Genomic DNA, 138,568 nt, shown 5'->3' on the forward strand with positions numbered 1-138,568 from the left:
CTGTATTTTGCAGCAGAGTGGTGAACAGCAAACTGAAAAGCCTGACAACAAAAAAAAGTGCATGTAGGGGTTAATGGACTATGTCTGGAATGAAAGGGTTAGTTAAAGGGGAACTACACATGAACATCAGTTTACTTGAGATAACGACTAAAATAACCCTGGTGATGTCATACTGTTGTCATCTGTCACGTCTCCCAGTTATTCATTTTTGATCAAAGTGCAATGCGTATCCCGATAAGTGTATCCCTTTAAAAAGAGCAACCTCCTGCCGTCACCACTCCACCCGCTCCTCCTTTGTTTACTGTGAAACAGAGCATCCATCACAATTGGCTGAGTGTAAAGTCTGTACATAGCAGCCACCCTTGAAACTGTCCCATGGCAAGCAGTAAGGTGTCAGCTCACATATTGTACTGAGTGCCACATTTACAACTGAACATCAGTACTGGAGCAAAGAACTACCTGACTGCCATCTAGTGGCTTTAATTCAAATTTCAACTTTCAAGAATCAGAATCAGAATCAGAAACTGTTTATTGCCAAGTAACATACATTACAAGGAATTTGCTGTGGTCTGAAGGTGCTATTGTTTTGATAACAAATAAGTAGAATATAAAAGCTAAAATAAGAATAAGAATAAGAATAAAAATAAAAATAAGATAAGATAAATAACAACAGTGCAGTGACCAGAATAAAGTAAAGTGTCCAGTAGGGGGTGGGTGCGTTAATGTAACGCAGGGGGGACAGGGGTGATGTACATTAATATAATGTATAAGTAGTGTTTGTGTTCGGGGGGTCAATGTAATGTAGGCTGTAGGCAAAGACTGTAGGCATGCAGGTTTGTGACAATAGATGGACAAAGCAGCTCTTAATTTGTAGATGCCTACTAGAGACCAACATCCTCCCCATTTCCCTGCATGTAAAACTTCAGTCAACTGAGTGAACGCAGCTCAATGAGAAACTGCCCCTGCTCTAACAGAAGGCAAATTATCAGTGTCAATGTCAATTTGAAGGAAAGACTTAAAAATAAATACATAAAAATAAAAATCATGATTCCAATCACACCAATATTCAATTTGTTAGGTCTTTAATTACCGCTACAAGAATTGACAATACAAATAACAGGAGGTACACAAAAGTTCAACAGTAAATTGAAATTATTGAAACAAACATGGCTCTCAGTTATGTTGGTGACTGTAAATTCCACACCACTGATGGACAGGGAGGGTTTGACAGGGGTATGCTAACATCAGAAAACACAACAGTGTCAAAGAAAATGGCTTGAGAATAGCTCGAGATGGCTTGAGAGGTCCTAAAGGTTGAAATGGAATAAAACTTAATAAATACACAGTATAAAACTCAGTTCTACTCTCAAAATGTTCATGTAATGTAAAGAGAAAAAACCCGAGCACACACCCTCTCCACATTTACATGTGGCCAAATAAAACCAAACAAACTTCAAGAATCCATGTGATCCATTAAAAATCAATATCAGCCTTTACTTAACACATAAAGAACCTGTTGGGATGCATGGCTGTCATTCATACAAAGATAAATGAAAAATGTTACAAAGGAATAACAAGACATATGTCATTTAAGAATAAAGTACAGGTTAACAAAGTCAAAACAAGCAAAAAAGGGGCCCAACACTCACATTGGCTTTTTACCATTAACAGGTGGCCTGCAGCCACCTAGTGGCTATAAGTGATGATAATGTCACATGATGTCAACCTTTAGCAGTACAGTCTGAAGTCACAGCTGGGAACATCTGTCTCCTGCTGCCACAGCTCCACTAACTGTAGCTTCAGATCAGAGTGAATGGTCTCCATTACAAACTAAGGGCAGCTAACTAAATCAAAGTGCCAGCTCAGCTCTACGGGTCACATTCCTCTGTCAGTGTGCTGCTGCTGGGTAGCGACGATAGAGGGACTGTGTACGGGGGAAGGAAGCAGACAACTGATAGTCCTGGTCACACATGTACAGTTCAGGTGGGAGAGAGTGAGAAGGTCATCAGTCACTGTCAAACTTAATAGAGTTGATTGTGGTGGAAATGGCTCCGCCGCGGTAGCTTCCCCTCTTCTTCTTCGTCTTTTCATGGCGGAATGACTTGCCTTTGGTGAACTTGAGTACATCGTTAGCTTTCTGGCCCCAGTCCCCTTTGGCTCCAAACTGGAGTAGCAAAAGACAAATGAACACGTTGTTTGATTTAACATTATTGGGTCACCTGAGCAATCTTAGTGTGCAGTGCTGCTGTAAGAATGATGTTACTGAACTCACCTTTGCATCAAAAGAGTTGTTTGTAAGACGGGGATCCACATCTACGTCTTCCTCTCTTATTCTACGGAACGGTATGTTGGAAGACTGAAAGACAAGTTATTTCCATCAAATTATAACTCTTCACTTTTACCCAGCAGCCATCGGTTTAATGTGTTTTGACTGAAGTTCCAGTCTCTAGCAGGTCTTACCTTCTTATTGGCTTTAGGAAATGTCTGAGGAGTGGTTGTTGCTTTCTTGTTTTTTGGTGTCGTGACTTCTGTTTCTTCCTCTTTGCTTTCTGATGATTCACCACCTCTTTTTCTCTTTCCATTGGTACCTGCATGAATCGGAGGACAAAGAGTTACTTTGCTCATATTAGAGCTGAACAATTGTGCACCAGTCAACACTAAAAGAGTTCCATAAACTTAAAATGCATGAACCCCAATAAAGGTGGGGTAAAAAGCAGTAAGCATAACCTTTCTAGTAATGGCTGTTTAAGTGTGCAGTTTACCCAATAACACATTTGATCTCCCTGTTAAATGGCCACATCGTGTTCAGCATTTATTTGAGACCTACCATTTGTTGTAGGGGTGTTGGGTGCTGTGGCTGCTTTGCGCGGTGCTTCCTCCTCATCTGATGAGCTGTCTGAGGAGCTGCTCTCTTTAGGTTTAGCTGCTGGTGTCGTCTTGGCTGTTGCCGTACTTTTACTGGCCTCTTCTTCCTCTTCAGAGCTGCTGTCACTGGAGGAGGACTCTGCTGGCTTTGCTGGGGCCTTGGCTGCGGCCTTGGGTGTTGCTGCTTTGGGTGTTGCTGCCTTGCCGTTGGTGACTGCAGGCTTAGCAGGGGTGGACTTTGTCTCCGTCTCAGATTCAGAGCTGTCCGAGGAGTCAGAGCTGCTCTCCTCAGCCTTCTTTGTTGGGGCTGCAGCTGCCTTCGTGGCTGCTGGCTTGGGTACTGGCGCTGCCTTCTTGGGCTCTTCCTCATCACTGGAGCTGTCATCACTGGAGTCTGCAGGAGCCTTGGTGACAGCAGGGGCAGGTTTCTTGGCCGCTACTGGAGCTTGTTTCTTGACTGCAGGTTTGGCTGCCTCACTCTCTGAGTCTGAGCTGTCACTGTCAGAGCTACTGTCTGCTGCTGCCCCAGGCTTTGCTGCAGGCTTTGCAGCTGGGGTAGCTGGTTTAGCTGCTGCAGGCTTGGCTTTCACTGGTTCTTCATCCTCAGAGGAGGAGTCAGAGTCTGAGCTGCTCTCCTCTGCTGCAGCAGGCTTTGCTGCAGCAGGCTTTGCTGCAGGAGTAGCAGGCTTTGAGGCTGGCGTAGCTGGTTTAGCTGCTGCAGGCTTGGCTTTCACTGGTTCTTCATCCTCAGAGGAGGAGTCAGAGTCTGAGCTGCTCTCCTCTGCTGCAGCAGCAGGCTTTGCTGCAGGGGTAGATTTTTTGGTCGCTGTAGGTTTAGCCACTGCAGGTTTAGCCTTGACTGGTTCTTCATCCTCAGAGGATGAGTCTGACTCTGAGCTGCTCTCTGCTGCAGCCGCGGGCTTTGCTGCAGGGGTAGCAGGCTTTGAGGCTGGCGTAGCTGGTTTAGCTGCTGCAGGTTTAGCCTTAGCTGGTTCTTCCTCATCCTCAGAGGATGAGTCTGACTCTGAGCTGCTCTCTGCTGCAGCAGTGGGCTTTGCTGCAGGAGTAGCAGGCTTTGAAGCTGGGGTGGCTGGTTTAGCTGCTGGCTTGGCTTTCACTGGTTCTTCCTCAGAAGAGTCTGAATCAGAGCTGCTCTCTGCTACCTTGGCTGCAGGCTTAGACGCAGCAGAAGGTGTTGGTGGGGCTGCAGCTTTAGTGGCAGGTTTTACTGGAGCCTCATCGTCAGAGCTGCTATCTGAATCTGGGATGAACAAATATTTTGAAACATTTGTAGACAGCAGATAGACCCATTAATGTACAGTTGCCAGATTATTTGGTACACTTAACCAAAACTAATGCGGCCTGAAACTTGCTTCATACTTTCCGTGTTCGCATGGCGTAAATTTCGTCATCTACAAATGTCCGTAGGTTCCACGTGTAGCCCAAAATTACATTACTTGATAGGATGTATCAAAATTGTAACCCCATTTATATCGATGAGGGTAGGTTAAATAACAAAAACACCTCTCAGTTCAGGAAACACTGAACAGTATAACTTCATGAAGGAGGATTTGTTGCAGGACTGCATTAGTTTTCAAGGGAGTGTATGTAACAAGGCAGGGGTAACATTTAAGAACATAACTGACTAAATGTTGAATACTACCCGTGATCCCACCACAAACTGGTGGTATGTCACTCTTTTACAGAAATGTTGAGCCCACAAAATCTGTTGTGTCTTACCTGAGCTTGAGGACTCGTCTTTCTTAGCTGGGGTAGTCTTGGCAGGTGCAGGTTTAGCTGCAGGCTTCTTTGCACTCTCCTCCTCCTCTGAACTTGAATCTTCCTCTGAAGAGTCCTCTTTAGCAGTTATGACTTTAGCTGCAACAGGTTTAGCTGGAGCAGCCTTAGCAGGAGTCACCTTTGCTGCAGGTTTCTTCACCTCCTCTTCCTCCTCTGAACTTGATGAATCTGAGTCTTCTTTTTTAGCAGGGGCAGCCTTGGCTGGGGCTGCTTTCGCTGGGGTGACTTTGGCTGCGGGCTTCTTTGCCTCCTCTTCATCGGAGCTTGAATCTGGAAAGACATAGGCATGAAGAAAAATATTTGTCACACGCATCGGATCACGCATAATAAAATGACTGACTGGGATTCTGATAGTTACCTGAGCTCTCAGAGCTGGACTCCTGCTTCTTTGCAGCAGGTTTGGTCACACCAGGTTTGGCAGCAGTGGCCTTGACTGGTGCAGGTTTTGCTGTGAGGGTTACAATGCTGTTAGACATGCCATTAAAAACACTGACACTTTAAGTGAAGAAAGGTGGGCACCTCTTACCAGCTACTTTCTTCTCTTCTTCCTCGTCACTGCTGTCATCACTGCTGTCTGAGGAGTCGCTCTCCTTCGCCTTGCTGGCTGCTGGTGCAGCTGGAGCTTTCTGGACTGAAGCAGGAGGAGGGACTGCGCTGTACGCTCCTACCAAGACAAAGGAAACTGAGCCTTGGTACAATTATACAGTATTTTAAGCACTTATGACCAGGTGATAAACTCCTGACATCATCTCGTCTTCAGATAGACACATGGTGGACTGTCGGTCATGGATGGAAGAATGGAAATGGCCATGAGGAGGAGGTACTATGATGTCGGCGCACATGGACAACACCCATAAAGAAATAAGCATGGAAAACATTGAATTTAACTACTTTTCATGTAGCACTGTTTGACTTGGGCATGCTGTTAACAACATGCGAAAGCTGCGCTTGAATGTCACTGCTCTTCCCAGTACCACACATCTTTTGTAACTGGACATTGTCAGGCTGTAATTGTGTAGTGTGTGGACGCCACTGAGCATACAAAAGTTAAAAAAAGTATAAAAACACACCTGCTTTAGGTTTTTTGCTGGGCGGAGCCTCATCTTCAGATGAAGAGTCCTCACTGCTTGATTCAGCAGCAGCTGCAGGTGCAGCAGCCTTAACTGGGGTGGGTTTGACTGGAGCCTATGAGGACACGAGAAGTAAGCAGTTAGTCTGCTGTACACTTTACCTACTACAATCACTACTTGACTGTGCTTGCCCAACAATATTCTAACCTCTGGTTAATAAAGATCAACAAAAACATATAAGAATTAAGATATAGCCAGATTCCTTAGCATACCTTGGCTGGTTCTTCATCTTCAGAATCTGAGGAACTATCTTCACTGCTGCTCTCCTGCTTTTTCTGAGCTACACCTTTAGCAGGAACAGCTGCTTTGGGTGTTGTGACTGCACCAGCCTTGGGTTCTATTATTCAGAGGTAAATTAGACAAAATGCATTTTTATTATCATCTCAAATTTAGTTCACAATTAAAGACAATTGCATTACAGAGTATTAATGACTCCTGGCTATAAACTCACTTGGTGCAGGGGCTTTGGCGGGCTGCTCATCCTCAGAGTCAGATTCTTCACTGCTAGAGCTGCTGTCTTTCTTCCTCGAGCTGCCTGCAGCAGGAGCAGCAGGCGGCTTCAAGGGAGCCTACATGCAGAAATGTGTTTTTAATAATAGCATAAACCCACAAACATAGCCTTGCAGCAATTACTGGATCTGGGATGAATCTTTAATTTGAACATTTCCTCCTACCTTTGCAGGAGCCTTCTCCTCCTCTGAGTCACTAGAGTCTTCACTGCTGCTGGATGCAGCTTTAGCAGCTGCTGTTGCTGCTGCTTTAGCAGGCACCACCTTGGCTGCTAAAACAGAAATGTAATTCGATATTGCTGTAGAAGGTTTCAGAATGGCACATTACTGACAGAATTCAACCAGCCTTGTCAGTTCTGTGTCAAACATATTGATATTACCTGCAGGGGCTGCCTTAGTTGATTTTGCAACAGCTTCTTCGTCCTCGCTGCTCGACTCTTCGCTGCTGGAGCTCTCTGTACTGGTTTTTGCTTTCTTGGCGGATGGACCGTTTGTAGCTTCAGACTTGTTGGTAGACGCTTTTCGTTTCTTGGTTTCAGGAGACCTAGGGAGACCCATATTGATATTAAAAGGGGGGAATCTACACTGGAATAGACTTAATCTGCCATTAGTAAAATAAACAGCTTAGATTTTATTTTTTAAATATGACCAGTTCTCTCCTCAAGCCGAACAGAAGGGAGCAGCTGCAAAGAGAGCAAATAAGCCCTAGGATATTGGGAGAGCAGCAGTAGTGATTTACAAATTAATTTAAATGCATTTAAAATTGGATATGGGGATACTTTTTGTTTCACAACTGTAAGCCAGGTGAGCGAAGATCAATCACAAATTCAAGCGTTTGGGCATCAAACGTCACCTGATAATGCCACCAGTTCAAGCACTGCTCTCCTGCTGAGGAGGACAGTGCCTTTACTTGCAGACATTGGCTTAACAGTCCAAAACACAGTGTCAAGTCTGTTTTAGGTTAGATTGTTTTGTTTTGAGGTTTTGACAGTAACTTGGACAACGTATCTACATGTTAGCAGTGACATCATTTGATAGGGAAACGAAGCGACCCACAAAGCTGGCTTGACGATATTTTCATTGTATTGTTATTAGTAAAACCGAAATTAACGTTAGCATTAACAGAGCGAGTAAAAAGACAATAAGCAACTCACTTCACCCAGAAGTTGTAGATGTCGACGAGGCTTTCTTCATTTTGATCCTGTGGAGCCTGTAGAGAGACACGTGAAGCACTGACTTAGCCAAAAACTGTTTTAAAGTTTGTAGCTTTATCAGTTGCAATTACCTACAATGTAAATCACTGTATGATTCCCATTCACAATGTAACGTTGATGAGAAGGTTATTTAGTACAAGACAAACAAGAGGCAGCTGAAACACAACTTGTGCCCCTACACGTGCGGTCTCATAGGTACATAGCTATAACGTCAGGTTAACGTTGCTCCTCGTGCAGCCTTTCTGAACAACTTCGCGTCAAAGCACCTGGAGACAGACAGCACGTCCTACTGACTGTCAACCACACAAGGTGAGCCGCTTACCACTTTAGTCTGTTTCAGAAACTGCTGAGCCGCCTTGGTGAACTTGTTCTCCAACAGAAACGAATATACGCATTTGTAAAGATCGCTCGGCTTCGACTTTTCCGCCGCCATCTTCACCACGCTCCTTCTGGAAGAGAAGGAAGTGAACGGAACACTCACTTGTGAGCATGTGCGCAGACGCACAATGACGACGTCATACTCGTCATGCTGCTTCGGACGCGTCATATGCTTGCTCCAGACACTTTGTGAACAGAATTAATTCATTAACAATAACATCATTCTTTATACATATATAAACGTTATAGCTCTGGATTTCGGTCCGGTGGCAGGAAACCGAATTAGCGTGACCTCACCAGCTATCTCATTTTCCTAACGTGATTTTACATAAAATACGGCTTAAAATGAGAAGCTACTCGTTTATTAAATCAGTATAGTATTGTAGTAAATAAATTATACGTCTTTACTGGTTTAGCAACACATTTTATACACCGTTCCTCTTATTTTTAATATCTAATTAACCGTGTCATGGTCAATATAGGCGCATGCTTTATACGTCATCACCAAAGACCTTTCCTGTCCCTCGTGTCATAACATGGTCGTCTTTGAACTGAGCAATCTGGCAATGACACCAACCCAGTGCCAGCTGAATTAAACGTGTGAATCGAGGATTTTTTAGCCGACGCCATGCCTCGCTACGAGCTGGCCCTGATCCTGAAGGCGATGCAGCGGCCGGAGACAGCGGCTGCTCTCCGGCGGACAGTAGAGACTTTAATGGAGCGGGGCGCGGTGGTGAGGGACCTGGAGAACCTAGGAGAGAGGCTGCTGCCCTACAAGATATCCAAGCACAATCAGAGGCACATCCGAGGGTCTTACTTTGTGGTCGATTTCTACGCAGCCCCCAGCATCCTCACAGGCTTACTGGATCACCTGCACCGTGATGTGGACGTGGTGAGGCCCACTGTGCTGAAGAAGGACGCCGAAGTTTCCAGCAGCAACTGCTGTGGCCCCAAAACGTGATTGAATGTAAGGAATGGTGGATGTGGACAAAGACAGGTGCATCAGTACTAACCATGCATCTGTTTAAATACCTGTTAAATACCGCAGGAGTGATGTTTTCATCCACACCTGCGTGCACCAGTAGCCAAAAAGTTGTGGTTCTTGTGTGTGCATATGTAACTGTTCATGCTCGGAATTACGGCTGCATCTAAAGAATATTTTCATAATTTATGAATCTTCTGAATCAATCAGTTAATAATTTCTTCAGTAAAAAGTAAAATACATTGATAAATGCCTAGCACAGGTTAAGATAGAGCTGAGTGTATGATTCCTAAAGTCAAAAAGCTACAGTATTAAATCTAGGATATTAACCAAAAAGATCAAACAACTCATTGCATTTGAGAAGTGGTGACATCAAAGGTTTTTCTGTTTGCATAAATTAATCGATCATTATGCATGATTTTAGGCAGCAGGACTGTCCCTCAAATAAGAAGGTATCCAAAGGATTTTGATCGACTAATAGATTAGTAGATTAAATCTAAAAATCTGTGAAATTGTTTCATTTCCAAGTAATGACATCAATGAAGCTGTTGGTCAAAATGCTGAAAAAAACAGGCCTGGCGATTGAGAGACAGACAGAGCAAAAACACAAGTCAGGCCAAAGGCACATACCACCACAGGATCACAGGGGTGAACTCACTATGGATGTATATCAGGGGCCAAACAAATGGAAATCCAAGAGCTGACATGCCAAAGATGTTTGGACACACTATTACATCTGTACCGACCAATGCTAGGGATATTTTTTTCTTCTTCAATGACATGTCTCATCATGTGGCAAATGTCGTGTCAATATGTTGGCATGGCAGACATAATTGGCTTATTTGGTTTATCACAGATATATCAGTATAACGGTATAGGCTAATTAACCAGAAGTTGCAGTACAGAAATACCAAAAATATGTTAATTTAGAAACTATGTTGCTATTACATAGTTTGTCCACTAGAAAGCACTGCTGTTTTTTTTTTTTCAGCAGTAAAATGTCAGGCTCGGTACATATATTTGTCACAATTCAAGAAAACAAGAAACAACTATCGTGGATCTCTATAAAAACTTAATGGCTTGTGTTTATGATTTAAAAAAAAAAAAAAAAAAAAAAAACCAGCTACATCAACAGATACATCATTATTGGATCTCGAAACTCAAGTATCAGCTAGGCTCTAAAATGTGAGTGCAACCTTTCAAGTACTTCTTTAAACATGTTTGTGCAATCAATGTCCTTTTACCTACTGTTTTATGGAGCTCATGCTGTGCTGACTGTGCTTTAACTTAACCCTATGTAATGGCTGTTCCCTTTTTGTTTTACAGGGTTCACAGCTCATATCCAGAAGATGTACAGTGTGATGCTTCCCTCTTTGACCTTTTCCATTGCTGTTGTCCTACATTCAGATGTTATGTCATAATAAACTTTTTTCTATCTTAGTTGCAAGTTTTCCTTGACTTCTTGCTAAAATATTTTACATATTGCGCTCCACATATTTGGTAAAGTGATGGCAATTTCAGTTCTTATTTTCATTCCAGACCTAGATGTGGTTCATGCAGTTCTGAAACTTTTAAGTGGTTGAGTAGCCATCTGGACTTGATCACTGTCCTCTGAGAAAACACTGTAAGTAATAAATAACTATGGGCTTGTTAATTTAGTTGGCTGGAATGACATTTATGTTGTGTAAGTCCACCTTTGCTTGGCTATGCTTAATCCAAACACACTAATCACACTATACATTTACGGACTAGGGACAATGTAAACTGTTTTAATTCACTGGGTAGAAATTAGCATTGAATCTTGTTGTCTTAAAAATGGCTTTATAGTTAGATACTGAGAAAAATAAATTACAAGTGGCAAGCCACATAGGCACGACTGGAACTACTGCTGTGTAAAGTAAAAATCCCTAAATTTAGTGTTGAAACCTAAAGCTGTGGAATAATTAACCCACGTTTCCCCCAAACGTCCCCAGCCACTGCACAACAATTAAAAATCTCACTTGCCTGGTAATTAGATATCGGCGTGTTTGAATTAAAATGTCTTTCGATTTGGAATACTCTTGACCCTAGTTACTAAATGACCACATCGGACACACCATGACCGAGGCAGAGTCACATGTCATGTTGAGTAGTCAGCTGACAGTGAGACATCATAAAGGCATCAACAAGCCTCACCGCCTGCATTGCAGTAGTCACCATTCTTCAGTCTACTTCAGCCACTCCGACAAACAAACACAGACGAGCCGGGAAACAGCGAAGTCATGTTGCTCCTAACTCTGCTTTTCGTGTCTTCAGGTAATGTCAACCACAAAGGAAAATAATAATAATTTTTTTACATAGACGGCGATACGATTCAGACAGTTGTCAATCTACAAAGGCTCTGGTTGTGTAACTACGTGTTTTTCAACATGAAAACGCGGAAGCGTTTCAAGTAACTTATGCTAGCGTTAGCTTTGGTAAACATTAACACATCGGATGAGGTTGTCTTTAACAGAAAACGATGGCGTATACAAGATACTCTTTTTATGAACAGAAATTGGGTGCTTGACCTCATCATGTTAATCTGCTACAAATGTGCAAAATCCGTAATGAGGTTGTGTTACGTGAATCTTGACCGTTTGCCTTTCAGGTTTAAAGACGTTATTGTTGCCACGGCCAACATTAGCCTGCCAGCTAACGCTAGTCGGCTAACTTTTTAGCTAAATATTACCACAACGTTAGCCTACACTTGGAATGTTGAATAGCCTTAAGTCAGCGTTATTCTTGTACAAATGTAGGAACATCACTAGAACACCTTTTTTGAGATAATTTGGTGTCTTTATGTCGGTATAGGTTCATGTTTTCTCATCAAAACAGATTTCCCAGTCAGGGCTGGTCCGCCCTAACGTTACCTGCTTTGACCAGCTAATGTACTGTATGTGGTGCCTTGTTAATCCCCGGTTTAGTTTTACGAAGAAGGTTAGATAGGATCCTCTAAACCAGCAACTTTCATTTCAGCTTTTTAGTTCGATGTCAGTTGTTTTCGGGTTTGGTTCCTCTCGGTTGTTTTGTAATGATACCTGTATTTCTATATTTGTTTCCCACTAATAGCCCAACGTTAGCTATCTTATCATTATGTTCAGACAAAACTGGGTCAGTGAAATCAACAGAAGTTATTGTTGCAATGAAGCTATGCATAACTTAGAGACTACTAACGCTAGGCTATTTATACAGTATCATGTTCTTAGCATTTCCTTGTGACATTTGATTTTTTTTTTTTTTACTTATCAGAACACAGATGTTTGGCAATATTTGTTTCTACAATTCATGGTATTTGTCCTGTGTGTATTTAGTGCTTATCTTCAGGCTGACATCTGGTTAAAGAATACATTTTTATGTAATGTCGTTTTAGCACTTTTAACATTCTTGCATGTGCTTGCTGGAGACATTCCTAAATGGTGCATGTTTTAAGCTTAGGGCTCAATCACATTGTTCACCAAGTGTTATGTATCTTTGGTCATTGGGTTAAACTGATGTGTAGCCTGCTACACTGAAACTGTTTCATAGGGCACTTACTGTTGATGAACAATGTAATCTGAATCCTATTTAAAGCCTTTTTGTGCTTCACTGGGTCATGTGATGTTGATTCACTCACATTATGATGAGTTTTTGCTTTCAGAATTACGGTCACAGAAAGTGAGTCAAATATCACCAACCTCTTTTTGCTGACTTCTCATAAAACTTGTGCGGATGGCTTGTTTTGCTGCTGTGGTTGACTTCATATAAAGCCAAGAGAAATGTATACAACATGTGTTTTCTGCTGCTGTGTATTTCCTCTGTAGCTGCAAACAGTTTACTGCAGTGCTAAAGTCTTGTCCTCATTGGTACAGTCTGTCTGCTTGAGAACAGCTTGTTATTTTGTCTGACTGCTCATGTGACTCAAGTGGAGGGTGGGGGTGCCCTGCTTGGACTGTAGCTCTATTGGCAGAAGGTGAGCAGGAGGGGTTTAGTAAGTTAAGTTTGCTTTTATTTCCTGTTAAAGGCATAATCTTAACAGCATGTTAGTCACAATTCCAAATGTAGTTTTTCTGACTTAAGAGCGACGTGGAGATCATCTGTATCTATTTTTTTATTCTCAAACAGGCTTTATGCGAGTGAAAACAGGAAACAGTGCTGCAAACTACTGGGTGGTTTCCCACATCACTTTTTCCAGTTCAGTAAAATGGGGAACTGTGAACAACAACCACTTTTTTGTATTGACCCAAATGAAAATATTTGTATTATGCATAACCACTAATACCCACATCTGCAACTGTGATGCATATGTAAATAATACATTCCCCATGGTGTTTCCTCATGGTCTGTTGCTCTCTGACTGGTACTGACTGGCTAGTTGGTGGTGGGAAATCATGCCAGATTTAGAGGCATATGCTAATGCGACTTAGCAATTTGAGCTAATAGGATTTAGTGTGTTTTTCCTTAATAGCTGTTATAAAACAGTTAGCGTATTCACCCACATTGTCCAGTGTTTAAACTAGTTCAAACTTCACAAAGTAAGCCCATTGATTTTTCTTGGCTCCCTCAACGACAGGATTCATTGCATTTGGTTTGTTTAGAGAGGTTGGAGTATGAGCAAACTGAAGACAGATTGAATCATCTTCTACAAGTGCACTTCTTTGTTGAAACGTCAAAAGGAACTGCGACCTAGCTGCCATTAGGAAAGAAATCCTATTTGACCCCAGCTATGCTGAGTCAGTTGCAATACATTTGAGATCTTCAATGTCAAATTTAAGTAGTTAAAGTTTATCAGACTTGGTAATAAGTTCAGCTTAAATAAAAATGCAACACTGCTTGTTGTCAGCAGTAAGACATCTTAAAACTGAGCTGACGATGTACAGGTTTTTGTCTTTAAGTTTTTACAATTAGACCTGCTGAGAAGTGTCATAGTTGATAGTACATTTATTTGATTAACTTCCTCGTTTTTTTAATGTTTTGAGGAAGTATGTCAGCCTTGAAGTTTCCCATCTGATCATCACTGGCAACATTGATCAAAAAGTTGGGGTAAAACCACAGTGTCTATTCGTGGTTAAGTAGACCTACCAGAAAATTCATTTCGAGAAAATGTTACTTGCTCTGTGCATGTATATCCTCTACAATCTAGATGACTTGTTAAAATGTCTTGTTTGTTAAAAACTATTCTAGATAGGTGGAGAGCAGGTAAAACCTCAAACCAATTGGTGCAGTGCGTCCTAAAGGAAGAAACTGAACCTTTAATTGGTAGAATTAAAGACTTTCCTCCGTATTTTCCTCTTTAAGCATTAGTAATGTATCCAGGAATATTGTTTTGTCATGCATTTGCTTTCTAATCTATGTATTAAATGTCTCTAAAAGGTATAAAATTTGACTCATCTACTTTGCAGCTGTTGCAACCCCTCTGCTTGGCACCGAGCAGTGTGCTCGTGGCCCCCCCTACTGGTGCCAGAATGTAAAGACGGCATCTCTGTGTGGAGCTGTGACCCACTGCCAGCAGAACGTGTGGAATAAGCCCCAGATGGTGAGACGCCTCAACGTTTCATGCATTTATTTGTGTTCTAGATTTTCTTTACACTTTTTGAAATATGTGGGAAATACATTTTTATTTACACACCCAATTATCTGGTTTCAGAAATCAGTGCCATGTGACTTGTGCAAAGAGGTGTTGATGGTGGTGGAGCAGATACTGAAGGACAATGCCACTGAGGTAAGATTAAAAAAAAAGTGTGTTGAGATGATAAATGAGTTCCCTACAACTATACCAACACTTTCAACACTCTGATATCCTTTTTTTCTGTGATTGCAGTCTGAGGTCCTCGAGTACCTGGAGAAGACCTGCCAGCTCATCCCTGATCAAAAATTGACTGCAGAGTGCAAGGAGATGGTGGATAGCTACTACCCCATCCTCATAGGTATCATTACTGGAGAACTGGTGAGCACTGTCAACCTGTTTGTCCAAGTCTTAGCCTAGATTAAATATATGTCAAAGACCGGTGGTGGAAGGTCCAGGGTTGTGACCATTAACCAATTTAACAGTTTAAGTATACCACAAGTAAATATTTTAATGGTGCCATTACACAGTTTGCATTTAGAATCATATTCAAATCTTTCAAATAAGTTAGAAGCAAGTTTTGCCAAAGATCTTGTTAAAGCTTATTAGAGGTTGGTTTGTCAGTTTATCATTCGGCTTCATCTAAGGCTCTTAGTAAATGGTCCATCTGCCCCTCGTTGTGCAAAAAAGGGAAAACAAGTGGCTGTGAGGAAAGTGCAGCGAGCTGAATAAGGGCTATTGATGGGGAAGTGAGTCCACGTCTAAATGGGAACAGAGTAGTCATTGTGAAATGCCAAACCTCATGACCAGGGGCGTTTGGTGTAGTGTCTTTGTTTCAACTCTCACCTGCTACAGCAAGTTTGGGAACAACCGAGACAGTTCTTACAGATCCTGTAAAGTTTTCATCTTGTTCAAGTTGAATTTCTTTTAAATCCATTTGACTGTGTGTGATCCAGGCTTTAAAGCAAGGGGGGTATATATGTTATTTACTTCTGCCTTCAGCTAACATGTATACCTTTCTAAATAAAGCACTTAACTATAAAATGTACCAGTTATTGAAGTAAGTTAAAGTTGTGTGTTTTTTAGGAGGATCCTGGTGTCGTGTGTGCAGCCATCGGGCTGTGTCAGTCTCAGCAGGCAGCCCTGGCTAAGGCTCAGGCCCCGGAGCAGCTCATGTCCAATGAAATCCCTCAGGTTGACCTTTCCCAGCGAGTGGCTCCCTTCCTCCTCAATGTGCCTGAGCTCCTCTATCCTCAGGAGAGCTCCAAGCAGGAGGCTCCCAAACAAGAGGCTCCAAAGCAGGTACATTGTTGAACTCCACTCTGCACGAACAGCAATGTGTTCTCCAGCTGTTGTTAATGAATGATTTCCTCGTTCTTTCCTGTAGCAGAATGATGATGTGTGCCAGGACTGCATCAAGTTCCTGACTGACGCTCAAACGGAAGCCAAGGAGAACTCCTCATTTGTCGACTCTCTCATTGAGAATATTGAGAACCAGTGTGACCTGCTGGGGCCAAGCCTCTCTGAAATGGTGAGAACCCCACATGAGTGGAAGAGTTTTGATTAAATACCATATATTGTATATGTATATTTACTGTGTTTTTCCTCAATGCAGTGCAAGGAGTATGTCAGCCAGTATGGCGTCATTGTTGTTCAGCAGCTCATGTCCATGGTGAGTGATCGAACCTTCACACTTCATGTACCTCACTGAATTAATGAGTGCAGGAAAACCTTTTTGTTTGCATATTTAAGCCACATTATAACATCAATGGTTCATTATATTCTAATATTCAATGATAAGCTTAATGAACTGGTCATCAAAACTGATGCGTCTGTGATAATTTGTATGTTTTAGTGGTTGCTAAGTCCATATCCAGTCTGGCCTGCTGACTTCAATTTATTCACATCTTTAAATCGCTTTCTGTCTTGTCTAAATTTTTATTTTTCTTAATTTCTGTTGTCTTTTTTTCGCCTGTGTTCCTCTTTTCTCCCCTCCATTCATGTTGTCTTGCTCTGTTTCCTCCTGCTCTGGGTTTTGTGTGCTGCTCCCCAGGAACAGGTAGGTCACTCTGTGTTCAGCCTGTAGCCTCTTAACTTCCTTTAGCTCCTGCTTCTTGTGCTGTCCTCTACTCACCTGACACTGTAGAGATTTGTGTAAATGATCATCTAATTATGAGTGAGACTACTTTACTTAACCTGAACACTTTTGCTTGTTTGGCTAATGACTTGACACTTTATTTCACATAGTTTTCTTGACATCAAATGAGCACACAGTGCTGTAGTATTTATGCTTGGGTCTTGTGACTTAGTTTGGCTGTTGTTTTTTTTTAACGCTGTGTCTGATTTTGTTGGATGCCTCAGTCAGACCTGTAGAAGTAAACTTTTTTTCAGGATGGGTGTATGTTGCTGTGTGTCTGGTACTCGAGGAAGCATTTTCTTTATTTTTGTATCATAGAAAGGTGTGCGTATTGCATGGGTGGGGTGGAATGGTATGCAGATTGCAAACACATGGTTTATGCTAACAGTATGCAATGTGGCATGTTTTGTAGACCTTTTGGCTGTGTATCCTAAAATAATTGTCCGTTTCTACCCTCAGCAACCCAAGGATATCTGTGTCCACGCTGGCTTTTGTACTGCTATGAAGAGGTCTGTTCCCATGCTGACGCTGCAGGCTGCCAAGACTCTAGCTGCCGCCAAGACTGTGCCTGCTGCCAAGTCGATATCTGTTCTCAAGCTTTTCCCTGCCACCAAGGTGGAGTCTGCCACTGACAAGTCTGCTAAGGTAAGTCATGGTGGGCACCTGACTACAGACTTTCATCAGTACTTCATATTGATGCAAGATAAAAATCAGTGTTATAGCACAGTATTGTACATGTGAGACCTTGCTTCTTTGTGTTCCAGCCCATGGTGCATGTCCGTGATTCCCCAACATGTGCGATCTGTGAGTTTGTGATGAAACAGTTGGAGACCATGTTGGAGGATCAGAAAACAGAGGTGGGATGTGTACTACTAGATGCATCCAACTCTTAAGAAACTGCCACCAACGTACTGTTGGTGCGGTTAGTTTGACTCGGCTGTGGTGTCAAGCTGATCCATCTGTGTTTGTCTCAGGAGGAGGTGATTCAAGCTGTGGAGAAGGTGTGCACATTACTGCCCTCCACTCTGAGTGCCCAGTGCAAAGACCTGGTTGAGACCTACGGCAATGCCATCATTGAGCTGCTGGTGCAGCAGGCTGACCCCAAGACAGTCTGCACAGTGTTGGCACTCTGCAATGATGCCAGCCGTGCATATGTCCGTAAGTTCTCACTCTTCAAAGTCTTCAAAATACTGACTGCAATTTATTTCATACCGGTACAAGAACAAGATTAGACTGTAAAATTATGTAGCTGTAGAGATGTTGGGTTCACACTGTGCAGAAAGATTTTTTTGTCTTTTTTTTCATTTTGTCAGGTGCTGTAAAAGGTCAGCAGTTTTATTTTCAGTGTTTAGTTGGCCTCATACAAAGCAGGCCTTGTGGTGTGTGTGTGATCAAGACTAAAAATGTTTTAAATTCTAAAAATCTGAAAAATGCTCCGTTAGTTGTGAGGTCTTATTGTATCGTCTGTCTTTTTCATTTGCCTCTGTGAAGCCAAAGGTGTATCTCCACATATGGATAATAAGTGATTTCCGTTCTAATTCTTTTCAGCTGCACTCGACCAGACTCGCTTCAAGGCTGGTGGCTACTGCGATGTGTGCAAGATGGCCGTTGGGTACATCGATGGCATTCTGGAGAAGAATGCGACAGAGGCACAGATTGAGGAGGCTGTGAAGAAAGTGTGCAGCTTCCTGCCTGACTCTTTACAGACCGAGGTGAGTAGTTGCATCTTCTTACCTGGTTTAACTTTTTACCTATCCTCATGTGATGGCCGTGCATTAACCCCTGTGTTTGTGTCAACAGTGTGACCAGCTGATTGAACAGTACGAGCCAATGCTTGTCCAGCTGCTGCTCCAGATGCTCGACCCAGACTTTGTGTGCATGGTAAACTAGATTAATTCCACAACCAAATAACAAGACGAGTAATGTGAACACAAGTAATTCCTGATGTTACGGTTAATGTCAATTCAATTGAAACATTTTTGTTTTCATGAATTGTTGGTAATGAACAGTAAATGAGATATTTGGCTTGCACTACAGGCCTGCTGCCCAGTTTAGTAGCTGAGCTGTGCTTGTGTTTGTATGTGTAACAGAAAGTTGGAGCCTGCCCTGAAGCTGTGCGCAGGCTGCTGGGAACAGAGCAGTGCAGCTGGGGACCTGCATTCTGGTGCAAGAACATGGAGACAGCAACTCGGTGCAATGTGAGTTAAGTCATATTTTGACCCAAACATGTGTCCCTGTAGTGTAATTCCTGAACCTGTTTTGGGGATATGAACTATCTTTTAAGGCTATGACTCTGCAGTGACAAATGATGCCCAGTCAATGATGCCCTTTTTTTAAACTGTGCAGCGTATCACGACTTATTCTTTAAAACTGATTGCGTAAACTTTTTTCATACAAGTTTGCTTTAAGAGACCTGACTAACCTCTTGTTTCTCTTCTAGGCTGTGGCTCACTGCAAACGCCATGTGTGGGTATAGAGGAAGACCAGCACAAACTCACCTGTAGGGAATTCAAAGAAAAAAATACTGTAGTGCTGCTTCCCACTTTTAATTTTTGTCCTGTTTTCATTTTTTAATGGACTTAAATTCCTGCAAATTTATGTTTAAATTAACTTTGATATTTTGAAAAATGTCATGGTGGAAAGGGACTGGACACTTTTTTTTCTGGGGTGGTTGGGAAGGAGTGATAACGTGTATAGTGGCCTGCAGCTTCATTGAGCAGAAGCAACAAAGCTTCACTGATTTGCATAATTTTGGTTGTACTTACCTATATTGCTTGCTGGGTGTGGTGTATGTTGGAACACAAATTCAAGTTTCACATGTTGTATAATGTTCATACAGCATCAGAGGGCTGCTGTTCTGATAGGTCAGAACCCCACCCCACCCCACCCCACCCAACCCAACCCCACCTATATGTGACTCCTTCTCCCTGGAGAACTGATTGCAAGCAGGAGAGATGGCTCAGCGTGTTTAAGGATCACTGGCAGTATGTCCGATTCTTAAAACAAAATTTCTAATGTAGACATAAAATGTTTGTTCTTGTTTTAAGGAGCTGATATGGAGGTAATTATTCTGACAGTGTACCTCCCACTCACCTCCCATTGTTTGCACTCTTCCTACTGTTTGTAAATCACTATTTCTAACGTACAGAAAGCATCTCAAATTCGATTGTCTGCTTAAAACCCCCAAACCAACTGTCGGTTGATCTGTACATTTTAACAATTAAAATGATCCCAATCCATACGTTTTCTTTGTTTTGTTTTTTTTGCTGTTAATTGAATTTATCTCTATTCTTATCATGAAAACCTCCTAGCTCCTTTTTATTAGTTGGCGGTCATTTCTGCAATTTTGTGCTCTGTGGCCAGTAATTTCATTTAAAGGACTCTCTTCTATACTATGTTTAACTTTTGATGTGCAATACTTAAGTGACAACTGTGTGTTTAGCCTATAATCTGCACATGTTCCTGCTGACCCTTTTCCAAATGACAACCTACGATAACTAGGTTATTTAAAAAAGAATTTAAACAAATATTTACAAGGTTTCAGTGGCTAATTTCACCTAATGGACTGCAGCTCAAGTGCACATTTGAAAATGATGACAAATCTGAGAGTTACTGGAAAACTTCAGTTTATAAAGTCTGATCAAGTTCAGTTACAAGACTTACAGACGACAGACACTAATCAACAACAATTAGCCATGTTTTTCCAGTTGTATTCTTCAATAAGATGTGCTTCTTTGCATATTTCATTAAACTTAAAAAAAAAAAAAAAAAAAAAAGAAACTCCCTCTGCATAACGACTTATTATATAGCACAAATGTCACCCCTTGAACCTACTAAAGTGTGAAATGTGTGCTTTGTAACATGAAATAAACACTTTATTTAATGAGGTGTCCCTTATGGACTTCATTGGTTGCTTGAAGATCTCCATTATGCAGAGACCAAGTCATAGAGGACACATCCCTAAGGCTCACATCATGAGCCACATCAGTGTAAACACAACACTTATTAATGCGAGGTATGAAGGAGTTAAGGCTTTTTGGTGAGGAGAGGAAACGAGAAGCTTATCAGCACTTTTCCCTGATGGCATACAGCTGGCTTTACTGGTGCACTTTGCATCACAGTGCTTTGAGGGTCTGGTATTCCTCAGCAGGGGGTGCATTGACTGTACTGTCCAGCTACTGTCTGCTGCATAGCTCGACTATACCACTGTAACTGACTAAGTTATTACTTAACAGCATGGTCAGATGCAGTGCACCAGAAGCACGGAAAAAGCAGACCCAACAGCCAGTCCCAGAGTGAGGAAGAAGGACATGACCACTCCCGTGGCCTCTGCCAGCTCCCGAGGTACCACCTTAGGGCCATATATCATTGGCAGAGTGCCTAGGTAGCCATTAGAGAGACCTAGCAGGCAGTTAAATACCACAGGGTACACGTCATGGTTAAAAAGCACAGTGTGGAGGTGGTCCCTCGGCTGGTAGTTACAGAACATGAGAAGTGGCACCATGACGGAGCGACACAGCACCAGTACAGGCAGGACTCGGCTAGTGGGACCTGGGACCTGCAGCCAGGCTGTGGCCTGCCTGCCACAAAAGTCTGCTACGTTGTACAGGAGGAAACTAGTGAGGGGCACAAAGAAAGTGGTTGTCCAGGGGCTGCCGCCGTCTTTGTGGACAGACTGGATCCCTGAGGATACTGCAGGAAACACCGTGATAGAAATGAAGAAGACATAGAAGACGCTCAGACCGAGCACCCACGTCTTCCTGAGGATAGGCTGCAGTGGTGGGATGGAGTCTCTGCTCCCTGTGCCTGCTGCAGCTCCCCCCTCACTCATCACCTCTGGACCGGTGCATGTTGCTGCCAGCATGTAGTGTCTGGATAGAAGAGAAGCAGAGCACAGCATGTTTTAGAATAACTAGTACATCGAAAATATCTTTAAAAACAGGGAGACTTTTATCTGAATTTTATCTGTCAAGTCTGAACTGAAGTAGACAAAGTAGCTTTGATGGCTGTTGGTGCGATTAATAAAAAGATCTTATTTTTGTAACATATCTCCACTTGACAAGGCATGATGTATTGAACCTGTCCCCTAAACAGTAGCTTTATCATTAGATTGTAATAACACTGTCTTCCAGACCTGGTCAACCTTTACAATTACTTTTTAATTGAATTAGTCCAACTGTGTTCATTGCAGCATTATATTAAGTAAATATAAAATAAAAGAATGTTTATTATTTTATGACTGTTTTATTATGTGCATTGCTATTGACATGAATCAAACAGTAGCTGCAAATTTAAAATGCACAAACAAAATAACTGGAACAGGTACATTTAGAATATGTATTACAAATGTTGTGAAATCATTTCACCCCACTATGTGTAGGATCTGAACATTTCTAACTTTGGCACCATCTGGTGGCAGTATGAAGAACGACACAGTGGCAGATAATGCACACTGCTAAACTCTCTGTAAACTATAGTATCCAGATTCAGATGAAAGTACATCTTACAGAACATGGGGTAGTGTTATCATCACCTACATTAGTAAATGAAAATACAGGTTTGACAGGTAGTGTATGCATCTGTATGGGAAGCAGAATCTCTTTGGCAGCTACTGACCTTGAATATGCCAGCTTGGGCAGCAGCAGATATGTGACGATGCAGAGCAAGATGAAGAAGTCAGCCGTCAGGAAATAGGCCAGTGCGCTGTCTGTCACATCCTTCGCCAATGCCAGGTCCGCTATTGATGCCACTGCACTCAGCGTGCCTCCCATGGCTTGGCCTGAGACAAAAAAGGACCTCAGCCTATATATTGTGCAGTCAGTTAAGCTGCCTAATGTCCCACCAACTGTAATTACCTAAATATATTAAATATAACTATAAATACATATTTTATGACTTTATTAGAGATGGTAGTGGAAAGCTGACAGGAAATGAGGGAGAAAGGGGAACGACACGCAACAAAGTCTCCCCAGATGTCACTTGACCTGGAATTATTATATGAAATATAACGTTGTAAACTCTGAGCCCATAACTTCATCTATTTTCTATACCTGCTTATTCCTGTTTTGCACTGGACAAGAGGCAGACAGACAGACGCCATCATTTCAATATTATGTCCCACACACCAGTACGGTGATGGCAAGACATTAATAGTCACAATAACAAGTTATTTTGTCAATGAACCCTGCAGGTATTTGTACTGTGGTACTGTATAAATGCTAAAAAGATAATAGTGTAAACAAGAGGCATTCCTGACCTGAATGGGGACTGTACCTGAAATAAGGGCCTGAGAAATCCTCATGGGGAAATGCCCACTGATCCCGAACATGCTGCCAGAGAAGAGGTTGGAGGCGCCGCTGACGATAGCCACACTTGCCAGCGTGCCAGAGAAGAACTCCACCCTGCAGTCTGACACGTCCACCTTTACCAGCACCGTGGTCACCACAAACACCAACAGGATGACAATAAGAGACGACAGAATCCGCACGTTTGGAGACAACCTACCAACAGCAAACACACAAACACACACACCATATGTACTGGTTTATCAAAGATCAGTTAATCAACATAAATGCCGAAAATGAAGCAGATGTTTGGTGCTACAATTTGCATACAATACTGACGGTGTCCATAAAAATGTGAGATAGCATCCAAACAAATAATAAATATAAAATGTATTCTGCTGCAGAAATACTGTTCAAAATGACAAAACATCCTCTCTGCTCCATGTTATCTCAGACCAGCACAGACTGATCAAAGTCCAGTGAGAATGTAAGAGACTCACAGCGTTTAAGCATTGCAACACCAAACATCTAGAGACAAAACAACAAGTTCACAGAACATGTGAAACTGTACTAAAATCATGTATATCATGGTGAACACCATGAGAGACGAGTGTGCCGTGTGTGCATGTATGTGTGTGAGAGAGTGTGTGTGTGTGTAAGGGGAATTAACCTGTTAACTAGGACATAGTTGAGTATCAGACACAGCACAGAGGGCACCGTGGAGGCAATGGCCAGATAACTTTCAAAGTAGTCCTGTGAATAGTTGCAGAAAAGACAAAACATTTGAGTTAACTTGAATACAAGAACACACACTCGTGTTCAGTCATTTAGTGTCTCATACAAAATAAGAGGAAGTGAAAGGAGAGTGGAGAAATATACAACTTAAACAAATTCTTTCCTTCCTCATCTTTGCTGTGGTTTCTAATTTAAATCAGATCAAGCATTAATCTCAGAATAGCAGACCGTTTCATGGATTTATCAGCTGTTTGTCTCGTCTCTGTACCGTTCTTACAAACAGGCTTATTTTGATTAAATCCCTGCCGAAAGACATTATTTGGTGGTTGCTATCACTATCACAACAAACTGTATGCCACCATTAATTTTATCGTCTGCAGAGGGAAGTTTCCTTGGTGTGTGTACAGATAAAGGCAGAGCAGATGACCATAACTTAGATTCCAAAGAATTAATTATTATTATTATTATTAATTATACTTTTATTTTTTTCTGATGTTGTGAGGTTCTTTAAGTTGCGTCTGCCTCTGAGACAGCAGAGTAATAGTAATAGCTTCCACATAGTTTGGAAGCAGATCTACTTGGCCAGGCGGACTCCTCCCTTCTCTACTTTCATCTTAGTTACCCTTAACAAGCCTTTCAGCATTTCTAATTGTATAATTGTGTTGCGTGTGAAAGGACATTCAGTCCTCACATCTGTCACAGTTCCATGAAGAGCATGCAGAATGGCACAAATATGCATCTTCCTGTGTACACACTCACACAATCAACAAAACACGGCTGTATTTAGCATCCCTCTCACTCACACCGAGGTCTGAACGCTGCTCCTCATTGCCGCTGTGATGACTGTTGTTAGTCAGTTTGTAGAGCCAGTATTGTTTGGCTGTTATGAAGAAGTTCCAGGGCAGCAGGGAGCCAATGCCCATCAGGAAGAAGATTATGTACACCAGACAGTAAGAGTCCTCTGGACTGTAGCGCACGGCCAGAGGCACTGAGGAATGTTTGGGCAGGAGTGATGCAGAGGGACTCTGGTCGTCACTGTCCTCATCCTCGGATACTTGGTGGTTTCCAAGAGCAGTCGGAACATATGAGGAGTTGAGACTGGGCTGTACACGCTCTGAGCCGTCCATTTTCACATGCAGGATAGTCAGAAAGTAAAGATGAGAGAGAAAAGGGAAGGTTGAAGCAGTAAGAGTACAAGTTGAAGTGTTAAACAGAGAGCTGTGAAGAAGAAGAAGAAGAAGAAGAAGAAGAAGAAGAAGAAGAAGAAGAAACATGAGTTTAAAAAAATCACTGCGAAATAATAATGTTATTGCAATAAGTGGTGTTTCGATGATGCTTACGTTTACTTGTGCTTGTCCAGAAAGGAAAAGACAGACTGTGTTTGTTGTGAAGCCATAGTCCGGAGAGATCTCCGAGCTGTAGCTGATAGAGATCAATCCAATTGTCCGGCTCCTGTGATGCTGCTGTGCAAGGAGTCACATTTAACTCTGAGAATCATCATTCAATTCTCAGCATATTGACAGGTATTTTCCAAATAAATACCTTAATAGATACACATGTAAAAGATAATGTAAGACCCAAAAAGAAGCTGGAGAAGCTGTACTCTGTTCATGTTCAGCACAAAGCACTGAACATGACAAACCGATTCCTCAATAGGGATAGAAAGGTATACAGTTAAACAATGACTCATCATGATTCAGATGATGTGGAATGTGACATGGACACATTGTCCTTTTCTCGCTGTGCCACCACCGCAATAATAGTGGAGGCGCTGGTATCATTACTATTTGGCAGCAGTGTGTGGATGTGGACCCACTGCTCTCCCTCAGCAGGATTGTAAGTAAGTGGAATCACGGCTTTGGCAATTACCACACACAGTGGGATTCTTTTAAGTTAAATGCTCCATCAGATAAAAGCAACTCAGCATTTACCACACCTATTTTCTTGTGGCATGTGATCGTTTGACTCTTTATACTGAGTTTCGGGCAATCACTACAGTTTCATCTCACTTCTGCAAGTGTTCTGCAAACTACAACCTCACATGCCACTGACAGAAATAGTAAAACGGGCTTTCTCTAGCACCAGTTGCTTGCACAATATGAGGCTTTTACTTTAACAATTTAAGGAGGTTAAAGGAAGACTAGCATGACAGTACAAAGCTGACCTTGCATTCTAAAGCATCATGTGTGCCACTAATGAGGAACAAGTATTCACATGATGCTTACCCAAGAAAAAGCAATTACACGACTAATTATACAACTGCAGACTACACTGAGCAGTTTCAGGAGTAAGCATCAGGTCACTGCGGACAGCTGGTTTCACCAAAGGTTTTTCACCATTCATTGCAAAATGAGTCTGCTCATTCTGCCGTGCCCTTTGTTATTAGGGTCGTCAAGCAGACAGGTTTTATTTGTTTACTGTGAAGACCGCTGTAAACAGTCAAACACGTAAACTTTAACATTACACGCTAGCTAAGTGGGTATACCAGTCTATATAAAGCTCCACCAACGTAGCTAACTACTCGACCCGTGCCTTATGTTGGGCTCATTAAATAAAATAAGTGTAACAATTAATACAACATACCTCACTGTTGGAGACTCCCCGTCTGTCGCTTCTGTCTTCCCTAGAAGTGCTACATTGACACACAAATCCATTTCACGGCAAACTTCATTTCTGGTCAGCTGACAAACAACACTGTTCAGCCAGGGGTCCACGAGCCGCAACAACAGCATGATTTCCGGCACGGATCCTTCCAGAATAAAAGCGTTATCCTACCAGACTGACTCAAAACGTATATTTTGCACAATAATAATACATTTCGCAATACTCATTCTAGCCCAAGTCTGAGATTATTTAAAACGTATTTTGAAAACCAAACTATTATCCCAAAGGTAATTTATTCGGACTGCCATACCCACATACCGGAAGTCTTGTTACTGACGGTGTATATGGCAGCCTCCTACTGTTCCGGTACAGCTTTTCTAAAATAAAAGCACGTATATATCTAGAGATATTGCTTTCCCAAATAATACAAAATTATTATTTGTTGCACCTGTCTTTAATAGATACGGAGCCCCCAAAGGGTCACGGCCATCATTTTATATGTATGAGATATGTTCAGATCTGATTACAAAAAGTAAAACTGGCATTAGTTCCAATAAAATGTAAGACATTGTGTTTTTTGTGATAAATTAATAACAAATATTTCTGAGTAATGTCCAGCGCTGAAATCTATGAATGACGATAAAACTAGTGTAGTGTAAGAAATGTCTGAGTAATTGCAATAAGATGTCATTTATAGCATTTCCTTGATCAAGCTTACAAAATATATTATCATACAAATTGTAGTGCTCATTAATAAAGTGAATCTAACCTTCAGATATCACATGTAAATCATTACACCATCAACAGACTACTGAGTGGTATTAATACTATATGTTGTTGTGGACTCATTATTACACGATCATTAGTGATCATTACAGAAACTTGGCTGCTGTTAAAAGTAAAAACAAAATTATCTTTGTTATTGGAAATGTCTGCCCAAATGTTCCTTGATATTTTTTTCTTTCTGTCACTAACAATAGTCATGCTCCATGTTGTGCCTTTTGGCAAATATCCCATTTATTAATCTAATAAAAAGCACACTGAAACATAAACATTGCTTATTCATGATTGATTTATTCAAACTTACAAGCAAATTGTTCCATTGTGTGTACTGGCACTGTTTGAAAGACCATATTTACCAGCAGAGGGCACCATAGGGCAGCATATCCAGCAGTGTGTTATTGCCCCTCTTTTACAGCTCCTGTAAGAAGGAAAAGTACTAAAAATCCTCTTTACAGTCAATCATGACATGGCATGTCATGACACCAAGTGATTTTGTGTCTATGACTGGAGTGTCTATGACCTGCAGACTATCTGTGACACATGAGTAGACTGGACCACTGGACCAAACTAATAATCATCAGATGAATCACTGTCCTAATGTGGAGCCTATCCAACTCACAGCTGCTGAACTGCTGTTTCGCCCTGGCAACAACAGATCTAATTGTGCAGGACCAATCTCAAGTGATCTCAAAAATGACCATTATCATTTTATAATGCTGAAGAAGAATGTGTTGCAAATGCTGTACGTCAGGTATGTGTATGCACATGCGGTCTGTTCTCAAAATAGTTTTTACACACCTTCAAAATATTATTCTTGCTGCTGATTTATTCACTAAAAGTAACAAAAACATCCTGTGTGGAGGTCAGGGGTTGGGTTGAAGCGGCAGCTTTTATACTGTACCACCATTTTATGTATTATAAAAGGTTCAATTAACTCATGCACTGAAGGGTGGCATATCAGCCCTCAATTAGCAGTGCATCTAATGAAACAGGTGCAAAGTGTTGCCTGCCATTAAGACACTGCTGTGCACACTCACCAAAGATGACTCACTGGGATATTTGTTCTGGATGTAAGAGCCTAGGCTGATGAATCCCCACACATCCTGCACTGACGTTCGCATGCTCAATCTAAACGCCCAGAGTCAATCCTTGAAGGCCCCTATTAGTGTCTCTAAAACCTTGTTAATTTGAAGGCCAGACAGCCTGCCAGTTAAAAGCTTTTAAAGCTAAATGGACCTAAAGGGAATTTTCCAATGAGGTGTGAGGAAAAGAGGGACAGGTTGAGCAGCTCTGTGTTTTCTGTGAAAATGGAGAGTAACTGATAAAAACACAGATGCCATTTAACAGTGGTTTCGTCCTGTCAAGGAGTTCCAAAGTTTTAATTCAATAACAACAAAACACACACTGTTGTTAAACTAAGAAATATAATTTATTGCATAAAAATTATATTTAGTTACAGGTAAGAAGGCTAGACGTTTATTTACAATTGGTACTTTACAGAGATAAAATAATGTCACTCCACTAGGTTTTTTTGTAAAAATGTCTGACTTCTTCAACAAAGGCTAAATTCTTCTCTTTGATGGGAGCAAGGAGGAATCCAGTCCAGCTCCAGCTTAAATTATCCAGAGCTATGGCCAAAGATCCAACAGATACTCAAGAAATCTGGACGAATAAACACTGTAGTCTACAGCTAGCCAGTCTCTGTAACAAGATCTGAGGAAAGAAAATAGTCCTGCAGTGTTCAGGGATCCGAAGTACTGAACTGGTTGTGTTCAGATATTTCCTCACGGGCAAAGACCTGCTGGGCACGAGTTCATGATGTCAGTCACAACTTGTTTTGTAGCCATTGCGCCATACTTTGTTTTGTTCTCCCTCATGTGCTTTTTCAGTACGAGCTGATCCAATTCTTCTGATACAGATGGAGAATTCCCACACATGCTACCATCACCAAAAGTGTTAGACCATTCTTGAACCACTTTAGGATACAAAATCAAAACCCTGTCAATGCCCTAATCTGAAAAAATAGAATTACTCTTCCAGGAAACAAAAGAAGTCAAAATGCTTCGCTTTTTCTTTTGTACTTGCATAGCACTTACAAAGAGAAATGACAGATCTTAAGTGTGTGCACATACTGTATGTGCACACCCACCTGCCCACTCATTCAACACACACTCACACTCACACACACACACTTATGTTTTTAGTTCATTCACACAAAACAGTGACATGACTCACTGCTGAAGAGGAGGGATACTGCCTGTGTTTTGGTTGTTGTGGTTTCAAAGATATGAACACTTTTTTTTGCTTTGAGGGAGAAAAAGACTCAATAACACACAAAACTTAAATCATGACAAAGTTACAGATGACAGCATTTCAATTTCCGTCTAACAATAACTGACAGAACAATATTGATAATGCAAATAGCTTGAGGACCCTGACCACAAAGCAGGCGGCTTAGTAAAAAGGTGAACAATATGTTAGAAGGGAGACATAATGAGTTACAGGGCGACAGATGGACAGATGGACGCATAGATAAGTGGTGGACCGAGAATAGATTGAAACATAATGCAGTCAGTGTTGAGGTAAATCTTATGGTCCCTTGCTGCCTAGTTGATTCAAGGAAAGGCTAATCTATTCTGTAATATCCATCTCTGTCCTCAGTTACAGCAAAGCAAAATGCCTACAGCATATTCACCTGGACATTTGACCACCTCTAATCATGTTTTACAGATTATATTTTACATTTTGAATAGATACACAGTATTAAAAATAACAAACAAACATGGTTTTGTTATTCACTACTGAGACATCCACTGTGCACCTAAGTCTCCCATTTGGCCTGCTCTACTAGAATCAAAAATAGTACACAGCAGCTCAGAAGCCTAAACAAGCACAGATGATAGAACAGGTTCTATATGATCGTAACAGCAATGAGAAAGGAAAAAAAACAAAAACAAAAACAATCCACAAATATGGATAATAACTTAAAGAGCGTTCCCCAAAGGAAACTTTTAAGGGATGACCAGCGAGCTCTCCTGCAGTTCATTCTCAACAGAACGGAGGAGCGCGGCAGAGCGATGGAGGGACGCGAGGAGAGATGAAAAAGGAAAAAACCCCTGTGAGTCTGAATGATATGCCGAGGCTTTGAGGCATTTGTTGGTACAATATAAAGAGTCAGTCAGTGTAGCTATCCGCCAGTTCTTAAACAAACTTCACCATTCACCCCTCCTCCCACAAAAGAAGAGGCAGCTTTTATTTTCAGCCCAAAGCGATATGCTCAAGCCCTCAAACCGCGAGGGTTTGGTCCTCATATGATTTGTTGACAGTCGAAGCAGGTGGACAAGGAATCCTAGCCTGTCCGATTCAGAGCCGGTTAATGACCAGTTTGTCTGCGTGTGTGTGTTGAAGTGTGTCTGTAGCCTGAGGAGGTTGTAGACAGGTTGATGCTGCCTGTCATTCACTGCACAAACAGAATGACAATGGAGAAACCTAAAGCCCCTGCCATGAGGTGAGATGGTGTTACGTCATGCACTTTTCATGCTGCTACTGAAACATGGATAATCCTCTGTTAGTGTGTTACTGTGCGTGCTGAATACATGGGTTTTATTGTTTGTCCCACAGCTCTGTTATTTATATACAAGAATAGTGTCATTTACAATCTTTGAAGAAGACAGTCAACACCACATATGACAGATGACTTAACACCCATTTTACGCCTTCATACCCTCAAATTGGTTTCACATCTTGCAGATGCAACATTGCTTTGGAAGATTCAAGCTGAATCAGGTTAGCAGTTATCAGAAGACTTGGGAATGGGTTAAGGTGGATATGTAGCTACAGAAGCTGATCAGGGGGCAGTGAAAAGGAAGATGAGGCAGAGGTAACACAGTACATGTGAAGCAACCAAAATGCTCTGTGAGCTCATGATTTGTGCAGGGTGTGCATATTCATAGGCAGGTATTCTTATTTTCATCACGGTGGTGAAAGAAAAAAAAAAAGGGTCTAGCTTGCTGTCTCGTTCCTTGACCAATCAACAATCCCCATCAGTTGTCATGACAACTAGCACCTCACTTTTGCCCATCTCTTCCAGCGCGGTCGCCAGAGAGACCAGGTCTGCGTCAGCTTGGTGACAAGCTTCCCATAAGTCCAGTAGAACACCTGTGGGGCTGGGCTTTGTTGCAAAGTAGTTCAAGTACCTGAAGGAGAGAAAGAAGAGAAAGACTTAGTAAAGGAAGCACTCCATTATTAAGTGTTGCAAATACTGCTGGTACCACTTTATTTTGACAGTCCAATATTGATGTCCAACTAACTGTCACGTTTCACAAAGCAGGATTAGCAAAATTAGAAATATCTTCTGTAACTTTGTGAAGCAATGCACAATATGCATGGATGAATCATGTACCTGAACTTAATATCAAGTCATGTTTTCCACATTCTAATCAGTGCGAGCAGAATATAACACTTATGTTAACCTGAACCCAAACCCAACTCTAAACTAAACTCTGAGCCCCGTTTAAATCATAACCCCATACCTCTAACCTCAGACAGTTAATATGCTGTATACATACAGCTGTTAGACTTGACAGTAGGCGCTAGAAACCAACACTGGCCTCTACAAGCGTGACCAAGCTGCCTTTCACACATGAACATGTGAGGCAGATCTGACCTGTCAAAGCCCAGACTGCGTGCCAGTAGTCTCCAGTCACATCCTCGAGCACTGGGTACATCCAAACTGGCACAGATCTTCTGGCGGATGGAGTCAGGCAAGCGAAAGGCATAGGGTCCCACTTGAGAGGAAGGCAGGCAGGTGCCTCCTGAGGGGAGGGGCGAGTGCGGTGGTAGAGTCTGGATTGACAGAGAGGATGAGAAGCATTGAGACGGGCCTTTGTATTGTTTGGCATAACTGTGTGGCTTTCATGGCAACTGTATCTGCGTTTGCACGAGTGTTGATTCAGTTGGCAACATTACCTCCTGAATATCCGTGTGCAGCTGGAATATCTGACCCTCCCCTTCCACCTGTCGGACGCAGATCTTACAGGAGAGCTGCGACACAGCCAGGCTCCCTCTCTCCAGGCTGAAGGTGCAGTGCAAGGGCCTCTGACTGCCGCTCCAGATGTGATAGAACGGGATCTCCTGTTAACAAAGAAAAATGTTAAGAAGGAACACTGTGATTAAAGTGGCTTTGTCCTGAGCAGCATAATCAGGGAGGATCTGGAACACCGTTTCCATTCAAGGAGAGTGCAAAGTGCTTTATTTTGTTATTGGGTGTTTCCACACACTGGGACTCTGTGTGTCAGAGGACAATTTATTTCTAAAGCGCACTGTCCATAAATTAGGACCACTATCAGATTTCCTGTTTGTTTATTCAGGAGAGGGTTCAGACTGCAATCTCTGTGCTGCCGCCGAGAGAATGCAGCAGAGAGTTTGGATGTTTACAACAGCAGTGAATAACATAAAGACCACTAGCTGTATTTTCTGAGAAAATAGCCATTCTACTGAAAGAAAATCAAGAGTTTATCAGACCATAGTTTTTGTTAGGGAGTTACTGGAATTATTGACCTATTAAGTAACACTGACGTTTTATCAGTGGTTTCATTAGTCTGCATTATTCAAGCTGCTGGTGAGTTGTGCTACATCTATAAACACTTAACATATTAACAGGCTGTTACCTAGTATCTGCGGCTTTTTCAGTCTCACCTGATACTTTGCAAGCAGTTTGCTTCTCCAGTGAGTGTGAGGAATGTCGTGGATGGACAGGCGCAGGTTGTGGTAGCTGTCTTTGAAGAGCAGCGGCTTGGGATCCTCCAGCAAAACTCCTCCTAGACTCCTCTCCAAATCCAGCACCTCCTGCACACAGGGGCAGAGAGAAGACTGGCTTAGCAACATATTTATTTTGTCTATTTTATTATGGGTTTATCCTTTGAACACATTTGAAAACATGCTTTCAAAAATGCTTAATTAAAATGCGTCGTGTGCTCTCTAAGTTGGTGTCTGCAAATGGAAATGTGTTAGAGCTAACAGTCTGAAAGCTGTTTGAACTTTAGCAGCCAGAAATCATGTAATGCGATGCCAGTAAACGGCACACAGCACGCTCATGTTTACTAGCCCGGCTGGTCTGTGAACACTTTCTACAAAGGGGACTGAGAGAGGGAAAATATTTAACGTCAGTGAGTCCAGCTTTCTCTGGATAGAGTGCTCACTTGCTGTTTAGTGGGGGGTTTGTTTTGTGCTGTACTATTTTGAGTCATTGCTTCTGGTGGGTAAGGAGGATTCAATATGTGATACCAGAATTTGATTTTGGCGACTAGGGTGGATCTGCAGGGCCCCAGTTTAGAGGGGATGGGACTCCTCTATTGCTCTACGCTGGAAATAAGTTATATTCAATTCAATTCAATATGCTTTATTGCCAAAGCATCAAGTAATAATGAGATAAAAATTCATAAAATCAAGAAAATAGCAGAAGACAATGAACACTTGCTCTACATGTGTGTAGTTTCTTTTACTCTCTATTACTGTTGTGTTTTCAAATCCGGGGGGTATTTTTATTATATTGGCAATCTGGTATCTGGTATCTCTGCAGCTAGGCTGTGCTGGCCGAAACTCAGCTCACTGAAAACATTAACTTTTAGAGTTATTAGCCTGTGCCTTACTTAACACCTTGTGTTATATGCTATTTATAGTTAGTTTTATTTTATTTCATATTATATGTTTTGTATTTGCATATCCAGGTCCCATGTTGGATTGAATCTGTGAATATTTGGTATGTTATGTGTATGTTGTTCATGACCAAACCAAACGCTATTTTACCTGTATTTTACAACTTAAATACAACTTGATGAATTTATTTAAAAAAAATTCTTGTCTTTTGCATCTTTAAGTAATTACCTGTAATGCACTTTTTCATATTCACACTTTAAGTCTAGCATTGCCAGATTGACTCACACCTCAAAGAAATGAAGAAACAGAGAGGCAAAAAGAAGAGAGGTAAACAGACATACACAGACATGTTTACATAGACAGAGAGTGATGAATACACAAGCAGCACCTTGAGTGCATGTGGTGTGTCATGGATGCAGTAGATGCGGAGGCTGTAGTCCAGGGAGAGGCAGGGTGCTCGAGGGGCGAACAGCGCCAGCTGCAGGCGTTTGCAGGCAGGCTGTGGAGGGCAGGACTGGCCCACCAGGCCGTACGTTCCCAGCTGCTCCATGAGAACATGACTACACTCCTCCTCCAGCTGCAGGTAGCATGGAGACGACAAAGTTTCCTCTCCTACTGTCAACACCTCCTGAAAAAAGATCCAAGTAGGGTTCAATGATGCCACATCGGCCAGCGAGATATCCGTTATTTGGTACCGGTCAGAGGCTGTCTCACCTCCCATGCCCCCTGGTGCGTCTGTGTCTTGAGCGTGAGGGTCCAGTCAGGTGTGGGCGTGTCTAACTGGGCACAGTGGGGCAAAGTAAGAACCACAGGACGATTCAGCAGCATACCGGATGGGCCACAGCTCACCACAGGACTTAGAACAGTCTGACTGCCCTCAGAGGGTAGCCTGTAAATGTCAAACACACACACACACACACACACACACACACACATACACATACACACACACAGGGAGAACACTGGGTGTTTGCAACAGTTGCCAAAACATCACACTTCATTTATAAAAGAACATCATGGCCACGACACGGTTTGGAACATGCTGGTATTGACGTATTTGAGGCACACTGAATATCAGACTTCTAGAAAATTGGCAAGAAATGAATCCACTCCAATTTTAGTGTGGAAGTTGAAGTTCATTATCTTTTAACCTCAGAAAAAGTGACAGAACTTCCAAATAAACTTCAAGTGTTTTGCAGGAGGTGAAAACTTCTGATTGAGGTGAGAATGAGGTCTTTTCTGCCTTGTGGTTGTGAAACAGATGAGTGAAATAGAGGAATAAAGATGAGTGGCACTCACGTTGTTTTGTCCCACTTGTTGATAATGAGGTACATCTCGTAGAACTTCCCCTGGGGGATTGTGCCAGGGGGGACCAGCAGACTCACACCTAAGGGAGAAGGTGTCATGACTTGTCTTGTCTTATGTGTGATTAACATATACTTTTTGTACGTGCGTGTGAAAAGACAGCTGCGTGCCACGTACGTTACCTGTATTGGGGATGGTAAGGCGTCCTCCCAGATTACCCAGGGTGGCGCTGGTGCTCAGCCCAGGCTCTCTGGACAGGGTGTGGCTGTGATACTCCCGCTCTCTGCCCACAGTACCCACCGACTTCAGGCTGAGGATCTCCCCGTCACCTGAGCACATGTCCGCGGGGAGCTCCAGGGAGGAAAGAGTGGATGCGTTGTACACCTTTATTTTGAGACTGGGCAAGGGGTCCAGCAGCGGAGAGGTGGTCATGGGGATTTTGTGGGGGCTGTCGTTGACCCCTTGCTGCAGGGAGAAGAGCGGCCCGCGGAAAGCCCCTGCCGTGGCTGTCAGATCCGGAGGAGCTGAGGGATGCAGAGGGTGAGGGTTATCTGTGGACGCAGCAGAAGAGAGGAGCTGGTCTCTTATCACCAGAAATGACACAGGCAGGGCTGAGTGCTAAAAGTGACGCGAGTGAAATGGATTAATGTTGCTAATTAATATTTGATGGCGAGAACAAGAGAAGGGATACCGTGACGAATGCGTAAAATGTAAAAAATGTAATGCGGTAAAGAATGGAGAATCGACTAAGCGAGAGGAGATAATGGTATAAAGAGAATTGATTTATGGGATGATATAAATAGCAGTGTGATAATGAAATGAATTGTTCTTCTATGTAGATGAGCAAAAACAAGAAAAAGCTATGAAAATAAACAATGATAAAAAGAGAAATTGCGTGTGACTGGGCATGTGTGTGTGTGTGTGTGTGTGTGTGTGAACCTACCCTGTCTGGGAGGCTTGTAGTTGCCAGGGTGGAAGGCGGCGGTGAGAGCAGACGAAGAATCTGTGATGTCTCCGTGGAGATGGCGGCATCTGCGGCGATATGCGAGCACGCCCACGCACAACACCAGTATCACACACAGCAGCAGGGCCCCCACCAGCCCAGCGTAGACGGCTACACCCATACCTGGGGCCAGCGCTGAAAGAGGAGGAGGAAACATGTGATGAAGACCCACACATTTGAAAACACAGACACAAATGCAAGGGAAACACAAGAGGGAGGAAAATACAATTTAAGAGATATTTTTACTACACATCCCTTGTAACAGAAAGTAGCATAAATTAGAGCTGAAAGGATTTGTCGATCATCAGAATATTAACACAAACTTTGCTAACTGATTAACAATCATTTATCAAGATAAGTTTAAAAGCATTTGCTGGTCCCCGCATCTGAAGAAAGGACTGGCTGCTTTCCTCTCTTTTATACCATTGTAAATTCAATATCTTTGGATTTTTGACCGGACAAAACAGAAAAAGATAGTGATGGCACTTTTGACTATATTGAAATTCAATCAATAGATCAATCGATAATTAAAATAATCAGTGGTTGCAGAAGTGAATTGAAGGCTTCAGCAGTCTGAGTAAGTCAAATCCAATGTGTATCTTAAGTTACAGTATTTTCAGGGCTTTATTCCCTCTTTGTGTTACTTTCACACTATCACAGGAAACACTGTCCGGGAAATAAAAAGAGGTGATTAAGCACTAAAAAGACTGTAACTCTAGAAAATACTGGGGATCCACAGATCTGATACGCCAGATTGGTATTGGTGCCGACGCTGACCTCATTAGGTGGATCGGTAAATACAGTTTCTTTGTCAATGTCATTATAAAATTCAGTCATGGGCGAGTGACTGACTGAGTCACGCTGGAATCATGTTATCTTAAAATGATGAGTTCTATGGAGAGGGGTATACAGTCAGCATCTCCAGATAGATTGGTATCAGGGGAGAAAACTTCGAGAAAATATTCACTTCTGCTGAAGCCTCATTTTAGCTTCCGCTGAACTTTATAATGCCTTTTTACACAAACCATGGACTGTGGATTTTGCCCCCCATCTGTTACATTGGAATCACATTAGGAAGGGGATCACTTCACAGCCAGTTTGGACCGGAAGGATGACCACAGTGACCAAAGTCTTTCAGTGTACTTGTGGCCATATGAGTGTTGTTTTAAGATAGACTTCAAACAATGTGAACCTATTCTTTAACTCTGGTAGTATGCCTGTTAGGATGCACTCTGTGTTCATTTTGATTCTCACTAAAGATACGTTTGTTTTGGTTAAGAGAGATCATCCAGGAAAGCAACATCAATAAACAGCTCCTCCCCGCCTGCAGGGGGCACATCTGACAACAAAACTGGATTGAATTGAGGAGGTTGCGGTGGTGGTGGTGGTGGTGTGGGGGGGCATTGACCATAACTTCACCTACTCCCCGTTGGGCTCCCTCTCTTTTCTCCTACTGGGTGATTGGTTGTGACCGGTCAGCAGGCCCACCACAGCCTGCTTAGCCCTGACTCCCCAACACTAGCAGAGCCATACTCAGCCCAGACACGTGAGCCAGTCACACCACAGCAGAAAAGAGGAGAGGACAAGGAGCGAGGTCGGAGACAAAGAAGAGCGAAAAAAGGATAAACAGAGGAAGCTAGAGGAGAGGCAATTTGGCAAAAGGGATAGGAAGGAGTTAGATAAGGTTGTGATTTGTTGAGAGGACAGACGGATTATAAGTGTGGTGAGGAGGAGAGAAGAGATAAGGAGAGCGGTGCTTGAGTTAAAGGCCCATGTTGTAAGAGCAGGAAAGTAGTTGGAGGGAACCAGAGACACTACAGAGCAGCAGAGAGGGTGGAGGAGAGGAAAGCCGGAGGCAGACAGGCTGGCAGAAGAGCTCCCGTGCTCACGTGGCGCGATGGAACCGAATCCGACAGCCGTCCGCACTTATTACCACAAACGGAACAATAGCGAATTAGGTGCATTACCGTGGCTGCTCTCCCCTGAGCCCACGTCACATTGAGCTAGAGGAATTACCATCACTTCAAATGTAAACTATATCACAGATTAACTGAAAGTCAGACAGAAATCAACTGTTTTTCTCAAGCAAGTGCTACACTTCCACCTCATAGCCTGCGGATCAAAGAGTCTCAGCTTAGAGGCATGTCATTTTGCTCCCTTCATAACAGAGCTTGCAGATTTTTCTAACCCGACATGTTGGGGTTAGAGCCAGATGAGCTGTTGTTGGGCAGTTTGTTGAATTACACCAACATCTAATAATCTCTTTGTTGTAATTACATCTTTGTTTTTCAATCTACAGTTGCAGCAAGCTGTTATGTAAATGATGCAATGTGCTAACATGGAGCCAGCTCAGAAACCTATGCTACGCTTAGTCAACATGCTAGACAAGACGGGATAACAACACTCATAAGCAGGCTGGACAAGAAGGTGAGGCGTGTCTTCACTGAACTCGATCTGAGATGACAACAAAGCGTGGGCAGACGGGCTCAATACAAAAACGCTGCACGCATTCAGCTCCACGTGCTAACACAGATGTTAGGACTCCTACTCTGTATGAGCACACAGACAGACAGGCAGACACACACACACACACACACACACACACACACACACACAGTAGAAACACAAACGAAGCAGTGAAAGAGTGAAGTTATGGGAAGGTGAACTTACGATGGCTTGCATGTTCAATAGAAATCTTTTTATCTGTTTGAACAGAAGAAAAAACGAGAAGAAGAAAAGAAAAGAAAAAAACAACATAAAAATGGATGGACTAGTTGTTATGCAAATGAAAGATACAACAACATAATACAAAGCAGGAAAGTAAACAATAGCTCATCAATATGAAAATAGAAATGTAAACATAAAAGGCATACTGCAAGCGAGAAAACATACTTTACATCTAAAAAATAATAACCTCTTCAAGAAAGATGTGAGAACGATGTTCAGCATAATTGTTCACATAATGTTCAATGACAACTGAGAATAAAAGCCTGTCAGAAGTGATGGTGAAAGAGATTATGATCATTTGGATGAGAGTGGCAAAGTTAAAGACAGGTTTGAAAATGAACAAGGACGCTGGTGTTGTGTTGTACATGAGGAGGACAATGCAGATTGGAACCGTCTTTTTATACACCCCACAGGGTATGTTATCGCCTTCATCCTATGAAATAAACATCTCTATCCTGACAGGAACAATCTTTTCCAGGATAACAACAATGTGAATCATCCCTGAGTGGTTTTGATGAATGTTGAAACCCATCTTTCAGGATTGCGTCACTTACTATATCTCAAACCAAATAACTCTTCTCTCCCAAGCATCATCAAAAACACCAAATGGATTCCCCCGACTTCCCCATTCATCCAATAGCAATTAGAATCTACTAGGAGGCAGCGGAAATTATGGTTTGTGGTGTCTCAAAGCATTTTACATTTATGACTGGGATATTTGGCCGATCCTCAAAGGGACCAACAATAAGCTTCTATTGTTCGATTGTCTGAAACATGCTAGGAAATGCAAAGAGTCATAAAGTCATCAGGACAATTTTTGTGACCCGCAGAATAATCACATTAACGTGCTGGGAAAATAAATCAGTCAGTCAGTAACCTGTAGTTTGCCAAGTGACACATTTACAGATTTTCTACAGCACAGTGCTTTCCATCTTCCCCCTCTGTCAGAGCCACTTGAGGCCATGTTTTCCTGTCAGCCTCCAGAGAGCGCTCCGCTCTGTGCAGCCAAATCAGACAGTATATTTGTCTAATCCGGCTGCTCCATGGAAGCCTGTTTATGTCAGGACTCGCGTGTACGTCTGATAGAGTTGAAGCACAGTGATGCTCTGAGTGTGCATATGATCCCCCCCTCCCTCCCCCCGTTGCACGTGCATTTGAAGAGGTTTCGCCTGCATGCTCGGCCGTGTTGGTTCGGTGTCTTGTGCGTGCATTTTTCTTAAGTATGTACTTGAATGCATCTCACTGCCTCTGCTGATGTGCGTCTCTAAGATTCTAATGCGCTGTCAGCTGGATTCCTCCCAGCTCATCACGGGCTGCACATTGGGTGTCAGTGTGAGTCTGACTCACTCTCATATGCTCTTCCCTGTGCTAATTTTTCGACTTGGCCATGTCATGCTCGCTTCCCACTACATGCACTCTCTTAGCTTTTCCTCTCTCTCTCTCGCTCTTTAGATGTGGATCACTTGCCTTCTCTCTTTGTGAACCTAAATTTTGCCTCATGGAACATATGTCTGCGATTTAGCTGTTTTTGCTTTCATCTCTCTCTACATTATCCATGCGCTCACCACGCTGCAGTGGCTAAACACCTTGGGAATACAGTTCTATACAAAATATCTTTGAAATGCAATGAACCTTATAAAACTGTGAACTATGAGAAAAGAAATCACTGCCTGCAAGACTTGCTATTATCAATTCAGCAACCACCTGAAGCAGCAAATATCCTGTTAGGGAATTGACCTTACCTTGACCTACCTTCGAAACAGCCTATTCTTACATATAGATCAGACAGATGAACTGCACTAGTGAACTAAATTCAAGAGACCTGTATTAAAGAGCCAACTGAAGAATTACATTACATCAAGAAATATATATGAGCCAAATATTGACTCTCTTTTGACATTTAACAACCGCCCCAGTTCAAACACACTTCCCAGGTGACTTACTGCGCGCACACAGCCCCTCAGTGCAGTTTTTGCTCTCCATCATGCTGCCGCTGCAGTGCTTTCCTCCATTCCTGGGTGGGGGGGCTTGGCATTCGCGACTGCGCCAGTGGGTGCACTCTGTCCCACAGGCGGACCACTTTGCCCACTCGGTCCAGCCTCCATCCACTGGAATTAGACAGCAGAGATGTGAGTCATTTTACAGCGAACCGACAGCTGATCACTCCGGGACGGAGCATGATGCATATGTAGTGGCTTGAAGTGCATAATTTTGCAATTTGCAAAATGAGGTCTGTGGTTTGTTTTAAATGATTTTAGAGTCAGGGTGGTCTGACACACAGGGCAAAGCAATAACTGACAGTAAATCAGATAGCACTATGTTCCTGATGTCGATTACTTTCAAGATGAAATAACAGCAGTTCCGGGACCAAATGCTATTGTGTCCTGGTTGGATGAAGTTGCTTTTGAGCTGAAAACATTTGAAAAGGGAAGAACATCCTGGTTTAAACCTCATGTGGATGAACACAGCTGAAAACAAGCATCTGATGCTTTTTAAAAGTTGTAAAAGTCATCCTGGTACTTCCTGCAAAATGGCCCATTTGGGAAATTTCCTGATATTCCAGTGCGTGACGACTTTGTCTGAAGATATTAAATAATACAGATGAGTGTATCATCTTCACCTGGGCACAGTGTGGTGCAGGTCACTCTCTGGAAGGGTGGGCCCTCACAAAAGGCTCCTCCATTCAGAGGGGCAGGATTGGTGCAGCTGCGAGTTCGTCGCTGCCACCCCCGCCCGCACCGAGCATTACACTCTGACCATTCGGTCCAAGAAGACCAACCTCCGCTCACTGACGGAGAGACAGACAGACAAGTCTGGCAGTTAATATTCTGGTCAACTTTAACAATAAGAATATAGACAAAACATCCATGCAACCCTGCTACTCTTTTAGCAACATACAACCAACTCAACCAATCTGATCAGGAACACATGGATGATTTTGAACTACGTTGTCATGATTCATAAACCAATCCCCCAAAAACCAACAATTCACAGTTTTGAATCATAGCTAACACCTAGCTAAGAGAAGGAAAAACGTGCATGTGTGTTACCATAAACAATAAGAGTAGCTGTGCTGCTGCGTCTTTTGGCCACCACGTTACGAGCCACACAGGTGTAGTTGGCGGTGTCTGAGAGTCTGGCCTGTTTAATGATCAGGTCATGATCAATGGTGATCAGGAAGTTGGAGTCCTGCGATGGATCAATGACGTCCTCATTCTTTAGCCAGTCCACCTTTAGAGAGGAAGGCAGACACACACACACACACACAAATACACACCACTCAGAAGGTTGTTGTACTGAGAGAAATCTTCAGCATGATCACACAGAGATGAAATTAATTAAAATGGAAAAAGCAGCCAAGATTTTAGGTGAAAATCTTAAAAAAAACATCCATACTCTCGAACCTCTGTGTTATAGCAATTTTGAATGATGGACTTTAATTCTTTTGGCAGATAACTCTTCACATAAATCATTGTACAAATCAGCAGGTGTCTATGCATAAACATGAGCCTGCACAACACACGCAGACCCATTCAGAAAACACAATACACCTGCAGAGTATTAAGCCATCACGACACGCTCCCGTGCTACATGTGGTTCTGAACACCATCATTATTTGATCATTTTTAGTTTGCTCAGGACACATCCTCCTTACTAATGGACATAATCTCACAGCGAAGAAATACAAGCAATGCAATTAGTATTTATTTTAGAATCATTCGGAAATTCGCACAACACTTTCACGCTGTGTGCTTTTTATGTCACATAATAACATGTTATTTTGCCACTAAAAAGAACAATACAGCTTGGTGGAACATAAATATTTACTTGAGTGATAAAAATCTACATTTATGAATAATTTGTTTTGTTTTTTAATATATTGTTGCTGTTTTATGAGAGAAATAAAACTGCTTGATCTAGTGATATAAGGTTAAAGCAGCTTAGTGTTAAAACATGACACAAAGTGGATTTAAGCACAGCCTTTTTTGCTTCATCGCTTACAGTAAATAACAGAGCATTCTGTTCAGACATTCAAACATCTGATTGTTATATGTTTTAGGGAGTTTTTTCTTGATGGTGCCACGTAGCTGGACAGACTTAAATCTCTCAGACTTCAGAGGCTAGCCCTTTACTCTGCTCCCTTGTGTATTATGTTTATGTTGTTCCCTAACTGATTATTTAGATTTCAGCCTTGCTATCTATGAGATGTAGAGCTATAAAAAATATAAACGATCTTCAATTATTACCCTTCAGTATCAAAAACATAAATGTAATTCCCAAAAGTGATAGAAACAATGAGAAAGGGGATGAGGAGGGAGAGATCTACCTCTGCAGCGGGCATGCCCTCCGGGGGGCGACACTGCAGCAGCACCTCCTGCTCAAGTCGCACCTCCCGCCCCAGTGGCTCCTGCTCAAAGTTCTTCCTCAGGTCTACAGGGGGCGACACAGACATAGTCAGATCTTCAGGTTAGTGAAGGTGGCCTGTGACAGCAGTGACACACTGTTTATCTTAGTGACATTGGCTGTTACCCCCCCCCCCCCCTCCACACACACACACACACACACACACACACACACACACACACCAGGCAAAGTCCCTAAAAGCCTCTGTCACTGTGTCATGTTTTTTCACTTCATACCCTCATAAACATGCAGTGTCAATCACACTACGCCACACATTACCACGTGGGACTAAGATGGAGTGCTACACCAAATTTATTTGCATATATACTTAAGCTGACACATTTGACAAGCAAAAAGTCAGAAACATTTGCCCCTCTGCTGACTCTCTTCCTTCTTCTCTCTCTGTCTCTCTCTCACACACACACACACACACACACACACACACACACACACAGCCTTGGTACTGACATGCAATGCGAACGTAGGCACGGTTGCTCTTGGTGGTGCCAGCAGAGCTCCAGGCCACACACTGGCACCAGTAGTCCTCCAACCCAAACAGCTCCTCCACCTGGGTCCTCGACACCGAGATGTCCACCTCCCGTACCACCAGACCTGTGCAGAGAGAGAGAGAGAGAGAGAGAGAGAGAGAGAGAGAGAGAGAGAGAGAGAGAGAGAGAGAGAGAGAGAGAGAGAGAGAGAGAGAGAGAGGGGCATATTTTTCACAGTGCATATAAATAATGCATTGGCTGCAGGCCAAATGCAGTTAACGTGCTCATAAAACCCTGTGGGAGCTAATGGATTATGTAGTTGAAAATGATGTTTGTAATTGAGTATGATGTTTATGTCTGTGAAATACAAGGTGACATTACTATGGGTGTGTGTAGCTGTGTTTACAGTACAATGTGTGTAATATTTACCTGTGATCTGGTCCAAGCTCTCTCTGGTGATGTGATCGTTTTGATTGACCCATTCTCCGTTACATTTGAAGTAGATCTGGGTGGCTGGTGAGGCCCGGCACCGTAGTTGCACCGGGCGGTTCTTTACAATGAAAGCGTCCTCCGGTTCCAGCAGGAATTCTGGGAGAGGTTCTGCTGGTGCTGATGGGAAGGAGTCAGGGAGAACCTCTGCCTCGCTGTAGTCGCTGCTCTCTGAAAACACAGAACACAGAAGTGATTAGGTTGACTGTCCTTCTATGGAAACACCTGACTTAAAGTTTACTCCATCAGTATTTGGATGGCTGCTTTGGGGGCTGATACTACACTCTGACCTCACTGTTGAGGAGGTAAGAAATAAGCAAAATGACAAATTTGTCCCTTGGGGATCAATAAGCTATCACATACCTGGAGGGAGTATGTGTGTGTGACAGCTTGTCTTGTGATTCTCAATCCAGCTTTAGGGCATGTGTGAACGAATCTGTCAGCAGTGTTTCACAGTATAAATGAAGGCAAACCTGTTAGTGCATTTCAAGAAGACATTTAAGGTGCCGACGGTTTGCACTGTAAACGGAGGGGCACGGTGACATTTTCGCCTCCTTGTATTGCCAGTAATCTGGCCAATGCAGGCCTCCTGCTCTGGTCTCTCTGGGAGAGTCCATGCCTCTCAGCTGAGGAGGAGAGCTGCTGACCTTCCACGGACAGGTCCTGTTGATCGCACATTATCCCCTGACATTTTCGATGTGACACATCCCTCCTGGCAATGCTGCCAAGTGGTTCTCGTGGCAGGAAGGACACAGTATTTGTGACCTCTTCACTCTGACTTTTTACTCTAATAATGACGGGTAGATCCCAGGCAGTATATCAACGCTGCAATGTTATTGGCTACTATACTAGTTTTCCCAGCAGTAGGTAGATTTAGGTATATGTACTGATGACAACTTTGCTGTGTACGACATTGTTTTTTATAATGTCAAGGCTCAGCACATTTGCTGTACAGATTGTAAAGCCCTCTGAGGCAAATGTGTAATTTTGGTTTTATATAAATAAAACCAGCTTGACTTGACTTGACAGTTTCAAGAGTATTATAATGATGTATAATGATATAATGACATAAATTGTCAAACACATCACATCACTTATTGTTAATCTTCTTCTCCAGCTGTTAGTGCTGGCGTTCGACTCAAACATCCTGGATCAGTCAGACTTGTCTGTTTACAAGGCTGCAGGGTGGCAGACTATGATGCAAGCAAAACCCTTGCCACAACTCGTGTGTGTCCATCAACTGGATTATAACCTTGTGAACTTCAGCAAAATACTGAAGCACAGGCAGACTGGAGAAGACCTTGTGACATAACACTTGCACACAACGGGACTGCAGTAGCCTCTGAAGAATAACCTGACCCCAGCATAGCTATAATGGTCAGCCTGAAACCTGACAAATATAGCACACAAATACACTTTGTTGAGATGCGTTTCAAAAGCAACTATAAGCAGGTGCCAGTTTAATGCAATTTCTACTATCAAACTCTTATCTTCACTGTATGACTTTCCCTTTCGGGTAATCCAGGTTCTTATAAATTGTTAATGGGTCCGACCTTCCAATAGAAAACTTTGTTCTGCTTGCGAAAATGATCTAAATTCAATAAGCATTAAATGGAAGACTGGAGCGGAGTGCAGGGGATTGACAGGGTCGGCTCTAGTCGGGAGATGCCAAAAAGGTACGGGCATATCCAGCCCAGTGCACTTTCTTCTCTTCGTATAGACACACAAATGCAAGCAGATGAACACACACACACACATGCAGGCATAGCTCATGGATAATTGTGCTTTTCTTCCACAAAGCGCTACAGTTTTTAAATCTCATTCCCTACATTCCAAGAAAGAGGCGTGAGGGCAGATGCAGCTGCTTTTCCACAATGAGACTAAACCAGACAAATTTGCAGCATTCAGTTTTCAAAATGTATCGAGCCCAACCTGATCAGTTATTCCACAACCAGGGAACAAGAGAAAGTACTTAAGATGCCATCTCCTATTTTAGGAAAGTGAGCACTTCCCCCACCCCCAGTCCACCCCACTGTTCCCCTTGACAGACTGTCTGAGACATTAGGGGAAAGCAACACAGAGCATGAAGGAAGTGGGAGAGAAAGTTGTAGCCAGCAGAAATTCATGGGATACAGGCAGATGTAACATCTCCAGGTATAGGGACGGTACCGTCTCTTGACCCCAGTCTCCTCCACCTTGAAAGGAACAGCCGGGACAAAAGAGGCTGAAGCAGCAGCACTGCCCACAGCTCAGAGCCAGGCAGTGCTGTGGCCACAGGACAGGCAGAGAGGGCAACAGCTGCTCCAGGCCCAACAGCCATCCGGGATGGACCCGTCATCTTTAATCTGTCTCTGCCTCTCTCCAGCCTGTCTGTACCGCAAACGCATCCCTGCTCTTCTCTAGTGGCTTCTTCTGTAAAGACCTTCCGTCAACTACATTTATTCACTAACCCGTGACCCCAAACTGAACCCTCACCACTGCACGCTTTACCCCACCTAGACCCCAGTGCCGTACAGTGAAAGCAGAAAGGCTTATTCTGGCGATGAGTTCACCAAATGTGATCATAAATATGGAAATCATGATTACTTGTAAGTTTTAGAAAAGAAAATTATTTTTCTTGCAGTGAAAAAAAACTTAAGAAATAAATGGTTTAGACACAGCTTCAACACCAACATTGCCCAAAAATGATCAATTTCTCATCAACCACCAATCAAAATGACAAATAAAATGATGAAATAATGTTTTCAATGTTTTGATTGACCTAATCTGCTCTTTCTTAACTCATAAATCTGTTTTCCAAAGATGGTGTATAAGAGGTTTCATCCTTTTTAATCCCAGCAGAGCAGCTGGCTTCTCCGTCTCAACTGGTCTAAACTGGATGTTGTGCATTTACAGGTCACAATTGTTCTGGATGCACATGATATAAAAACATTGTGAACTTCCAGGGGAATTCAAGTGGACACTTAATATCACAAAATCATACTTTTGAATGAATGAAACTGTGATATATCCTACATTAGTTAACACCAGCCCAGTCTCAAAGACATATGAGCTGTCTGATTACATTTGTTTTACATTGAGCTTCTGTGTATTGACTTGGCTGTCCATCACTGCCTTCATCACAGCCTTCATTCATTAATCAACAGTGACTAACAGGTTGAACCTTTTACAAACGTTGAATACCTTTCAGAGTTTTAATCATCTGCTTAGCCAAAAGAAATGAGGTGATGTGGTAAAAATATTTCAAAGAAATGTGGATGGACAGAAACATTTATATTCTATATATATATTTCTAATACTAGACCAGCACATTTTAAATGCTAAATGCCCGCTAACGCTAAATGCTACTAAATTATAGTAGTGCAGAAGAACAATAGCACGCACACTTGTTTCTGCTCCCACAGGTTACACCCTGGCCTGTACAATACTGCAAGTAGGTAGACATGCAGGTTAACACAGATAAATATGGATAATGAAAGTTAACGCATCTCAAAATGATGCTTAACCACAAACATGAATCACATTCATGGCCGTTCCTCTCTCACAATCCTCTCGTCTCTGTCTGTTTTCTCTCCTCATCCTCTGGCTCTCCTCTTACTAAGCTGTCGCCTCCAGTCTTTCAGACTTTGAATTCACTGTCAATAACCAATTGTGTTGCCCCTCCCCGCCCCCCCTCCCCCACGCTCTCTCCCTTTGTCCGGCATTGATCGCTCGGTGTTCAAACATCGGCTGGAAAACACAGCCTGTCAGTCTTCAGGCGTGATGAGAGGGGGCACGGGGAGAGAAAGAGGAAGGCAGAGGAAGAATGGCAGCAGAGACAGACAGAGAGAGAGACGGTGGAACAGCCCTGGCATATTTGGATAAACTTGTGCGCGTGTGTGTGTTCTGGGGCCTGCAGAGAGGCACAGTTTAATTAAAACACTTTGGGATGACAGAGGTAGGAGATGGACAGACAGCTTCTTTCTCTCCCCCTGTCTCTCTCTGGGAAATGGAGCTGGGGGGTTTAAAGTGGAACCTGTGTTTTTGGGCCAGCATACAAACATCCATCAGAGCTCAGCAGCCGGCAATTTGTGCGGAATGGAGGAACCTTAAAGACAATAACTCCTCGCCGCGCAGCAAGTCTTCTATTACTCTAATGACAGACAGCAGACAGCTAGAAAGCAAACACAGGCTTCTGGGTATTCTCTTCTTGGGCACACAACCGCACATAGACCCAGACAACCTATGCTTATACAGTACATTCTCTTATTCATGTATGCTAAACTCAAATAGTGCAACTGTGTAGCAGGAGTGCAGAGCTTCAGTGCAGTGTAACCGGGAGTCAGAGTGACAGTGGTGGAGCGAGGCCACACTAGAAGGCAGGCAGACTGCGTGGGAGAGAGAGATAGTGGGAATGTGGACAGAGGTGACAAGATGGGAAGACAGGAAGGCTGGCCAAAGACAGGTCAAGAGACACTAATAGACAAGTGGACAGAAGAGAGACGATGGAGTACACAGAGTGCACACACACACACACACACACACACACACACACACACACACACACACACACACACACACACACACACAGACACACACACACACACACACACACACACACATACACAACATTGGACTGCTATAATAACTGGTGAGGAAAATGAATCACAGCAATGTCTGTCTTTGTCTCAGCCTGACTGTGAAACTGTCTCTGTTGTTCTTTCTGCTCTCTGTCTTTCTCCACCCTCTCTTGTCTCTTGTCTCTCATTCTCACACACGCACAAACACACACACGGACAACTGTAATTTTCTTAGCCCCAGTGCCTCTAGCCAGAGTGGAGTCTAAAGCGTCTGTACTTCATCATTACCTTTACAGAGTTAGTCATTACTGTCCCCTCCAGTGCCCTCACTATCCCAACACTGTACTCAGAGGTGAGGGGGAAAAGAGAGTGAGAGAGAATAAAGCATAGGAAGGAGAATACTTTGAAGCAGTCAAACCACAGAAAGACACTATAAAAGACACGGGGTCAGGTTGTGTTTGGCAAGATGAGGAATGTCTGTTTTTGTTTCTTAGGCGTCCTTTGAGGTCAAAAACAAACAAACAACAGCACAGCGTCCCACCTCCTCCCTTCCGCTTTCCAGTTTGCTGTCTGACACAGGAGTGCTTTTCTTCTGGCCCTCCCCTGACTCCAGTCCTCTTTCCCTCCTGCCTGCTGGATTCAAAGCACTTTCTGTAGCTCCAGTGGACTTCAAATGATGCCCTACAGCCTTAAACGCAAACACACACGCATGGAGATAGCCCGCAGCTATGATGCTCAACCGGTTCGCTGAGCCCACTAAGGACAAACAGCTGTGAGGACAGACAGTCAACACTGCTGGTGACAGAGGAAACAAGGCCAATAAATAGAGTGATCAGCAGCCATTTTGTAACACTGACTGGCTGACCATATCCATCATCCTCACCCAATCTACCTCATTATCAACATTCTTGCGAGGAAGCCTCGAGGTAGAGTCCTGCACACCACGCACACGCACACACACACACACACACACACACACACACACACACACACACACACACAGAGGCAGGTCGAAAGAGACGGAGATGGATGACGGGAGACAGTCTCTCCTTGCCTTCTTTAAAGGACAATTACATTGAGTGATTGATATTCAGACAGACCTCATCCTCATCAGCCTCAAAACACCTCGCTATAGGAGGAGAGCGAAGAAACAGGCGAGGAGAGAAAAGATGAAGTGAAGAGACGCAAATACTGGAAAAAGCAAGTGTCGAGATTTAGACGGAGGATTTAATGGAAAAAACACTGAATGTGTGAGTGGGACAGTCTCAGCGTGTGTGTGTGTGTGTGTGTTGGCATCAGGCAGGGCATGAGGAGGCATGAGTGCAGGTTGGAGCGACACAGCATCACTTCTCACATCAACAAAGCCAGACGGGGTGTGAGGAGTCATGCGGTTCACCCATCTGACTGAACACACACACACTCGCACAAACACTTACAGTGTAAGCAGACAGGGGGGAAAATTGGTCATCTTTTAATAGGAAATGTTGTTAATTCACCAGTGACTAACAAACATAGCCATTATTTTCATTTCATCACGGTGGCTGCGGGACGACAGGAGGCAGGAAGCACAATTTGACGTCCTGCTATGAGTGACACAGACCCATCCGTGTGCTCTCTCATAATGCCCTCGACACGTTGGCCTTGAAAGTTCCTGTTTGGATATTTTGATACTACCACCAAGATGTGCACCTGCAGCGGCTCCACATGGCTCTACAGCCTGTTTCTTTGTACTCACCATGGTGGCTCTCTAACTAACAGACCTCATCTCTCACGCAGGCAGGCACATGTTTTTACCCCCAGCTCTTCGGTAAAACCAAAGAACAGTCTGATATTTGAGAAATAGACTTACTTGCCGTTTTTCCCAGGGTGAGATAAAAAGAACAATATCTGTTTCGTCCTTGTGTGTGCGGCACATAAGGGTGAAATTGTTGACTTCCCAACACAAACTTTGGATACAACAGGGACATGTTGTAAATGTTGGAGTGGCTTTTCTATTCTTTCCCTATAACCAAAGAAAATAAATCAATAAATAAAAAATCCTTGCCAAATATTGTCAAGATGCATAATCATGTTTATTACAGGAACGTGTGGGCTGCAACTTGTTGGAGGTTCATCATAACAGTGGAAATGTCACACCTTTGATTGGTTCCAACATGTGAATGAGGCTGCATGCACAGTGGCTATTTCTGTGGAGTGTGAAGCCTCCCCTGTTTCATCAAGATACTGAGTGTGTAATTGATTGTGCAAGGCATGTGCAAGTAAGTAAGAAGGATGGACTCTGTGTGAGCCAGAGAAAGACAGAGGGATAGAAAAGGTGCGTGTGTGTGTGTGAGAGAGAGAGAGAGAGAGAGAGAGAGAGAGAGAGGAGAGAGAGAGAGAGAGAGAGAGAGAGAGAGAGAGAGAGAGGTGACGGGAGGCTGGAAAGCAGATTGGCAGAGAGGCCCGGCGAGTGATGGAGATGCAGAGTGACAGAAATGCTTCGCTTGTCCATCCAGCATGTCCGGGTGGCAGGAGGAGAGAGAGCAAGCCTGAGGACATGGTAACACACACACACACGCACACACACGCACACACACACGCACACACAGCTAGTGCAGGAAATGCAAGACCTCATTTACAGATCTGCTTGTAAATAGAGTGTTATCCCACACTGCAAGGTGTGCTACCCTTACAACCCTTTAATTGTAAATGAAGTGTGACCTGCCCTTTTTCAAACAACTCACTTCTGTCTCTTTTTTCCCATAAGTCCTTGGTGTTAAAATGACACTTAATCAGCCAACTCTGTTGGAGGGTATGTCAGGGGGGAAACACACAGACACACACATGTAAACATGTTATCTAACTATATGGTTCCAGACCATATAGTTTCCAGTAAATAAGGCCCAATGACAGAGTGACAGCCAGCTGTGTTTTTTACTGATAACTGGGTGAATGTTGCAGAATTTTGTGGCTGTTTCACATGGACCCACACTACATTCAAACTGTGTGTGTGTGTGTGTGTGTGTGTGTGTGTGTGTGACAGAGGTAGGGCGGGCGTGTTTGTAACAGACCATGGATTATATTTACCCACTGTGGATGCAAGGGACAGCCTACTCTAAGTGAGATTCTGTGACTGTGTTTTTGAATGTGTGGGTGAGTGTGACTGCGAGAGTGGGAGCGCTAAGAGGATTTGCGCTTGTGTTGTATCTGTGAGCCCACTGTTGCTACTGGTGCATTTGAATAGACAGAGGGGGGGCGGCTACGTTGTGGCTGACAGTGTGCTCCGTCACAGCTAGGGGGCGCCACCCCCCACAGAGCTCATTAATCATAGCCCATCAAAAAGTGGCCCTGTGCTGTTTGTGTGTGCCCCGACGACCACCTACTGCATGGGAACACAGGCGTACACAAGCAGCACTATCAATCACTATCAGAGGTGGAGAGAGAGAGAGAGGGGGCGAGAGAGGGGTGAGGAGACAGGGAGAGAGAGGGAGGGAGGGAGGGAAAGGAGACAGAGTGGGTGAGACAATGTTGTTTTCCTATTATCCTCTCGAAATTACAGACCAATGTCACAACTATTACTTGGAGGTCAAACTCATATGGTATGAATGAGACTCTGCCCCTTCCTGCGTGTGTGTGTGTGCGCGTGTGTGTAGACATAACTGTATGTGTTGAGTGTAAGGCGCCACTGCTTGTCTGCTCCACCACTGCGCAGCTGCTTGATGAGAGTTGCGCAAATCTACCCAGAGTGTCTGGTTGCCATGGTGGGTATTCACATGGAGCCGGCTCCTCCAGAGGCCTGCAGTCTACACAGCCATTAACTATGGTGCGCACACACACACACACACACACACACACACACACACACACACACACACACACACACATTGTCTGTAGTCTCTCTCTGTCTCTCCATCGCTCTTTCTTTTGCCACCTCACTTCCTCCATTTGGAAGTCTTGTTGAAAATCTGTCCTTCTGTCACTGATTGTCTCACTGTCTGTGTGTGTGTGTGTGTGTGTGTGTGTGTGTGTGTGTGTGTGCATGTATGTATAGTGAATAGGTGAGCAGTACAGTGGGATGAGTGTTTGGAAGCTGGGGCCGTTTAAATGGCAGTAATTACATGAGAAGATGAGCTGCATTCCTTCCTGAGGGCAGGCTGATTACAGGGCTCTCCTCTCTGGGCCCCTGTAATTACCCACTCCACCCTGCCCCCCCCCCCCCCCCCCGCCTCACCCTCACCCCCCGTGCCTCACCCTCCATCCCACTGTACATGCATCAGCTGTGCTCTGCCTCGGCGGGGCTACGGGCGAGTTCACCCCCCTCCTCCTGTCCTCTGATCCACCTCTCTCCCAACTTCTGCAACACTCCACCTCCCCTTCCCCTCACCAGGTCACTCTTCTGTCCTCTCTCATTGCTCCTTGAACTGATTGCTACTCACACACACACACACACACACACACACACACACAGTCTCACACTTAGAGAACACTCAGGACAAAATAGCAGATGTGGCATCATGCACATATTACACACTACCTTCATTTATGCCTACAGCTCTCTTATTAAGAGACATTACATTGTATTATGCAGGATTCTGCATTAAGCATATAATCAACGTACTTCATATCAAAAACCATATTGGTCACTTGATGGCTACTAACACTACTACTTCTTCCCCTACCGCAGGCGCACTTCTGCATTTATGTATATGCGAATGTGTGAACGTAGGAGGGTTGCTGTCAAATGCCATTCAATCCTGATGGCCACTCCTTGAGACACGAGACATGACAGCTCTTGCCTTACAGGTAAATGCCTGTACCTGACTCTCACCCCACTTTTTGTTTTCCTCACAAACAAACACACACACACACACACACACACACACACACACACACACACACACACACACACAAAATAAGGGTGGGGTTGCTCATAAGATGTCATACATAAACAAAACCAGTAAGTCCACCCCAGTCAGGGATTCCTGTAAGACTGGAGACACACAGACAGTCAAATTACATGTCCTTCACCCAAACACCCTCAATTGTTGCACCAACCAACAGTCTGAGTCCCTGCTACCCTTTCATTTGTCTTCAAGCACATATTCAGCGTGGAACTAATTCAGTTTGTCCATTAAAACTCACAGAATTTCAAGAAATATCGAGTTCTTGTTGGAGATATTGTCTTGTTGTAAGGTCACGTGACAATGTGTTAAATTAAGAGGCATGAACTGTGATTGTGAGAAGAATCGGCAAAAGGCGTCACAACATATGTGTTTTTTTATTATTTGATATGACAACTCGGCTCCCCGGTGGCAGGAAGACAGCCGGATCAAACTTCCTGTACAAATCACATCAGACACCCTGAGCAGGTGATAACGAAGAGAGAGGAGAGCAAGTTGGGGGGGGGGGGGGGGGATTAAAGAGCTGGAGAAAGAGAGAACTAAAACGTAACACAGGGAAGATGGATGGATTAAAAATGAAAAGTCTTGATCTCTTTGAGCATTATGAAGACGGAGAGCAGGGAGGAAGGGAGACAGGAATACAGCTAGTTTGGGAGAGAACTTCAGGGAAAGGACAAGGAAATGGAGGGGTAAGTACAGGTAACCTAGCTAATGTAAGGTGATGATGGAGGGAGCGCGGAAGGAGGAGGGAGGAAAGAAGGAGATTAATGACAAGGCTGTAAGCTTTGCTGTAAGTGGGTAGCCATGCTCGAGGGAAGGAAGGCAGGAGGGAGGATGTGTGGATGGAAAGAGCAAGGGAGAAAGAGATGGAGAGAGATACAGAAACACTCCCTGGGTACAGATCAAGTGCAACTCTTGATTGGTCCGTTCGTGTGTGTGTGTGTGCGTACTGTGGGCATTGGCTATGGTTGCCACGATTGCCAGTGCTATTAAAGATGCCTGCTGCTGTAATGTGTTGTGACAGGGGCTGATTCTTGTGACTAACTGCTTTGGCAGGAGAGCTCCTCTGTCATGCTAATGAACAGATGAGGAGATGAGCTGGATTGACAGCGGATCGACGGGCCGCGCGCAAGACTTCTCACACACTCACGCACACACACACAGAAACAGAGGGTTAGGCAGTATATATAGGAAGACACGAGCAGACCTTGCTGTCACGAATGTGACACCCTGATGCAGTCGTCCCCCACACACAAATGGCTAGTTACCAAGTCAATGTGACAGAGGTGACAACGCATGGACAAACAAAGTGAGATGAGGAAAAAAAAAATCAAAACACATGTGCATACACAGACGCATGATCACACCCCACACACAAAAACAGCGGGGTTGGCGTCACTCTGTTCCTTCATTGCGTCCCCTTGCATCAGAGAAATCCCTAGATATGCAGTACACAACAAGCAACATGCTGTAGGCCAGCCTCTGTGTGTGTGTGTGTGTGTGTGTGTGTGTGTGTGTGTGTGAGAGGGAGATAGGGTTTGTGAGCTTTGTAAATTTTGCCCCGAAAATTGTTAAATGTACCACTCAATGTATGTTGAAATGATGAAAGCGCATTAGCATTTCAAAAACAGGCTACAAGCAAAAACATTTGCAAAACTTACTTGAGGATTGACAAAAAAAATTATATTGACAATGATATCAAATTTCTGGCTAAAAGAATAAACATGGGTCGGATAACACTGTTAACGGGAACTCTTTAAAAACAAGTCTGATTTTAACGAGATACTATGAAATAAAAATGAGAAAGATAGAGATGGAAGTAGATAGATAGCGAGGAGAGACAGCGAGGTAGACAAGGAACAGAAAAGATTAGGGCACTAATAGGCAGAAAATCCATGTTGGAGGAGATAGATGACGAGAGGTGATGTGGCGATAGCAGAGGAGGACAAATGGAGAGGCAGAAAATAGAGGTGAGATTCAATCTCCTCACCCTGCAGATGTCGGGGTCTTGTAAGCAAAAGTAGTCCTGTGCAGAAGCTAATGGCTGTTTTATCCTTTTGATCTTTTTCCTTCACTCCCTTTATAACTCGCTTCATCATTCTCTCAAAATAAATTTCCCTCCCCGCCTCAACTCGGACACACTTTCTTCAAATCAGGCCAAAGGAGAAAGAAGCCATTTCCATCCAAACCCCTTCAGTGAACCAAATCTGGATCTGGCTCGGCACGTTTGTTATCCTATTTAGATTTTAAGTCACTATTCCTTACATATTTAAAGACAGGGGTTCATTTAGCAATTTTCTAATAGTGATTGTGGTACTTTTTGTTTTTCCAATCCAACAGCAAGCTAGAAAAAAAAAATCAAAAACCCAGAGGAAGTCAAACTTCAGAAGGAAATGTGCAGTTCTAGATAGGAAGGGAAAAACACACCACACTGTTTGACTGCCACGTAATCTCAGTGCAGTGCAGCACCAAAAACATAAAAGCAATAACTAAAGCACAAACATCTCACAGACTATCACTTTAGGCCAGGCCAACTTTTTCCATATCTGGCAATCTCATCTGCAAAAAGATTGTGAAACAGTGAGAACTGATAACGCCGCATTGCACAAAGGGACTCATAGCATCGCTTGCAAAGTTGTCGGCAACCTGGACGGCCTGTGAGCATCACTGCTCTACTCTGCAAATGTAAATCTTGTTATGTTTTAGGTCAAAATATTGGTTTTCTTTCTACTGTGTGATGAGTCAGCATTCGCGCATCAATCATTCATGAGGCTTTGGTTCCCTGCCTGATGTCAAAGTTTTTTCGCTGCTCTTTCACTGCAGCTACGAGAACGTGTCCTTGACCCGAGGACAAGATGGGGACTGGGCTGGAATGGAAAAGAGGACATCCCAGAGCCTCTGGCCTGGACCAGTATGACTGGACTGGCAGGAATGGCGGCGGTGATGGAGAACAGTGATGATGAGAGCATGACGAAAATCCCCTTGGCATAGACAAATAAAATAAGCGGCTGCGAATGAGAGAGAAAACATGCTTGTGTGTGTGTGTATAAACAGAACTGAAACAGGGAGAGATGGATGGATGGAAGGCGAGGCAGAGTGTCACCCGCCAGACGCCCAGGGCCAACACAGACTGATGGTGACACTGAGTGGCCAGAGTGTGTGACACAGTGACAATGATGATGAGAGACTCCTTCCCGATCTCTTTCTGGCTCCTTCTTCTTCTTCTTCTTCTACTCTCTCTCCCTCCTCCTTCTGTCACCCCCTGCAGCGGGGCTGGCGCTTTGATCCACACTCTGATCGTGTGTCCTCCTCTGGCCTGGGTCAAGTTGCATCGGCAAGTCTTGTGATCCTCCAAACCCCACTCATGTGGGACTCCTCAGAAGTCAGTAAAAACACAGACTAAATGCTACACTAAAAGGTGAGACAGTGTAGGTTTTTATAAAGTGCTGTTATTCAAAAAACGGAAGAAATTAAGGTGGAAGATTTTTTGGGCTCCTGGTGTAGCGGAACACAAATGGCCAAGATACTATGTTGTGAGTAGACTGCCAGAAACAGAAGAAGTGTCACCAGGTGAATGTCTTGGTGACAGGAAAAGTCAAGGGATCACCAAAGTCAGTAGGATTCATCTTCTGGGGAACATGAATGTCATTTGTTGCATGTCATACCCCCCTCTCTCCTCATTATCTTCAAAATAAAAATAAATAAGATCCCTCCAACATTTTTTAAAATATTTCAGTCTGGACCAACCAAGCATTACCAAATTATCAGGGCAAAGATGGCCTAAAGATTCTAAAAGGTGGCTTCAGTACCTGGACTAGCAAGAGAAATCTGGGTAGGAAACGTGAAAAAGCAGGACTCTCTCATTACCATTGAGCAAGGCCCTTAACCTCCAGCTGGAGCAGCTCAGTGGTCAGCAGATCGGATTGTGGTTTTAATGGGCAGCTTGCAGGTGTGAATGTGTGGATGTGAGGGGGGGCCTTCCTGAAAAAGAGCTGCTTTTTGAAACTGAACTAACCTGAAAAATATAACTAAGGGCTCCATTTGGAGACATTTTGGTGTTTTTTTTTTTCATTCATGTTAAATTCAAATGTGTCCAGAAATTAAATGAATTGACATGATCAGAAGTAGAATTTGACATATTTCTGGCTTGCGCCCTTACTCTGGATCTATGCCAGTGGACAGAGGGGGGCACATGGCCGTGGCTCCAGTGGACAGCTGGGCGTTAACTCTCTGTCCCAGATCATAATGGCCCTGGCCCACTGAACCTCTCACAAACCCGAGGCAGAACGGAGTCACGACTCTGCACTGACTCCCAACAGCATGGCTTTATTTACACTGTACATTTTTTGACCTGTGCTCACACTGTGAATGTTTTCAGCGTGGTCCTTGGCGTGTGTGACCCAGCTAGTCAATCTAGTGCATCTCTCTCTCTCTCTTCGGCTTCACCCAGCCGAGGCCACGGCAGCAGTGCTGGTTAAGAGGTTTGTGTATCCCATTAGGATGATGAAGAGGCCTTTCATCAGTACACTCCCTCCGGCCAGGCGCTGACAGGAGCTTTACCTCGACAAGCCTCTCAAACACACCGCTCGACATGAGACAGCACCCAGCGAAGAGGTCCGCAGGCGGTACACATAGTTACTGACAAACACTCACTGCTTCTCACACACACACAAATACACACAAATACACACACACACACACACACACACACACACACACACACACACAGACTGGGCACAGAAAAAAGGGAAGACTGGGACATTTTGTTGCTTACTTTTCACTTTCAATCTTATATCCATTTCTAACATTAGCCAATAGAGTTCAGTGGACGAGGAGGCGAGACAAGAGGAGGCTGGAGAGGAAGAAAAGTCTTGACTAATTCTGACTCGGTACTCCTATCTATTTTTAATCAGTGCCGCACAAGGACTAATAGTGTAACGGCCGTGCAGGGTTCTGTCCAGATGGGCAAAGTAATTTTTCATAAGGGGGGAGATAGCGGGAGGAAGGAGACAGAACGTGAGGACAGAAGAGGCAAAAAAAAAGAGACAGGAATAGAGAGGGAGAAGACAAAGATGGAGAGAGAGTACAAGCGAGGGAGGAAAAGAGGGAGTGAGAGAGACAGAGATTGATAAAGACAGAGCGGGAGAGGGAACGGGAGACAGAGAAGCCACAGGAGCCAGGATGACCTGGATTCATAGGACCCGTATTGATTACTTGAGGATGAAAAGCCAAAAAAAGAGCTCTGCTTAGAGACTAGATGAATGAACTCGCACGCAGAGACCTGGAAAGACAGAATTGGGTGAAAGTAACAAACAAAATATACACACCCAGAGTTTTAGCATTGTAGCTGCTTTGCCTTCAATCTGACAAGGTGGAAACAAGTCAGCTGCTTAATCCACTGCGATGATGGATAACGCAGTCTGACGGAAAAAAAGGTATGACAGGTAGGAACTGGAACAGTTTGTGTGTAGGCTGGATCCACACACAAACAGCATTAACAAGAGCACACAGGCAGCATATGGGAGACTACATGATCTGATTAGATTTTGTTATGTGAGGGATTTATGAGGCAATCTATGCAATGTGTATGGATGATGTACGCAGGGTTTCAAACCACACACACACACACACACACACACACACACACACACACACACACACACGCACACACACACGTGCATGCATACAGACAGCACCGAGGCCCTTCTCCCAATTTGTAGTCTGGATTACTCTGCTTCACGTAGATTAACTTTGCATAATCGCTTTGAGAATTCTGAGCTCAAAGCACTGACGCCACACTAAAAGATGCGCCATTAAAGACTCATATTACAATAGAATGAAACACAGGTAGCATATAAACTCCTGCCAAACAGTACGCCCTCCTAAGCTCTGCATACATAAGCATTCATGTGTTATTTATGATGTGTGGTGGACACTTTTATACACAAAGCCTAATAGTAACAGCGCTTACGCTTCTGTCCATTTCAAAATAATGGCAATAGCTGCTAGGAGAAATTATAAAAACGCTTAAGGACAGAAGCTGTGGAGAAATCATATGTCATTGTGCAAGTTGTCGCTAAATCACCATAATGACTCACACCAATTCCTGTCTGTTTACTGAACAAAATAGATTCTCACATTAAACTCCCATTAACTGATTTTTTTTCTTTTGGTAATTTGGGGCAGAAGAAACCTTTTGTCACCTTTGAAGTTGATGTGATGAAATTGTTAGTCAACAGTTGCTTATTTACACATTTAGCCTATATGGTGCAACATTAGCATTGATTTGGAGTCACATTTCTGGCAACCTGTTGAATGTAAGTTCAGTATTCACACTCCTTTTAGCTCTGTTTTAGTCTCTACCAACTGAGGGAAATATTCCTGAGGGAAATATTCAGCTCTATGTTCACCAGCTAGTTGCTAACTTTGTCTGTCTGTAGCTTGGTGCTGGGCGGGTAGCATATGGTGGGTTTTACCAGCTATTTTGCTGAAAACAGCATTTCTAATTTCATGAAATTAGGCTCATTTATTGCAAGGTTAGTGGAGAAGGTGCTGTTTACTTGTTCACACACACACACACACACACACACACACACACACACACACACACACACACAGTGTCCATGTCACTCTGTGATGTAATACAACAGACTGACTCCCCTCAGTAAATCCAGTTGTCATTTCCAAACTCTGGCTGTTTCAACAGAAGCGCTCACTCACCCTCACATAGCATTACCCCAGCTACCCGTGCTCTCCACTGCAGAGTCATTCTCATTCAGGAGCTGGATTCACACACTTGTTGACTAAAATACTGTTGAGAGGAGAAGGTAACAGATAACGTGGTGATATTTCACATTTAGAGGAAGATTTAAACGGTTGACCATCGACACTGGCAGTAAACCTGGAACTCAACGTTACTCATTCCATCCCAACATGAAAGATAACGTAACATCCACAGTGATTGATGATTTTCTTTAGCTTACCTTTCTATAAATGTTGGCATGCTGAGTGACCCCTTACACATGGTCATTTGGCCCATTGCTAATACAAAAATATTGACTATAGCAGCTTTTAATAGTAAAAAAACTATTAAAAAAATAGTTTCACAATCTTATAGAGTTCAAAGTATGCAGATGTTGTAACAGTAACTTCCTTGAGATGTCTCTTGGTTCCTAATACTGATGGCCCACAGAGCAACAACAGTGCAGGCCTGTAACAGCCACGCGGTGCTGGACACCGTAAGAATAGAACTGCTTGACCCTCATATGGCTGCGGTCGCTTGGGTCATTTGTGAAGCACAATGGCAGGCTGCACACATAAAGGTGTTTATATCTTTCCCACAATTTACAATCTATTCAGCATGACTGACTTCACAACTTCCATTTTCCACAACTACAAAGAACCTGTGTGTGAGTGTGTGCAGCGAGTGTGGATGATGTGCTGGAGAACACATAGGTGAGGGGTGTTTGGGTGGCCGACCGGATTAGAGAAACCATGTGAGATATACAACGCTATTCTGTTAGTATTATGACCTACATCATATGCACGACAATAAGACTGGGGCTGTTTGAATAGTTAACATGCTAGCACCAGACCAAAGAGCAAACAGCAAATGATTGATGTGAATGAAATGAGTCTCTGCGTGCAGCTTCTCTGCAAATACACAATATTTATGCCAGACACCGCGGCTTTATCAACTCTACAGCATACTGAAGCTAGTTAATAACATTCAGTATTCATGTTGAGGTTGCTGTTCATCATTGCTTACACTAGTGCCCTCATAACATCGCCATATAACATTGCAAATTATCAAGTGCAAATTGGTAGGTCAGAGATCACAGCCCTCTGTTAACTCCATATCCCAGGCTTCACTGCTCAATATTATAATACCTTTATGATTCTGCTGCACTAAGACCTCATGCTACACTGATAAAACAAGCACAGCAATGAGGGCTGAATGCTCATGGCCACGAAAGGTCTCCCACCCTTTGCCACGACCTCACCTTTCTGTGACCCTTTACCTCTCACCTAAACCTGCGATAGGCTCCTCACAGGTGGCCCCACTCTGATCCAGAGAGAGCGTGACTGTTCTGCATACATGTGTGGAAAAACAACAGATCGCAATCTCAATTTAATTACCCGACACAGAGGCTCGCTACTGTGTTTTCTCCCCGTTAACTATTATAGCATGCACAGCGAAACTCCTCTAAAAGTACAAGCACATTAATATACATTACACAGTCTCCAATCATTTTAATGGCTGTGGAGACACTGAAAGCATTCAGTGGAGCAAACAAAAAAGAAGGAAAGAGGGACAGAAAGACACAGGCAAGCAAAGTGGAATGGGATGAAGTGAAGCTACCAGTACACTTCACAGTGTGAAGATGGAAAAAAAAGAAAGCTAGCTGAGCACAAGAGGCAATTTTGGACAGCGTGAGATTCATCATGGCGTCTTGTCTCAGACTCATCACGTTCTGAAGTGGTCCATATAACAAGGTGTGGAGATCAATAGCATCCATTTACTGAGGTGCAGCTCATCTAATCACCTGGCGCTCTGCTGCCCACTGAAGGAGCTGCGACACACACTGGGCCTCAGGAGGAGAACAGAGTAATGAAATGTACACTGCAGCCTGGTCTATCCTCATGTTTCCAACAGCTCGCACAAACACAGCCCCCACGCCTCCCCCTGTCTCACTTCCTCCATCTCCTCCACCTCCACATATGAGCAATAAACCCAAGCCTCACCTCCTCTCCCCTCCTTCTTTCCTTCTTCTAATATGTTTAGCTAAAGTTGCATATCGTGTGGTCCATTAGGAATTTGAGGGGTGTGAGGCACAGAGACCAAAAATATCCACAGCACTCTGTTCCTCTCTCCAATTCATTGACTGAGTGCCACAGGGTAACATCACAAACGCTCCTTGTCCCTGCTCCCCAGTGCAATTCTATAATTCATCTTAATTGAGAAAAACAAGCAAGCAAAGGGGAGCACTGGAAGCATGTAAAGTGCAGGTCATGTATTTCTGGGACTGAGGGACTTGAGTGTGTGTTTTGTGTCTGTGAAAGGTGAATGCAGGCGCTTACCATTGAAAAAATGTATTCACCTGTCTCCTTTATTGGTGCAGATTTACTTATTAGAGGGTATTTGAAAACAAAGCAGTAACAAATCATGCAAGAAAGAACAACATATAGAAAGATTTTACGTCAGGATTCACCGTCATTTGGCTCAACTGCCACAATGGTTCAATTGACATGAGGCAATATTTTACTCCGGCATTGTTCTGATGACGGGATGTTGGCAAGAAAATGGAGAGACAAACTTTTGAAAATTAGACCCTCTGTGCTACAAACATAATGAAGGACAGGAAATGTATTTTCATTTCCTGCACTCTCTGTGATTTTTACGCATATACTGTAATTTATTCGAGGGTCCTCTAGTTCAGATTCCCGAGCTTAGCGGCAGAGGTAAAAGGCACATGGTGTTTAAACACTATCTTGAAAATGCAGTAAACATGACGTCTGATCAGATTGTTGAGCAACTTTCAGGCCAATATGGCAGCTCCAATACAGCTGGAGCCCCAGCTTTCACTGCATTCAGACTTTTCCTTCAGATAATTAGTGGAGGATTCAGGCTTTTTGTTCTCTTCATGGCTGTTGGAAGTTAAAAGCAATCTCTAACTGGTTGGCCGAGGCAAATCTTATGTTTAACATTTATGAATAAGAATATCCCTGCTGTTTTAATATACGATCAATGCAGGATAAATGCGTGAAAGAGGGATTTCTACATTGGCTGCCACTGCTGAGCATGTACTCTTGCAGTTCTATTAGAGAGTACATGTTTTTAGAATATGCAGTACTGTATCATTTGTGTTTGCTTTTATTTTTTCATCCACTTTCCAGAGCCTGTGCTATCTAGGGCAGTGGTCAGCAGTTTTAATCAATTTTCCCCAAACACAGCACTATGGCAGGCAGGAAATCCCAGCAGGACAGTGGGGAATGGACATAGCAATAATAATAACACAAAATCTAATCTGAATTATGTTCTAAAGAGATTAGGTCAGAATAATCCCCAGAATAAACACAAATGGGGAGGAGGGGAGGCCGCTTGTGATCAAATGCAGGGAGGGGAGTTGCATCGCTTGCATGTGGATGTTTTTATTCCTGACGGTGGGATTTGTGTAAAGTTGTGTTTGATTTTGTGTGTAAGAGTGATGATGGTGTTTATTTTGGGAAATGAGAGTATGTTTGAGGCTCAGAGAGTTGCTATTATTAAAGTGGAATAAACGCTTCATACTGCCTGCTCAAACATAGAGAGATTCCCTCCCTCAGCGTGATGGATTCCTGAACAGCCCCAGTCACAAAGCCAAATTGAGTCCATTCATTTCTAAATGGGATCCAGATTTATTAAAACATATCACCACCCAGTGAGACAAAGACCCATTACCGTATTATCCATTTTGGGAGCAAATACATAGTTTAAACAGTGTGTAAACATAGTGCCTTTTCCAGTCTCCTTGAAAAAAGAAAGATGTGGGGGAAAAAGGCAGGAATTGAGTGAATAAGGAGTGTATCTGTGATATCAGCTCACCTATTTCTACTTGGAGTCAGTGACAATTTTCTGATTGCATTTCAGTATAGCTAGAAATACAGGGCTATGGTTTAGCTCATACAGCAGTATCACACTGATTTTATGCCCCTTGAAGAGGATGCAGAACTTTAAGTCAAAATTAAAGGAACAGTTCCACATTTTGGTGCCTGACAACCTCACGGTGATGAAAAAGGACTCCAGGGAGTCACATACCATTTAACCAATACCACGTAACACCCCATTAAATTCTAGATTTCTGTTTGCGTATGGATTAAACAAACAACATATGATGTGTTAGTGTTTCTGCTAAGCTAAGTGCCTGCTGGCTCTTGCTTCATATGTAGCGCACAGATATGACAGTGCTATTGATCTTCTCATCTAACTCCCATCAAAAAAGGGGATAAATGTATTTCTCAACATGTTTAACTATTCCTTTTATGCCCGCCACTGGAAGCTAAACTGTATAAACACGTTTACGGCTCCAGACTGAGATTGTGGTTGATTTGCTCGAATTGCTACAGGGTCGCTGCTGTGGCTTTCCCCGGTGCTGACTCTGTGTGGTGAGGGTTCAGGGATCAGAGAGGACCGGGCCGTGCAGACCTCGAGGTCACCGGCTGCCTTTCTGCTGAGCAGGCTATTGTCCTGCAGCTGCATGGCCGCACCACTCCAGGTCTATTCAGAGTCTATTCAGCAGCTTCAACTATGTGCAATAGAAGACCCCGGTCTATTGTCTGACGCCAAGTCTGTTTGAGCTGCACCCGAATGCTCACTTCATCTCCCAGTGAGTTCAGAGTAACAGATAAGTCTCAACCAATGGGGGCGGATCTACACAAGTAAAAAAGACACGTTAAACACATTCAAGCCGACTCCAGTTCTCAAACAGAGAGCAGCTTGACCTCAGTGACCTTTGCAGAATGTCAAACCACACTGTATGACCTCTGTTTGCTTCCCTCGACACTTACACATACATTTAGATACAAACCGAAGAAGTGCTACAGGATAAGGGAAAAAAGAAACATCCTTAATTTCATACAACACAACAACCTATTAGTGTCAACACCTATTTTGTATTTCTGTAAGCTTGTCATATTAGCTAGCTTTATTTGCATTTCTCTTCTGTTGCGAGTATGAGAAGCAATAAAAACATTATTAGGCAAAAATGGGTAACAAGAGACCAGTGGCATTGCTAGCAAGTTAGCTATTCCCCAAGTATTGGGTAAGTGTATGATCATGCACACAAAATGGCCATATCACACTCAGTAAAAAAGCCATCTGGAGGCATCAGCACTTCTATGAGCAGAATTAAGTCAGAGTGCAATGACTTTCTCGTTTAAAGTGCCTCCAAAGAGTGCCATTATTACCTTCCCAGAATGCAAATGTGCTTTGGGCCAATTAGAGGTTGAGCCAATACCAATGTAAGCCCATAAAAAGCGGCCCTTCCATAATCATTCAGCAATATGACTCATGGGTAAGATTGGAACACCGGCCTGTAAATGTGTCATGATTATGACTTCGTGCTTAAAATGAATGGAGGAGCTGTGTATTTCATTCCCACGGTGCTGGAGCTGGGCCACGCATATGTTAGTGTCAGTGCTTCTAATGAAATAAATAGACTTGTGGTAGTACTTATTAGGCCTCCATAAGTGGCAGGTAAAGACAAGGGCCCTGTGGTGCATCAAAGGCAGTTAAATGTCTCTTTTTAGATCTCCACCTATCAAGAGGTATTTAGGGGCAGAGGGGGTTGCTTTTTTGTTTGTGGAGACAGACGCCCTCATCCAGGATCTCTCTGTGTAATTACACGCCGTAGAAGACCTTCATTCCACTCCTCTTCACAGAGAGAGATGAAAGACAAGAGAGACAGGGGCATGTAATCACTCCTCTGACTGAAAGAGGGGGAGAGGAGGTGAGGGACGCAGAGAATAGAAGGACAAAAGGATGGTGAGTGGTGGTGGGGTTTTAATAAACCTCCTCTGTCTCTTGTTTACAGAGTCTCTCTTGCCTCTCCTGATTTCTCTCTGTCTCACACACACACACACTCATACACATGGACTATCTTTGACTGAGGCTTTCATTATTCTCAGAGTTGCCTGTTCTTCGCCTCAGGACAGATGTGTAAATTGTTGTGCTAATGTAAGGCCCACTGCTGAGAGCATTAGAGGAGGAAAGAGATTTACACACTCCACACCACTGTATAACTGTCACTCACAGTAGCATAAAGGGGACGCTGTAAGTGACAGCATCTCAGCACACACACTCACCAGACCATGCGCATGTATGCAGGCAAACACACACACACACTCTGGTACTGACAGAGTCGTGGGTGGACGTTGACATGCGCAAGAAAATGTTCCATTTCCTTCTGCCATTCATAGTCTCCAAGCCTAAATCTAACAGAAAGACTCCCTCACCTCATCACAAAGGGCTTAAGAGCAGCAGTGAAGTACTAATCTGTCGGTGTTCCTCTGTAAAACTCCAATATTTTTCCATTGCAGGCCTTATTTACTCTAAAGGACACAGGGGGCAAAACACCGGAAAGGTGCCAGTTAATTATGTCCCTTTGCTTCTGAGGTTTAGCTGAGGTGGTAATCTGAGGGATCTTTGTGTTGTTCTTAATAGTTTGGCAACATCTGTTGTTTGGAAACAGCAAAGTACTCATCATACAACTGAGAGTAATGCAAGAAAAGGGGATGATGTGTGACAAAAGTCAGGAAGTAAGGCAGGAATCAAACCAAGGTCATAACAATTACACAGAAGGTGCCTTAACTACTTTTCCAAAGTGACTTAATAAATCAATTAGTTGATCGAAAGAGAAGAAAATTAAGCAACAACAATTTTGATAATTGATTAATCATTTAATGGAACATTTTGGGAAATACAACCCCTTTACAGGTGGTTATGTGCTGGACTACCTCTTGTGCGAAGCTAAGCTAACCGGCTGCTGGCTGTAGCTTCATAGATTTACTGCACAGGCACGAGAGTGGTATCAACCTTCTCATCGAACTCTCCGCAAGAGAGGGAATAAGCGCTTTCTAACATGTTGAGCTAAACCTTTAAGACATTTGCTTGTTCCACCTTCTCAAAATTGAGGATTTGCTGCTTTTCTTTGTTCTATGTCATCGTACAAGGAATATCTGTGCTGTGGACTGTTGGAGGGACAAAACAAGCAATTTAAAGACAACTGGAAAATTGTAATTGAACTTAATTGATATTGAAAATGATCATTAGTTCCTATATTCGTACTGTTGCAAACTTTTTTCCCTCTGTTTTCTTATTCCTGGTCACATCTCTGCCAAGTCTGCACTCTGCATGAGACTGGGTGACTGACTACTCCTCTGTCTGTCTGTGTGTCTGTCTGATGGCGCCGAGGCCTCTGATGGGTTCCAAACAACCCATCTGCCCAGGAATCTGCCAGTCCGTCTGTCTGTCTGTCTGGCTCTCCACAGGTATGTCTATCTGTCCCTGCGTGATCCATGTTTCTTTTATTAAGCCGTGGAAGAGGAGGGCAGGAGCTGGCTGCAGCGTGAAGGTTGAAGCTATAGACAGAGAGACACCACTCAGTGTTTAATGACCCACTATAACTATACCTATTCATCTCCCCCGGCAGAGCAGTGAAATACCATGGAAATGGTCCTCTGCTGAAGATATTGCATCATGCTAAATCATACCTCCTCAGCCGGCACTAGTATGATTACATGAAACATGTTTCTCCCGCTGCTTTCCATGTATAAAAACCTCCCTTTGACACAAACGACACAAGGAATGCTTCAATACAAATCAATCTGGAAGCAGTTTAACATAATGACGTCAGAGGGCAGCCGCTGCACCGCTCCCACATAAACCAATCAAGCTCACCTCTATCCCTGATCAATTATCATTTATATAGCTTTCCTCGCGTGTGTGAGGTGCTTTCTCTACCTGCTGTAACTGCACACACACACACACACACACACACACACACACACACACACACACACACACACACACACACACACACACACACCCTGTCTTGTTGCTGAGAGGATTGGAGGCAAGTGAAGCTGAGCAACAGCAGCGGCAGAGTCAGAGCAGAGACACCCAGAGTTAATGAACCCTCACCAGTCAGCATGGCTGTCCATCTGCTTTCATAATCCCCATAAACAGCAGGCCACGGGCGCTGCCCAACCAGCTACACACACACACACACACACACACACAAAAGCAGTATATCGCCATCCTAAATATCCTTTGTGAGGAATGAGGGGACACGTGCACATGTGCCTTATGTGTGTGTGTGTGTATGCGCAGGATTGGGTGTTGCTGGGGGGAGGAGGGTGGGGGCTGATGTGTCCATTATAATGCCCGTGTGCCTTAGCTCAGCTCACTAGCTAATCTAAGTGGAGTGGCGGGAAGAGGTGAGCGTGAGGTTGGCTACTGAGCCCATCTGGTCAGCAGCAGGTAAGAGGCTTGAAACACACACCCGCTGACACACTTGATGCGTGTGTGAGCTCATACACTTAAATCTAACCTTAATTACATGCAGGTACATCTGCCACATTAGACCAGACCTCGTCCCACGACTTCACACATGGCGCTCGTTTAAAAGGACGCCTCACTCTTCAGCGACGGATGCCTGGTGGCATTTTGTGGCATCCGCCGCGTACACCTGGCATGGTGAATGATCGAGGAGGATAAACCAGGTTTCCTCCTGTGCAATCAGAGCGGCTGCCAGAGCGAGAGGGATGGGTGTGCGCGCGAGCTGTGTGCTGATTGAGACTGGGAGTGTGACCCCACTGTGACCCATGCAGAAAAGGGAGTAATATCTAAGTAACAGGGCTGGCTTCCTGTCAGCGCGCACCCCTCGCACATACACACACTCACGGCAAACACACAAACCGAGCCAAGAGGAGCCTGTCAGCCCTTGATTAAGACCTGCATCCAAGGCGAGAACAGAATCTTTACTGTGTGTTTGGAGGCTCCCAGTCAAAGTCTCTGGAGAAGTAAGAATTAAGTCCTGGAGCTAAAGACGGGTGGAGGAATTAGAGGGTGGATGAGGGCAGATCTCATTCTTTCACTCTTCTCTTTGCTATGGTTGTGATCCAAGAGTGTCTGAGCAGAAACAGGGATTATTGCCCCAACTGTGCATGTTTGTACGTGTCTGCATATGTTTGGGGGATGGAGCTAGATACTGCATAGCAGGCCTTTTCCTTTAGCACAATCTTTAAAGCTCAAACTGAAGAGAGGAGAGGACAGACAAGGAAAAGAAAGGGAAAATGAAGGCAAAGGATAGGAAAGGTCTGGATATGCTCTTGTTGACCTATGATTAAGTGGCCAATCACTGCCCCATTACTGACAGGGGCAATGAACTTCAGAGACAAACATGGCGCTTTAACTCCATGTCAGTCACTCCATTAAACAACACTGCAGCACACTGCTGACATGCAGCCAATCACACAAAACCCACCAAGCCCTCCCTCCTCCCACCCTCTACACACACTCACAAATACACTCATTAAGCATCATTCGCCTTGATTCAAAACACAAGGAGGGTGGGAAATTGTAAGTTGTTTGAAAGTCCTGCTGTTGCCTAGCTGCCTGCCATGCAGACAGAAGGACGCAGGATCATTTCCGTTCCCTCTCTGAGCCGGAGATATGCACATGTACGCTCAATACGCCCATCTCTCTGGGGAGGTCTGTGTGTCATTCCCCTACTTTAGGCACACCAGCTGCTTGGTGTGTACTCTGCAGTGTTAGGAGCCCCTTCCCACCTCGCACAAGCCCCCAGTGGCACCCACATCCACTTACACACAGGCATGACGAAGCTCCCCTCCTTTACCTACCCACAACACCCCCCACATTCATAAGTACCCTGAGGGCAGATGGGACCCTAATAAGCGTTACACTCAGAGAAATGGGATTCTTCACAGTGCCTTCTAAAGAGCAATTCCCAAACTCTGCCAGACAGCTAGCTGGGGAAAAAAATTGATGGAGTGAGTGAGATATGGATGACAGAGGTTGGTATATGTGAGACTATAAAGCTATAAATACGCCTGATGAGACTATCAAGAGATTGAAGGAAGAGGAAGGGGAAATGGGGACAAGTGGAGGCAATTTATTAATGTGGATGTGGGGGAATGTAGCTTTGTATGCCAAATTAATAAAAGGACGTCAGAATAACACTAACTGCCATCGCCTTCTCTAATGCTGCACATTTCCGCTCCTGATGGAAAGGGTATTATTAACACACTTTAAGCAGAATTCTCCACCAGTTCGCCAAAGCCCACATGGCACACTCAAACACAAACAGACACAAACACAAGCATTAACAGATTGGCTGTGGTCTAAGCTCTGAGTGGACTTGGCTCAACCGCCTTTTGAAGACAAAAAAGCCTCAGCTAAGAAGATGAGGGGGAATCTACATGGCCTGAAAAAGCTCCCTTTTTTAGACGAGGACACACGCAGAGCGCTGGACCATAGTACAGCCAATCAAGTGCTGACGCCGCCTCTGATCTATGGACCTCAGTGCAACCACTTTTACCAAGTGTGTGTGTATGTGTGTGTGTGTGTGTGTGTGCGCGTGTGTATGTGTCTATCTTAGGGTAAGGGGGTTGTTCAGGATCTGGCGTGACCCCCCGTGGTGAATACTGATCCTATTGGTCACGATGCTCAGAGTGCTGCTGAGATCTTAAATGAAAATTCCTGCACTCACTCACTCACTCCTCCCAAGTGACCCAGCAGGTCTTCCGCCATTATACACATAAATGCTACCTCTTCATCAGAGGATGTGGCTCCGTTTTGCATATGTGGGTGTGGGTGTGTGCTGTACTTTTGATGTCAGATGTCACTGAGCACGTCTCAGCATATCAATCGCTAAGAAAATCAGATATTTTAAAGCTCAAACAAGCAGGTACGATCTTTACCTGTGCATGAGTGGTTATGCAACAGTGACACACCTCTAAAGGTGCATGACCACACACACACATGCAAGTATCGCTCCTGCTGAAGTTGTGAATGAGTGTGTGTGTGTGTTCTAGTGCTGCCTCCCCCTTTACCCCACACAAAGGGGCAGAAAAAGCTCTCTGGAGTCTCCTATTCATCTAAAGCACAATGGAACCCCACAGAGGTTTTCTTCCTGTTTCCCTGTCTGCCCCACCCATCTCCCCCCACAGGGCAGGATGGAGGGGCAGGGGGTACCCTGTCCTGCAGGCCCAGCAGCAACTCAGCTCCCATCTGCCACCGAAACTCTTCCTTCTCCACCCCCGATCCATCCATCCATCCATCCCCCTCCCACACTCCAGCCTCAACTTATTTTTTACTCCACTGGCTGGCTGTTTGAAGACATGCGCCAAAATCTTTGTGTTTTGTTTTAAACATGTTGCCTTCAAAAGTTAAAATTTTGTGATTGATATTGAAAAAACTAGTTTGACCTTGGGATGAACAGCTCGGTCAAAAACATGTTTAAATTTCAAACATCAATGGCTTTAAATGCTTGGATTAAATTGAAACAATCCTAGATTTTATAACGGTTTTATGTGAAGGCACACAGGTAAACCAGAGACCATCTGGTGTGAGATAATCAAGACATTTTCAAAGACAATCCTAGCAGGTATTACATGAAATATTCAAATAGCTTCACTTGATGATAATTATCTGCAGTATTTTTGTACATTTTTTAAATAACACACAGAATTAGTTGGCAGGCTCTGCAGTATTGATTAAATCATTATTACCCCAGATCCTAAATGCTGTGAGAACATATTGTCTTTGCAGAAAAAAATAATGGCCTGTGCTTAAAACTATATTCATCTCAAGTCCGCCAATCTCTGCTCGAAACTTCCTTCTGCTGCTAATTCCTCTTTCCAGTCTTTATAGTCAGCTCCCTCTTCCATTTACCTCGCTGTTTTCCTCTCCTTCAGAGCCCTTGCTGTTTGCCGCAGATTTATGGTCCGGTCTAACATGCACAGTATTGGCAAAGCATTAAACATGTCTACTCTTAATACTGTGAGCTCTCTCCATCGATAAGAGCCTTAATAAAAACATCCCCCTAGTGGATTTGTGTGTCTCTTTTTCACTTTCCACCCTCTGCCTCCCTCCTCGACAATATCCTCCACTCTTAACCACTGTTTCTCCTGCTGCTTTGCTAGCTTTAGCTGGTCCTGCTGCTCATCACTTGCCTTTCCTCTCATTCTTTTCCACCTATTTCTCCTCCCTCTCTCGCCGCCTCATTCTCCGTCCTGTGCCAGAGGTTTAATGGCGCTTGAATGCCACTGCTATGGAGTTTTCTTCTTCGCTCTTTTCCTCATAAAGGATATTTAAAAGCCATGCCCTGAGATCAATCTATCTCAATGTGTCTCTCACAGATTCATTTCTCGTCCATCTCCTCTTTCTATTTTTTCCTCTTCGCTTTCAGATGGATAGCATTACCCTGCGTAACCCTTCTCCTTGTTTGGTTCACACACATCCACTGCAACAGCCCCCGGCTGCAATTGGCACACTTGCTCGAACTGCCACTCTTTTATCTGGTCTATAAATGCCTATTGGTACCCTAAAATCCTTCACTACCCCCTGTAGCCATCCGGGTCAGTTACTCCAGTGAGAGCCAAGCAGCTGTTCCCCTCCCACTTCTTTCTCCTTTGCTGTCTCTGATGTCAAGAATTTGAGCATCATAAGCACATTTTAAATATTAACAAAGACCACTTTGCACGTATGAATAATACAGCAGAGAGGGCAGTGGCTGGCCAGCGATCCCATCCCCTGCCGCCTTACGACCATAAAACTAATGCACTGCTCCGGGACAGAATGTGGCCTGTTCTGGTCTGCCAGCAGGACTTGCCTGAGGAACTAGTCTAGCCCGTGGCCTGGCCCAAAGAGAGCTGTCTGTCTGTTTATTTATCACGGTGCCCAACCACCTGTCCAAATCTCTGCAGATGCAACAGCCTGGCAGCACTTTTGTTATGACTACATGTTTCAGAGACACTTTAATCTAATCTGACATCTCAATCTGTTGAGCGTCTTTGAAGCCAAATCTACTTTGGTGTTTGTCTGGGGTTAGCGTTGTTGTCACATTCCTTTCTTTTCATGCAAATCATAATTTAGCTGTCTGAAAATTACAGACTTCTTCTCACCAAACTGTAGAGCAGGGCAACAGATATTCAAGTAGCCTTTTACTAGCTCAGTATTAAAGAATGTGAGTCTTCTTCCAGGAGCTGCACTGTTATTCAGGAGCAACAGGATTCCCACACTTAACACAAATGAGACAGCACATCCTAGAGGAGTGTCACTATTCATCCAGCCCTTTATGGGAGTGTCTGACATGCCACGCTCCCTAACTCTGAACGCTCGACTGCTCCGTCGCTTCCCTCACCCTCACCCTCGCTCTCCTCCTGTCTTGACCTCCCAGTCTGGACTCTGGTCTCCTGCTCCTTCCCCCTCAGGGGCTTACTGGGCACCTGGTCGCCTCCATTCAATCCTGATGTGTCACAATCTGTGTGTAAACACACTTACCGTATGTTGGCTTTCTAATTCTGATGAAGTCATTAATAATGACACACACACACACACACACACACACTCACAGAGAGGCAGTGGACAGCAGGGTAGTTACTACAGACAAGTGTTCCTGGCAGTCTGGGTAATTAATGTGTATGTCAACACAGAAAGAGGAGCACCGTAGCAGAAATGTGAGCTCAGCACATCCACAATGCAGGCAGAGACCGAGACAGGAGGGATCTGAGGGGAGGCGGCGGAGGAAAGGTATACACACAATGGGAGAGAAGATAAATGCAATCTGTCTGTCCCATCGTGCCTTTCCTAAATATATCCCGGCCTTCCTCTCTCCCAGACAGAAACTTTACTGGGGCACACTGAGCTATTGTCCCCCCTAACAGGACCTCTCTGCAATCCTCAACTGTTTATATCAACCTTTCTCATTTCTCATGCAAGGATTTCAGAATGGTCTGCAATTTTAATAAACGTAAGCTGCTTTTCTGCTCCGCCTGTTCAGGAATAATACACACACACACACACAAGGATCTTGGGATATACAGCGGGGGTTCTTGATGGCATTCAAAGAAATGGCCACAGACATGGACAGTGTGCCCTCCAAAAGATAACTGCTGTCATTGGCTTCTTCACCAGAGACTTATTTCTTGGAGTGATCTTTTAGTAATGCGTGTGTAGATTCTGCACTCATTGTTGTCCCCATTGTTCTTTTTTTTTCTACTGTAAACCGAGCTTAATCCACAATCCACTAAACCCTTCAGATTTCTGCCTTGTATTTCAATCTGAGGGAGGGGAGGAAAAGTCCAGGCTCGCCTACCACCGGGCCACACTGAATGAAGTCATTAATCTAACACTGGAGATGGGCAGCGTCACCTTGGTGTCCAGGTCCTGTCCCATCAGCTCACCCACAGTGACCTGCCCTGTGTACCAAGTGATTTCATCTCCGTGAGAGCTGCTGCAGTCTTTGACGGCATTAAGTCTGGGCAATCCACCTGATCAAAGCCTGCTCTGCTCAGACTGAAATATTATGTCTATTACAATAATGGTTAAAAAAAAGTCATAAATGGTTCGTGATCAACTGAGTGGATTCGGTATTTCAAAAACAACTTGTACAACCAAACTTGAAACAAGTGTCACTAAATTTAGAAGCTGTATCTGGCAATGGGAAAAAAAAAAAGAAACTCTTCCCCTGAAGCACTTCAAGTGCTCTGTCTTATTCTTCTCAAGGCTTTTCTTTTTCTTTTTGGAGAGGCCAGGAAGGCATGGAGCAAAACCTTAATTACTCCCTGCGCACTGGGGGAGTTTGATTTTTCCGCTCCAAGAAGAAAAGACAGCTCTGAGCTCGGGTCTACTGTAAGGCTGAAGACTTTGCTGTGGGTAAAAAAAAAAAAAACCCAGACCCTAGCACTGATACAGGTGAAGCCTAGTACTATATAATGCAAGGCAGTCTATTTTAAATTCCCATGGACCAAAAGTTAGGGTGTGAAGGAAACTTTGAGTTTGGACACTCACAAAAAATAGAAGGTCTGAATATTTTCTCTGATCTGTTCAAAATAAATAAAACACAACCTCTCTGTGCGCACAGGCGAGCGTGTGTCTTGTAAATGTTGCGCCAGTTATTTCACAGTGATTACAGCCCGACTGATCTTTAATTCAAACTTACCAGTGCCAGACACGACATGTCCCCCGACCAGGAGGAGAAGAACCAGAGGAGCGAGACCTTGGTCACGCTGCATCCGAACAGAGAGCATCTTTTCCGGTTACGCCGTTGCGAAGCGTCCGCACAGACCTGCGGCGCTGCTGACAGACCGAGTGGCTCCTGTCCAACCAAGTCTTTAGCCCTGAAAGATTTCGCAGGAAAGAGTGACACACCAAGGAGTCCAGTAATTGATGTTGGATGCCGTTGCTTTGGCAAATAGTTCACTTGACTGTTGCCGTAAACAGACTGCAACGCTCAGAACACATCCATCACCGAGCAGCGTGTGAATGTCTGAGAGAGACTGAAAGGGTGTAATTTCCGTCCGTAATCAAAGTTTGAAGAGGTCCGTAGATGTCACACCCTGTGAATAGAAAGCAACAATTTGTCGGGGGTATTCCTGGTAGATTTCATTTCGAGCCGCACTTGTAGGCTACCCTGCTTGAAGCGCAGAGGTGCCACAAAAGTCACCAAAAAGTTTGACGCATTTCTGCTCTGAATGGAGAGATTAAATAAGACGAGAGCGTCCGGTCCCCCAGCAAACAGAAACTTGGTTTGCGACCATACAAAATAAGTACACCACGGGGAGATGCTGGCAGCAAACCGCGTACGCTGCACACTGGACCCCCGAGTCTGCTCCGGGCCCCTAGGTGTCTTGTCTCGTCCCAGACCGCAAGGTGTAAACAAGAACACGGGGATCAACGCGGAGCACAATGCCAGCCTCCGGACTACCAGCCCCCGTCCGGCCAATCATATACCATCCTCCTCCTCCTCTCAGAGTGAAGGTAAACTAGTAGCAAGCAAGGAGGAAATAGATGGGAGGGGAGAGATAGAAAACCCGGACCCTAGAGCGCGCGGCAGCGCTCTGGACTCTCTGCAGAGAAGTGAGCTTGAGTTTGTGAGTTTCTTTTGAGTTTGTGAGTTTCTTTAAATCAATCTATCTTTAAATCTATCTATCTATCTATCTGTCTGTCTATATGTTTATTTTCAAATCTATTAATTTTCAGTGCAATAAAGAAGACAACCCCCTCTCTTTCCTCCCCCCTTGCTAATAAGAAGAGTCTGCGGACAGCTGTCTTGAGTCTATAAAAGAAGTCCGGTGACACCGGTCTTGGTTTATGAGAGCATATTATTTCCTGTCAATCCATCCTGGGTCATATTTTACTCCCGGTGGCCACAAGAGAGCACCCTTTCATAAATGAGCCAATCTCCAACGAGGACGACACCTGACTGGATCTTCAGCAGGACTCTTCATTATCAAAGTCGTTTTCCTGAGTGACTGGATGCTGCTGATAGCGTCTGATTGGTGAGTGGACGCCTCAGGGGGGGGGGGGGGGGGGGGGGGGGCATGATGAAGAGGTGAGCTTTGCTTTGGCATTGAAGCTGCGTGCATTAGTGTTTTTTTTTGTCCAAGGCAGTACAACTGAATTCAGCTTCCCATCACAATTTGCAGTGGGGTGTTTTATTTTTAGAATTGGAAAAATATTTAGTTGTTGCATTTTGTCTGAGATCGCCTATCATTCACAGCATCTTCTTTGTTGAGTTTGCTCTATTGAAGTTTCTGTAGATCTGCAGGCCCTCTCTTGTTGAGCAGCAACATGCTAACTATTAATTTCCTCTTCAATTTATTACAAAGAAATCACTCATGTTGATGCTTTTGGAAGCTTTAAATGTATCACTTCCTGAGATTTCTGTGCGAAAATACACAACAGTGAAGCAAATTTCTTTCATTAGCTGGGGCACATGATGTATCAATGGGTGACATATTAAATTAAAGACCTGGATAAATGAAAGGGAAAATATCAAGTGTAAATGCTTCCATGCTAAGGAACGGTTTGATGAGGGTGAAAATGATGTGAATCACATATTACGGTCTTCACAGTCACTGGTGTCAGCCCTAGGTGAACGCCTATGAGAGAGTTTTGAACAGCATGTGATGAATAAAACCCGAACTCTCAGGTCAGTCTCTATGTATTTTATTGAAAATGCAGGTACCCGGAAACAGACCCCACACAACAGCGGTGGCATGGAGTTTGACAAACAATCTTTCCAACAGTCTACTTATACCCAAGAGAACAAGGTCACAAATAGAGGCGTGTGTGGCTCTTCATAGCAATCTAGTCTGAACAACAGAATCCAGTCTCCATCCAGCATATCAAGAATTGTAGACAGCCTAAGGTCTTACAATATTTTCGACTAGACAGTCTGAACTTCCTTAAATGCTTGGCAGAGTAGGTAAAAGGCCAGGGTCGGTTAACCATGACAATGCAGAAATACATACCTGAAATAATTTTCTTTCTACCACATCGTGTTAGACATTTCTATGTCACAGATACTCTCTATTGGCGGTGTTGCTCTCTTGCTCCTACTGAGTCCAACAGTCATTCCTTCTGTTGCTGTGTCACAGGTCAGCGAGCGGAAGGTTTATCCTTGCATGACTTGTACCTTGAGATTGGATTAACACTGTTGTGTAAAATGCTCAAGATTAAATAGGATACTTAAGAGTAAAACAGAGAAGAAGCAGAGTTTTTAGGCACGGGTTGAGGCAGACAGAGAGCCAGTATGTATGCACGCATGCTGCCGAGCCTAAAGCGAGGCCCCTCTCTAAGATGTGACAGTATCTGGCAACAGAACAGCATTGCTGTACTTTGCTCAAATCCAACTTCAAAGGTTATAATTCATCTGGACAAGTGATGACTCCCAGTGCCTCCCTCCTCCAATGACAATTATGCTGTTTCCTGGAGCACAGAATACACTCCGGATTATTTATTTATTCTCTAAGTCTTTATTGTGACTGGTGAGAGAGCGAGGGCGAGGGAGGTAGGAGGAGAGTGACAGAGACGAGGGACGGAGAGAGAGAGACACTGACAGAGACGGTGAGAGCGAGAGAGGTTATGCGTGAAATGGAGTTCGCAGGTTGTGTTTGAGACAGATTTGCCTCGTGGAGCTGCAAATGCATTTTCTGTTTACATGTCTGTGCATGCCGTAGTTTCTGATTGTGTTTCTGTGCTAGTTTTACTGCTCTGTCCTTTCATGTAACGGCTCTGTGCTCTGCATTATGAATATATTGAGTACGCACTTACGTGACATTATCCACAATCTTTTTCAAATCTCGTCACTTAGCAGTGATTCTTGGTGTGCGCGTGCAGCACTTTGGGGCGAGGAGCTCATTCTACAGTTTTTATGTGACTGACTTTGGTGGCACATCTCCTACGTCGATGAGGTCATGCAGGATGTTAGCACTTTGCAAGCTGTAGACACTTTACCCTCTCTTCCTTCTCTCCAACACGTATCCCCAATTATTACGGAGATGATGACAATGTTGAACTTGCCATAAGTTATTATTTTGTTCTGCCCTTTGCTAAGACCTAAGACTAATTGAAGATATAAGTCAAGGCCGCCCAATGGAAAACTGGGGAAGAAAACTGGGGACGAAAGCTTCGGGGGGGGGGCATAATCGAGTGGGATGGAACTCATATGTGGTGCACCATACAGAGGAAGAGACAATGAGGAAGCTAGGGCTATTATTAAGGCATAATAGGTTATTCGACGAGGACTGTTTTGCAGCGCTGACTCTCTGTTGCTTTGTGTTGCAGGCTTGACATAAAAAAGGATCAAACTGCCTATCTCTGTAAAACAGAGGGGGGCTAAAAATAGGAGACATGCTCTAGAAGTTGCTGTGGAGATAATTGAATATTATTTTCAGGAATGATTAAGTTGACCTATCCAGTAGACTAATTATTTCTTGCAGGCCAGAGGAGAACTTGTTTAATAGATTTTGGTTGCAGTGAATAAAGCAAAATAACGCAGCCAATCTGCCGGCTTGCTGCTGACCAAGAAAACATCATCCGTGGAAAAATGAATAATACCCATCGTTAGAGTTTGGCTTGGTATGTGTGCACAGATTTATCTTGCAGTGTTTCAGAGATCTCCTCTGACATTTTATTTGGATGTGGTTAAAGTTTCAGTGTCATCCAAATCAAACAAAACCGCCATGTTTTCTCACTATGTAAAGTTTGTGTTTCATGTGCCAAGGTTTGAGAAACATCTTTCCACCCCGATGCAATGCTACATTTATAAAATAGCTGTAGATACTAGTTTATTTAAAGATGAATATTTTACATACAAAACATATGATCATGTGATACATTGATATGGATTAAACTCACCATCTGTATGTAAAATAATTCAACGTGTTCCACTTCTACCATCTGAAACATTACAATGTTTACAGATTAATGCATCAGTAACAATAATCCAGTGTTATGATATATAATAATACAACAATAAAAAGGCTACTGCACAAGTAGTACTTCTATTTTAGGTATTTTAAGTACTTTTACTGCATGTTAATACTTCTCCACTTTCACTTTAAGTAAGATTTTGAATTCAGGACTTTTACCTTTATTTACTTTTACTTGTACAAGTTTTATTTTCACATAGTGGTAGTTCTATTTTTAGTAAGTAAAGGATCTGAATCTGAGTTTTAACTGGAACTACTTGATTTAAGATAAATAAATAAAGTATATTTACCAGCTAAAACTGTTCACTGTTGACAGAAAATCATTTTTATTTTATTTTCATTTTTTTGGACAACCCTGACCCTTTAAGGGTGTTGTGAGCTTTGTTCAGCCTGTCAACACTTGAGTAAACACTGTCCAATATTCAGTTGCATGATGACGTGTGCAAATAGATTGGTTATGCAGATGACTGTTGGTGTGTTTGTGTATGTGTGTATACTGCATATGTCCATGCCTGTCATGGATGTGTGTGCGTGTGTTTGAGAGTACGACAGAATGTGTGTGTGTGTGTGTGTCCCTGTCAGTGTGCATTGACTTCACCTGTCCTCCACCATTGTAATCCCTGGGTACACCTGGGCCTTTGGGCTTCAGGGTTTTTAGCAGATTGCATGTGTCAGACTTCGGACAATTACACTGATTGTTGCCCTAGAAACTCTCTCCCTCTGCTTCTGGGGGTAAAAAAGTTAATACAATTAAAGGGGTCAGAACAATGTGGATGAAATGAGAGAATCTGTCCGCAAGCTGCTTTTAATGCACACCTAACTCTGTCACACTGTAGAGAAACAGCACCTTGACAAACAAATCATAATGGTTTTCATATACAGCTCAGTTCTGTTACTGCCGAATAAATTCAAAACTTTTTACCCAGGTTTATTTAAAAAACTGAAAACTGATTTAAATGTTGACCTGTTCTCTCATCCTCATATGGGACCATAAAAGCATATTTCTGAGTAGAGAATTCATCAGCCACAAACATCATACCACAGTTGATATGATTGCTCTGCTGGATTTACCTTCAAGTCCAAATTGTATGTGTTGATATTCAGGAAAGATAGGAAGCTTAATGCTCGTCTTATTCTCTAACGGCCATGATCAGATCGAGCTCTCCTCTCTGCCGTACACAGACATCATTAGTAAACAGCAGCGCAATGGTCGTTTGTGCTGAATACTTGGGCAAGAGTGTAGAAAGAGAGACCAGTCCCCGAGGAGATTACAGCTGTTTCATATCTCCACTCTGTTAAGATAAGGGCCATAACTGTAATGTGCACAGCAGAGGGATTCTATGGAGGAAGTGAGTGATGCACGTTGAGGAGCATGGATCATTAGGACGTGAGATGCGGTGGTGGAAAAAGTACTCAGATCCTTTACTTCAGTAAAAATATCAATATCACATTGTAAAAATACTCCATTGCAAGTAAAAGTCCTGCATTTAATCCTACTTAAGGAAAAGTAGTTGTTTTGCAGAAATGCAGCCCCTCTGACTGACATATTATTACATTATTAGATATAGATACTGATGCAACAATGTGTAAGCAGCATTTTCCTGTGGCAGCAGGTTGAGGTGGAGCTAAATTGAACTACTTTATATACAGTTACTGTAGCTAGTTTAATCCAGAGGTTACCAAACAGAGGCTCAGGCCACGAGAGTCACAAGATTAATCTGAGGGGATCGTGAGATGATTAATGGGGTAGGAAAGGGGAAAAAAAGTTCTTCCACACTAATTTGAATTCATTTTTTCAGACTTTTCTCTAGTATTTGTGTTTTGTGAGAAATATTACTGAGTTTTACCTCTTTGGGCCTCAGACAGTAATCTAAATGAAATTTAAATGTCTCCTTGGTGGAACTGCTAACAACACTAGGCACCTGAAATGTGACAAGGAGCCCCAACTACACACAACTTTTATTATAAAAGTTCACGAGCCAAAAAGGTTCAGGGCCTCTGGTTTAATTTTTAAACAATGCATGGTAATTTATAAGCTTATGATCTGTTTTTATGAAGAATTTGAATTTGAAAATTAACTAAAGCTGTCAAATAAATGTGCAGAAGTGGAGCAAAAAGTGATTAGTATTTATAGTTGTTTAATATTTCACTCTGAAATGTAGTGGAGTAGATGTATGAAGTAGCAGATAATGAAAATATTCAAGCAAAGTACCTCAAAATTGTAGAGTACTTGAGTAAATGTACTTAGTTACTTTCCTCCAATGATCTCACCCACTACATGAGATTTGTGTGTGTGTGTGTGTGTGTGTGTGTGTGTGTGTTATTTTACACACAAAAGGGTTGAAGTGTTGAAGTATTGTAAGTGTTTATACAGTTTTAGTTTCAGCATTAGTTGTTGGATGTGTGTAAATGAAAGTGTTGTTGTGAGGTGGTGAGAAAGAGAGCTGCAGTGAAGAGTGGGTGTGAGCACTAATTAAATATAACATCTGTTGGAAGACGAGAGACTGGCAGCTATGAAGCCATCAGGTATTAGAAACCACAATGTTACCGTCATTTTATATAAAACAAAATACATTTAGTTGATTGATCTGAGGGGGGAAAAAAACATCCTGCACATTGAATCTTGCCTCCAGTAAGCTTCACATGTGGGAGTTTCTTACCCACCATGGGCCTTTGTCAGGTAATGTCTCAAGTTTATTAGTCCTGATATGAACTATAAACCCAAATTTTGTTTATGATGAGGGGCGTTAGGGCATTGTTGAGGGATGATATTTCACGAGGGAAGCATTATGTACACTTCATAATATTGGCTGCTCAGCACATTTGCTATGCTAGTCCAGACTAGTTTTCTTATGGTAGCATAGGGCTTTAGGACACTGTAAGTCAGGGTTTCATCTGTGCGAGCAACATTATGGCTTCATTTTTGTATGCACTTTGTGTGTGTGTGTGTGTGTGTTTATGTGTCTAGATTAATGACCACTGGCTTAAGAAATGCCACCGACTAGCGTTTTACACAAACAACTTCTAGTTTTGTGACGATATAGGGAAACGCCTCGGGGCGGAAACATGACTTTTGCTGTCCTCTGTTACTCCCTCCATCCCTCCCTCTCTTCATCATCCATCGCTCCTGTTCACCTGTGCCACCTCACTAATGATTGCTCAGCGGCTGTGAGTCTACCATGCATCATTTACCAGGAGCTCCAGAGAGGCAGCAAGAGAGAGAAGTAAAGAGGGAAAGGGGAGCAAGAGAGAAGAAACCCTCTATTCATGCAGGTGGGGAGGCTGAAAGGGAGCAACAGTGATATCCAGAAGGAGAGAGAAAGAGAATAAGGAGAGAAATTGACAAGAGGTGCAGACACTGGGAGATGAGCATGTGCTGCACAGGCAGTGCAAAGGGAGAAGGTGAGAATAGGCTTGAGGGGACCAGGAGGCCCATTTTATTAATCACAGTCTTGATCTGGTGGGAAACGCTGACAGCTCTAGATGGAAATAATACTCAAGGGTCGCCGCCACTGCACTCCTGCTTGCCACAGAGAATGGGTGGAGACGGAGGCAAAACATTCCCCTAAAAACAAAATAACTGTGTCGGCTTGATAAGTGTGTTATTTGCAATTAACATAATTGCACAGATTATTGTCATTGAGAAGGAACAGAATGTAGTTGCCCTGCTACATAAGATATACACTGCTTGATTTGCCAAAATGATGGTTTGATTTGATATGTTACACTGGTGTCACGATTTAATACATTTTATTGCAGGGGACAGTACATATCTGCTTTCAATAACATTCAGATTCATAAAGCTCTGTGAATTTGAAATGAAACAAATGAGTTTTGCCTGACACATGTGAGTGGTTTCCCAGCAGCTAAACAAAACAAAACAAAAGCGGTGCTTCACACTTTTGAGGACAAGACGCGGTGACAAAAACTCTGCTCAAATATCACTGCGATGAATTGATCATTTTTTTCTACCAAATGCATGATGAATTGTTTGATTCACCACGTGTGTGGCTAGCCTTGACAAGACTCAGTGCCAGATGCCACACAGCTCTATAGGGTGGCATCACGGCTTACAGCACAATATCATCCAGTCAAAAGGTTTTATTATTACCTTTCCAGGCATAAAGGCAGAAAAGTCAATAGAGCCGAGTGACAAATTTCCCACATTCCTCACGCAAGCTGAACGGACACTATTATTAGATGTCAGACCAGACGGCCAATCAAATTGATAATAATAGGTTGGATTTCTGCAGACAAAGGATGGATAACACAGGAGCTGACCCCACAGTACAGCCAGCCAGCGGCCATCTTATTAGCCTATAAAAAGCTCAGGTGTGGACGCGCTTTGTTTGCCTGGACATGGCCTCCGTCATACCAATATCACCTCATTTCTGGAGGTGGGAGCCAACACTGACAGGGAGGGGGAGACAGGGAGAGAGGCAAAGTGAGGAGGAGGGGAAGGGATGGAAAATAGTTTGAGGGGAAATAGTAGCACTTTTCATCTCTGATGAATGTGATTACCCCCACCAACGATATTATGTGTCATGTTTGTTATTAAATGAAATACAAGATAGACTCCATAGCTCCATAATAATACTGAGCAGAGTGGCCTAATTCCATTGGACATCTGTAAATGGGGATAATCAATATTATTGGCAGGTTGTTGGAGTTACCAGAGGTTAGAAGAACAATCATGAGTTTATCTTGTTTCCATGTTTAAGTTTTCATCTCTGACCTTTGTGCTCCGGCAGTTGAGGCGCTTTTTCTTTTCAAGGGATGCAAATCCATCCGTGGTTACCAGTCAAATCCATGCAAAGCAGTCCGTTGAGGTTGAATCCACAAAAGCCTCAAATCAGGAAGCAGGGCTTATGCTCTATGGAATAAGGTCATATTGTTGTGATGATAAGTTATAAACAGCCAGAGGAATAAAAAACATGAACGCAGAGTTTTAAATCCATTTTACCAGTGATTTGACATATCACTCTGTTTAGAGTTTTTCTTTTTCAGTAGCTGAATGACAAAGGAGCAACAAAAAAATGAGCTTTTAAACTGAGTGGTGTAACCACACAGTACAGACAGCAGGAGCCACTTCTCATATCACAAAGAGAAAACGAGATTATAGCAAAAAGGAGTGCGATATGATATCTTATCTCTCTAAAATGACAGAAAATTGATCTTTAAATTCTAGTTTTGTGTCTCTTTTTCTGCCTGAATTAAAAAACATCAACACCAAAGAAATGGTGTAGGAGACAGACAAGAGAACAAATAGGGCACCACTATACCGTAAAGCAGGTCATAACCCTAGATAGAATTAATGAGTAAGTGTCGCACCTGCTTATAGGGAACAGACAGGGGTTGAAAAGGTGGGCATCTGATGCCGGAGACACACCTGCTCCTCTCATACATGATTGTCATTTGAAGAATCACAAGGCAGCGGGTGTTAGTTGGACAAAAACTCCATCTCAATGAATTCTGACCTCCTTTGTAGTTCAATCTTACAAAGTTCAAAGATGCCTATAGGAAGTAGACCCACGATGTGTAGAGCGGCAAGTATGTGAGCATGAAACATCAGACCTGCAGTCCTTCTCCCATCACATTTCCTGTGTTCAGGCTTTTAAAACAGCTCCTTCTGTGACTAAAAGAGACAAAGGAACAATCAGACACTGTACGAAAGCGTGCTCCTGGGCTCCCGCATTCCCTTTGGAGGGCACACAGCAGCCTTTCATCTCTGCTCCCCTCTCTGTATCTATCCTCTCATCTCTCTGCTTTATGTTCTGCTTTCTGAGCAGAGTTCAAACACTGGGGACCAGTTTAAATACTGGAGGTTCCCACTGCAGTGCTCCAGTGAACTAGAGCATATAGTGAAACATAAAATGCTCAGGTCCACATTTATATGAATAGTCTCCCCTTTTTTAATTAAAGCATATTAAAGACAGTGTTGTTACACTGAATGTGAATACTATTAAAGACTGGGAGAGTATTGGATGGGTGCAGAAGGACACAAATGGTCAAATCTAGAACATGATATTCCAGCACTATGCGATGCAGCTTTCCAAATGCACCGATGTACGAATCAATAAATGAAAAAAAGCAAAATAAATGAAAGGAAGGAGGATGCACGTGGGTCAATAGACTTGCAGGTGATTGAGGGGAAATGCGAGCCTCGTTCTGCCTTGTGTGTGTGTGTGTGTGTGTGTGTGTGTGTGTGTGCGTGTTTACATCGTGTGTACGTTTGTTGTTAAGCTTAAGACCTAGATTGCATGGTGGAACTACACGTGTGTATTGAGAATGTGACAGTCTTTCTCGTGGCATATCTCATGGCTACTGATCTGGTATCGACTCTGTTTGAGTCTGCTACAGGAAGTATTTTTCAGGAGAACAAGAGCTCTTTGCTGCAAACAGGCCTTTAAGTCCATCAATAAAGAGGAAGAGAGAACAGGAGAGAAACAGCAGACACAGAAAACCCCCGTGGAATCCACAAACACCTACAACAACAAAGACGATGTCAGAGACAAAAGCAAAAACACACTTTTCACACTCCGAAGGAATTCCAAAGTGAAACACGTGCTTAATCAATCATTTTATCATTAATTGGATGCTAGCATATTAATCTCATGCTTCTACAAATACAATTATATGGATTAGGTAAGAAGACATAATCTGCTATTCAGTCCTCATTACTATGGTGATTAATCCACACTGATTACCTCATTTTAATTATCATAATGAGATACTCAAAATACCCATTCTGCCAACAGTGAGTGTGATCTTTGGTTACGTTTTGTGTACCCTGAAAGCATTATTGTTGTGTGTATGTGTGTGTGTGTGTGTGTGTGCGTGTTTGTGGCTCTGTGGTGTGTGTTCTACCTGGCTGACAGGGACGGTCCGCTCGGTTGAAATTAGATTACACAATCACAAACGTCCCAATCAGGGCTCATGCATATTTCATCCCCCCTGCCTGGCTTTCATAATTACTTAATTAATTCCCAGCTCTAAAGAGATAGGCCAGCGCTAATCCCCCAGCCTCCCCTGGGGCTTCCCGGGAGTGCTATAGATGTCCCGTCCCAGGATGAACTGCAGCAAAAAAAGAGGGACACATCCTGAACAGTTGTGCGGACTGTAACCATGGAGCTAAATCTGCTCTCTTAGGAGATCTCTCTTAGTTCTAATGTAGGTTGGGATCCAGGCTTCTAACCTCCCAGTAAAGCTCTCAGTTGGGATTGTGTACAGGCAAAGTGTTTCTATCCCACTGTGAGAAACATCCGGTGCCTGCACTCCTTGTGTTTCCTCCCCCAGAGCAAAGAGAATGGATTCTGACTGATCTGACACATGGAAAAAAACAGGGAGAAGTACCTACTTGCATACTTTTAGCAGCAACATGTGCTCAGCCTGTTTTCGCTGCTTCTTCATCTCTTGTTCTTTAACACGACGTCTCATGCACTCAGTTTGAACTGGAGGCAGAGAAGGAAACAAGAGCGAAGCTTTTCTTCTGCACTCCCACCTAGTAGCGTATTTGTGTACTCCTTGAATATCCAGCAAAACCAAATTTAAACTTCTGTTTCGCACTTGCGCTAGACTGCTTTGATATCAACTATGTCGGCTTGTGTTGTAGGAACTAATGACTTTTAATTCTAACAGAGGAGGAAATGCTGTAAGCCATATCAGCTATAGAATGAATGAGCTGAATCTAACAGGTTTCCTTGGATCTGTGGGAAAGAGAAAAGGATTTTACAGAGAACCAGCAGTCACATTAACAGTCATGACTCATGCTAACAGTCATAAGCTGCACTACGTTTCTTCCCTTTGGCTTTTAATGTAAAGTCTAATGAACCAGGAGTGAGATTCCTACTGGACCAGGAGCTACTTAATCGCTGATGAATGAATATAAGCAAACATAGCAACATTTATTTAATCACACCCCCACAGCCGCCATGGTCATGGCAAATAACATCTATTACTGGAATTATGTTGACCCAATATGAGTGACACTGCAGCCTTTGTTCCCTTGCTCCCATTTGAAAAATGTTCTGTCACTTATAAGGGTGTAATTAGTAATTATCCGTAGATTCAGAATGATTTCTTTTTGAGCCCTTAACAAACGAATTAAGTGTCCACTGAGAGACGAAATCACCACAGTTGAGGCCGCGTGTCCACATTGTGCAGAAGGACCGGTCACCTGCTGCTACTGTGCAGCCGCTGTGCCGTGTGATTCCCCATAGTGGGACTCCAGCGGCCGAGAGTTTCCACAAAGAGCGAGCGAGATAGGAAGTGGAGGCAGCGAGAGACCAAAGACAGATTTAAAACACTCCAATCAATCAGTGATTTGACTCTGGGCTAAATCCATGTTGATAATTGGCCAATCAGAGCAGGTTTGGCGGCGGGAGCTTGCCAGCCAGGTGCCTAGAGGCCCTCAGGGGACCTGAACTGTCTCTTCCCTTCATTAACTCCTCTTGTCCTCTCCCCTTGTCCGCCTGATCCAGCTAGCGTACCAGGCTGCTGGGTAATTCAGTCTCCAGTCTCCGAGGTGACCCCACGCCGCAGGGCTGAGGGAGCCGAGGATATACAACACTTCTTTTTAACCTCTCTCTGACTTCCTTTTTCTCTGTTTTAGGACTACTACTGCTGCCCGTGGTTAGCTCTTTGTCACCGGGGTTGTGCTCAAATGGTCTAAATACCATGAACTTTTTCTTTTTTTCCTGACCTTCTTTAGATATGGAGGTCAAAAAAAAAAAGATTGCAGCTCTCCTCTTTTGTATTTTTATCTGCCTTCTCCTCTCTTTGTCTGTCTGCCTGTCTGTCTGTCTTGTCTGTCTGTTTGTGTAGAAATGCAATTTCCTCCCATCTCACTGTTTGCAGCTTTTTATGGGCCCTTTATTGCCGTTCTTAGCTGATTGCTCATATTTATTTACAACGAATGCAGTTATGAGCTACGGATGTGAATGCAGTGGGCATATAAATGCAACACTCATCTCCTGTTAGCTCATTAGAATGTATTGCATATAGCTTTCATCTCAGCAGTTTTTTTTTTCTTTTTGTCTTCATGACTGCAATTTTGAACCTCCCAGGATACGCACTCAGGTTAAAATAGTCAGAAACAGTTGCTTTGTTCCAGGAAAAAGAAAAACAGCCAAAAACACAGAGGGCCTTTAAAGATGAGATACAGTCTTTAATGTGCATCAAAAAACTGAGTTGTCATAATATCCAACTTTAATAAGGAATGTGCAGAGGTCCTTGTCTCACAGAAATCCACCCACCCACACATCCACGCACACATGCACACACAGTAATCAGTATGATTTCCCATTATGGTTTTCCACATCGCCATTAAAGCTGAGTTACAATGTGATTATTGCCTGTGACAAATGAAGAGGTTATATTCAAACTATTAAACAGCTCATAGCTTTTGATAGGAGACATATATGATCAGTTAAGGTGATTCAGGCAGAGAAATGCTGTCTGTCTATTTCCCCTTCCTTTTCTTCTCTCAATCTCTCACTCTAACACAGAAGATAGATATATTTCGAATTATGTTAATCTGCAATTTTTGAAGTTGGGAGGAAAGAATACTGCAAACAATATCACCAATAGTTCTCTCTCTCCCTGAATACACACACACACACACATACACACACATAACTAGTCAGAGCATGTTTTTCAAAAGCATGTTAATCTGAAGGTTTTGAAGTGCCACAAAACACAACATCAATTGTAATGATAATACTGGAATGCAGATGATTGCTTTTGCTGTAGTAATACCAGCACACCCGATGGAGGATTGTGCTTTTCCAAAAGCTGTATAGGGACGCCACAAGTACCTCTTTTGAGACTATATATCTATCAATACAAATGCAGGTGAAATGACAGAAAGAACGAGACATGCACGCGCACGCCGTGACACACACTCACTGATGACAGGTGCAGCACGCTTCACTGAGCAGCTTTGGTTTCTGACAGATTGTGGCAGGTGAGCAGGTCTAAGCAAAGCGACGACTGTCACCTTTAATCTCCCAAATCCACACGCACACGCACACACCACACACACACACACACACACATGCATACACACAAATACCCCCACCACCACTGGCACTACAATATTTTCTTTTGCTCCACACCCTGCATGTCTGATTGCTATCCTGTCTGCTGGGGACCGGGACTACCCCAGGGGGAACCAGAGTAGAGCCAGTGACTAAACCGATCTCCCTCTCCCTAGAGACCCCCTTTTCCTCCTCCCCCAGTGGATACACACCCAAAGTGCGGCTGCCGTCCCATCTCATCCAGCCCAGACCCGGGCAGGCTCCTGCAGGGCATGCTTAAATGACTTCCTCTCGTCTTCCCCTCTCTGCATTTAGGTGTGGCAGCCATCAAAAAGGGGGGGGGGGGATTAGCATATCAGGGGTACAGATTAGTGCTACTGTGGTGTGTACATGTACTGACAGAGAGTGGTAATGAGAAAAAAGGACCTCCCTCCCCCAGCCCAAATCCCATCCCCTGGTTTAACAGAGGGAGTTCAAATGGAACCACAGATAGAGATGCAGGGTCTCTTTATCTGCTCTTTACAGGTAGAGGGAGTGACCATATTTCCTCAATTTTAGGCACAATGGTCAGATGCACAGTTAGGGATTAATGCGATTAAAGTGCCAGGAAACCAAAACAGGAATAAAAACTAACAGCTTCAAACTCTCTTTGTGGCTTTAGTGTGTATTTTGCCTGCATCATGTGATCATTTTATGCCAACTAAAAGACAAGCTCTTTCTTATTTCTTTTCTGAGCCGAAAACCAAATGTTCTACTATCTTGTTGTCAGTGAGCTTCCTGCTGGTAAGGTTGGTCTTGGCCCTCGTCCAGCTGATCCAGCACTGCCCGCTGCCACCCACTGAGAGGCCCGGGCTCGGTGTCAGTTGCGATACGAAAGCCTGACCGCCGGTGCCCTGTCTCTGCCGCAGGGCCGAAGAGCTCCTTACCCCCATGGATTTTTCATTTGTGGATCTTGCGGAATCAATGTTCTGTTTTTGCCTTCCCAGACAGGGACCATGGATCAGCATTTTCCTTCACCACTCCTTATCTCTCTGTGTTTCTCTGTGAGTGTGTGTGTGTTTACGTCTTTCTTATTTTCCCTAACCTTTCCCCACTCTGTCTGCCCTTATGAAACCACATCCCCCTTTGCCTTCCCCCCCCCCCCCCCCCCCCCCCCCCCCTGCTTTCGATTGTTTGTACATTTCTGCCATGCCTGTACAAGTGGTACCAGTAGTCAATGTATGAGACTCACATTCACTTTATGTTTTTTTTAACCTAATCAGCAAACCAACAGGGTATTTAAACACAGAGGTATTTATTTATACAGACAAATTTCTGTCTCTGAGGCCGTTCCCATCTCAGCAAATGTCTGGAGGCAGCTAGAATAGCTGAGGATTCACAGAAAGCTGGGGAAAGTAGGGCAGGAGTCCCTCTTTGACAAACTAAATTGTTTGAACCGTTCTTTAAAGCACAGCATGGGGCAGTTACAGAGCATTGCTTTTCCCCCTGTCCTCAGCTGTGATAGAGGAGTTTGGTAGCAGGTATTTTTTTCATCATTACCCGTGGCGCCTTGTTTCCTAAGAGACTCTTAGGTGGATGGAAGTCACTGTTACCAATGTTGCACTGCACTCTGACAAAGGCTGTGTCACAGGGAGTCTAGCTGAGCCTTTCTACCTTCAGGGCTTCGCTGCACACAATGTAAATGATTCCCTTCTTGTGCTCCCTCAGTCCTGCTGTCCAGTGGACCATTGGAAACACATAATGAGCCACATTTTACGCTTCCACAGTGGCAGAGTGGAGAAGTGAAAGGTAAAGCTTTACAAAACTGCCTTTACAACACGTGGACCCACTACAAACTGCTGGTCACTACACAGACAGACGTCCAAGCACAAGATGGAAAATATAATTGCATTCTCACCACACTCACAGACAAACACTCCCTGTAGACATTCAGGTCAGTTAATTGGAATTTCACTTAGTGCCATCAAGTAAGGCACTGGGTTTATGCTGGCCGCTGTTCATATTGTGCTGCATTAGGAATTGAAAACCTCCCACACTGCTCTAATTACCAGTCTCTAGACAGTTTGGGAGGCACAGTGTTGGCTAGCGAAGGAAAGAAGTGTTAGGAAGAATTTACAATTAGAAGGAGCTGTCTATTTTAATAAACATGATAAATATTTTATCAATGTAAATGTATCACAACCTGTCCATACAGTGTGCTGCCATCACTGTATTTTGCATTGCTCTTTTTTTTCCATGTTCCTTATCTCTTTGAGTTTTGTGAGTTATAGGTGTGTATGCCATCATTCCTGTGGAGTTACAGCAAAACCATCAGTACACAGTGACCTTTCAAATGCTGCAATAGAAAAATATTGAACTGCAAAGAAAATGTGTATGTGTGTGTGTGTGTGTGTGTGTGTGTGTGTGGGGGGGGTGGGGGGGGTAGCTGGAGCACGTCCACTGTCCCATCTCAGTGCAAGAGGGAGCTCAGGTTGGCTGGTTACATCACTGAAAACAATGTACACAAAGAAAGATGAGTTTGTGCCACTGGATGACTTTATTCAGGCTTAAGGTGCAATGCCTGGGCTGCACTGGCAAGGTGTAAAAATACATAAACATTTACACTAGGGTGAGATTCTGAGTGTGCTACTCCTTCCTTGCTCATTTGGCTCAGCACCTGGTTGGGATGTGCATATTTTTGTCTTCCCCTAAAGTGTGGCCTCTCCCACAAATCGCACCTCTCATCACACTCTTCCACCAAACACAACTCCTGATTATTTGCACTTCTCCGGTGACCATTTTGTCATGCAGGGCTGTCATGTCCCAGCCGTTATGTGCTACAGCCAGATAGTATCAGTGTCCAGCATTATTTCTGAGACTCCCTTCTTCATAGCCAGGGGAAGCATTAAGGGCAGGCAGAAAGCCGTGCAGCGCTAGTTTCACCTCCTCATTCTGCCTCCTCCACCATATATTAAATCCCACCCACTCCTTTGGAAAGCCGAGGGGCCATAAAAAGCACAGCGAGAGAGAGGAAAGGAGGAATCATTACGTGCAATTTATAAACCATTAAGAGCCGTATTAAAAAGCCTGCAATCTAATTCACCCAGCGGTGGGCTCTGGCAACGACGGTAGCTGAGGGGGAGAGGAGAGTTCATTTAAGGAGTGTGTTCTGGCCACTCAGAGAGTGTGTGATGTTAATAGGGTCCAGGGGGTCACCTCTAGCCAAGGGAGACTGCTTACCTCTGCACTGATGGGGTGGGGGGGGTGACAGACAGAGAGAGAGAGATGGGAGGGGATACGAGCATTGACGAAATATGATATTGCTCACCCATCTCACCTAATCCAGCTGGTCATCTCTTACAAGTGATTGTTACAGCTGTACAGTTTAAAAAGGTTTGCACGTGGAATAAAAGTAGAAATTTGCCTTGTCAACCACAAAGACCTCTTGGTGGGTCCATTATTACAACCTTAAGTTGTGTGGACAAGCACTACTCAAACTTTATTCTAAATTGTAGGGAAGAGTTGAGGTCTCAAAAGATATCAAACGTGTCAGGATGTATCACAGACAAATGTACCTGTAATAAGTAGTTTTCCATTTCATATAATAGTGCAGTCATACAAATGTCATTTTTCGTGGGAATATTTCACTTAATGTGCACAATAATGTAATATGCCTTCAATGGAGTACTGGAACATGCAGAAACACAATCAGACATCAGAGGGTTTTCTTTTGAATCTAGCTTCAAAGCTTCTAGAGGGAAAAGGGGAATATCTGGAACTGGGCATTGAGTAAGTATAGCTTCAAACTAACACACACTACTTTTTAAAGGAACAGTTTGACATTTTGGGAAATATGCTTGTTTGTTTTGTGTACATAAATAAAAATGTTGATGTCAATTTAGTGAACTTTAGCCAGGCTAGCTGTTTGCCCATCCTTCCAAACACGCACTGCTACGACGGACTGCAAGGTGAGGGTCACGTGACCGACGGACGCAGCCAAAGGTGTCAATAGTCTAGTTTTCTGAAGCTTCGCAAGGTAAAGAACATAACACTGCTGAGTGGAAAGGAAATAACGCCAAACACAAACGTCTTTCACAAAGTGTATTTACATATTTACAAAACGTCTCAACCTCTAGCACAATAATAGTCTAAAAATAAAATTGGGACTCGTAGAGAATCTGAAAAAAGTCAAAAGGAGACATGGGAAATAAAACAGCAAAGACTTCAGCCAACACTTTAGGTCCTGAAGTTGTTGGCTGAACGGTCCAACAAGTTTTCCTTCATATTTTCTTCTCCTCTCAAGGTCAGTGGGGGCTCAAAACTTGAGCATCTGGTGCACCAAAGAAAAACTTTTATGTTTATGTTGCACTTGAGGCGTTAACCATTTGACAATAGACACGTCCAATTGGCTTGAGTGGCAGTGATCTTCTCTGCTGTAACCTGTCCAGGTAAAGTGAGCATTTACCTGGCATAATGTTTTACAGCACCCAGCTGAAGACTGCCAGTAGCTCTGTTCAGAAGGACACACATCAATGTCATTTTAATTATTAGACGACAAACATGATTTTCAATAATCAATTCCTACTGAAATATGTCCATTAACATTTTTTTCAAATAAAAACTCAAAAAAACTAAAAACTAAAACGACATTGTCTAACCAATAGCCAGTGTGGTCTATTAGGTAACATTGTAACAGCCTGCATAGCCAATAATGTTCAGCTAGCAGTTAGCAGATTAGCAAGCTAGCAGTAGTGCTAGCTCTGGTACCCCCCCGTCAGTCATGTGACCCTTTCAGGTTATAGTTGACCATGGAGAGTCTTCAAATCTTCATGCTAAGCTAAGCTAACCATTCCCCCTGCCTCTAGCTTCATTTTTAACAGACAGACATGAAAATGGGGAACAATTCTTTTACTGCCCCAATCTGTATTTGTTTTCTGGCGGCATCAAGATGAGGTGAATTAACATACATAATTCAAGAGTTTAACTCGGAAATAAAAAATCCAACAAGAAATCCAATCTGTCTCTCAAGTGTTTTACTCCTGTTTAAACAAATATTTAACAGCTTCAGAAAACATCAACTTGGATTTAGCTTTTCTCTGTAATGTTAGTCACAGTGTTAAAGGATGTGTGAGTGATAATTGAGTGACAATTTGGAGGTGATAGCAGGTTCTAACCTGTTGTGTTTTGATTTTTGGGGTCTTGGAGAGACCCTTTGGTTTGCATTTGTATTATAGATTTATGCCTGTACAGCCAAAAAGCACTGTAACTAAATGAAATACAGCATATTATTAAGACAATGAGGTCATTATTTACATAAATCAGGATGTATTTGGTCAAAGAATACATAAACAATAAGAAAGAAGAAACTAACCGAGCATTTGGTGAAATGATACTTACTTGACAGTTTTTGATACTTGGTGTTACAGGAACAGAGTATCAGTATTCAAAAAGTATTGCAGTTCGATACACAGCTCTATTGGGAACACTATTTGCGTGGTTATAAGTAGAAACATTTTAAGTATTCTTGGTTCGGAGTGTGACCGACTGGTTCGGTGTATATCACTGCAGTGTTGATATAGTATACTGGGACCACTATAGACATGCCTATATTGTCTTTGTAGGGAGAAGGTCAAGAGGGTCAATAACTGTGGCGTTGAGAGCGTCTGCCCGGAGCCCGAGGCCCTCCCTCACCATATCACAGCAACACCACAGTCAATACACTCCAAATTGAGCCCTCATGCAGAACGCAAATCGATATTCTTAAAAAGGTTACACATCAAACCATTAAATACTTTATTGATCCATATGCAATATGTAGTGCTTATATAGAAATCCATAGATAAGTTATCCTTGTCCTATGGCACAGAAGTAAGAAATATCTCTCATTATTATTTTGATTTCTTACAGTATCACATGGCAAAGTCGATGTGGGAGAGAGGTAAACAATTCTCATTCAGTTGGCCACATGCCTTGATAACTGCCGCTCTCTCTTTTGAGAACATCCTGTCAAACTCAATGCCAAAATTTGACAGTTTAACATTTCCAGCACGCAGTTTGACATGATGTTCTCTCCCATACAAAAACAGAGAGAGGGAGGGTGACGTTTATCGGGGCTACCTATAACGCAGCCCTTACATAAGCTATGTTAAGAATATCTCAGAAAACAGGCTCAACATCCCATTTTGAACCTATTCATCTTCTTTCTTACAGCTGTCAGCGTTTGGAGAGAAAACTCCTCTAGCTGAGAGACTGAGACAGTCATGCAGCATCTCTCTCATCAAACCCAACTATCTCAAAACCTAACATTAACTTTTTTTTCACATGCCAGCCGCATGTCATTCAACTAAACGCAGCAGCTGCACCAAAATCACAGAATGTACAATAAACCTGTCACAATCTGTATTAGTAGGGAAATGGGAAATTAAAAGACAAAAGCAGGTGTTGTTGAGGATGAAGATTGTAGTTTGCCAGGTGTAAATCTGGCAAATGGGGGAGAAAGGGGAGCGGGAGGGGAAAGGGTGACCAAGATAGATGGATGGAGTGATATTGAGTATCAAGGTGAATGGTACAGCATGCAGACGCACAGAGGAAAATGCAAGGCGAGGCAAAAAGTCAAGAATCAGGTGCCAGGAAAAGCCAGCTGGTGGTTACAGATGTACCAGAATAAAGGGTTAGAATAAAGATTTCTGCATGTTCCAGAGAAAAAATATATAAAAATGGAACCGAAGCTATGGTTGCCTCGATCAAAGGTGAAAAAAGAGGAGTATAGAACGATGAATGGCGAATAAGAAAACCATGAGTGGCATGCTCAGGTTTGATGGCGTTTTAGACCATTGTCGCAGGAAAAGTTAAGAGGAACATCACGGGAGGGAGCAGGGATTGAAAACAGTGTGGGTACACAGAAAAGTGCAGGGACACAGAGTAGAAATAAGTGACCAGAGGCAGTTATGAATGCACAGTCAATAGAGAGACAGAGAAAAGGCAGGAGAGGAAAAATCGAAAAGGGCACAAGAGAGCAAGAGAAAGTGAGTGGGATAGAGAGAAAAGGGACTGACAGTGAAGAATGGAGGCAGTTAAAGATATCTGCAGAGCGATCTTTTATTACAGAAGGAGGGAGACAAACAGCTTCTTTCTTTTTTTTTTACAGCGAAATAAAGACACTCATCAATTTAAATCGGCAGGGTTCCTGGACCTCACCTTTTCTCTGTCAGACGCTGGGTGGGTGAAGGCGTGTACCTCCCTCCTCTTGTCCATTCATCACTCAGAGAAAGAAGACACTCCTCCAGGGGCATCCTGGGTAATCTTGCGTGGCCGGAAACGTAGCGATGGTGAGCGGATGGCGGCAGGACCCTTTGTTATTTACTGCTCACTTAGCCCCTCTGCACCCCGACACACACACAATTTATGAGGACAATCGTTGGGCCCGCCGCGCTTCATTGGAGCACTCCCTGATGGATGTACATGGAGCCGGGAGAGGAGAGAGAGAGGAGAGAGAGAGGAAGACAAAGATTGAGGTCGGGGTGTCGTACAGTTTTCATTACTGTAAATTAAACTACTCGTTGAGCTTCATAAGAGAAAACGTCATATCACAACAATAGCTAATGAAAATCATTTTGTCGTAGAAACAGCGTGCATAGAGTAAAAAAGTCATTTTAGATATGTTAATGAGCACTTCTGTGTGGCAGCTTGAATATTGTGCGGTCCCATCTCATGCTAGGAGTGATGTGAACTGAGCTACCTCCTCGTATGTCTTGTGAAATGCCACTGACACACCAAATGTCACCAGAATGTCAGCAATTCCACTGTCTGTGTTTCCAGCTTTTATTGTGGTGCGTTCATTTTAGCAGATACCTCTGTTCTTTGCCTCGGTCGTGCCTCTTACATCCTATCTGCACCTCACCTCTGCTGTCCCTGCGCTCAGCGTTTCCCTGCTACAGCAGCCGGCGTGCAGCACAGTAAGTGTTCGATCATAACAATCCATTAGAATAATCACTAATAACAAGTCCATTTTCATAAAAGAGGCGGGAGAGGGATTAATGAGCTTAACGCTACTTATGTTCCATCCATTTTGTGCTGTAAATCAATAATCCAGTAATAATGTTCTTCAGTGAGGCAACAGAGCCCCAAGAGCAGCATCCTCTCTCTCTTCATGAGTTATTTGAGCTGCCCTGCTATCTCCTTTGTTCTCTATAAAGTTGCCTTTTGGGACAGCCAGGACCAAACACATATTTTTAGTCTTTTCTACACAGTCTGGTGTGAAACAACACGAGGGATTGGTAAGACTCCAAGAAGCAGAGAGCGCACAGGAGGGGAGGGGACGGTAGGAAGAGAAGGGAAGGGAAGGAGAAAGCAAATGAGCAGAGAGGATGGGGCTGAAATAAGCAAGGAAGAACATGAAATGCATGGGGAGAGGTAAGAAGATGGAGGAGACACATGGAGGTGGTGGGGTTAGAGCATTTTACATCTGCTCTGTTTCACCAGCCTATCCTCCCTGACTGTGCTCTAATATACAATACTACCATCTCTTAATCGCTCTGTCTCATTAACAAGGTCACTGTTTTGTGGTTATTTGTTGTTTTATTCTTTTGGATTTTGATGGCATTGAACTGTATTGCACTCAATTGTGTTCAGACATAATGATTGGGTCAGTTGCAAGATGGACAGTTCACTGAGTAAAAGAAGGACAGAGCCAAAAATTAGCCAAGAGTGCAGGCCGTGGACATTGCAAAATCTAACCAAAAGCCCATTTTGATGCTGAATCATCATTCACATGAACAAATAACCTTTGTCTTTCAACTTTTTTGATTATTCAGCAATTACTAATGTCAAAAAGATTGCTACATAGATAGATAGATAGATACTTTTTTGATCCTGAGGGAAATTTAGGAAAAATGACTAGCCTTTATGCTGCGTTAACTCTGAAATTGGAATGTGTGTGTATCTTGTATTGTGTTTTCCTGAGGTGCTTTAACCCTATAGCTGGTAAGAAAATACATGGGTTTAGAAAATGTTTCTGTTATTTACCGCGCAGTATCCTCTTATCATGTCCCTCACCAAGGATGCCTCCTAAAGGTGTCCTGTGGAGTTTTCTTGGAAACATAAAAGTTGTGTTTACAGGCAGTGCTTCTCATCAAAACTCAATTGTTTGTATCCTTGAGCATTTCTTTGAACATTTTGAAACCTGCATTGTTTACATCATTGAGCTAACAGGTTTCTACTTCACTGCCTTTGTTGGCGCATTGCTGCGTTTCACACTGTACCTTTAAGCTTGTCTTGTGACTTATGTAGGGTGTCAACACTGTCCCCAGACAAAATAGTTGCAACTCTTCATGGCAACTTTGGTATGGTTAATACCGGGGAAAGATTGTGGCTACGGCAAATACATTCTGCTTAAGGTGTGGTTAAACCTGCGACAACTGATTTTCTTTGGCCACTTGGAGCATCAGAAACAAGCTGTAAACATAAGCCTGACATATTATCAACTTATACAGTAAAGTTGATATGGGGAATGCCTGTTTACACTTCCAGGAGATACAGAGCCACATTAGCATTTATTGTTTTGCTCTCCATCAGGTCCTGAGAGAAATATCGGGCCTTTAGCTGCTAAATGCTCCACAATGATCACCAGCTAGTCTCTAACTGTGTCTGTCTTCTTTTTGGTGCTGGGCAACTTGTGTACAGTCCTTCTTCTTTTGCCTGCTGCATCTTGAAATAACCCTGATGAGAGCGGTGAAAGTGAATTAAAACAGTAAAGTTGAGGGCCAGAAAACAAAGACACTGAGCTAAAAGATGCTATAAAGCCCTGTAGAGCTGAGGGGAACTGCAGAATTGTGTAATAATTTTATCTGGGTTCATCTCTATGAGTGAATCCTTTCACATTCAAGTAGTCATCTGATCCATTCGTAATATATAGATATTGATTATAGACGCTTTAAGGTTAGAGTGTGGTTAAAGCTGGGGAAATAAAACACTTAGTTAAGGTAAGGGAAAGATTGAGGTTGTGGTTATAGAAAGAGAATAGAAAAAAAAAGATTATTAGACTATTATTAGATTAGACTATTAATTGCAGGTCTGTGACGCAACACAATCTCTGCTCTTCTGCATGAAAGACACATTACACACTCACCCATTACACACCAGCAACCTCCACATCCTTGCTCTCCACCTTCCAAATAAAGGATACACTACATCGGCTCATCAAGATACTGAACTGCTGGTGTCTTGACCTGTCTTAAAGAGCAATCTGGCTACCATCAAGACATGCTAGTGCAAGTGCAATCAGGTGATGTTAGGTGCCCACTAGACATCATTTTTTCAATTTCTTGATGCCAGATCAGCTTGTTTAACCACTGACTCAACTAGAATGCTGATAAATATATATCAAATATATTTGATAATGAGCAGGATCTCCCAGCAGAGGTCAAGTGGACAACAATTAATCAGGTGTTGTGCTGACCTGACCAGGGGTGACGAGGCTCCATAATGACCATAAAGAACCTAAAAACTCTTGAATCAGACATCTTGTCTTCTGGCTTCATGCTACCTTATCTTGCTGTGACAAGTTAACCTTAGCGAGAAATCTTCACACCAATTTTCACACAATATTCTCAATATTCACAGTGTCTCCTGCTACAGCAGATTGGTCTGTCTACTCTATCCTTCATGTCATTATCCAAGGCAGAAATCTACTTTTTGGGGGATATAACTGCAAATTCACACCACACTACAGCTGTGTGTTTACTATTTGTCTGAATTAGTTAGGCTGTGCTCTACCGTGGTAGGAGGGGTTGAGGGCGGAGCTGGGTGCAGTGCAGGGTTAATTTGAAACATGTTGGAAACATCAGTGTCCAGACAGCCTCCTGTAGCCCCAGCTGGCGGCTTCCCCTCTCCTCCATCCCTGCTCTGGCTGCTCACATCTCCACCATACACAGAGAGAGCGGTAAGAGAGGAAGTGTTGGCAAACTCTGCTGCCAATGTGCCAACGCCAAGCCCCGACCCTGCTCTGCTTGCCTCAGCAACAATCTCCACAACAGCATTTAGAACAGGAGGTAATAGCCCACAACACACCCTGACCTTGCATTTATTCAGATAATGTAGGCAAATTTGAATGAAATGGCAATAGATCGACATCTCTTTCTGTTTATTTCCAGATTTGAAAATACCCGAAGTCATTCAGCGGCCAAGGATCCGGCAGATCTTTGTTGAGTATCGCCCTCAGGTCCATATGTGTTTTAGCTGACACAGCCTCTACAGCCCTCAGGTGCCACGTTTACAATCAAGTGGAGAAAGGAAGTAGATATTATACAAGGATGCAGCTTTCTCAGGTGGAATGAAATGTGACAAACGTGCATTTCTCCCCTTAAAACGATTATCTTTACACGGTATGCACATCAAGCAGATTAGCAATCATGTTTTATTCCTATTACATAACAACGTAATGGGCAGCAAGGAAACTAAGACGTGCTGTATAATTGGAAGCATGGCTTCATTAGAATAACTGGTGCCATGTTCGTAGGGATTTACAGTATATTGCAGATGAAGCAAGTGCAGCAACTTAAGAGTGCAAGATAAGTTCAGCATTCCCAGATGAGAAGAGGATAAGAGACTAGTAGTAAGAATGAAGAAAGACCAGAGGCCATCTGCATGTGTTATTAAACTGCCCATCGCCTTGCACTAAATCCCAACAGTGGGAAAGAATCCAGCAATCAAAGCACATATGGCCGGTGACTGGTGCCTGAATTATCCTTCAAATGTAGGTTAATGAATTCAGGAGCAGGCTGTGCTCATGAGCATCATATCTTTAACAACCTGACAGACACACCTGCCAATCTATGGTACTCTGCAGGGGGGGGGGGGATTGATCGGCACCTCCGAAGTGGACCCTGTTGGGGTGACAGCACCATCAGAGACGCCGGGACATGCAGGGTAAGCCTATTCATCAGAGACCATCAGGAGCTAATGAAACACGCTAAGAGAGTGATTAGGACACAGACACTTATTACAGCAGGGCCCCGTGCCTGATGCATTAATCACAGCCACTGTCTGCGGGTATCTGAACCCTCTCTGTTGCTGTGTGTGTATGTGTGCAAGCATGCCTGTTGTGCATCCCTCAATGTGTGTGTGTGTTGTGACACACTTACTGGTCTTTATGTCGAGGGTAAGTGTGTGTATTTGTTAGAAAATAGCTGCAGCCTGCATGGAGAAGGTGCTACTGTCCTTTCTGTGTTTGCCCTTGGATATGGTCCACCACCTTTGTGGCTCTGCCAGTAAAAGGTGCTGCTTGGACTTGGCATAAATACTGAAGCTGTTCTCCTACTGATCATTAACTTTTGGTGTTAATTGATTAATCAAACCTGGCTGATAATGAGGGAACGCCAAGAAGGGCCCTGTCAGCTCAGCAAATGAATAATACAATGCAGATGGTACAAGTGCTATATATTTATTTTGGTAAGAGACTTTTCTGCAGCCGATTACTCATTGCAGTCTGGCTACACATAAGTTTGTCACATGAACTTGGCTGTTAGGAGCTGCAGCATCTTTTTTGGAAGTCCAAGACAGCGCCGCCGCATTAAGGCTATGCCACAAATTCGTTAGATGACATCCAAACACCATCTGTGGTGTCACTGTCAGAGAGAGAGGCTGCATATTGTTTATGACAGAACCAAGATGAGGTTTTAATACCCGGTTTTATTGCTTAACAAATGAAGACAGGCTGAAGGTGATTATTTATATCTATTAATTAAGTTAATTAAGATGGGAGGATTTGCTTCCCTCGCCCCTGTTGTTAATTACATCTGTGTCTACAGTGCAAGGTTGATGCCGTAAATACAGATGTCATCTGTGCGCAGCCAATGTTAGAGATTAAGCTCAGCATGTGTTTGCATGCGCATGCTAGTATGCATGTGTATGTGCAAGCACAGGTTTATATATCAGCGTCACCAATGCTAAATATATGGTGCAAAAATTCAATATGCTTAGCTTGGTGTATAACATTTCTCTCTTCTCACACAACAGCAACTGGTACAGCCAGTTACTGAGTTATACAGTACAAATGAAATATGTGTAATCCCTAGAAATGAAAAAGACATTGTCTCTCATTGTGTTTCATGTGTCTTTGTCCAAAGCAGCCCAGTAGTTCGACCTGCTGAGTGAGCAAACGCACTCTCTCCCCACTCTATCTCTGTCCCTACTTCAGACTCACTTCTGTTGCTGCAAATGGGACAGCGACCAAGGGGTCTGCACTACAAGCAGCAGATTAAAGGATTACCATTAATTAGATGTCAGGGACAGAGAGGGGCTTTGCCTGTCTTGGCCATGATACAATATCTGTTAATCTGCTGCGCTCCTGGATAAAAAGAAATCAGTCCATTGACAGGAAAAATAGGAAAAGAGGGATGGGGCCAGGAAAGAATTGAAAACAAGAACAAAGAGGCAAAGGAGCGAGGGGTGGGTATAGAGATTGGAGGAGGGATGAAAGAGGTGGAAGAAAGCAAATATGCTCATGGTCCACTTGAATGTACATTGAGCTTTTTCTTATAGAAAGAAAAGCAGCTGGGGATAATAAGAGGCATAGGGGTGTGAGAGACCAAAAGGAAGCAACAATGAGTTAATAACAGGGTGATCTATGGAGAAACAACGGGGTGAAGTGTCTGGGGCCCGAGTAGAGAACATTGACTCCTAAGAAATACAATGGTGCATAAAAACAAGGGCAAACTCCTTATTTTTATTTTTATTTTCATCATTTAATTTTTTTTTGCTCGGACAAAGTTGGCCAAACATCTGTCCCTGACGTTTGTCCATTTCATCTGTCAGCTTTACTCTGTGCCACTGCATCTGTATGATTGTCAGAAATAAAGAGAAAAATGACCAGCTGCACCTCACAGATATATTTGTTTCTCTGTACACATGTGTCGTCTTAATTGAGGATTGAGGTCAAATGGATAGCAGGTAAGTCAGGTGATTGACAGGTGACTGGTTTGAGTTTGATAAGGCACTAGTCCATAATAGAAGTCCTGACCCTTACTTTTAGAGCTATTAACCCAAGCCAGACTGCCTGTGTTGACTTCATCTTCCTTTGACAGGGTGTTTGATACTGTGCCTCAGGCCAGGTGACGACAGGCTGATCGGGGTCATGTTAAACACCCGTCTACCGCCCAGCAGATAACACTCACCCTGTGGGCATCCTGGTTTTGGCTACCGTCTTCCCAGTCCGGACAGATCACCCTCACTGAGCCTACAGCTGTATGAGGCTTATCATCAGCATGTACACACAAGACCGTAATATTTCTTATAGGAAATATATCTGCAAAGTGAGTTTAATCTTAAAATATACAACCACGCATTTTGTTGAGTTGGTCGAATGCCTGAAGGCAAGTGCAGGACTGCAAATTTTTGCTGCAGTGAGTAGCACCTAATGTAAATTTGAGTTGTGAGGGGGTAATTGATGGAGAAGGGCTGGGACATCATTTTCTTATGGCCAGGCGTAGGGCATTCCCTCTATTTGAGTAGAGGGACTCTGGGCACCCCTATGAGCCCCACTCGCCTGAGACTCTAATTACTTTGGGGACCTGGAGAATTCAAAGGATTTAGATACGGGAAAAAAAAGAATTTCCAATTTACTGCACCACTTGATGTTTGTCTTCGTTTGTGGTATGACTTGTGCTTTCGGAAAGCAAACTGACACAAAGTGCACATTTGTGCGTCCTGATAAAGGTGAAACATTATTAGGACGCTGTCATGGCTGTGTTTATCCCTGGGCAGTGTGTGTGTATGTGGATAATAATCTCTTGGACAAACACACTGTAACCTCACCCCCCTCCTCTGCCGGAGCTATCTTCATCTCACAAAGCTCAACCCCTGCCTGTCTGGCCGCTGACATTTCTGCTCATGCTGCGGAGCCACCGCCCCCCAAAAAAACCCTTTACTATGGGAATAAATTACCTCTGAAAGTATAAAGACAGAGCCATCAGTTTCATTTCTTGATTGAGTCGTTTCTCATTCATTTTTATCATGTCGTTGTTTAGACATTTACACAGACTTGTGAAAAATTCAATAATCACTTCACAGTTGGGGAAATGTTCTCCATAAGAATCTGGGTATGATATTTCTGAGTCCTGGAGAGGTCCGTGGTCAGCTAAGCAAATTATTTGGTTACATGTATGTCATCTTTTCATTCCCCAAGCTTTATGTAATTAGAGTTCTGTAATGAAATTCAAATACTAAAAAAGCAGAAAAAATATTCATTTTCATTTTTCATTAGTTTGTAGCTTAGATTACATTTTCGCCTGATTGAGAACAGTCCCCTGTGGACTGTGGAAGGTGCTGTCTAAACAGTTTAAAACATGGCTTCCTTGACAACAGGCCCTCTGAAGCATGATAATCAGAAACACATTTTGGTTATGAGGTCAACCGACAATAATTGCCTGGCAGGTTGGTCAATTAACACTTTTCCCCCCCACACGTGTTTGGATCTGCATGCACATGTTTATGTTGTACCTTTATATAGTGGCTCTGAAAGGTGTTAATTTATTTCCTTTGCATGATTTAGTCAGCGCACATCAGTGAAATGCAAATCACTAGGCAGTTTATTAGTACATCAGACAAGGGGAGCAGTGTGTCTTGCATACGTTTTCAGCATGATGTGCTTTGGAATTATGAGGCCACAAAAGCAGTAAAAGCTTAATTTGAGGTTACACTGTTGCCGACTGAAAGCTATAAGGAAGCTCAATAGTGAAAGAAGGATTTAATAAAAAAAATATTCACAGCGATTCAGTTGTCATTAGTTTAGAGCACACCTGTGCATATGCACAGACCCATGACCAATGAAATGAGAGCGAGAGAAAATGGGTGGTAAACTTTCCATCATCTCCATTCTTTCCTATTTAACGGGGTCTATTTTGCACTCGCTCTGAGTGGCAGAGACCAGTAAAGCCACAATGTTTTACAGCCTCCCAGCTCTGTGTTGACAAAGATTGGGCACCAGAGAGGCCTGCTAGAAAGTCACAAAGTCATGCAGGACAGAGAGTGGGGGTTCACAGAGTGATCCTTCACTGACAGAATCTAGTGTTGTTAATGGTTTAAGGCATTAACGCCACACTTTCACACTTTAATTGAGCACCCGGTGAGGGAGATGTCAAACAGCAGAACCCTCCAGGGTGGCATATGTTGTCTAAGTTATGTGTGTGTGTGTGTGTGTGTGTGTGTGTGCACCTTGCCCGTGTGGGAGTGTGACAGACAGAATGAGACCTCTCAGCAGAAGATGCTGGGGAGACAATCAATACTGCTCGCCAAGGTGTGTGGCTACAGCCCTCGCTCGTTATTCGAGTAGAGGGAGGCTGCTGCCGGGTCTGGCTGAGGAAGAGCCGAGGGAGTATGGACACACACTCACAGAGGCCCCAACGATGCCGGCCTTTGCTGTCTTTTTTATGATACGTGACAAGATAATAAGTCTATAGCACCCCTGAAAATATCCCCTGGGTATATTATCCCTGTGTATATCTCTTCTGTGGAGGAGTGTTACTGTATTCTTTTCTTAAGATTCACAGTGAACAATGTCACCAGATGTCCATTTAAAGGCACCTCTATTTTAGATGTGATGGTGTCCAAAACCAGGTGCTATTTGTGAATATGCTGTACCAACTGAACACTGGGGGAGAAAAAAAAAAGAAGAGAAAATGATACCTACAGCATACCGTGACATTGGAAAAAATACCTCTCTGCAAACAATGTGGCCCCTATTATCTACAAATAACCAGAATCCCGAAGGTGCTTTTGGATTAAATATAACTGCGAAAATAATGGGCATATTTTAAAATTTGATAATGCAACCCAATCCTTCTGGGCACCATTTTCTTGGACCAAGACTGTGGGACAGTTCTGTTGAGCTTCACCCCATCCCCATCCATTTTTATGCATGCTGCCAGTAAACTGTGCCAAAGTGCTGATATCCCTCATTAGAAAAGCAGGATCCAGGAAAGAGTCCAACTAATGCCTGCCCACACAGACACAATGATGGTGCGGGGTCTCCACAGGAGATTTGAAGGTCAACAAGAAAAACAGGTTGTAAGAGATAGCAAATTGTGTCCTGTGAAAACCCGGCCATTTAAATAGAATATCTTGGGCTGTTGTAGAAAGAGCTTAAGGGGAGTGGAGATGTGTTTCCTCATGCTTGTTAACGCTAACTGCATGTGACTGCAGAAGGAAACAGACACGCTGATTGAGGTGACTGTGTATGCATGTGTATCCAAGTGAAGCCTGTGTGATTTCCATGCCAGCAGTCAATTTATCCACACAGTAACTGTAACATGCACACAAAAAGTGCTGACTATTTGACATAGATTAGGAAAAAGTGCAGCTATTCTAACAAGTCATTCATTATCTAGTGATACTTAAAATAATTCTATCCACTGAGCCCACAAAAGCCAACATTTATCCAGCCCTTAGGGCAGAGCCTGGGGAGGCTTGGCTTTCAACCAGCTGGAATATGGAGCTAACACAGGTCACATCCCATCTCCCATATCCCTAGGCAAAATATGTATCCTCATTTCCAGCAATTTCACATATCATCCGCGCCTCCTTTTTCTGTTATAACTACATTTATCACCATATTTTCCTCTCTTTCTCTTCCCTCATTCAAACACACGTGCGCACAAAGTGGATTCCCACTCCCGTCTTATTTGAAAGCCGTCTCCCTCCTGAGGTTCTTTGCTGAAGCTCTGGGGTGCTGCAGGTGTGGTGAGGGCCTTTCGGTACCAGATAGGGCACAAGGATTACATCCATACTAGATTAAACCACCACCACTGCCTGCTGGGAATTCTAACAATTATCAGCCTTGTACTCCAGGGATGTGGGATTGATGGGGGACAGGGAGTCCTGAGGCAGAGGAGGGGGCAGCCAGGCATTGGTTGTCACGAGGGTAATGTCTCCATCTTGAACACCGGCCTGCCACATTGAGATAAACAGTGCCTGCCAGGCAAATGTATTACAAAACATCAGATGTCTCAAATGCACTGTTAAAAAGAACAGTTTGAGACATGGCATTGACTATTTTGTTTCATGCGACCAGCTTAAGAATACCCTGCTGCTTATCTCCTTTCATTTCACTCTGCATCCTTGGTCACAACGCCAGCCACTGATGCTGCTGCTCAAAGTGTTGTAGGTAAATGCTCTCTTTTGCCGCCCACACAAAGGAAGGCCTCTTTGTCATTTTGGAGCCTGTTGTAAATTGAAGGAACCTTCTGAGGGCATTGGGGAGAGAAAAGGGGGTCTGTAACGAGAGCACTAAAACAACATATGCTGCTCCCTTTTATTTCACCCTTTTTCCCTCTATTGCACACTCTGCTCCCCCTCTGTTGAATTCCCACTTGTCTCTTTTTGGAATGTCATTGAGAGTCTTTGACAAAGACAGGCTGAAGTGAATGTGAAAGCGTGCCCCTGGCCTTGTCGCCTCGTAGTGGAGCGGGCCATCTGACCACCAGCAGTAGGTTGGGCCAAGTGGGGCCATTAGACCGAACCTGGGAGACCTGTGCAGCCACCACTGCCAAGCTGCTCCACTCTCCTTCAAGCTTCAGACTACTCTGCCCACCACCAACCCCTCCTCTTCTCTTGTCTTCTCTTCCCCCTGCAGGTGCCAACTCTTCTGCACAGCCAGATCCCACTGGAGCACACTGAAAAAAATCCATCCAGTCAACCCCGTTCTCCTGTGTGTGTGTGTGTGTGTGTGTGGGGTGGAACAGAGACGTGAAAGAGCACCGGTGGCAAAATGGGACTCGTAAACGGAGGTGTCAGAGGAGGTTCAGTCCCAGGAGGGCTAATTTCATATTGTTGTCCTGATGACCTTGAGCTGGGTACCATGGAAACATTTCTACCTTGACTTTGCGAGGTGTCTTGGTGGCTCTACATTCGTGTGGCGACAAAGCCCTCTCACCTCAGAACAGAGAGAAATCGCCAAAGGCAAAAGGCTGGAAATAATAGCAGGGCGCCGTCGGTACCCTGGGAAGGAGAGTATTAGCAGGAAATCTTTTGAGGTGCCGCTGTTCATGCTCCATAGCTCCTCTTCAGACAGGTAGCGGTATTTGAAAGCTATTGATGGCCTTGTTCAATCAATGGAACAACAAAGTCCCGAACCAAAGTGACTCAGAGAAAAGTGAGGGTAAGTGTGTGTGCATGTGTGTGTAAAAGAGAGAGAGACAGACAGTGAGGAAGAGAGAACCTGTGATTGCACGTGTTAATGCGTGTTTGAAAGGGCATGTGCTTTAAGGGTGTTTAGAGTGTGTGTGTGTGTGTGTGTACACAGGAAGAGAGAAAGAAAGGCAGGCGCAGAAAGAAACAGAGAGCACCTGTGGGATTTGATCTTGTAATATTAGCTTGGAAATGTACCAAACCTCCATCTTTGTATCTAAGCAACATGTGCTCTCTATGTAAATTTCTGTCAGCTAACACTATATTCAGCTGCATTTGTCTGCTGTGTTTTGATATCCAAATGAAGTCAGCTGGAGTACATTAGACTGCACGCATTTATTTCAGGAATTAAGTAATATTAAGCTTTGATTACCAAAAACTGTGCCCAGACAGGACAAGACAATATTTGTATGCAAATGCTGAAAAACAAAACCGCACTGGCTGAAAATGCTAAATAGGGACATAATAATGATTCTTTTCACTCAGCCTAAAGACAAATGCAAAAATCTCTAACTAAACAAGCAAATATTTGTCATTAGTATTTGCAGAATCATTTGATTTGGATGTTTTTTTGAATTGCAGATTCACTGAACTTGCAGATGTACCTGCCTAAGGTTTCTTAGTTTCCTGCATTATGTCATTGGTCATTGTCACGGACTGTAGCTGTGTGTATGTAGGAGGAGGAAGTGCATGCATCTTCCTTTGTGCTACACCCCACCCACTGCCCTGCTGTCCCCGGCACGGCCCATCTGCCACCTCAACACACACCTACAGTAGACAGTGATATTCCCTTTGATTGGGTCACCTTTCATGCTCATACACCAGACACATTTATGACTTTCTCAGTCAAATCCAGAGCCGGTTTTGAGAGTGTGGTCATGTGGCAACAATGGTTTTGATCAGCAGGCAAATGTGCTTATGCAAACAATCTCTGATGAATCATGCTTTGTTTGCTTCCTTCTCCTCGTCAAACATTAAGAAAGTTAGCATTTGTAGCTAACATCAATTAGGAATTAATTACATACTTTCTTGTAAACAATGTTCAGTGCCGTGCGTCATTGTTTAGTATTTACACTGAGCAAGCATTTGTAGCTGGCATCTCTTTTCCTGTGAAGTGCCCTTGGAACCAAGTCTTTTATATCTCAATTAAAGTGCTTTCCCTGTGCTCCCTTGCTCTGAGCATGGACATTATCACCATGGCTCCCAACAGTCTAATTATGCCCACTCCAACGTCACCCCCCTCCCCCTCCAAACCCTATGCAGTGCCCACGCTGCTCTATCTTGGACCTTGGCAAGCTCCCCTCAGCCTCCTTGCAGCCAATCAGAGAGCAGTGTGTGCCATCATTAGAGTATGGGATCGGCTGTGTGGCACTGGGTGTCTCTATGGGAGGCATTGATGAAATACCCCAGGGGAGACCTGGCACAGCAAGGCTGCTGCTAAACCCTGAACTGCCTGTCAGCAGCACTTTGTCTGAACATGATAAGTTCCTGTTAAGTGGCAGTGCTGCCATGGTGGAGCCCATGCCCCCTGCAATGTGCAGCAGCAGAAACCTCCAAAAAGTGGCCCCACATTTCAGAGCGGGTGACTGGATGGCAGTGCTGTGATGGCATTCGCTGTTTAGTAACAATTACCACAATGCTGACACCTCTGGATTCATAAAATACATAGGACAATAATTTAATAAATTACATGAGCAAATCAGTCAAGCCAGTTCAAGAGTAAGGCTGGGAATACTCTATATTTTTATTATTGTTAACAAATTCATGAAAAGACCAAAACCAACAATAAATTAATCCTCCTAACAAGTATTGTGTGTGGAGCCACAGCTTAATATAGCTTATTTCTCTGTACCATTGACCTCCATTGTTGTCAAAAAACTATTAAAAACACATCAATTAGCCACACTGTTGTACTTGGCAACATGTTCCTCTATTCCTTTATTACTACGAACGTGGGCACTGTAATTTATTTTGACTCAATCCCACACACACCACCCTGCTGCTGTAAATACTCACCAGAGTACCAAATGTGTATTAATCCACGGCTGAAAATAGTCCCCCAAAGATGCACTATTTACAATTTGAATAACATTTTCTCAGAACTATAGTGCCCAGCTGTTTTAGGAAAGTACTAAGCCTTTTTTTAAGAGATGAAACTAAATATTTGTAACAAATTTTTTAAGATTTAGGTCTTCAGGAGGAATGAATAGACTTGGGGCTGAGAGCCACAGACCGAACTGAAAATAGAAATATAGAATAATACCAGCCTTAAAAATAGAAACTTAGGAGGAAACAACCATCCAGATGTACATGATTACTATAAAACAATACTGAGACGAATAATGACACACCTCTCATTCTCCTATAGCTCCATCCCCCAAGACATCTGGCTGGGAGTGATTAATATTAGCAGTCAGACCTTGTGCTTCAGGCTCCTCATCAGTAAGATGGGTTTTTACATATAATTCACTTTCAAATGGAAACAGCAGGAGAATAGAGCTACCGCTGTTTCTGAGACATGTGTTTAGCTTTCAGATGTGGTAAATTATTTTAATCACTTTAAAACATTTATCTATAAAGAATACTTACTACATGTTTGAGTGAGTAATGTCAACACGATGAGAGTAAATAACGAGATGTTAGAGTAAGACTCACAGGCTAAAAATTAAACTGAGAGCTCTTGCTCATGATAACCCTGAGGCTTCTTCCAGAGAGAGACAGAAATATGAATCGGCTCGGTGACTTGCAGCTTTCCATAGGCAGAGTGGCGGCTTAATGGAAAATGAGGGAAAGAATAGAACTGCCAAGTGACAAGTCCAGGGAAGCATAGAGCTACAAACAAAGCACACCTGTTCTGCATGGAGAGCACAAATGAGACTTCACTATCATAAATCATGCACCTATAGTAGACAGGTACCTACTCATATTTAGGTTCTGGGGGCAGATGCGGACTGTGGGAGCATAGGAAGACTGTTGTTTGTGGAACAAGCTGCCATCACTCAATAATAGACTAAAACTTACAACATGTCTTTGACATACAGAAGGTAGAAAATGAATAAATGAAACAGTATATGAAAGTCCAGGGTAGCAAGCCTTCAGAGCAGCTTACAAGCTCCTTGAAGTTGTGTAATACTGCGTCCTACACTGTGTATAGTGTAATATTAAACCATCCTTCAAGAACGACAGGATCCTCTCATTGAGGGATGAAGGAGGTGAAAAATCTGCTTCACACACTGCTCTTCAAAAAAAATCCCAAAGGTCCAATCATGTTTAGATTTTTTAAATTAAAAGATGTGTGACTTCTTCCTGGTGTTCATGAAACCACTTTTTAATTTATTTAGCAGCATGCATCGTGGCGTTATCATCTTGGTATACGGGAACATCATGAGGGAACCGAAATTTGCACCGCAGGGTGCACTTGGTTCTGTAAAATAGCTTCATATTCCTTGGCTGTTATGCAATCATGCAGAGCAATCATCAGACCTAATGATCCCCAGTAGATGGCTGCCCCTACTATTACAGCTCTGCTGCCATGTTTTACAGTCGGCAACAGACATTGTGGGTTGAAAGCATCGTTTAGCTTTCCTCAGAATCTAAAGAGGGTGAAAAATGACTCATTATATGATATTGCTTCTCACTGTTGCTCAGGGTCCAGGTTTACAGCAAGTTATATACCTTTATATGTTGGCCTTGGATACAGTGTGCTTTCAATCGGCAGCCTTGCCAGAAATACCAGCTTTATGAGACTGACAATGTACAGTTTGTGTAGACTGTGTCACAGCTGTGTTTACTTAATGCTGTGGTAATATTTGAGGCTGCAGTGCTGCAGTGTTTTTCAACTATCTTATTAAGTGTCTGTCTACCTTTGTTGGTGAGTTTCAAGCTATGTCCACATATTCCTCTCCTTTGACCCAGTTCGACCACTTTTGGCTTGTTTCCCTCGACACAAACATTTATTGAGCAATTTCTAATCTTGTTTTCATTAACAGGTTTTTCCTGTAATACTTTACAGTAATATGACTCACACTGGTCTTTGAAATGATTGTTTACTTATTCATGTGGCATTTGTTTTTATTATGTCTAGTTTACATATCCTAGTCTATAATCTATTAGTGTAAACCTTTATGCTGTGAAGAAAGTACCCAACTGCTTTATTCGAGTAAGTTTAACCTTTATTTTACAGTTGGCAGTGAAGAGGCAGACAGGAAACAAGGCTATGGCAGTGCCATAATTCTTGGCGATTTTAATATTCATATCTGGTGCCCTGACAATGCAATTGTCCTTGATTTCATGAATGAATTATATATTACAGGCCCACACATATTGAAAAAGCCAGTCTTGACCTTGTAGTAACACGTGATGTCGAGGAAAATTGAAATTTGTGAAAATATATGTGTAACAATTCTTGTGTAATCTCTCGGCTGTCCCGTTCTTTGCACTCTGCACCTTCTGTGGTCTAGTAAACATTTTTTAAGTAAAGTTCAAGATCAAGTAAATTGTTTATTGTAATACAAGACACAAAGTTAATATAACTCTGACTAAACTGTGTGTGTTCATATGCGGAAATATTAGAAGCAGAAATATTCTTGATTGGCTGAATGTTCATGAATGGGTCTTTTTCAGAAAAGACATTTTCACAGTAGGAGAAGCAATTAATAAAATTAATGACGGCTGAATTCCATTTAGCTGCTTCGGTTTCGGGGTCCTGGTATTGTGCGTGCTGGCTCACCGTCACACTGTCATGGTTTATTGGGACACTTGAATAAAACAGAGCCCTTGTTAATGTTGTTAGTAACACCTGAGCTTTTCCTGCCAGTCAAAATGTCTGCTGTGAAACAACCCCACTCTGAAGTCTGTTGCTAGCTAGCTTGACATTTGATGGTGAGTTTATTAGACAAGATTTGGTGTGATAAGGGCATGCTGAGCTTACATCTCAGTCTTTGTCTTGCTCATAAACATTTACATTGAACACAGCCTTATGGCTCAGTCAGGGTCAGTACAGACAAAGTTTGAATCCACTGTTTGGCCACCTTAGCCGCCATTTTGATGACTGCAGCACAGGTGCAGAGTTTGTAAGACCAGCCAGGGACCGAATGTGCACAGTTGGCACAGATTGGACTATAATGCATGCCCTCTTTCATGTGTAAAAGAGGGCATTCTTTAATTAGAGAAATAACTGAAAGGAAGGATGTCAAGGGAATGTGAAAAGTGCCATAAATAATGTATATTTTTATTAGTGAAGAAAAAGTGAAAATTGACACAAATACAAACACTGATTTTCTGGAAAAATCGACATCAAACTACTGAAGTAACGCAGTATTTCTACTTGACCCGAGTTCCCTGGTCACACCACCACAGGCTGACAGCTGTCTGTGAGCACTGACACATATTGTTGCCCGGGCAAGTCCAGTTAGCCTCAGCGAGGTCGTCTGCACACGCTGTCAAGCTGCACATCACTCCTCAGACTGCAGACACACAGCATCGTTAAAAGTCCATCCATCTACACAGACTGTCTCTCTCGCTTCCACCACGAGTCATTGTGAATCACCGAGGATATAGAGAGAGAGAGGCAGGCACAGAGAAGTACACTGCAAACATTTTACATACTACTGTATTGTTTTTCTTGTGAGTGCTTAAAATAGAGCTCCACTGGTTAAACATTTCTATCTTGTATGGATATTTGACATTGATATAGTTACATTTATCATTTTACATACATGTTTAAGTCAAACCATCATTCCACTGTAATAAGTAAATGAAGTAATTTTGCTTTGAAGTTACTGTGTGCTCCCGTGTGTCTTATTCTTTAAATTTCATGTTTTAATTAGTCTGATGATAATGAGTGATCAAGTCTGCTTTGAGATTTGTTTTTCCACTTCCACATGTCGAATGTGTGCAGAATGTCACCGTTACACTAATCAGCCAAATCTACGCACACAATATTTCATTTTACATATTCTTTCCTTGGTTTATACATCTTTCATGTCAAATGGATTACAGGTTTGTCAAATGGTCTAGAAATGAAACAGCACGACACTAGTTGATCTGCAGCTTTTTAAATTTAGCAACTTTCACTATGATCTTGCAGCTAAATGAATGAAGTACCATTATTCAGGGGGTTGTAAGAATAAACATCTAAATTAGTTGGCTGAACTGATAGTAGATGAATTGTTTTGATGAATATTTAATACAATCAGGAGGCAAAGAGAAGAGAGTGAGTGAGTATAAACGAGAGGGATTGAAAGAGAGAAAGTAAGAGATACAGCAGAAAAGCAACCAATTATTAAATCTCTATTGTTGTTTGTGTCTAATGATGATTAGGAATAGCGCACAATAATTACAAATTCATAGATATGGAAGCAAACAAACTGTATTAACACAGCAGTATATATCTTGTAATCAACAATTAACAGCAAAGCAAACCACTGTTTGCTTATCACATAATTCACATTGCTACCCAAAGCACTGGTAACAAACTGTGCAGACTGATGAAAAGAACACGTGTTTCATAGTCTTATGCATTATGACTAAATGAAAAAGTTGTGAATCTTTGAGTGTTTAAATTATTGTTAAAGCTTGTTAATTCTTCACTCTAATAATATTCTCTCAGTGTTCGACTCAAAGATGTATTTCCTCTACCGAATGCTCCATCTTGTGAGGCCTTCTTTTTTTTTGGTAATATAGCATACAGCGGCGGGAGGCATGGATGGATGATATGTGTGGGAACATTAATCATATGCATGTGTTTGCAAAATGTTCTCCTTTTGTTTGTGCCGCCGGGCTGCTATGCCTGCTTTACTTTTGCTTCTTAGTCACAGACAAGCAGAGGTGCAACGAAACAAGGGCAGCATGGTACAAAGTCAGCAACTAGCACTTCCACTTCAACATTCAAATGTTCATGCTCACATTCTCACAAGATTTTCATCATTTTACAGCATGGACTCATCAGAATAATCACCACAATAAAGCAGAAATCCCTCAAAGTGACACAAGAAAACTCAACAAAATTATAGTATACAGCCATGCAGATTGTTCTGATTTCTGAGATCTCTGTTTTCTTTGGAACTACTTTCTACTCTAGGATGTATCCATACATCTTGACTTGGCTTTGCTTAAACCTGTTTTTCTAGATAGATAGATAGATGGATAGATGTGCACCACTGTCCCCCTGACTTCTCACCCGTGCTGGGAGCAGTTTCAGTGATCTGGCTCCCTGCCACCTTGGCGCTGCTGACCTGGTTTAACTTTGACGTCTTCATGGTATCCAAACCCCGGGAGACCGTCATTGTAGCTTCTAACTGATGCCTCTTACATATGGCCTCTCTGTTGCCTGTCAGTAAGAAGGACCCATGATCAATACCTTGAGGATATCTTGCTGGTTTCTGTGCTTTGGTTTCCTCCCACAGTGTGTGCCAGTATGAATATGAGAGTCTGTCTGTCTAGTTGTTTTAGTCATTTTTCTTGTGATGGACTGGCCAGTAAGGGAGTATAGGCTGAACACAAATTTTAATTCTTCTGACATTTGTGTGTGGAAAAACTTAAATGATAGGACAGCTACTATGAGCTACATATTTTTCAGTTTTTGAAAAAGGATAAAATCATTTTAACCATTGGCAATTTAAGCAGCTGTCCCTGTACAACATTCAACATTTGGGAGGATCCACTATGCTGTTATGTTTGTGTTCAAATCGCAAAGTGGAAGCGAGCAGCTACTAGCTTCTATTTGGAAAGGTGAAGCTAGTTAGCCGAGCTTGCTAACGATAGCACCAATTCCCACTATATTACATTTTGCTCATATTAACACCTGCTGAGAGGCATCTCCACACACTGCTCATGTTTGGTGTCACTATTTTATGAATGCAGTTGGGGTGATGGAAAATGGCAAGACCATCAAAACTCACAGCCATGGGTAGTCCTGTAACCTTAGCGCTCTGTACCTGACGTACATCACTTCAAAAATGTAACTACATGTTGAGGCTATGCCGGTGAAGGAGATACCACATGGAGACTGCAAGAATTGTGACAGGTCAGCATGCACTGCTTGCATTTCTGATGCCAGTGGAGATTGTTGAGATCAAGACAACATCAAGGACGCTGAAGCAACTTGCTGTCGGAATTGAAGTGATACTATGAATTTATTGCACTAGATTACCTGTACAGATTACAGGACAGTGTAAGGGTGTTATCACTACAGAAAAATCAATAAAATTTAAGGTTCTTCTTTTTGGTAATTACAATTTCGATCAAATAAGTTCACATGTCAAAACAAACAAAGGATGTCTTCAAAAAAATGAATGTAATTTCAGTTCAACTGTAAGGGGCTGAGAAAAATGAATAAAATGCATTAAAAAGTCATATTTTTGTATGTAAAACAGAAATAAAGTGATGCAGGGTCTGAAACAAGCTCCTGGGTTTTGTCATTCAAGAAATGAAGTCCCTGGTATTTTAATAGTGGTTGGGGTTACAGAGAATGGGATCTGGTCAGCTCACAGGCACATGCCACCCTCCCTTCCTCTTTGTCACTTTCTCTTTCTTCTCTTCTGAAATATTCAGCACTCATCCCTTCATCTTTTTGACTCATGTGTCAGTCCCAGAGGAGTGATGGATAAAGATCACTCCTCATGACCACCACCTTATTCCCCCTCAGGTGATCTCTCAGAGGGAAAAAAAAAAGAGAAAAGGATAAGAAATTAAAAAGAGACAAGGAAGAGAGAAAAAAGGAGCGACACTGGATCCTCTCCTAGCGCCACAAAGGTAGGACGTCAACTTCATCCAACAACTGTCCCCTCTGAGGATATGTTTCAAAGTGACAGAGAGCCCCATCGACTTCTCATCATCAACCCTCATTAAAGAGAACCAGGAATTCCAACTCATTCCCATTTCCGGAGACATTAAGCTGATACGACTCGTCGAGAGGAGAAATGTAGAGTGAAGGCTTCTAATAGTGCTGAGCATTAAAGATGCCAATGGTTAGTTCTCTCTCTGGTTTCAAATGCAGTTTGTGTAACTCTGTACATTGAGGAAGGAAGTATGACGAACGTGTCAGGGCGTGAACACAATGTGAGAGGATTATCAGGAAAAAGTAAATTAGCATCATGGTCTCGTAGAACTCTTTACATTTACATCCACACCTCGCTATCTCACGACCCTCTCCCCTTCCTTTCACATGCTTGCCTGTCACCATGTCCTTCTGTCTCACTTGTTTCCCTGTGGGATTGCAGCTACAGAAATACAAGTGTCATTATCTATACAATAATGCTTAGGTTTAGGCTGAAAAGCAAAAAGTTAGGCAGTGATTGCCACTTTATTTTGTTTGAAATGTATTTTCTCATCTCTTACTTATTTACTAGCATCATTCTGACACCCCTCTCTATGATGTACACTATTAAACCTACATGATATGATAACCAAGGCGGATAAACAAATTAAAGTTAGATTTAGATTTATATTTTTGTATTTTCAGAAATACTTTTATGAAGTATGAATGCAGTTGGGGTGATGGAAAATGGCAAGACCATCAAAACTCACAGCCACGGGTAGTCCTGTAACCTCAGCGCTCTGTACATTAAGCTGGATTTATACGCTTTAAAGGGTTACGACATACTGCAGCTACCTGTGTAGGCTAACACCGTACCTGACGTACATCACTTCAGAAATGTAACTACATGTTGAGGCTCTGCCGGTGAGGGAAATTATTTTAACCTGCTTGGAGAAACTGATGTGGGCACTGGGGCACTTTCGCAAAAAAAAAAAAAAATTGTTATGATTGTCTAAACATTCTCGATCTATCGTCCTCTTTGGCAAAATCCTCAAGCTGGCAGAGCAAAAAGTACAAAATGCTATTTTGAGCCACTCCTGCAATCAGGTGAGCTGGTGAAAAGTGCAAATGCTGCTGCAGAGCAGAACAGGCCCCGGTGCTCTCAGGCTCCTTCTGTCCCCACGCTGCCTGCCTGCTCCCAAGGGCCCACAGAGGAATAATCAGTCATTAACTGGTGCAGGCCCAGCTTCAGCTCCAGAGTGCCGTGTCCCTGGGAGGATCAATAGGCCAGGGTAATTAAAGAGCTGGCCGGGGAGGGAGGGGGGCACGTTGCCAGTAAATCCACCGCAGCGACATGATGCCTGTAGCCAGAATGACTACGGCGCTGACACTGAGAATGCCACTAAGGGAGGGTGACTGACCACACACATAAGAAACAAGCACATGTACACAAAGTGTAACATATCACAGACACTAGTGGGGGAATACGAACTGGCTCAAACACAAGCCTTTGCACTTTCAAAAAATAATAAAACCCTCTAGGCTTGTGTGCATGACGGGACTGTTGTGTAATTACTTGACTTGTTTAGTTTTCGTTTTTTTTTTGTTGATATTTCTATTGTCATGTGCAAATTGGCATAGATGATAGTAATTACTGTGATTTAGAGTTGTGTGCTGCGCCCAAACACCAGAGGATTAATCGTGTCTTCTTGTGTATCCAAGTGGAGACGCAAATCTATTGAGCTGTCAGGACACATGGTGATTTAATTTCTCTAAGCTGCTTTTAGCGTGAGTAATGTTTTATTGTGGAAAAGGTAGCGGCAAGGTAAGCTGCATGAGCCATATTGCTTTTCACATTTAAAGCACCATAGATGGATTCCCTTTTTACACTACGAATGAAGTTGCTCAGATGTAAAAGTCCAATACGGCGATGACAGAATTACCACAGAAAATCCTGTGGGAAAGACTGATGTGAATGATGTTGTTTCGCTGTTTGTTTGCAGAGGTATAATGTGTTTTTGCAGAGTAAAGTTCAGTGTGTGCCCTAAATCCCCGAGCATTTGCAGGCTCCACTGGTTTCTTTAATCTGATGCATTAGCGGTCCTTACTTCATTCTAAGACATAGAGGTCTTGTGTTCTTGTCAACCCTCTCAGACTATAAAGACTTAAATCCAGCCCTTTACATTACAGCATCTCGATTCACTTAATGTAATCTGCAACACGCAGTGCAAAACAAGTAAGCAGATAAGTGGTGAACATACAGTACTCCAAAGTAATGTGTAGCATCCAAGAGACTTACACTGCGCCACATGTGTACTGATAAATAATTAACTCATGCATCTGGTGACGTATCCTTTTCCATGTCGAGACCATTAACAAAAAGTAAGTACAAGTAATTTGTAACCGGAAGGTGTCAACCATGATTGACAAGTACTGTTTGTGGGATGTTATGTAGGCACTAATTTATACATTCACGTACTGTAGAACTTGGTGTTTGTTCAGTGTCGTCATAAGCAGCAAAGTGATTGTTTTCAGCTAATTGGTGTATGTTAGTCAGTCCACTTGGTGACACATTAACCCAAGTTAGCCAAGCTAACGTTAAAACTAAATACTTCACTCATTAATAAAATTAAATTTACATTTGCATTGCAATACAGACTAAACACATATTTCACATGACACAAGAGGAAGGTGCTGTTGGATATTCAGTTGACTGGTTGGTTGGTTGGTTTGTCCATCAAGGCAATCATCAAGGAGACGCACACATCCATAAATTCTCGGCGAATGCTGACAATAATTTGCACCAACAATGAAAAAGTAGTTGAAAAAGTTTTTTGTTGTATAGTTCTGTCCATCTATCCAACATATTATTCCAAGATATCTCAACATCTCATGGCCTGCTTTCCTTGGAATTCACTGTGAATATTCATAAAACCAAGAAGCTGAGTCTTGATGTTTGTGGGCCTTTTCTCTGCCATCCTCATCAGGCCACTGGGACCAGAAATATCAACTTAATTTGTAAATAAAAATCCTAAGGCCAAACTTTCCATGATCCTAAATGTTTGTATAATGAACTCTGCAGCTTCCCGTGGCTGCTTTAGACCTTCAGCCTGTTAACATACAGTAGGTCTGCTGCAAGACCTTTTTTGATCTGAGTTCGCCCCAGTTTCCAGATACCTCTTCATGGTCTAAGCCGCAGTCCTCAAATATACTTTAAGTTTGTTGGCAGTTTCTCTGTAAGACAATACTTTCTTTCCTCAGAGTAAGAATAGCTTGTCTTTTCTCTGCTGAGCTGTCGCTGCCCCCCCCCCCCCCCGCGACAACTACTGAGTGTTTCACCAAAGACCTAAATGTGTGCACCTATTGATTGGGAAGCTTTCAGTTCCTAATGAGGCTCTTTATTAGCGCTTTATTAAAAGTAGTTACACTGGAAAGGTCACCTGTTTAATCGCTCGTGTTAAAAACACACAGACAGTGGTCGCATTAGTTGTGCCTCATGCTAATTCCAAATAGACCTAGTTTCCAATTAAACAAATACACATTCTTACATTCCCTCCCACCTATTCCTTCCTGATATTTTCTAATGTTAATAATTACATTGGATTTTCAACTACAAGGCTTGTGATTTCACAAGAAATGCCATTTAAGGTGTTTTTATTAGCGGTGTAAATACTGCACATATATACATACACTGTATATGGAGTTCTGCTGGTGCACTATTCATCATAGTTATAGTTAATTTGTAAACTAAACAACATACTCTTTGCCACAGGTTACATACCAAACAACTGCTTAGTATAATCAACTCTGTAAACCTCTGCAGGCGCTCCAGGCATCGGACAAAATGAAGTGCAGCACAATTGGCTCACAGTGTTTGAACAAACTCACGCCTCTGTTAGTGAGGCTCCGGTAGGGCTGCAGATCTGTTGCTGCCGGGCCATGGGGAAGAAGAGAGGTCACGCCACCGCTGCCCATTTACATTTGATATCATTTTCGTACAGTCCATTATATTTCTCCCTGCCTCACAGCCTCTCTGGCACCATTCTAAACAGAAAACTGTGTGTTTGTGTGGTTGGGTTGTTCCAAGATAATGCATGCCTAAAATATTGTCCACATCAACACAAGCTAATGGATTATCTTTCAGAAAATTAATTAGAATCCTCAAAGGATGCTTTGTCAAATATATATATATGAAACTGGGCAGTGCAACAAAAAATCTAATGACTAATGTCCTTACTCCATGGTGGTTACAATATTTCTTTAAAGTGTCCTATGGGACAACTTAAACAACCTGCAGCATGAGCTTCTTATCTACCTATGTGTTTTGTTTTTTGTGCCCATGTTGCTTTCTTCTTTCTCAAGCTATTTAAATATTTGAACGACTCCAAATTATTATTATTATTATTTCAGTGGACTTGCATTGCTTGTGTAAAATCCTTTTTTTAAAATATCTGTTTGCCAATAATGATCTTGTTATCTCCAGTGACCTGCCATCCTGAGGCCTTTCCAGACACAGAACCTGATCTTTGAGTCTCATTGGGTTGTTCGTCCCTGGGACTCTATCCTGCCCACTCCCATGAGCCCATTGATTATTTGATTTATTGATCCAACCAATGTTATTTCCATTAAGATGTACAGGAAAACTTTGTACACTGCTGCAAGGAGGTAGTGAACGGGGAAGGTTGGGGAGTAGGAGAAACCTATTGATTTTGTGGACAGTGACTCTGATCACTTTGAACAGCCTGGGATCGACAAGCCGTCCCCAAGCGGAGCAAAGCCTTGATCTGTCGGAGAGGAAAGCAGCCGAGGGGTGTGTCCATCAGCAACAAACATTCCACAACTCGACAAAAACAAGAGAGGGTATTAACTGTGATGCCCATCGATCGGTCAGCGCTGAACACAGTCAGAGAGACAAGCTGGCCCATTCGATTTGTCTGGAGACAGACCCGGCGTAATTGTAAGGAACTGCAAACAGTGAAAAGGACAGCGCGGGTCAACACAACTACTTCAGTTAGAACACATTTTTGTAGTGTGTTGTACACAGGTACGAAATCAGGTGAGGGACGGAAAGAAAGAGAGGACAGACAAAGAGGAACATAGATTGAGAGTGAAGGAGAAATATACAGAGCTCCACAGGGGATTGATCTAAACAGTGTCATTAACAGTCGAGGCAGAGATTTCCTCCTGGCTTTACTGCCCACTGTGCACCAAGGGTCATTCTTCTCAGACAGATCTGTGAGCTGGACGGACATATATTAAGAGCTTAGAGGTAGCTTTATTCTGTCGTGTTTGGCAAAATCTCACAGGTGGGGGGTCAGCATAAACAACACAAGTTAGAAGCTGCTAGACTGTCCTTTTCTTCCTGAGGCTTGACACCCAGCTGAGTGAATGCACAATGGATACAAATTTAAAGCTGCGAGTGCTAGACGAGTCCACAGTTGCTATGGTTTCTTTGCTTTTTTACAGCGTATGCAGCATACTGTAGAGCAAAAATACTGTACACCATGTTCCCCAAAGATGTTGGACATTTCACTGTGTTGTCTTGGAAATTAAGACATTGCAGCTTTTTACATCCTGCTTTCAAACTAAATCTCCAACTTCTTAATGAAGGAGAATCTGGTATTTGAAGATGGAGCTCAGGATTCCCTTCTCTCTTTTAGGAAAGATAAGACCCTCTTAGCTGGAGTTCCTAGGAGAACAGGCACATTTTCTTAAACCCTAGTTTGCAGCATTTAGCTGCAGCAGTTTGTACGTCATGTTTATGTAGAAGGAACGATGACAGGAGTGATAAAGCTAGCACAGTAAGGGCAAAACAGCAAAAGTAACTATACTTAAATAAACACAGCATGCCTTTTGGCTGCATGGTGCTGTTATCATTTAATACCATCAAGTGAAGACACTAGAATCCATTTCTTTTACGACAGGTTTCTCCTTTTTATGATTCTTGAACATTGGTACATCATTATGAGTCTATTAAAAACCCCATTTTGATTGTTTTAGATAATTGAATTTGTTTTCAGTTTAAGTCAACTGTGCTGTAGCTGCTGGAAATAGACATGATGTCATTAAACCCCCAATTGATTGAAAATAAACTGAACTAAGAGATGAGGTACATTGTCTGGTGCTGTTTCCTAATAGCTACAGATTAAATATCCTTTTTTAGCTGTGCTAGTAGCGTGGCTCCAGGGATGGCAATGCCGGTCTGTTGGTCGGTCGTTCCACCACTTGGCAACAGATAATATCTCAACAACTACTTGATAGATTTCACTGAAGTTTAGTACAAACATTAATTTAGTAATCCCCTGACTTCTCCTCTAGCGCCACCAAGAGGTTGACATTTTACGTGGCCTTTAAAGGCATATCTTCAATATCTGTCATGTCATGAAATTTGTTCCAGACACTCAGGGTTCCCAGACAATTAATCCGACTTTGGTGATCCCCTGACCATCTGACCATCCCCTTCACTGTCTGGTTAAAGTTTTAATTTGTCCAATACTTTAATTCATAAAGAAATAACTGTACTTTCTGTTTTCTGCTAAGCACATGTTAGCATGCTAACATGTTAAACTACGATGGTTAAGATGCTAAACATTATACTTGCTCTACATTAGCATATTAGCATTGTCATTGTGAGCATGTTAGTATGCTGATGTTAGCTTTAGACCCTTTGTCTTGTTACTTTTAAATGAGACAACACACACTCAAGACCCCACTGCTTGATATCATTCATCATGTCTTATCAATTATTATATAAAGTTGCTATCATTCAAAAAGCTCAACATGTTTTCCTTCAATAAACAGTATAAACACCTGTCTGTTAAAACACAATATACCCTACAATTGTGTTTTTATGACATGCATGTAGGTTAGTGGTCATTATTGGTTAGTGTGTGTGTGTCTCCTCAGAAAATCACGTATCAGTGATCAATAGATAATGATCTTTGTGCTCAATTTGTATCAGTGCTCCTGTTCTATCTTACCTTGATTGATTTATCGAGTCCACATGAATAATGCCAACACTCTCATTTTGTGAAATGTTTGGGTGAGCCTAATGACAGTTTGATGCAGAGCCAATCTAGAGAGCGGACAAGAAAGGTGATTGAAATTCATTGCTTTTGAATGGCTGTAATTTCTGTCCAGGTCAAAATATGCCAATTGCCACGAGCACTGGGCATTTCCCAAACCTGCAATTAAACAGGGAGCGCATAAATCATTTGAGGAGGACGAACGACGAACAGGGACTTTCTAATCGCAGGCATTCAGCTGCAGAAGAATTGTTTTTTATTCAAATTTGACAGACACGTGTGGCAAATGTCACTCTTTTGCAGTCAAAAGGCAAAGTTATTAATGAGATGTGGAATTTCTTAACTTTTTGTATTTCCAAAATATGTCTTTTTGCACATCATATTTAACAAACCTTGTCCCCCCATAATGAAATGGACAACTGTGAATCAGCCTACCGTCTGTGCATCTGTCTGTCTGTCTGTCCATCACAAGCAATAACCTGGCTGGATGCCATTAATTGGAATTCACTTCAAGAAATGGTAGTTTCAAAAATTGGCCTTATTAGTTGAAGAGCTGCTCTGTGTCTACATGATACCCAACATGTCACATGCTATTGATCAGATTTTCACAGACTGTAGATGAATTAAAGTCCTCTCTGCAGCGTTTCAGCATTTTGAATCTGCACTAATTGCACTGAGAATGTGTATACACTAAACATAACTTATTCTAAGATAAATGTGCTTATTGTGGCACTATATTTTGACTTTTTTGAACATTTACATGAATCATATCTATGAATACAACAAATTGCGGATTAACTCTCTTATTTTAAACCCATCTTGGCCAAATCATCGTTGTTTGCATCTCACTACATTTATGTCTTTGACCACAGAAACACACACATACATTCACACACATACAGGTAGCCGGCTCTAACTCCAAATCCCATTGCACAGAGCCATTATTCCTGGTGTAATTTAAGACAGCCCTTTGTAACATGATAATTATGGCAGATGGGAAGATTTTCACATTACGGTAATCTAGAATTGCTGACGGGTCGCTGGATTTCGACTGTGAGAGGAAAGAGATTTAACGGAACAATCTTTCATGTTTTATCTCAGAGACGCATGCAGAGAATGGAGGTTTTCAGGTTGCCTTTAAATCATTGAGTCAATTACCCTGTCCATATGGGACAGCAGTGATTTGGATATTAAAGACGGGTGGAGTTGAGAGTGAAGGGGCTGTATCAAAGGGGTCTCCCCGAGCTATCCTGTGTCCCTTAAGGCCATACTTATGAACACCTGACTGAGTCTGATTCGGGGCTGCGCTGGTTGTGATAGCTTTGGCAGCGGTAGCAGGTTGAGATGAGATGGAAGATGGAGCACCTGGTCCACAACTGCTAAAATCTCCAGGGATTTTCATAATTAGCGTCAGATTCACATCATAGCACCTCTGAAAACATTGTCATGTCTGGCACCACAACAACACCTTCGTTTAATGTTTTAAAATATATACTCACATGAACAGAAGCATTATGCTCATGACTGGTGTTATAGGCTCTTTTTAAGTAAGATACAACAAAATGTTACTAAAGAAACTATTAGGGATCAGTTGCTGAAAATACTGAGATAACTGTTAATAATATGACAAAATGTTTTTATGGAAATGTTGCATATCTGTGATGGAATTTGATACATTTAATACATATATTCAAAATGGCAATAATCAGTATCTTCATGATAGCAATGGATCAAATAAACATATGTACCGTAATGTGAAAGGAGTCACTCCTTTTTCTGAACCTACAGAAAATTAGCGATGGAGTTCCCGTCAGCTCTATGGAGCCGCATGGCTTCTTTCAGCTCGTTGTTTTGGTTTTCCAGCCCACAACTTTGTTTTGGGTCACTCTCACATTTTTGGTCGCAGCAGGCAGCTGTTTTTAGCGAGAAAAGCTTTAAAACTCCACTGTACACTTCCAGAGAGCAATTCATTCCAATATAGTACAAGTTGAAAAGGCACTTCCTCTTCCTAGAGCTCAGATCATTATATCTTTCCATATATTAGGATGAAAAATGTGTTAGTCTTTAAATAAAATCTACGAGATAAATTTCAAGGTTGACATGTTTTCCTGTAATGAAAGGAGTCTGGGCAGATTTCAAGTTAATTCATTCAGTTACATGAGAGTTGAGTGGTTGACATAAACGTCATTGAGGATGACCTTTTACTTTGTTTTACATAATAGTCTATTATATTCTCTGCCGCTCTGACAGGGCTCATACAGCTGTTTTTCAATGTGTGATCAGGCTGGATCATTTGTCGACCGTCTTGAAATAGCCAGCTTTAATCCTGCGAACTGTCCATTTAACCAGAAATGCCAAAAGCTTTATAGTTGTCATAATACATATATATTGCTGATGTGCCTGACGTTTTCTGTCTTGGTGATTATGTATGTCATGTTTTAAAAAAAATTGTTTTATGTAGTCTCAGAAACACACATATCATACCCAATATAGATTATAGTTTATGCTTTTAGACAAAAGTGTGTGTCCTTTTTATGACGTGTGTACTTTTTCTTAGCACCTTGACACAGGCTGGCTGGTCAAAAGGATCCAGTGAGGTCCCAGACAGCAGTGGATAATCCAAGTGATCAAAGGGTCTTAATGCAATATGAGTGTTTTTTAAAGGTCAGCTGCAGATCTGCCATTTCTTATAAGTCCTGTGCTCTCCTCTGGCCTGCCAGCCATTAAAGGTCACATCATACTACTCTCCTACAGACAAAAAGATGGCAAAGGGCTCTGTGTGGAGGGGACCATTCTTCATCTAACAAGGGCCACATGAGCAGACACTTCTATTATACTACATGCTGTCAAATTCACAGCAAGCTCTCTCAACAGTTCTGCACATATGAAGGTTTATCCTACAGGCACGGAAATTATTAAAGTCACCGCAGCTCAAGAAGTAGCTCTGAATTCCTGTGCAGTGTTTCACTAAATGATCACAGTCTGCAGCAGTGCCTTCAAATATCACCAGTATGATGGAAATAAAGGATGCTGTTTTTGTTTGTGAGTACCTGTCAAACACAAGATAATGTAAGCACAGGTACACCATGTATATGATGTATAGAGCTCAACTTTCTGTTCATTTGTTGTTGCTTTTTTGCTCTTGCAGTTGCTTGAAAGTAACATACCTCTTTTAAGAGAAAGGGGGCTTAACAATTTTCACAATGACAAACTCGTACTGTTTCGTATTGTAATTTCTCTTTTAAGTGCTTTGCAAAAAAGATGTAGTTAAAGAAGTGGAAGCTGCCACCCCTAGGGGCACTTTTTTTGAGGGGCGTGCAAATTTAGTTGCTGCACATTTCCTTGTTAAACTGCTTCACAACAGTTAATAATTTTAGAATATATATATTTAAATGTGTATGTTATAACAGGCTATACATCTGATACTTGGAAATCTTAATCTCTTATATGTAAAAGTAAATTGTCATGATGTTAATGAAAACACATTTTAGTGTGTAATGCAGAAGAGCATCAGATTAATCTGAGCGCTTTCAATTTTGACATTTACATTTTACTGTATCAGAGAGAAAAATGGAGCTAATTAAGAAATGAATTTAATTAATCTATTGTGGATTGTGGGGACCTAGCAGCATTGTGAAGGCTCAGTCAACCAAATAAAGCCTATGTGGCAATGTATTTGTGTGGTTTAACAATGAAAACACTGCCAATTGACCTCTGGCACTAATGTTTTTCTTGCTTTTATTGTGTTATGGAAGAAAAAGATAAAGCTCTGTCAAATTTAATTGCTAAATCTCTTTTAGTACCATGAGGAGGCAAATAATAGGAGCTTGTGGAAGTTTTAGGAAAGCCTTACAGGATTAGTCCGTGCCAGATATTATCCTCATTATCAATTTCTTAAGTTCAATACATTCCAGGAGATATTTTGTGATGAGTTTTGCAATTTACTTCTCTGGAGGACCCTCTTCCCCTCAAACTAGTGGTGGACAAAGCAAATTCTGTAATCTCCGACAAGGGAGTGTGAACCTGATGCATTCAGCACATATGGGTAGAGGGAAAGAAACACTTTTCATAGAGCATCTGTGAGAGCCGTGGCCCTTACTCATGTCCTGTGGCTGTGCTGTTTCTGGCCTATTGAGGCTCTGTCAGCTCAGAAAATGTATCTCTGCCTCTTCTACAATAGACCTTTTCTCCCTGTATGAGGGCTGAAAATTAGTGCAAAATTGCAGTGGCTTTTGTTCTCAGCAACAGTGATCAAAACCTGAAACCTCTTGCTCACGCTGTTCTAATGTTTAACTGTGAAATACAGATACACACACACACACACAGCTCCACCTTTACAGGTATACAGGAAAATGGGAGAAACCTTGGGCGAGGCAGTTTAACAGGCAGGTATCTAAGCATGGACACATGACTTCAGAAAAAGTAATGCATTACTTGGTAACGAGTTACAGTTATGTGATTTTTTTTTCAGTAACAAGTAGTGTGATCAAGGGGTCTGCTTGCTTTTCTGCATTCAGTGGACAAATCACTTGCCAAACACTGGTATTTAAAACATAAATGCGCAGCAGTTTTTGGATGTGTATTAAATAAATAATGCTTTCTGCTTTCATTACTGCAAATGTGTCTGTACGTTCACATGAGTGTGTGTGCGTGTGTGTGTGTTTGCATCACTATACCAGCCATAACAGCACCACAGAGAGTTGAAGCTCACTTTCCTGGCTAATGATTTAAGTAGGGCGTAATTAGCCGTTGACAGCTGTAGCAGGACATTTGTTATCGGTGAAAAGGAGATTTTGAGGAGTGACATTGATGAATAATTCTGCTTTAATCAGAGATGTAGGTCATGTTGCCTTAAGCATAGCCATGAAGATTACAATAGTCTGTTTTGTTTCAAAACTTTGGAATCTTTCCTTGCAAACATTTGAAGTAGAGTTAAAGCATGTCTGCCCTGTCTTCAGGATCCTCTGTTTGTGCAAGCCACTTTGCTATCCAACTATGTCTGATGTCCACAAATGGCAGTTTGACCCACACAGACAAAAATCCAAGTTGACTGTGGCATCACACTGTTAAGAGTGTTTTCCAGTTAACACAGATCAGCAGTGACACTCAGGATTAAATCTGTCCATGGTCTATATACATACAGTCTGGTAATAAACACAAGCAACAATAGCTTGATCTGCAGTTTCTTCACTTCTCTGCCTATACGCACCTCCTCTCTAAACATATACCTATAATTGAGGTCTGGGAAGTCACATTTCTTCAAATTGCATCTTGCAATTGCAAAAACTGAGAGTGAATGTTGGCAAAAAGGAAGTCTAAATTTTTGTTTGTGTACTGCACTGAGCTGTGGCTGTTACTTGTTCAGGTTTTGTGTAAGTGTGTACGTATGCAGTAGTAAAAGAACAGTACAGTACAGAGAAAGGTGACTTTTTGGAGAGACGGAATAAAAAGGGTTGTTGTCAAATGAGAGGAGAAGAGGAGGAGGGCAAAGAGAAAGATCTCCTCCAAGGTCATACTCTCTCCATTTATCACCAGTGTTTGTCACAGCGGTGCCCCTGTCCTGTAGCATGCTTTGGTCATGAATGTGCATCTTGCCTCCTGTGCCTCTGGGACGACTTTCTCTGTTAGCATGACAGCCTCAGTGAATGTGTTGATTACCCGCCACATGCACTCACCACCAATCCATAGACGACATTATTCAGGTACAAATCAGGAGCCGGAGAAGGATAATGTTTCCTGAAAAACCACTCACGTGTTGATAACCGACACCTTAAGTCATGCATATTGATTAAGTCCTGGAGGCATTAGCAAAATCAGTTGAATCTGCAGAATGGAGAAGCGGAGGGAGCGCTGCCGCGACAGAGAGTGAAAGACACTTAAAGACATTTCAATACAAGGGGCTGTGCTGTAGTGATAGGAGATGTAAATAAACCAGCAATCAGGATGCATTAGCTTCAGCCTGAGTAGCTACGATACACCACTGTGATGGACTGTGTTTGTTAAATGAGAAACCAGGTGGATGAGTCATTTTGAAGTCATGCCCTCAACAGACGGCCTCATTGTCCTCTGTGAAAACATTTTCTTGACTCATTTATGGGGAAGTTTCTATCCACTTCATTGGCTCCTACATTTTTGCAAATTGCCCTGAAAAAAAGGCTTGCCCTTAACTTAGGTGTCAGCGTCTCTTCAATTATTGTTATTATGATGAGGTGTGGTGTGCTGCACCTATCAGTGCACTTCCACCCACTGTTCATGCCCTTTTTATTTAGGTCTGAGGTGGTTATGAAGCTCATAATCTGTAATCACAGTAACAATAGCGAAGTCATGCCTTTAATAAAGAGCTGTAGCACTCCAGGTGTCGTGGAACCGGACCGATGTTTGTGCAGAAGTCACGGGGACAGACAGTGTTTGCAGCAACACATTTCTTTCCTGGAAAACTGTCTCTGGCTTCCCGGCATCTACCTCAGCAGTGAGGAGAGAGCCACCTCTTCGGATTTCCTGCTGAAATCCAATGTGGCATCTTCAGTTTCCAGAGAGGCGCGTTATGGCTTTTCAGTCGTGATTATGAGGTAACCACCACCACAGACAGGAGGTGGAGACCACAGGAAACTAAACACCGCAGTGAATGTACATGAAAAGGCACAGCACGTGGACGCTCTCCTGGAAAAAAAAGGGGCACACTTGCAACCACAGAGGCAAAATATACAGCTCACACAAATGTGTACATGTACTAGAAAGCCTCACAGACACATACCAATCACAGCTCTGCCAAGCTCAGAGGCATTTATTATTAATAGAGGAAATCATAGGAGGCTTTTAATTGGAGATGCTCTAGTGGGTGTCTCAGAGGTAAGCGGGGTGCTGTCACTGTCGATCTGCAAACTTCCTCAGCTCCGAGAAAAACGGCGGGACGTCGCACTTTCATGTGCACCTCCTGTTGACTGTGAAGGATGTAATTTGAAGCCGTCCTTCTCCTCTCACCACAGCCTCTGATTAGCAGCCCTGACTCCCAAGCTGGAGCATACTAATTCAGGAACGGCAGTCTGGGAATCACCACCATTAGTGGCATGTATAGCAACTAAACGGCATAATATGCAAATGAAGGAAAGGTATCACCCTGGCTGTCAATCACCAAAATGAAATAAAAAAATCTGTACGGCCGCTAATAATACCTCACCAGAGGGAGGGGGCAGAGGAATGCAGATGAAGAGAGACGGGGGAGAAAAGGGAAGTATAGACAGGATAAATGAAAGCAGTGTGGAATCAAAGCCGGCTGGCCCGCGCACATGTGAGGCTGTGATCATGGCAGGCGCTCAGGCAGTCTGTGTGAAATGAGCTCAAACACTGACGAGAGTTAATGACAGGAAGGGCTGGGGTGCCAGGACACCCCTCATCATCAGAGGCGCGCTGCTGTCTCCTGTCACCATCATGTCTCCTCGTGGACAGTGTTCACTTCCTGTGTATTTCCATAATGACAAGCTGCACCTGACCACCATTACAGAACACTGTTCACACAGGAGCTCAGGTCTTTCTTTCTTAACAAAAGTAGCACAGTGGAGGCATTCAGCAGGGATGTTACTAGCACACATTATATATGAAGAGAGGAGAATATCTCATTACAGCCTAAAACTACTTGATGTTCTGTGGGTATTTGGGGGTCTGAACCCAGCCCCAGTGTGCCACAGACCTGTTGGTCGATCACACTGTGCAGGCTGGCATGTGGATCTGAAAGTCCCTCTTGTTTGTCACATATTGACCCAGTTTGCCTGACAGCTTACAAATCAGAGCCATCAGTATGTGCTCTGAGTGTGTGTCTGTGTGTGTGTATTTACACACCCTCCAACGCCACCTCCCCTCATGGAGCTCCCCAAGAGGCTTCCAGGGCCTTACCTCATTTGCACTCATCACAGCAACTTGGGACTGGGCTGACAGGCTCATTTTCCCCACTCTGCATGGTGCAGCACAGCAGCCATGCCAAGGAACAACCAGGCACCCAGAGTGGTTTTATAATTAGCTACTTGCTCTCTGCCACTAATGTACAGGGAGCAAGAGCCTCCTTCTGAGTGTGTATGGTTGGCTCGCACTTAACATGTGCAGGCCACCGCTGATGATAATATGTAGGTGTATGGTGGTATATGTTGACTGGGCCCGCAGTGACTGGCCGAGGTGAGAGACGATTGTGTGTAGGTAGCACTCGCCGTCTCGCCGCTCAGCGGGTGAGAATTGTGCCCGGGGCCGGTGGCTGATTGCTTTGATGTGAAATGATTTTTATGTAGCTCTGAGGTGCTCAGACCACAGGCATGGCCCTTGTCTCGCTGTCACATGGTCAGTCAGGCTTAGGTCAGTTGTTGCTGCACCCCACTGGCTCCCCAAGGGGCCAGAAGGCCGCGGGGCAGATGTAGCTGTTGGTACATAAAGTGTGTTACGGGGAGCGAGAACTCAGCTGCTGGTTGCATCTCCAGGTAATGCCTCAAGATTAAAGAGCATGGTCCTGGCAAGGAGGTGAAAATGAAACAGGGAGGTCTCTCTAGGAAGGGTTAGCAAGGGCATTTCTTCAGTCCCTGAAGGAAATATCCCTCCAATGTCAGTGAATAGAGCAACAGAAAGGCTTTAGAATACAAGAATTTGATCAAATCAAGTGGTACGGGGAAAACAGCAACCCTTAGAGGTAAGTGCAATCACTATAATCTGCTGTTTTCATTGTTCTGTTTTTACTGTTTTTAACATTGACTAGGTTCTACAAGCCTTTTGTTGGAAGCTGTTTAACATCGGCTATATTATTGCATTCATAAAAACAAGTTCATACTTGTGGGCTCTGGATGTTATGAAGCCACCCAGGATTACAATGTACACAGTGTCTCATCTCATCTTGCTTCCCTACCACCTCTGCACTCTTTTTCTTTCTTGCCTCCGTAGGACAGACAGCATCTGTTGTTCAGCCACGCTCATACAGCGGATAGAACATCCACCGAGTGTAGAGGTGGAAATGGAGCGATCAATTAGATTTTAACAAATGACTTTCTGTGTATTACCCAGCAGCTGTTAAATCGGTCAACCTTAGCACAACCCCCTCTCTGAGGGGACGGAGGAGGGAGAGAGCTTGTCTGCACTGCGTGCTACATCATGGCAAACTGCAGAGAAAGTCAGCCATGGCCTTGGGCGGGAGAGTACTACACATAGCGTGGCTGTGGACGGAGATGGAGGGACGGAGGATGGAGGATGGAGGTGGGTCACTCGGACCCCAGGGTCCCTTGGTGGAGATGATGCGGGGACTGAGGGCTAGGAGATGGGCATGCTACATATGGAGGTCCATAGTTACCTCAGGCTAAGGCCGGCCAGGCCATTTGTTCACTTCCTCTTCTCTTAAATATATAAATAAAATATATCTGTTACACACTTGCACATACAGGCATACACACACAGCACATACATATATACATAAATGCAGACAAACAAGTGTACATGCACGGGCAGAAACTCACTTCAGAAAGGACAGACCTACTTTTAGTCCTAGTAACCTCAGTCTTTAAGGGCACCGGCACAACTCAGCGATTCAGCTCCCTAAATGATGTAGTTTTATGGCAAAGTGCTACTAATGGCTCAGCAGAACATCTTAAAAGGCCACTTAAAAGCTAGCAGGCCCATAAACTGCGTGACACACAGAAGTGGGATCTGACCACACAATACTCATTTGAGTAACTGAATGCATGGTGGTATGTGCAAGTGTGTGGGAGAGAGAACGAGACAGGCAGACAGGGGGTGTTTAAGGTGTGAATGCATTTGCAAGCATGGCTTCACCATTTGACTTGCTTTGTATTGTCACCTCCGGGTTCGCTCAGGGTACATTTTCCAATAGCTACCAGATTGGAAATAGGCGAGAAAGCTCGGATGTGTGATGATGCAAGAGAAAGTTATTCTCACCTTCGATACAGCAGATCCATAACAGATCAGGCCTCTGACATGCATGTCCTCATCTCTTATTAAGGCTGTGTTCCCAGGAAAAAAATACTACACTTAGAAAACTTTCTGTTGCAATTTAGAGCTGTAGTCAGTAGTTTAATCAATAGAAAAGAACTAAATCTTTAAAGCTTCGTATAACAGCACGGGCACTGTAATCACTGAGCACAATAGAGCAGAAAGCCGCTACTTATGGAAAGTACTGTATAATGTCAGAGAGGTTTGGCAAAGTCTACCACGCTTACGCTTTGATAAGTGAGGGACCATGATGGACCATGCTAACCCTTATGGAGGAGAAAAAAACATTTAAGAAAATAAAATCTAAACCCTGACACAGAAAAGAAGTTTCATGTAGGTCTAGTCAAGTAATATTATATATACAATATATGTAGGTTCATGAGGAGATTTTGTTAGTGTTATGTATCTATCTACTTCACTATGTTGGTGGTAAAGTGGTTTACTTTTGACCACCAGCTATAGTTGGAATCAGTTGCTGGATGTTAAGAATTTCTAACGTGTCAGTGATTTGTTTCCTACATTTTTGTTTCTTGTTTTTACCACTTGTAAACAGAAGAAGGTTTTTTTTTTTTTTTTTAAATTTGTTTGCTTTTCTGCATTTTTCATTAAATGTGCATGACTGACTGACTGAGATAGATTTTTCATCCAGGCATTTCAAAACACCCAAATTAATAGAAAGCTTACAACAGATTGGATTCTGTCTTTCTACCCACAGAGTAGTAGCAGCAGCAGCAGCAGCGGAGAGAGGACATCCGCACAACAAACATTGCTGCTCTGACTCATCCTGATAAAGCAAAATGTAATTTTGTTTATGATGAGAATTACTCTCCAAATTAATTTCCACAGCAATTAATCTTGATGCCTCACCTATAAGATGCATTCTGCTCTTTGAATGAGGTGATAAAATGCAAAATAATTGAATTGATTATTTAATTTAGTTCTGTAATGACCAGCCTGTAATGGTTTTCTCTTTTTAATGGAGTTTTTTTCATTATGAATGGCCCATGTTGTCTGTGTGATGTTCAATAGCCTGTGGGCTCTCTGATATTTAATAAATATCCCTTTATTGTGCTTTATTCCTTAGGTGAAGCAGTATTGCCTCTCGTGTCCAAAGTCCCTTTCATATCCCCCTCCCCCATCAGTCACCAACCCCCAAGCCCCATAACCCCATTGTGGACCATTTCTTAATTAAACCTTTATTTATCTACTTGATTGGTATATAAGAAAGGACAGGGTTAAGTCTGCCATGCTCTACCCCATATTGGGACTTGACGGGTTTCAGCCCCAAGGGAATAGGTCTTTATAATCTGAACATCAGGCCCACTGAGTGCTATAGTTTGCATAGGAGTGTAAGCTGGGGGCTTAATAATAAGGAGGTGAGACTGCGAGTCATCCTGCAGAGGGATGGAAACTAATGAGATGGGGTTTGTGAAACAGAGAAGGGAGTAGGACTGAGGAACAGAAGGTGGAATGAAAATGATAAACAAAACAGAGCAATTCAGACCTCATAAAGATTCTCATATTTTTACCTACTGGATGAAATAATGCAAAAATGCATCTGTCTGGGACTGAATCACCTTCACCACTAGTTCACTATGGAGGAAAAGCAAGCCTTATTACCTTGGACATTTTATTTCAGTGACTGGGGGGCAGAAAGCAATTACATAAACAGCAGTGAAGAACAAATCTTTTGAAGGTGAACAACACTGAATTTCAATATTGGAATATTTGTTCAGCGCTCGGGAGTCCGGGCGTGCTGCACTTTTTTCATTTAGAACTTTTAGCACTACAATGAAATATGCATCCAACGTCACCACTTATTGGCTCTGTTCTCAGGAGTTGTTGTTGGGTTAGTTCACTAAATTCTACAGACCGTCACTGGGCTGCGCACGTTGCTGCTCCCCAGTTTTCCAAAATTTCACCTCAATTTATTTTAGCTTGACCATCGTGCTTGACCATCAGTGGTGGGTCACAGCTTGTCTCAAACCTTACAGGAGAATGTAAATCTTCTACAGAAGCTGGCCAGACCGAATGCAGAAAACAAAAACCGAAAGCAGCAGAGAGAAGAAGAGAGGGGGATTCGGGCAATCAGCATGTCGTGGAAGAATTTCAGACGTATCAATTCCATAACTGAACAATATAAGTCCTGTATTCAAGCTACTGAAACAAATAGAAATATTTAGTGTTCAGTGTTATTTTAAGGTGAGCACTAAAACCAAAACAATGAGCTGAAAGGCCCTAAAAACCTCTGTAGAGCTGAGCAGAACTGCAGAGGCAGGTGATAATTCTAGGTTCCTCATTTAAAATGATCCCTTTTGCACTACATATATTCATCTGACGAATTGTTAATATAAAAATATTGACTGAGCAACTTTAGAATGTACTCAAGCCTCCAAATAAAAAGTACTCCTTGAGAAGTATATTGTTGAATTAGGTCTCACATGCTGCTTGAACCACGTGCCTGGCAATTTGGACTTATTGCATTTTACAGTTTACAGCAACCTCCACACAGTAACACTATATCAGTGTCATGAGGAGAAAAAAATAACTGCACCTAGTGGGAGAGACTCATTTTCTTGGGGAGTAATTGAAAGGTTAAACTTCAAAGATTAAACCAACATTAAATCCCAGAGGGCGAAGAAACTTCTGCTGCACCGCTCTCTGTAGGTTGAAGCTTTTAAAACATGCTCTTCTACTAGCCGCACCCCACAGCAGGTGTTGAGCAATTACATCTGCTGGAAAACACCTGCTGTCACATCACTGATTGAAGTGTGGCCAGAGGTAACATTAACATTTTCAAAACCACAGAGAGCATCACAACTTTTTATCCTACATGATAACCAATGATATGTTCTTACATATGAAGGGGGTGATTCTCTTCTTTTAATACAGTTTTTTTTCGAAATGATCTACTCTTCCACATTGGATAAGGTAACAGTTGCATGGCAACCAAGCTCTCTGTGTTTTAACTGGCAATGGCAATTTTATTTTCATAGCACATTTCATTACAAGTAAACTCAATGTACTTTAGACAAATAATATAAATATAGACATAGACATAAATATAAAATATAAGCATGAGTAAAATGCAGAAACTAAATCAATGGAGCATACACCCAACCTACATTAAACATACCACACAGCAGCACAATCAAATAGAAACCCCTGCCCTCTCACATAGCAGCACATGTAACCTGCTCACACACACATAGTAATTAAAGTAATTAAGCTGTCGTGGTTACCAGTGACATTCACACTCTCTCCTTGCATTTGAGCAGGAGATAATAATAAAGTATTTCATGTTGCAGCTGGATTTACTACTCCCTTTGTTGTTGGACACTTAAAATGAATCATTTAAACACTTTGCAACTCGGTTCATGTAACAACAATGCACATAGATAACTAGAACTGAGTTTGCAGATAAGTATTCTGTGCAATTCTTGCTATATTCCATGTAGTTTTAATAATTCACTGTATAAAATTAACTTGACTGAAGATGTTATATTATGTTGTGGCTGCAAAATTACATTTCTGTTGCTGAAAATACTGGACATAAATGGCTGCATAATTAACTTTTACTATTGTTGATCATAAATGTGCTTAGACGTGTTATTTTGATTGTGTTTAAATGTTTCATATTTTGTGTAAAGTTTTATGAACTTAATACAACTTGCAACTATTTTAATATATATATTAAAAGTGTGATCTTTGTGTAAACACAGGAATGTTTTACTACCGATGAACCTTTTAACAGAATCAGAAAACTCAATCTATATCTATATTAACATTGAATTAAATCCTGCCTTTGTGTCTGTGTCTCTGAATATCTGTCTGTCTGTTAATGTGTATTTCTTTTCTTTCTGTCTGTCTGCCTGCCTGTCGGTCTCTGAGTTAACAAGGATGTTTTTAACATCTCTTTAAACAGTTTGGCTTAATTGGAAGACAGTCTTTATTTGATTTATTCATGACTGAAAAAATATTTAATGAGTACAAAACTCATCTCCTGAAAGGTTCAGAAGACTTAAAAGGCAGACGGTTATCAAGTGTTTCATATGGTAAAGACACAAAATGTAAAGAGGTTCAATATAACTTTGACTTGATCTTAAATGTTCAACTCT

At 42.8% G+C, this 138,568-nt stretch overlaps 5 protein-coding genes across 7 annotated transcripts; 2 read left to right on the plus strand and 3 right to left on the minus strand.

The window, feature by feature from the left end:
• Positions 1-1,065: 1,065 nt before the first annotated feature.
• nolc1 (nucleolar and coiled-body phosphoprotein 1) lies at positions 1,066-7,957 on the minus strand. The gene is made up of 15 exons (XM_070916101.1): positions 7,841-7,957; positions 7,459-7,514; positions 6,685-6,848; positions 6,470-6,573; positions 6,247-6,364; positions 6,008-6,132; positions 5,736-5,850; positions 5,192-5,329; positions 5,024-5,113; positions 4,606-4,935; positions 4,029-4,126; positions 2,828-3,917; positions 2,461-2,588; positions 2,273-2,356; positions 1,066-2,164 (listed from the first exon to the last, which is right to left on the minus strand). The coding sequence occupies exons 1-15, from the start codon at positions 7,949-7,951 to the stop codon at positions 2,006-2,008; spliced, it is 2,910 nt and encodes a 969-aa protein (XP_070772202.1). The 5' UTR covers positions 7,952-7,957; the 3' UTR covers positions 1,066-2,005.
• A 463-nt stretch (positions 7,958-8,420) lies between these two features.
• mrps6 (mitochondrial ribosomal protein S6) lies at positions 8,421-10,325 on the plus strand. Its single transcript, XM_070916437.1, has 2 exons — positions 8,421-8,863; positions 10,205-10,325. The coding sequence occupies exon 1, from the start codon at positions 8,525-8,527 to the stop codon at positions 8,855-8,857; it is 333 nt and encodes a 110-aa protein (XP_070772538.1). The 5' UTR covers positions 8,421-8,524; the 3' UTR covers positions 8,858-8,863; positions 10,205-10,325.
• A 748-nt stretch (positions 10,326-11,073) lies between these two features.
• psap (prosaposin) lies at positions 11,074-19,817 on the plus strand. 3 transcript variants are annotated; one of them, XM_070916020.1, is made up of 15 exons: positions 11,074-11,173; positions 14,278-14,411; positions 14,523-14,597; positions 14,697-14,822; positions 15,528-15,743; positions 15,832-15,972; positions 16,057-16,113; positions 16,495-16,500; positions 17,038-17,223; positions 17,343-17,435; positions 17,553-17,736; positions 18,127-18,290; positions 18,379-18,459; positions 18,669-18,776; positions 19,019-19,817. In XM_070916020.1, the coding sequence occupies exons 1-15, from the start codon at positions 11,140-11,142 to the stop codon at positions 19,052-19,054; spliced, it is 1,641 nt and encodes a 546-aa protein (XP_070772121.1). In that variant the 5' UTR covers positions 11,074-11,139; the 3' UTR covers positions 19,055-19,817. The 3 variants fall into 3 exon arrangements, with proteins under 3 accessions (XP_070772121.1, XP_070772119.1, XP_070772120.1); XM_070916018.1 differs by lacking the exon at positions 16,495-16,500 and having other exon boundaries at positions 15,829-15,972; XM_070916019.1 differs by lacking the exon at positions 16,495-16,500.
• A 406-nt stretch (positions 19,818-20,223) lies between these two features.
• Positions 20,224-24,739, minus strand: slc29a3 (solute carrier family 29 member 3). Its single transcript, XM_070916122.1, has 5 exons — positions 24,401-24,739; positions 23,533-23,615; positions 22,852-23,078; positions 22,195-22,357; positions 20,224-21,449 (listed from the first exon to the last, which is right to left on the minus strand). Exons 1-5 carry the CDS (start codon positions 24,722-24,724, stop codon positions 20,819-20,821), a joined length of 1,428 nt encoding a protein of 475 aa, XP_070772223.1. The 5' UTR covers positions 24,725-24,739; the 3' UTR covers positions 20,224-20,818.
• Positions 24,740-30,933: 6,194 nt separating this feature from the next.
• Positions 30,934-75,429, minus strand: unc5b (unc-5 netrin receptor B). Its single transcript, XM_070915628.1, has 17 exons — positions 75,222-75,429; positions 43,998-44,228; positions 43,549-43,692; positions 43,004-43,107; positions 41,727-41,907; positions 41,297-41,464; positions 40,620-40,784; positions 38,620-38,652; positions 35,890-36,084; positions 35,129-35,497; positions 34,941-35,028; positions 34,356-34,530; positions 34,030-34,269; positions 32,682-32,831; positions 31,953-32,117; positions 31,651-31,829; positions 30,934-31,180 (listed from the first exon to the last, which is right to left on the minus strand). Exons 1-17 carry the CDS (start codon positions 75,307-75,309, stop codon positions 31,015-31,017), a joined length of 2,841 nt encoding a protein of 946 aa, XP_070771729.1. The 5' UTR covers positions 75,310-75,429; the 3' UTR covers positions 30,934-31,014.
• Between the last annotated feature and the right edge of the window lie 63,139 nt (positions 75,430-138,568).

This window comes from Enoplosus armatus, chromosome 12 (genome assembly GCF_043641665.1).
Source record: "Enoplosus armatus isolate fEnoArm2 chromosome 12, fEnoArm2.hap1, whole genome shotgun sequence".
Lineage (NCBI taxonomy): Eukaryota > Metazoa > Chordata > Actinopteri > Centrarchiformes > Enoplosidae > Enoplosus > Enoplosus armatus.

What these genes read in the sequence shown, in the direction of transcription:
- unc5b (XM_070915628.1), bottom strand. Translation starts at nt 75,309, where the DNA reads ATGCTCTCTGTTCGGATGCAGCGTGACCAAGGTCTCGCTCCTCTGGTT. An exon ending in CGCACCAGGGGGCATGGGAG is followed by an intron (nt 34,270 to 34,355) that starts GTGAGACAGCCT and finishes ATCTTTTTTCAG; the next exon opens with GAGGTGTTGACAGTAGGAGA. An exon ending in ACACACCACATGCACTCAAG is followed by an intron (nt 32,832 to 34,029) that starts GTGCTGCTTGTG and finishes CCCTGTGTGCAG; the next exon opens with GAGGTGCTGGATTTGGAGAG.
- mrps6 (XM_070916437.1), top strand. Translation starts at nt 8,525, where the DNA reads ATGCCTCGCTACGAGCTGGCCCTGATCCTGAAGGCGATGCAGCGGCCG.
- psap (XM_070916020.1), top strand. Translation starts at nt 11,140, where the DNA reads ATGTTGCTCCTAACTCTGCTTTTCGTGTCTTCAG. An exon ending in AACAAGAGGCTCCAAAGCAG is followed by an intron (nt 15,744 to 15,831) that starts GTACATTGTTGA and finishes TTCCTGTAGCAG; the next exon opens with AATGATGATGTGTGCCAGGA. An exon ending in TGGAGGATCAGAAAACAGAG is followed by an intron (nt 17,436 to 17,552) that starts GTGGGATGTGTA and finishes TGTTTGTCTCAG; the next exon opens with GAGGAGGTGATTCAAGCTGT.
- nolc1 (XM_070916101.1), bottom strand. Translation starts at nt 7,951, where the DNA reads ATGGCGGCGGAAAAGTCGAAGCCGAGCGATCTTTACAAATGCGTATAT. An exon ending in CGCCAAAGCCCCTGCACCAA is followed by an intron (nt 6,133 to 6,246) that starts GTGAGTTTATAG and finishes TCTGAATAATAG; the next exon opens with AACCCAAGGCTGGTGCAGTC. An exon ending in AGACGAGTCCTCAAGCTCAG is followed by an intron (nt 4,127 to 4,605) that starts GTAAGACACAAC and finishes TGTTCATCCCAG; the next exon opens with ATTCAGATAGCAGCTCTGAC.
- slc29a3 (XM_070916122.1), bottom strand. Translation starts at nt 24,724, where the DNA reads ATGGACGGCTCAGAGCGTGTACAGCCCAGTCTCAACTCCTCATATGTT. An exon ending in TTCTCAGGCCCTTATTTCAG is followed by an intron (nt 22,358 to 22,851) that starts GTACAGTCCCCA and finishes TTTTTGTCTCAG; the next exon opens with GCCAAGCCATGGGAGGCACG. An exon ending in CCCAAGCTGGCATATTCAAG is followed by an intron (nt 21,450 to 22,194) that starts GTCAGTAGCTGC and finishes TCTTCTATCCAG; the next exon opens with ACACTACATGCTGGCAGCAA.